Source organism: Telmatherina bonti (assembly GCF_933228915.1).
Source record: "Telmatherina bonti genome assembly, chromosome: 18".
NCBI lineage: Eukaryota > Metazoa > Chordata > Actinopteri > Atheriniformes > Telmatherinidae > Telmatherina > Telmatherina bonti.
The window spans coordinates 39,009,162-39,131,057 of record NC_136616.1 but is presented as its reverse complement, the minus strand read 5'-3'; the positions used below and the strand labels follow the sequence as shown (position 1 = coordinate 39,131,057).

Below are 121,896 nucleotides of genomic sequence, written 5' to 3'. Positions count from 1 at the left end.
CTTTAGTACAGTTGTACTACTACTGTAGTACAGTTCTACAGCTGTAGTACTACTTTAGTACAATTGTACAGCTGTAGTACTACTTTAGTACAATTGTACAGCTGTAGAACAGTTGTAGTACTACTGTAGTACAGTTGTACATCTGTGGTACAGTTGCAGTACTACTGTAGTACAGTTGTACAGCTGTAGAATAGTTGTAGTACTACTGTAGTACAGTTGTACATCTGTGGTACAGTTGTAGTACTACTGTAGTACAGTTCTACAGCTGTAGTACTACTGTAGTACAATTGTACAGCTGTAGAATAGTTGTAGTACTACTGTAGTACAGTTGTACATCTGTAGTACTACTGTCATACTGCTGTGATGCTCACTAGGACTAATCTGTTTTTAATGACGTGAGGACGTGACGTCACTCCTGTCAGGTGAGGCGCTGTTCGGGTCACGTGACGCGACTGAAACAAACTTCTCATGATAAACAGGCTTCTCCCCTCCCTCCTCACTGCGCAGGCGCGTCCCTGTACCAGCCACAGTGGGTGTGTGGTCTCGGTCGCGCGCTGATCCCGTCCAGAAAGTCCAGAAAGTCCAGAACGCAGACCTGGAGGATCCGGATCAGACCCGAGCTGTGGAGGAAAAGGGGACTGCGGCGCGCGCAGGGCGTTCCGCGCAGAGCCGCGCACGCCCCTGAGGATGACAGGAGCGGAGAGGAGGAGGGAGTGAAGGAGGAGAAGCGGCTCCGCAGGGAGCAGGAGTTTCCTGCTGAGAAAAACTTTCTCCAACTTTCACCACCATCACTACCGCGCGTGCTGCCGCCGCCGAGTTTTGCCACGCATGCGCACGGCTCGGATTTGCACATAACGGACCGATTGTGTAGCTTGGCTCTGTGTTGACGTCACTGATTCGGACCAGGACTGGCAGCAGCCGGAGCGCGTGCACTGCGCGTCAAGGTAAGCGTTCACGACAATGACGTTTGAGGTGTCATTTTTGCTTTGAACTCCTGCAAAGGCCGCAGGTGTAGCAACAGGTTTTCTACAGGTGTAGCAACAGGTTCTGTACAGGTGTAGCAACAGGTTCTCTTCAGGTGTAGCAACAGGTTCTCTTCAGGTGTAGCAACAGGTTTTCTACAGGTGTAGCAACAGGTTCTCTTCAGGTGTAGCAACAGGTTCTGTACAGGTGTAGCAACAGGTTCTCTTCAGGTGTAGCAACAGGTTCTGTACAGGTGTAGCAACAGGTTCTCTACAGGTGTAGCAACAGGTTCTCTACAGGTGTAGCAACAGGTTTTCTACAGGTGTAGCAACAGGTTCTCTTCAGGTGTAGCAACAGGTTCTGTACAGGTGTAGCAACAGGTTCTCTACAGGTGTAGCAACAGGTTCTGTACAGGTGTAGCAACAGGTTCTCTTCAGGTGTAGCAACAGGTTCTCTACAGGTGTAGCAACAGGTTCTCTACAGGTGTAGCAACAGGTTCTCTACAGGTGTAGCAACAGGTTCTCTTCAGGTGTAGCAACAGGTTCTCTTCAGGTGTAGCAACAGGTTCTATACAGGTGTAGCAACAGGTTCTATACAGGTGTAGCAACAGGTTCTCTACAGGTGTAGCAACAGGTTCTGTACAGGTGTAGCAACAGGTTCTCTACAGGTGTAGCAACAGGTTCTGTACAGGTGTAGCAACAGGTTCTGTACAGGTGTAGCAACAGGTTCTCTTCAGGTGTAGCAACAGGTTCTGTACAGGTGTAGCAACAGGTTCTCTACAGGTGTAGCAACAGGTTCTCTACAGGTGTAGCAACAGGTTCTGTACAGGTGTAGCAACAGTTTCTGTACAGGTGTAGCAACAGGTTCTCTTCAGGTGTAGCAACAGGTTCTCTACAGGTGTAGCAACAGGTTCTCTTCAGGTGTAGCAACAGGTTCTCTACAGGTGTAGCAACAGGTTCTGTACAGGTGTAGCAACAGGTTCTCTTCAGGTGTAGCAACAGGTTCTGTACAGGTGTAGCAACAGGTTCTCTTCAGGTGTAGCAACAGGTTCTGTACAGGTGTAGCAGCAGGTTCTCTACAGGTGTGGCAACAGGTTCTCTTCAGGTGTAGCAACAGGTTCTCTTCAGGTGTAGCAACAGGTTCTGTACAGGTGTAGCAACAGGTTCTGTACAGGTGTAGCAACAGTTTCTCTTCAGGTGTAGCAACAGGTTCTGTACAGGTGTAGCAACAGGTTCTCTAAAGGTGTAGCAACAGGTTCTGTACAGGTGTAGCAACATGTTCTGTACAGGTGTAGCAACAGGTTCTCTTCAGGTGTAGCAACAGGTTCTGTACAGGTGTAGCAACAGGTTCTCTACAGGTGTAGCAACAGGTTCTGTACAGGTGTAGCAACAGGTTCTCTTCAGGTGTAGCAACAGGTTCTGTACAGGTGTAGCAACAGGTTCTCTTCAGGTGTAGCAACAGGTTCTGTAAAGGTGTAGCAGCAGGTTCTCTACAGGTGTAGCAACAGGTTCTCTTCAGGTGTAGCAACAGGTTCTGTACAGGTGTAGCAACAGGTTCTCTACAGGTGTAGCAACAGGTTCTCTACAGGTGTAGCAACAGGTTTTGTACAGGTGTAGCAACAGGTTCTCTACAAGTGTAGCAACAGGTTCTCTTCAGGTTTAGCAACAGGTTCTCTACAGGTGTAGCAACAGGTTCTGTACAGGTGTAGCAACAGGTTCTGTACAGGTGTAGCAACAGGTTCTCTTCAGGTGCAGCAACAGATTCTTTTCAGGTGTAGCAACAGGTTCTCTTCATGTGTAGCAACAGGTTCTCTACAGGTGTAGCAACAGGTTCTCTACAGGTGTAGCAACAGGTTCTGTACAGGTGTAGCAACAGGTTCTCTTCAGGTGTAGCAACAGGTTCTCTTCATGTTTAGCAACAGGTTTCAGTACATGTGTATCAACAGGTTCTGTACAGGTGTAGCAACAGGTTCTGTACAGGTGTAGCAACAGGTTCTCTTCAGGTGTAGCAACAGGTTCTGTACAGGTGTAGCAACAGGTCCTGTATAGGTGTAGCAACAGGTTCTGTACAGGTGTAGCAACAGGTTCTATACAGGTGTAGCAACAGGTTCTCTACAGGTGTAGCAACAGGTTCTGTACAGGTGTAGCAACAGGTTCTGTACAGGTGTAGCAACAGGTTCTCTACAGGTGTAGCAACAGGTTCTCTACAGGTGTAGCAACAGGTTCTCTACAGGTGTAGCAACAGGTTCTGTACAGGTGTAGCAACAGGTTCTCTTCAGGTGTAGCAACAGGTTCTATACAGGTGTAGCAACAGGTTCTCTTCAGGTGTAGCAACAGGTTCTGTACAGGTGTAGCAACAGGTTCTGTACTGTAACGTTTAACTTGAATTAATTAAATTCAAGGTAACACTAAATCTCAGGTGTTGATCCTGGAGCTCCGCCTCCACAGCAACCAGGCCATCATACTGCTGCCACCGTGCTCGTTCTTCTGTCCAATCACACGACAGCATGTTGTGCAATAGAAACAGGAAGTACAGAAGCAGAAGTTTAGTGTGAGACAGGAAATGTGTAGAAACAGCGTTTCCTGATGTCTGTCTGGCGTCTTTATGAAGACACAACAGTCACATGTCCGCTGCGTCCTGTTTGGCAACAAACATCACAGGAAGCTGACAGTCACACCTTAAAGGTCAGCAGGTCCGAAGACGGAGCTTCGCCTCACCTGGAGGACTTCCTGTCAGACTGGAAGGAGCTACGCATCACATGACCTGCAACATGCGGCGTCCTCTCTAGTTTCTGTGAGACGCGACTCGGACCCGACTGATGTGGAGGATAGAAAAAAAGTGTTTACAACAAAAGATTAATCAGTTCCAGCAGAATATTTCCTGTTTCACAGTATTTTGTACTTCAACGTTACAGCAGGAAGCATGAAACCTCTGGCTGACAGCTGGACCGATGCGTTCATCTTTACATTTAGATCAGACGTGTCTGCTTGATGGAAGCAACATGATGAGGGAAGTTACTGGAAAACATTGTTCATGCAGTTCTCTGATGACCCCCCCCCCCCCCCCCCCCCCCCCCCTATTCACACACACACACACACACACACACAAGCCTTTCAACATGTGAGTTGGTGACGTGACATAAATGCTTCTGTTATCTCGGATATTTTGGACTTATGTGATTTATGCAGTTACGGGCTCTATGCTGCGAGATAACGCTATGCTAGGTTAGCTTAGCTACAGTAAAGCTATTGCTAACAGAAGCTATGCTACGTTAGCATACCTACAACAGTGCTATTGCTGACAGAAGCCAATGCTAGATTAGCAAAGCTACAGCGATGATATTGCTAACAGAAGCTATGCTCAGTTAGCATGGCTACCGCAATGCTATTGCTAACAGAAGCGATGCTAGATTAGCATAGCTACAATGATACTATTGCCAACAGAAGGTATGCTATATTAGCATAGCTACAATGATGCTATTGCCAACAGAAGGTATGCTAGATTAGCATAGCTATAATGATGCTATTGCCAACAGAAGGTATGCAAGATTAGCATAGCTACAATGATGGTATTGCTAACACTCTGCTAACTCTAACTGATCATTTATTGCGATGAGTCATTAAGTTACTGATGGAACTCGCTGACTGCATCACACACTCCACACATGCACGCATCACACCTGGTGTCAGTGCGCGGCACGATATAGTACGGACAGGCAGCAGTTTAAGCTAGGTTAGCACAACTTCATGTTACCACAACTGTTCTGGTCAGTCAGTTTGTTAAATGGTGCGGTGACAATCATCTCATATTAAATAGCAGCAAAACAAAAGAGATGATTGTTGACTTCAGGAGGAAGAAGAATAAACAAAGCACTGTTTCCATCCTGGGAGAGGAGGTGGAGGTGGTGGAGGAATACAAGTATCTTGGAGTTCAGCTGGACAACAAACTGGACTGGAAATGCAACACTGACTACATCTACAAGAAAGGTCAGAGCAGACTGTACTTCTTAAGGAAGCTGAGATGGTTTAACGTCTGCACCAAGATGTTGCATATCTTCTAGAAGTCTGTTGTGGAGAGTGCAGTCAGCTTTGCAGCATCTGCTGGGGTAGTAGCATCAGAACCAGAGACTTGGAGAGAATCAACAAACTGATCCAGAAAGCTGCTTCTGTGCTTGGAGTAACTCTGGAGCCGCTGGAGCTGATTGTCCAAAGAAGAATGCTGCACAAGCTGATGAAGATGATGGAGGATTCTTCACACCCTCTCCACAACACAGTGATGAAACAACAAAGTGTGTTCAGTGAGAGGCTTCTTCAGGTCCCATGTAAGACTGAAAGATACAGAAGATCATTCCTGCCAGCAGCCTTCAGCCTCCGGAACAAGACCTCCTCTAGTTATTATTATATACTATAATATTTGATTTCCCTTTGGGGATTAATAAAGTAGTTTTCATTTCATCCATTTCATTTAGCAAGGCTCTCACTCGCCATCACACATAACAGAGTTAAACTGAAACTGGAGACATGCTGAGTCATTCATTTCACATCGTTATGAACCCACCTGTTGGCAAGCTCCGCCCACCTGTAATGTACCTGTAGCTTTACTCCTGTACATTACAGCGGTGAGGACTGAATGGAGTCAGAGCTCCATCTGGTGGACAAAAGCTGTACATCATTCTGCACAACTCCGACACCTTACAGCATTCACTGTTTTATGAGAAATGAAGAATAAATCAGTTTACTGGGAAAAGCTCTGGCCGAGGATTATTTTGAAAAGCAGTATAATCAGCTGGGTGATAAATCAACTGGGCCCTAGACGTGATGTCCTCCATGTTAACCAGAGTTCTACTGTTCACAGGGAGTCTGCAGCGAGTGAGGAAGTGTGCATGACCATGAGTGGTGGTAAAAAGAGGAGTGGCTTTCAAATTACAAGCGTCACCTCAGATCTAAACCAAAGTCATCAAGCTGGCCAGTCATCACCCAGCGTGGTCCAGACCATCAAGTCAGTTGCCTCCTCCTTCTACAGCCTTCAGGGAAGCTCCTCCCAGCCGACCACGCCCTCACTGAAGAGGAAGTACCTCTCCCATGATGCTCCGGAGCCAGGGGCAAGCTGCTCCTCCAGGTTCAGACTGGTCAGGTTGGCAGGGGGCGCGGCTGGTAGCTGTGGCCGGCGCGACTCCTATCGACGTGGCCGATGGACCTGTGTGGAGTTTATAGATCAATGGGAAGGGGCACGTTTCAGACGAGTGATGGACAGTATGAGACACGTACACTCGCTTGAGTCCCTAGAGATGATTGGCCGAGATGGAGATAGTGGTGAGATCCTCTCCGTGGACACCCCCAACCTTCTGACTCAGCCATTCAAAGACAATGAAAGGGCGGGGCGACTCCCATACAGTGGACCACCGTCTCCAACGCATCACAAGCCAATCAGCATCAGGCTCCTGGACAGGAGGGAGCCAATCAGAGTGCAGGGATTAGATTCTACCCCTCCGCCTCCTTCACCTCGTCTCCGAAACCTGCCTCCATTACAGCTGGATGTGGATGCCATGGGAAGGGTAGGGCAAAAACACACTCACTGATACGCACCACACATTACACAAACACGCAGAAACACACTCACTGAAACGCACCACACATTACACAAACACACAGAAACACACTCACTGATACACACCACACATTACACAAACACACAGAAACACACTCACTGATACACACCACACATTACACAAACACACAGAAACACACTTACTGATACACACCACACATTACACAAACACGCAGAAACACACTCACTGATACGCACCACACATTACACAAACACACAGAAACACACTTACTGATACACACCACACATTACACAAACACGCAGAAACACACTCACTGATACGCACCACACATTACACAAACACACAGAAACACACTCACTGATACACACCACACATTACACAAACACACAGAAACACACTTACTGATACACACCACACATTACACAAACACACAGAAACACACTCACTGATACACACCACACATTACACAAACACACAGAAACACACTCACTGATACACACCACACATTACACAAACACACAGAAACACACTCACTGATACACACCACACATTACACAAACACACAGAAACACACTCACTGATACACACCACACATTACACAAACACACAGAAACACACTCACTGATACACACCACACATTACACAAACACACAGAAACACACTTACTGATACACACCACACATTACACAAACACACAGAAACACACTTACTGATACACACCACACATTACACAAACACACAGAAACACACTCACTGATACACACCACACATTACACAAACACACAGAAACGCACTTACTGATACACACCACACATTACACAAACACACAGAAACACACTCACTGATACACACCACACATTACACAAACCACACAGAAACACACTCACTGATACACACCACACATTACACAAACACACAGAAACACACTTACTGATACACACCACACATTACACAAACACACAGAAACGCACTTACTGATACGCACCACACATTACACAAACACACAGAAACACACTTACTGATACACACCACACATTACACAAACACACAGAAACACACTCACTGATACACACCACACATTACACAAACACACAGAAACACACTTACTGATACACACCACACATTACACAAACACACACAGAAACACACTTACTGATACACACCACACATTACACAAACACACAGAAACGCACTTTACTGATACGCACCACACATTACACAAACACACAGAAACACACTTACTGATACACACCACACATTACACAAACACACAGAAACGCACTTACTGATACGCACCACACATTACACAAACACACAGAAACACACTTACTGATACACACCACACATTACACAAACACACAGAAACACACTTACTGATACACACCACACATTACACAAACACACAGAAACACACTTACTGATACGCACCACACATTACACAAACACACAGAAACACACTTACTGATACGCACCACACATTACACAAACACACAGAAACACACTTACTGATACACACCACACATTACACAAACACACAGAAACACACTTACTGATACGCACCACACATTACACAAACACACAGAAACACACTTACTGATACACACCACACATTACACAAACACACAGAAACACACTTACTGATACACACCACACATTACACAAACACACAGAAACACACTTACTGATACGCACCACACATTACACAAACACACAGAAACACACTCACTGATACACACCACACATTACACAAACACGCAGAAACGCACTTACTGATACGCACCACACATTACACAAACACACAGAAACACACTCACTGATACACACCACACATTACACAAACACACAGAAACGCACTTACTGATACGCACCACACATTACACAAACACACAGAAACACACTTACTGATACACACCACACATTACACAAACACACAGAAACACACTTACTGATACACACCACACATTACACAAACACACAGAAACACACTTACTGATACACACCACACATTACACAAACACACAGAAACACACTTACTGATACACACCACACATTACACAAACACACAGAAACACACTCACTGATACACACCACACATTACACAAACACACAGAAACACACTCACTGATACACACCACACATTACACAAACACACAGAAACACACTTACTGATACACACCACACATTACACAAACACACAGAAACGCACTTACTGATACACACCACACATTACACAAACACACAGAAACACACTTACTGATACACACCACACATTACACAAACCACACAGAAACACACTTACTGATACACACCACACATTACACAAACACGCAGAAACACACTTACTGATACACACCACACATTACACAAACACACAGAAACACACTTACTGATACACACCACACATTACACACACACGCAGAAACACACTCACTGAAACGCACCACACATTACACAAACACGCAGAAACACACTCACTGATACGCACCACACATTACACAAACACACAGAAACACACTTACTGATACACACCACACATTACACAAACACGCAGAAACACACTTACTGATACACACCACACATTACACAAACACGCAGAAACGCACTCACTGATACACACCACACATTACACAAACACACAGAAACACACTCACTGATACACACCACACATTACACAAACACGCAGAAACACACTGATACACACCACACATTACACAAACACGCAGAAACACACTTACTGATACACACCACACATTACACAAACACACAGAAACACACTTACTGATACACACCACACATTACACAAACACACAGAAACACACTCACTGATACACACCACACATTACACAAACACACAGAAACACACTCACTGATACACACCACACATTACACAAACACACAGAAACACACTCACTGATACACACCACACATTACACAAACACACAGAAACACACTCACTGATACGCACCACACATTACACAAACACGCAGAAACACACTTACTGATACACACCACACATTACACAAACACACAGAAACACACTTACTGATACACACCACACATTACACAAACACACAGAAACACACTCACTGATACACACCACACATTACACAAACACACAGAAACACACTTACTGATACACACCACACATTACACAAACACACAGAAACACACTCACTGATACACACCACACATTACACAAACACACAGAAACACACTCACTGATACACACCACACATTACACAAACACACAGAAACACACTCACTGATACGCACCACACATTACACAAACACACAGAAACACACTCACTGATACACACCACACATTACACAAACACGCAGAAACACACTTACTGATACACACCACACATTACACAAACACACAGAAACACACTCACTGATACACACCACACATTACACAAACACACAGAAACACACTTACTGATACACACCACACATTACACAAACACACAGAAACACACTTACTGATACACACCACACATTACACAAACACACATAAACACACTCACTGATACACACCACACATTACACAAACACGCAGAAACACACTTACTGATACACACCACACATTACACAAACACGCAGAAACACACTCACTGATACACACCACACATTACACAAACACACAGAAACACACCCACTGATACACACCACACATTACACAAACACACAGAAACACACTTACTGATACACACCACACATTACACAAACACACAGAAACACACTTACTGATACACACCACACATTACACAAACACACAGAAACACACTCACTGATACACACCACACATTACACAAACACGCAGAAACACACTTACTGATACACACCACACATTACACAAACACACAGAAACACACTTACTGATACACACCACACATTACACAAACACACAGAAACACACTCACTGATACACACCACACATTACACAAACACACAGAAACACACTCACTGATACACACCACACATTACACAAACACACAGAAACACACTCACTGATACACACCACACATTACACAAACACACAGAAACACACTCACTGATACACACCACACATTACACAAACGCGCAGAAACACACTCACTGATACACACCACACATTACACAAACACACAGAAACACACTTACTGATACACACCACACATTACACAAACACGCAGAAACACACTTACTGATACACACCACACATTACACAAACACACAGAAACACACTCACTGATACACACCACACATTACACAAACACACAGAAACACACTCACTGATACACACCACACATTACACAAACACACAGAAACACACTCACTGATACACACCACACATTACACAAACACACAGAAACACACTTACTGATACACACCACACATTACACAAACACACAGAAACACACTTACTGATACACACCACACATTACACAAACACACAGAAACACACTCACTGATACACACCACACATTACACAAACACACAGAAACACACTCACTGATACACACCACACATTACACAAACACACAGAAACACACTTACTGATACACACCACACATTACACAAACACACAGAAACACACTCACTGATACACACCACACATTACACAAACACACAGAAACACACTCACTGATACACACCACACATTACACAAACACACAGAAACACACTCACTGATACACACCACACATTACACAAACACACAGAAACACACTCACTGAAACGCACCACACATTACACACACACACAGAAACACACTCACTGATACACACCACACATTACACAAACACACAGAAACACACTTACTGATACACACCACACATTACACAAACACACAGAAACACACTCACTGATACACACCACACATTACACAAACACACAGAAACACACTCACTGATACACACCACACATTACACAAACACACAGAAACACACTTACTGATACACACCACACATTACACACACACACAGAAACACACTCACTGATACACACCACACATTACACAAACACACAGAAACACACTCACTGATACACACCACACATTACACAAACACACAGAAACACACTTACTGATACACACCACACATTACACACACACACAGAAACACACTCACTGATACACACCACACATTACACAAACACACAGAAACACACTCACTGATACACACCACACATTACACAAACACACAGAAACACACTCACTGATACACACCACACATTACACAAACACACAGAAACACACTCACTGAAACGCACCACACATTACACACACACACAGAAACACACTCACTGATACACACCACACATTACACAAACACACAGAAACACACTTACTGATACACACCACACATTACACAAACACACAGAAACACACTCACTGATACACACCACACATTACACAAACACACAGAAACACACTCACTGATACACACCACACATTACACAAACACACAGAAACACACTCACTGATACACACCACACATTACACAAACACACAGAAACACACTCACTGATACACACCACACATTACACAAACACACAGAAACACACTTACTGATACACACCACACATTACACACACACACAGAAACACACTCACTGATACACACCACACATTACACAAACACACAGAAACACACTCACTGATACACACCACACATTACACAAACACACAGAAACACACTCACTGATACACACCACACATTACACAAACACACAGAAACACACTTACTGATACACACCACACATTACACAAACACACAGAAACACACTCACTGATACACACCACACATTACACAAACACACAGAAACACACTCACTGATACACACCACACATTACACAAACACACAGAAACACACTCACGGATACACACCACACATTACACAAACACACAGAAACACACTCACTGATACACACCACACATTACACAAACACACAGAAACACACTTACTGATACACACCACACATTACACAAACACACAGAAACACACTCACTGATACACACCACACATTACACAAACACACAGAAACACACTCACTGATACACACCACACATTACACAAACACACAGAAACACACTCACTGATACACACCACACATTACACAAACACACAGAAACACACTCACTGATACACACCACACATTACACAAACACGCAGAAACACACTCACTGATACACACCACACATTACACAAACACACAGAAACACACTTACTGATACGCACCACACATTACACAAACACACAGAAACACACTCACTGATACACACCACACATTACACAAACACACAGAAACACACTTACTGATACACACCACACATTACACAAACACACAGAAACACACTTACTGATACACACCACACATTACACAAACACACAGAAACACACTTACTGATACACACCACACATTACACAAACACACAGAAACACACTCACTGATACACACCACACATTACACAAACACACAGAAACGCACTTACTGATACACACCACACATTACACAAACACACAGAAACACACTCACTGATACACACCACACATTACACAAACACACAGAAACACACTTACTGATACACACCACACATTACACAAACACACAGAAACACACTCACTGATACACACCACACATTACACAAACACGCAGAAACACACTGATACACACCACACATTACACAAACACACAGAAACACACTCACTGATACACACCACACATTACACAAACACACAGAAACACACTCACTGATACACACCACACATTACACAAACACGCAGAAACACACTCACTGATACACACCACACATTACACAAACACACAGAAACACACTTACTGATACGCACCACACATTACACAAACACACAGAAACACACTCACTGATACACACCACACATTACACAAACACACAGAAACACACTTACTGATACACACCACACATTACACAAACACACAGAAACACACTTACTGATACACACCACACATTACACAAACACACAGAAACACACTTACTGATACACACCACACATTACACAAACACACAGAAACACACTCACTGATACACACCACACATTACACAAACACACAGAAACACACTTACTGATACACACCACACATTACACAAACACACAGAAACACACTCACTGATACACACCACACATTACACAAACACACAGAAACACACTCACTGATACACACCACACATTACACAAACACACAGAAACACACTTACTGATACGCACCACACATTACACAAACACACAGAAACACACTCACTGATACACACCACACATTACACAAACACACAGAAACACACTTACTGATACGCACCACACATTACACAAACACACAGAAACACACTCACTGATACACACCACACATTACACAAACACACAGAAACACACTCACTGATACACACCACACATTACACAAACACACAGAAACACACTCACGGATACACACCACACATTACACAAACACACAGAAACACACTCACGGATACACACCACACATTACACAAACACACAGAAACACACTCACGGATACACACCACACATTACACAAACACACAGAAACACACTTACTGATACGCACCACACATTACACAAACACACAGAAACACACTCACTGATACACACCACACATTACACAAACACACAGAAACACACTCACTGATACACACCACACATTACACAAACACGCAGAAACACACTGATACACACCACACATTACACAAACACACAGAAACACACTTACTGATACACACCACACATTACACAAACACACAGAAACACACTTACTGATACACACCACACATTACACAAACACACAGAAACACACTCACTGATACACACCACACATTACACAAACACGCAGAAACACACTGATACACACCACACATTACACAAACACACAGAAACACACTCACTGATACACACCACACATTACACAAACACGCAGAAACACACTGATACACACCACACATTACACAAACACACAGAAACACACTCACTGATACACACCACACATTACACAAACACACAGAAACACACTTACTGATACACACCACACATTACACAAACACACAGAAACACACTCACTGATACGCACCACACATTACACAAACACACAGAAACACACTTACTGATACACACCACACATTACACAAACACACATAAACACACTTACTGATACACACCACACATTACACAAACACACAGAAACACACTCACTGATACGCACCACACATTACACAAACACACAGAAACACACTCACTGATACACACCACACATTACACAAACACACAGAAACACACTTACTGATACACACCACACATTACACAAACACACAGAAACACACTTACTGATACACACCACACATTACACAAACACACAGAAACACACTCACTGATACACACCACACATTACACAAACACACAGAAACACACTTACTGATACACACCACACATTACACAAACACACAGAAACACACTCACTGATACACACCACACATTACACAAACACACAGAAACACACTTACTGATACACACCACACATTACACAAACACACAGAAACACACTCACTGATACACACCACACATTACACAAACACACAGAAACACACTCACTGATACACACCACACATTACACAAACACACAGAAACACACTCACTGATACACACCACACATTACACAAACACACAGAAACACACTTACTGATACACACCACACATTACACAAACACACAGAAACACACTTACTGATACACACCACACATTACACAAACACACAGAAACACACTCACTGATACACACCACACATTACACAAACACACAGAAACACACTCACTGATACACACCACACATTACACAAACACACAGAAACACACTCACTGATACACACCACACATTACACAAACACACAGAAACACACTCACTGATACACACCACACATTACACAAACACACAGAAACACACTCACTGATACACACCACACATTACACAAACACACAGAAACACACTTACTGATACGCACCACACATTACACAAACACACAGAAACACACTTACTGATACACACCACACATTACACAAACACACAGAAACACACTCACTGATACACACCACACATTACACAAACACACAGAAACACACTTACTGATACGCACCACACATTACACAAACACACAGAAACACACTTACTGATACGCACCACACATTACACAAACACACAGAAACACACTCACTGATACACACCACACATTACACAAACACACAGAAACACACTTACTGATACACACCACACATTACACAAACACACAGAAACACACTTACTGATACACACCACACATTACACAAACACACAGAAACACACTCACTGATACACACCACACATTACACAAACACGCAGAAACACACTTACTGATACACACCACACATTACACAAACACACAGAAACACACTCACTGATACACACCACACATTACACAAACACACAGAAACACACTTACTGATACACACCACACATTACACAAACACACAGAAACACACTCACTGATACACACCACACATTACACAAACACACAGAAACACACTCACTGATACACACCACACATTACACAAACACACAGAAACACACTCACTGATACACACCACACATTACACAAACACACAGAAACACACTCACTGATACACACCACACATTACACAAACACACAGAAACACACTTACTGATACACACCACACATTACACAAACACGCAGAAACACACTTACTGATACACACCACACATTACACAAACACACAGAAACACACTTACTGATACACACCACACATTACACAAACACGCAGAAACACACTCACTGATACACACCACACATTACACAAACACGCAGAAACACACTTACTGATACACACCACACATTACACAAACACACAGAAACACACTCACTGATACACACCACACATTACACAAACACACAGAAACACACTCACTGATACACACCACACATTACACAAACACACAGAAACACACTCACTGATACACACCACACATTACACAAACACACAGAAACACACTTACTGATACACACCACACATTACACAAACACGCAGAAACACACTTACTGATACACACCACACATTACACAAACACGCAGAAACACACTTACTGATACACACCACACATTACACAAACACGCAGAAACACACTTACTGATACACACCACACATTACACAAACACGCAGAAACACACTCACTGATACACACCACACATTACACAAACACGCAGAAACACACTCACTGATACACACCACACATTACACAAACACACAGAAACACACTTACTGATACACACCACACATTACACAAACACGCAGAAACACACTCACTGATACACACCACACATTACACAAACACACAGAAACACACTTACTGATACACACCACACATTACACAAACACACAGAAACACACTCACTGATACACACCACACATTACACAAACACACAGAAACACACTTACTGAAACGCACCACACATTACACAAACACACAGAAACACACTCACTGATACACACCACACATTACACAAACACACAGAAACACACTTACTGATACACACCACACATTACACAAACACGCAGAAACACACTCACTGATACACACCACACATTACACAAACACACAGAAACACACTCACTGATACACACCACACATTACACAAACACACAGAAACACACTCACTGATACACACCACACATTACACAAACACACAGAAACACACTCACTGATACACACCACACATTACACAAACACACAGAAACACACTTACTGATACACACCACACATTACACAAACACACAGAAACACACTCACTGATACACACCACACATTACACAAACACACAGAAACACACTTACTGATACACACCACACATTACACAAACACACAGAAACACACTTACTGATACACACCACACATTACACAAACACACAGAAACACACTTACTGATACGCACCACACATTACACAAACACACAGAAACACACTTACTGATACACACCACACATTACACAAACACACAGAAACACACTTACTGATACACACCACACATTACACAAACACACAGAAACACACTTACTGATACACACCACACATTACACAAACACACAGAAACACACTTACTGATACACACCACACATTACACAAACACACAGAAACACACTCACTGATACACACCACACATTACACAAACACACAGAAACACACTTACTGATACACACCACACATTACACAAACACACAGAAACACACTCACTGATACACACCACACATTACACAAACACACACAAACACACTCACTGATACACACCACACATTACACAAACACACAGAAACACACTCACTGATACACACCACACATTACACAAACACACAGAAACACACTTACTGATACACACCACACATTACACAAACACACAGAAACACACTCACTGATACACACCACACATTACACAAACACACAGAAACACACTTACTGATACACACCACACATTACACAAACACACAGAAACACACTTACTGATACACACCACACATTACACAAACACGCAGAAACACACTCACTGATACACACCACACATTACACAAACACACAGAAACACACTTACTGATACACACCACACATTACACAAACACACAGAAACACACTTACTGATACACACCACACATTACACAAACACACAGAAACACACTTACTGATACACACCACACATTACACAAACACACAGAAACACACTCACTGATACACACCACACATTACACAAACACACAGAAACACACTTACTGATACACACCACACATTACACAAACACACAGAAACACACTCACTGATACACACCACACATTACACAAACACACAGTAACACACTCACTGATACACACCACACATTACACAAACACACAGAAACGCACTTACTGATACACACCACACATTACACAAACACACAGAAACACACTCACTGATACACACCACACATTACACAAACACACAGAAACACACTTACTGATACACACCACACATTACACAAACACACAGAAACACACTCACTGATACACACCACACATTACACAAACACACTCACTGATACGCACCACACATTACACTAACACACAGAAACACACTCACTGATACACACCACACCTTACACTAACACGCAAAAACACACCCACTGATACGCTCCACACCTTACACTAACACACACTCACTGACATGCACCACACCTTACACAAACACGCAAAAACACACTCACTGATAAGCACCACACCTTACACTAACACCCAGAAACACACCCACTGATACGCTCCACACCTTACACTAACACGCAAAAACAAACTCACTGATACGCACCACACCTTACACTAACACACAGAAACACACTCACTGATACGCACCACACATTACACAAACACGCAGAAACACACTTACTGATACGCTCCACACCTTACACTAACACGCAAAAACACACCCACTGATACGCTCCACACCTTACACTAACACACACTCACTGATATGCACCACACCTTACACTAACACGCAAAAACAAACTCACTGATACGCACCACACCTTACACTAACACACAGAAACACACTCACTGATACGCACCACACATTACACAAACACGCAAAAACACACTCACTGATACGCACCACACATTACACAAACACGCAAAAACAAACTCACCGATACGCACCACACCTTACACTAACACACAGAAACACACTCACTGATATGCACGACACCTTACACAAACACGCAGAAACACACTTACTGATACGCACCACACATTACACTAACACACAGAAACACACTTACTGATACGCACCACACATTACACAAACACGCAGAAACACACTCACTGATACGCACCACACATTACACTAACACGCAAAAACTCACTAACTGATACGCTCCACACCTTACACTAACACGCAGAAACACACTAACTGATATGCACCACACCTTACACTAACACGCGAAAACACACCCACTGATAAGCACCACACCTTACACTAACACGCAAAAACACACCCACTGATACGCACCACACCTTACACTAACACGCAAAAACACACTCACTGATACGCACCACACCTTACACTAACATACAAAAACAAACTTACTGATACGCACCACACCTTACACTAACACACAGAAACACACTCACTCATACGCACCACACATTACACAAACACGCAGAAACACACTCACTGATAAGCACCACACCTTACACTAACATACAAAAACAAACTTACTGATACGCACCACACCTTACACTAACACACAGAAACACACTCACTCATACGCACCACACATTACACAAACACGCAGAAACACACTCACTGATACACACCACACATTACACAAACACACAGAAACACACTTACTGATAAGCACGACACATTACACAAACACGCAGAAACACACTCACTGATACGCACGACACCTTACACTAAGACGCAGAAACACACTTACTGATACGCACCACACCTTACACTAACACGCAGAAACACACTTACTGATACGCACGACACATTACACAAACACGCAGAAACACACTCACTGATACGCACGACACCTTACACTAACACGCAGAAACACACTTACTGATACGCACCACACCTTACACTAACACGCAAAAACACACTCACTGATACGCACCACACATTACACAAACACGCAGAAACACACTTACTGATACGCACCACACCTTACACTAACACGCAAAAACACACTCACTGATACGCACCACACATTACACAAACACGCAGAAACACACGTACTGATACGCACCACACATTACACTAACACGCAGAAACACACGTACTGATACGCACCACACCTTACACTAACACGCAGAAACACACCCACTGATACGCACGACACATTACACAAACACGCAGAAACACACTCACTGATACGCACGACACATTACACAAACACGCAGAAACACACTCACTGATACGCACGACACATTACACAAACACGCAGAAACACACTCACTGATACGCACGACACATTACACAAACACACAGAAACACGCTCACTGATACGCACGACACATTACACAAACACGCAGAAACACACTCACTGATACGCACCACACATTACACAAACACCCAGAAACACACTCACTGATAAGCACCACACCTTACACTAACACCCAGAAACACACCCACTGATACGCTCCACACCTTACACTAACACACAAAAACACACCCACTGATACGCTCCACACCTTACACTAATACACAGAAACACATTTACTGATACGCACCACACCTTACACTAACACACACCCATTGATACGCACCACACCTTACACTAACACGCAAAAACACACTTACTGATACGCTCCACACCTTACACTAACACGCAAAAACACAACCACTGATATGCACCGCACCTTACACTAACACGCAAAAACACAACCACTGATATGCACCGCACCTTACACTAACACGCAAAAACAAACTTACTGATACGCACCACACCTTACACTAACACGCAAAAACACAACCACTGATATGCACCGCGCCTTACACTAACACGCAAAAACACAACCACTGATATGCACCGCACCTTACACTAACACGCAAAAACAAACTTACTGATACGCACCACACCTTACACTAACACGCAAAAACACAACCACTGATATGCACCGCACCTTACACTAACACGCAAAAACAAACTTACTGATACGCACGACACATTACACAAACACGCAGAAACACACTCACTGATACGCACGACACCTTACACTAACACGCAGAAACACACTTACTGATACGCACCACACCTTACACTAACACGCAAAAACACACTCACTGATACGCACCACACATTACACAAACACGCAGAAACACACTTACTGATACGCACCACACCTTACACTAACACGCAAAAACACACTCACTGATACGCACCACACATTACACAAACACGCAGAAACACACGTACTGATACGCACCACACCTTACACTAACACGCAGAAACACACCCACTGATACGCACGACACATTACACAAACACGCAGAAACACACTCACTGATACGCACGACACATTACACAAACACGCAGAAACACACTCACTGATACGCACGACACATTACACAAACACGCAGAAACACACTCACTGATACGCACGACACATTACACAAACACACAGAAACACGCTCACTGATACGCACGACACATTACACAAACACGCAGAAACACACTCACTGATACGCACCACACATTACACAAACACCCAGAAACACACTCACTGATAAGCACCACACCTTACACTAACACCCAGAAACACACCCACTGATACGCTCCACACCTTACACTAACACGCAAAAACACACTCACTGATACGCACCACACCTTACACTAACACACAAAAACACACCCACTGATACGCTCCACACCTTACACTAATACACAGAAACACATTTACTGATACGCACCACACCTTACACTAACACACACCCATTGATACGCACCACACCTTACACTAACACGCAAAAACACACTTACTGATACGCTCCACACCTTACACTAACACGCAAAAACACAACCACTGATATGCACCGCACCTTACACTAACACGCAAAAACACAACCACTGATATGCACCGCACCTTACACTAACACGCAAAAACAAACTTACTGATACGCACCACACCTTACACTAACACGCAAAAACACAACCACTGATATGCACCGCACCTTACACTAACACGCAAAAACACAACCACTGATATGCACCGCACCTTACACTAACACGCAAAAACAAACTTACTGATACGCACCACACCTTACACTAACACGCAAAAACACAACCACTGATATGCACCGCACCTTACACTAACACGCAAAAACACAACCACTGATATGCACCGCACCTTACACTAACACGCAAAAACAAACTTACTGATACGCACCACACCTTACACTAATACACAGAAACACATTTACTGATACGCACCACACCTTACACTAACACACACCCATTGATACGCACCACACCTTACACTAACACGCAAAAACACACTCACTGATATGCACCACACCTTACACTAACACGCAAAAACAAACTTACTGATACGCACCACACCTTACACTAATACACAGAAACACATTTACTGATACGCACCACACCTTACACTAACACACACCCATTGATACGCACCACACCTTACACTAACACGCAAAAACACACTTACTGATACGCTCCACACCTTACACTAACACGCAAAAACACACTCACTGATACGCACCGCACCTTACACTAACACGCAAAAACACACCCACTGATACGCACCACACCTTACACTAACACGCAGAAACACACTCACTGATATGCACCACACCTTACACTAACACGCAAAAACTCACTAACTGATACGCACCACACCTTACACTAACGCAAAAACTCACTAACTGATACGCTCCACACCTTACACTAACACGCGAAAACACACCCACTGATAAGCACCACACCTTACACTAACATACAAAAACAAACTCACTGATACGCACCACACCTTTCACTAACACACAGAACACCTGGTAGTCTTTGTTGTTTCTAGAACACCTGGTAGTCTATGTAGTCTGTAAACCACCTGGTAGTCTACGTAGTTTGTAGAACACCTGGTAGTCTACGTAGTTTGTGGAACACCTGGTAGTCTATGTAGTCTGTAGAACACCTGGTAGTCTATGTAGTCTGTAGAACACCTGGTAGTCTATGTTGTCTGTAGAACACCTGGTAGTCTATGTAGTCTGTAGAACACCTGGTAGTCTGTGTAGTCTGTAGAACACCTGGTAGTCTACGTAGTCTGTAGAACACCTGGTAGTCTATGTTGTCTGTAGAACACCTGGTAGTCTATGTTGTCTGTAGAACACCTGGTAGTCTATGTTGTCTGTAGAACACCTGGTAGTCTACGTAGTCTGTAGAACACCTGGTAGTCTATGTAGTCTGTAGAACACCTGCTCGTCTATGTAGTCTGTAGAACACCTGGTAGTCTATGTTGTCTGTAGAACACCTGGTAGTCTATGTAGTCTGTAGAACACCTGGTAGTCTATGTAGTCTGTAGAACACCTGGTAGTCTGTGTAGTCTGTAGAACACCTGGTAGTCTATGTTGTCTGTAGAACACCTGGTAGTCTATGTAGTCTGTAGAACACCTGGTAGTCTATGTTGTCTGTAGAACACCTGGTAGTCTGTGTAGTCTGTAGAACACCTGCTCGTCTATGTAGTCTGTAGAACACCTGGTAGTCTATGTAGTCTGTAGAACACCTGGTAGTCTATGTAGTCTGTAGAACACCTGGTAGTCTATGTAGTCTGTAGACCTGGTAGTCTATGTAGTCTGTAGACCACCTGGTAGTCTATGTAGTCTGTAGAACACCTGGTAGTCTATGTAATCTGTAGAACACCTGGTAGTCTATGTTGTCTGTAGAACACCTGGTAGTCTATGTAGTCTGTAGAACACCTGGTAGTCTATGTTGTCTGTAGAACACCTGGTAGTCTATGTAGTCTGTAGAACACCTGGTAGTCTATGTTGTCTGTAGAACACCTGGTAGTCTATGTTGTCTGTAGAACACCTGGTAGTCTATGTAGTCTGTAGAACACCTGGTAGTCTATGTTGTCTGTAGAACACCTGGTAGTCTATGTTGTCTGTAGAACACCTGGTAGTCTATGTAGTCTGTAGAACACCTGGTAGTCTATGTAGTCTGTAGAACACCTGGTAGTCTATGTAATCTGTAGAACACCTGGTAGTCTGTGTAGTCTGTAGAACACCTGGTAGTCTATGTAGTCTGTAGAACACCTGGTAGTCTGTGTAGTCTGTAGAACACCTGGTAGTCTGTGTAGTCTGTAGAACACCTGGTAGTCTATGTAGTCTGTAGAACACCTGGTAGTCTATGTAGTCTGTAGAACACCTGGTAGTCTATGTAGTCTGTAGAACACCTGGTAGTCTGTGTAGTCTGTAGAACACCTGGTAGTCTGTGTAGTCTGTAGAACACCTGGTAGTATATGTAGTCTGTAGAACACCTGGTAGTCTGTGTAGTCTGTAGAACACCTGGTAGTCTGTGTAGTCTGTAGAACACCTGGTAGTATATGTAGTCTGTAGAACACCTGGTAGTCTGTGTAGTCTGTAGAACACCTGGTAGTCTATGTTGTCTGTAGAACACCTGGTAGTCTATGTAGTCTGTAGAACACCTGGTAGTCTATGTAGTCTGTAGAACACCTGGTAGTCTATGTAGTCTGTAGAACACCTGGTAGTCTATGTAATCTGTAGAACACCTGGTAGTCTATGTTGTCTGTAGAACACCTGGTAGTCTACGTAGTCTGTAGAACACCTGGTAGTCTGTGTAGTCTGTAGAACACCTGGTAGTCTATGTTGTCTGTAGAACACCTGGTAGTCTATGTAGTCTGTAGAACACCTGGTAGTCTATGTAGTCTGTAGAACACCTGGTAGTCTATGTAATCTGTAGAACACCTGGTAGTCTATGTTGTCTGTAGAACACCTGGTAGTCTACGTAGTCTGTAGAACACCTGGTAGTCTATGTAGTCTGTAGAACACCTGGTAGTCTATGTAGTCTGTAGAACACCTGGTAGTCTATGTAGTCTGTAGAAAACCTGGTAGTGTATGTAGTCTGTAGAACACCTGGTAGTCTGTGTAGTCTGTAGAACACCTGGTAGTCTACGTAGTCTGTAGAACACCTGGTAGTCTATGTTGTCTGTAGAACACCTGGTAGTCTATGTAGTCTGTAGAACACCTGGTAGTCTATGTAGTCTGTAGAAAACCTGGTAGTCTATGTAGTCTGTAGAACACCTGGTAGTCTATGTTGTCTGTAGAACACCTGGTAGTCTATGTAGTCTGTAGAACACCTGGTAGTCTGTGTAGTCTGTAGAACACCTGGTAGTCTGTGTAGTCTGTAGAACACCTGGTAGTATATGTAGTCTGTAGAACACCTGGTAGTCTGTGTAGTCTGTAGAACACCTGGTAGTCTGTGTAGTCTGTAGAACACCTGGTAGTATATGTAGTCTGTAGAACACCTGGTAGTCTGTGTAGTCTGTAGAACACCTGGTAGTCTATGTAGTCTGTAGAACACCTGGTAGTCTATGTAGTCTGTAGAACACCTGGTAGTCTATGTTGTCTGTAGAACACCTGGTAGTCTATGTAGTCTGTAGAACACCTGGTAGTCTGTGTAGTCTGTAGAACACCTGGTAGTCTGTGTAGTCTGTAGAACACCTGGTAGTATATGTAGTCTGTAGAACACCTGGTAGTCTGTGTAGTCTGTAGAACACCTGGTAGTCTGTGTAGTCTGTAGAACACCTGGTAGTATATGTAGTCTGTAGAACACCTGGTAGTCTGTGTAGTCTGTAGAACACCTGGTAGTCTGTGTAGTCTGTAGAACACCTGGTAGTATATGTAGTCTGTAGAACACCTGGTAGTCTGTGTAGTCTGTAGAACACCTGGTAGTCTATGTTGTCTGTAGAACACCTGGTAGTCTATGTAGTCTGTAGAACACCTGGTAGTCTATGTAGTCTGTAGAACACCTGGTAGTCTATGTAATCTGTAGAACACCTGGTAGTCTATGTTGTCTGTAGAACACCTGGTAGTCTACGTAGTCTGTAGAACACCTGGTAGTCTATGTTGTCTGTAGAACACCTGGTAGTCTATGTAGTCTGTAGAACACCTGGTAGTCTATGTAGTCTGTAGAACACCTGGTAGTCTGTGTAGTCTGTAGAACACCTGGTAGTCTATGTAGTCTGTAGAACACCTGGTAGTCTATGTTGTCTGTAGAACACCTCGTAGTCTACGTAGTCTGTAGAACACCTGGTAGTCTATGTTGTCTGTAGAACACCTGGTAGTCTACGTAGTCTGTAGAACACCTGGTAGTCTATGTAGTCTGTAGAACACCTGGTAGTCTATGTTGTCTGTAGAACACCTGGTAGTCTATGTAGTCTGTAGAACACCTGGTAGTCTGTGTAGTCTGTAGAACACCTGGTAGTCTATGTAGTCTGTAGAACACCTGGTAGTCTATGTAATCTGTAGAACACCTGGTAGTCTGTAGAACACCTGGTAGTCTATGTAGTCTGTAGAACACCTGGTAGTCTATGTAGTCTGAAACACTTGGCGGTGTGCAGACCCTGAACTGAAAACAGCCCATGCGTCCGTGAAAGTTCCCTGAGCGTTCCCTGTGTGTTTCCATCAATGTTTCTGCATGTGTCCATCAACATTCCAAGTCCATTGAAGTTCCCCATTTTGTTTCCTGTGTCCTTCCAGTGAAGTACTCTGTATGATTCCAATATTTTCCAAGTGAAGTTCCCTTTGTTTTATATATGTTCCCATTGAATTTCCCTTTTTTTAAATTGTTTCCAGTGAAGTTCCTGTTTCCTGCATGTCACTTTTTGTTCTTTCCTTATTTTTCCAGTGAAGTTGACTTTAATTTTTGTTTGTTTTTCCATTGAAATGACTTTGAAGTTCCCTTTAAGCTTCCCGTGTGTTTTAAAGTTGTTGTGTTCCCTGCATTTACCAATCAATTTTCTGCATGTTTCACTGTGGTTCCATGACAAGTTCCCTATATGTCCTGCATGATTCCTAAATTTCCTACAAGATCTTCCTCACTTACTTTTCTGTCATCTCAATGTTTTCAGTCTGTCCTCAGGCTGTCCCATTCTGTACCCAGTTCACCCACATCTGGAGCATATCATCCAACTCTCATATCGATTCAGACTCCCTCAGCCTTCACTTTGGATCAAAACCTGTTCAACGTCCCGGGTGACTCCAGGTGACTTAATTATTTACCTTTTCATTTTGGTGCATTTCCTGTTTGCCTTTGTTGTGTTTCCCTGTTCCATGTATGTTTTCCTGTGTTCCACGTCTGTTTTCCTGTTACACATCTGTTATCCTGTTCCACATGTGTTTTCCTGTTCCACGTCTGTTATCCTGTTCCACGTGTGTTTTCCTGTTCCACGTGTGTTTTCCTGTTCCACGTGTGTTTTCCTGTTCCACGTGTGTTTTCCTGTTCCACATGCGTTTTCCTGTTCCACGTCTGTTATCCTGTTCCACGTGTGTTTTCCTGTTCCACGTGTGTTTTCCTGTTCCACGTGTGTTTTCCTGTTCCACGTGTGTTTTCCTGTTCCAAGTGTATTTTCCTGTTCCACATCTGTTATCCTGTTTCACGTGTGTTTTCCTGTTCCACGTGTGTTTTCCTGTTCCAAGTGTATTTTCCTGTTCCACGTGTGTTTTCCTGTGTTCCACGTCTGTTATCCTGTTCCACGTGTGTTTTCCTGTTCCACATCTGTTATCCTGTTCCACGTGTGTTTTCCTGTTACACATCTGTTATCCTGTTCCACATGCGTTTTCCTGTTCCACGTCTGTTATCCTGTTCCACGTGTGTTTTCCTGTTCCAAGTGTATTTTCCTGTTCCACGTGTGTTTTCCTGTGTTCCACGTCTGTTATCCTGTTCCACGTCTGTTATCCTGTTCCACATCTGTTATCCTGTTCCACGTGTGTTTTCCTGTTCCACATCTGTTATCCTGTTCCACGTGTGTTTTCCTGTTCCACGTGTGTTTTCCTGTTCCACGTGTGTTTTCCTGTTCCAAGTGTATTTTCCTGTTCCACGTGTATTTTCCTGTTCCACGTGTTTTCCTGTTCCACGTGTATTTTCCTGTTCCACGTGTGTTTTCCTGTGTTCCACGTCTGTTATCCTGTTCCACGTCTGTTATCCTGTTCCACATCTGTTATCCTGTTCCACGTGTGTTTTCCTGTTCCACATCTGTTATCCTGTTCCACGTCTGTTTTCCTGTTCCACGTGTGTTTTCCTGTTCCACGTGTGTTTTCCTGTTCCACGTCTGTTATCCTGTTCCACGTCTGTTTTCCTGTGTTCCACGTCTGTTATCCTGTTCCACGTGTGTTTTCCTGTTCCACATCTGTTATCCTGTTCCACGTGTGTTTTCCTGTTCCACGTGTGTTGTCCTGTTCCACGTGTGTTGTCCTGTGTTCCACGTCTTTTTTCCTGTGTTCCACGTCTGTTTTCCTGTGTTCCACATCTGTTTTCCTGTTCCAATTCTGTTTTCCTGTTCCACATCTATTTTCCTGTGTTCCACGTCTGTTATCCTGTTCCACGTGTGTTGTCCTGTTCCACATCTGTTTTCCTGTTTCACGTGTGTTTTCCTGTTCCACGTCTGTTTTTCTTTGTTTCAATTTTATTTTCCTGTCCCACGTCTGTTATCATGTTCCAGGTGTGCTTTCCTGTTCCACGTCTGTTCTCCTGTTCCATGTGTTTTCCTGTTACACGTCTGTTTTCCTGTGTTCCACGTCTGTTTTCCTGTTTTCCACGTCGGTTTCCGTGTTCCACGTCTGTTTTCCTGTGTTCCACGTCTGTTTTCCTGTGTTTCACGTCTGTTTTTCCTGTTCCACGTGTGTTTTCTTGTTCCACGTGTATTTTACTGCTCCGCGTCTGTTTTCCTGTTCCACGTGCGTTTCCCTTTTCCACGTCTGTTTCCCTTTTCCACGTTGGTTTTCCTGTGTTTCAAGTGTGTTTTCCTGTTCCACCTGTGTTTTGCTGTTCCACGTGTGTTTTCCTGTTCCATGTGGGTTTCCCTGTCCCACGTCTGTTTTCCTGTTGCACGTGTGTTTCCCTGTTCCACGTCTGTTTTCCTGTGTTCCACGTATGTTTTCCTGTCCCACGTCTGTTATCCGGTTTTCCACGTCTGTTTTCCTGTGTTCCACGTCTGTTTTCTTGTTCCACGTGTTTTCTTATTCCACGTCTATTTTCCTGCTCCACGTCTGTTTTCCTGTTCCACGTCTGTTTCCCTTTTCCACGTCTGTTTTCCTGTTCCATGTGTGTTTTCCTGTTCCTCGTGTGTTTCCCTTTTCCACGTCTGTTTTCCTGTGTTCCACGTGTGTTTTCTTGTTCCACGTGTATTTTCCTGCTCCACGTCTGTTTTCCTGTTCTACGTGCTTTTCCCTTTTCCACATTGGTTTTCCTGTGTTTCAAGTGTGTTTTCCTGTTCCACGTCTGTTTTCCAGTTCCATGTCTGTTTTCCTGTTCCACATGTGTTTTCCTGTGTTCCACGTCTTTTTTCCTGTGTTCCACGTCTGTTTTCCTGTGTTCCACGTCTTTTTTCCTGTGTTCCACGTCTGTTTTCCTGTGTTCCACGTCTGTCTTCCTTTTCCACGTGTGTTTTCTTGTTCCACGTGTGTTTTCCTGCTCCACGTCTGTTTTCCTATTACTCGTCTGTTCTCCTGTGTTCCACATCTGTTTTCCTGTTCCATGTCTGTTATCCTGTTCCACATGTGTTTTCCTGTGTTCCAAGTCTATTTTCCAATTCCATGTCTGTTTTCCTGTTCTACGTCTGTTTTCATGTTCCACGTCTGTTTCCCTGTGTTCCACGTCTGTTTTCCATTGTTCCACGTCTGTTTTCCTGTGTTCCACATCTGTTTTCATGTTCCACGTCTGTTTTCCTGTTCCATATCTTTATTCCTTTGTTCCGAGTCCGTTTTCATGTTCCACGTCTGTTTTCCTGTTCCACATGTGTTTTCCTGTTCCACGTCTGTTTTTCTGTGTTTCAATTCAATTTTCCTGTCCCCCGTCTGTCATCCTGTTCCACGTGTGTTTTCCTGTTCCATGTCTGTTCTCCTGTTCCACGTGTGTTTTCCCTTTTCCACGTCTGTTTCCCTGTGTTCCACGTCTTTTTCCCTGTGTTCCACGTCTTTTTCCGTGTTCCACGTCTGTTTTCCTGTGTTCCACGTCTGTTTTCCTGTGTTTCACGTCTGTTTCTCCTGTTCCACGTGCGTTTCCCTTTTCCATGTCTGTTTTCCTGTTCCATGTCTGTTATCCTGTTCCACATGTGTTTTCCTGTGTTCCAAGTCTGTTTCCCTGTTCCACGTCTGTTTTCCTGTGTTTCACGTCTATTTTTCATGTTCCACGTGTGTTTTCTTGTTCCACGTGTATTCTCCTGCTCCACGTCTGTTTTCATTTTCCACGTGCGTTTCCCTTTTCCACGTGCGTTTTCCTGTTACTCGTCTGTTTTCCTGTGTTCCATGTCTGTTTTCCTGTTCCATGTCTGTTATCCTGTTCCACATCTATTTTCCTGTTCCATGTCTGTTATCCTGTTCCACATCTGTTTTCCTGTTCCATGTCTTTTATCCTGTTCCACATGTGTTTTCCTGTGTTCCAAGTCTATTTTCCAATTCCATGTCTGTTTTCCTGTTCCACGTCTGTTTTCATGTTCCATGTCTGTTTCCCTTTGTTCCACGTCTTTTTTCCATTTTTCCACGTCTGTTTTCCTGTGTTCCACGTCTGTCTTCCTGTGTTCCACGTCTGTTCTGCTGTTCCACGTGTGTTTTCTTGTTCCACGTGTGTTTTCCTGCTCCACGTCTGTTTTCCTGTTCCATATCTTTTTTCCTTTGTTCCACGTCCGTTTTCATGTTCCACGTGTGTTTTCCTGCTCCACATCTTTTTTCCTTTGTTCCACGTCTGTTTTCCTGTTCCACGTCTGTTTTTCTGTGTTTCAATTCTATTGTCCGGTCCCACGTCTGTTATCCTGTTCCACGTGTGTTTTCCTTCTCCACGTCTGTTCTCCTGTTCCACGTGTTTTCTTATTCCACGTCTATTTTCCTGCTCCACGTCTGTTCTCCTGTTCCACGTGTTTTCTTATTCCACGTCTATTTTCCTGCTCCACGTCTGTTCTCCTGTTCCACGTGTTTTCTTATTCCACGTCTTATTCCACGTCTATTTTCCTGCTCCACGTCTGTTTTCCTGTTACACTTGCGTTTCCCTGTGTTCCACGTCTGTTTCCCTGTTCCACGTCTGTTTTCCTGTTCCATGTGTGTTTTCCTGTTCCTCCTGTGTTTCCCTGTTCCACGTCTGTTTTCCTGTGTTCCACGTCTGTTTTCCTGTTCCATATCTTTATTCCTTTGTTCCGAGTCCGTTTTCCTGTTCCACGTGTGTTTTCTTGTTCCACGTGTATTTTCCTGCTCCACGTCTGTTTTCCTGTTCTACGTGCTTTTCCCTTTTCCATGTTGGTTTCCCTGTGTTTCAAGTGTGTTTTCCTGTACCACGTCTGTTTTCCAGTTCCATGTCTGTTTTCCTGTTCCACATGTGTTTTCCTGTGTTCCACGTCTGTTTTCCTGTGTTCCACGTCTGTCTTCCTGTTCCACGTGTGTTTTCTTGTTCCACGTGTGTTTTCCTGCTCCACGTCTGTTTTCCTATTACTCGTCTGTTTTCATGTGTTCCACATCTGTTTTCCCGTTCCATGTCTGTTATCCTGTTCCACATGTGTTTTCCTGTGTTCCAAGTCTATTTTCCAATTCCATGTCTGTTTTCCTGTTCCACGTCTGTTTTCATGCTCCACGTCTGTTTTCCTGTTCCACGTCTGTTTTCATGTTCCATGTCTGTTTCCCTGTGTTCCACGTCTTTTTTCCATTGTTCCACGTCTGTTTTCCTGTGTTCCACGTCTGTTTCCCTGTGTTCCACGTCTTTTTTCCATTGTTCCACGTCTGTTTCCCTGTGTTCCACGTCTGTTTTCCTGTGTTCCACGTCTCTTCTCCTGTTCCACGTGTGTTTTCCTGTTCCATGTCAGTTTTCCTGTGTTCCACGTCTGTTTTCCTGTGTTCCACGTCTGTTTCCGTGTTCCACGTCTGTTTTCCTGTGTTCCACGTCTGTTTTCCTGTGTTTCACGTCTGTTTTTCCTGTGTTCTACGTCAGTTTTCCTGTTCCGCGTCTGTTTTCTTGTTCCACATCTTTTTTCCTGTTCTCCGTCTGTTTCCCTGTTCCACATCTGTTTTCCTGTTCGACGTCCGTTTTCCTGTGTTCCACGTCTGTTTTCCTTTTCCACGTCTGTTTTTCTGTGTTCCACGTCTGTTTTCCTGTGTTCCACGTCTTTTTTCCTGTGTTCCACGTCTGTTTTCCTGTGGTCCACGTCTTTTTTCCTGTGTTCCACGTCCGTTTTCCTGTGTTCCACGTCTGTTTTCCTTTTCCACGTCTGTTTTTCTGTGTTCCACGTCTGTTTTCCTGTGTTCCACGTCTTTTTTCCTGTGTTCCACGTCTGTTTTCCTGTGTTCCACGTCTGTTTTCCTGTGTTCCACGTCTTTTTTCCTGTGTTCCACGTCTGTTTTCCTGTGTTCCACGTGTGTTTTCCTGTTCCACGTGTGTTGTCCTGTTCCACGTGTGTTGTCCTGTGTTCCACGTCTTTTTTCCTGTGTTCCACGTCTGTTTTCCTGTGTTCCACGTCTGTTTTCCTGTGTTCCACGTCTTTTTTCCTGTGTTCCACGTCTGTTTTCCTTTTCCACGTCTGTTTTTCTGTGTTCCACGTCTGTTTTCCTGTGTTCCACGTCTTTTTTCCTGTGTTCCACGTCTGTTTTCCTGTGTTCCACGTCTGTTTTCCTGTGTTCCACGTCTTTTTTCCTGTGTTCCACGTCTGTTTTCCTGTGTTTCACGTCTGTTTTTCCTGTGTTCTACGTCAGTTTTCCTGTTCCGCGTCTGTTTTCTTGTTCCTCATCTTTTTTCCTGTTCTCCGTCTGTTTCCCTGTTCCACATCTGTTTTCCTGTTCGACGTCCGTTTTCCTGTGTTCCCCGTCTGTTTTCCTTTTCCACGTCTGTTTTTCTGTGTTCCACGTCTGTTTTCATGTTCCACATCTGTTTTCCTGTGTTCCACGTCTTTTTTCCTGTGTTCCACGTGTGTTTTCTTGTTCCACGTGTGTTTTCTTGTTCCACGTGTGTTTTCCTGCTCCACGTCTGTTTTCCTGTTCCATATCTTTTTTCCTTTGTTCCACGTCCGTTTTCATGTTCCACGTGTGTTTTCCTGCTCCACATCTTTTTTCCTTTGTTCCACGTCTGTTTTCCTGTTCCACGTCTGTTTTTCTGTGTTTCAATTCTATTGTCCGGTCCCACGTCTGTTATCCTGTTCCACGTGTGTTTTCCTTCTCCACGTCTGTTCTCCTGTTCCACGTGTTTTCTTATTCCACGTCTATTTTCCTGCTCCACGTCTGTTCTCCTGTTCCACGTGTTTTCTTATTCCACGTCTATTTTCCTGCTCCATGTCTGTTCTCCTGTTCCACGTGTTTTCTTATTCCACGTCTTATTCCACGTCTATTTTCCTGCTCCACGTCTGTTTTCCTGTTACACTTGCGTTTCCCTGTGTTCCACGTCTGTTTCCCTGTTCCACGTCTGTTTTCCTGTTCCATGTGTGTTTTCCTGTTCCTCCTGTGTTTCCCTGTTCCACGTCTGTTTTCCTGTGTTCCACGTCTGTTTTCCTGTTCCATATCTTTATTCCTTTGTTCCGAGTCCGTTTTCCTGTTCCACGTGTGTTTTCTTGTTCCACGTGTATTTTCCTGCTCCACGTTTGTTTTCCTGTTCTACGTGCTTTTCCCTTTTCCATGTTGGTTTCCCTGTGTTTCAAGTGTGTTTTCCTGTACCACGTCTGTTTTCCAGTTCCATGTCTGTTTTCCTGTTCCACATGTGTTTTCCTGTGTTCCACGTCTGTTTTCCTGTGTTCCACGTCTGTCTTCCTGTTCCACGTGTGTTTTCTTGTTCCACATGTGTTTTCCTGTGTTCCACGTCTGTTTTCCTGTGTTCCACGTCTGTCTTCCTGTTCCACGTGTGTTTTCTTGTTCCACATGTGTTTTCCTGCTCCACGTCTGTTTTCCTATTACTCGTCTGTTTTCATGTGTTCCACATCTGTTTTCCTGTTCCATGTCTGTTATCCTGTTCCACATGTGTTTTCCTGTGTTCCAAGTCTATTTTCCAATTCCATGTCTGTTTTCCTGTTCCACGTCTGTTTTCATGTTCCACGTCTGTTTTCCTGTTCCACGTCTGTTTTCATGTTCCATGTCTGTTTCCCTGTGTTCCACGTCTTTTTTCCATTGTTCCACGTCTGTTTTCCTGTGTTCCACGTCTGTTTCCCTGTGTTCCACGTCTTTTTTCCATTGTTCCACGTCTGTTTCCCTGTGTTCCACGTCTGTTCTCCTGTTCCACGTGTGTTTTCCTGTTCCATGTCTGTTTTCCTGTGTTCCACGTCTGTTTTCCTGTGTTCCACGTCTGTTTCCCTGTGTTCCACGTCTTTTTTCCATTGTTCCACGTCTGTTTTCCTGTGTTCCACGTCTGTTCTCCTGTTCCACGTGTGTTTTCCTGTTCCATGTCTGTTTTCCTGTGTTCCACGTCTGTTTTCCTGTGTTCCACGTCTGTTTCCGTGTTCCACGTCTGTTTTCCTGTGTTCCACGTCTGTTTTCCTGTGTTTCACGTCTGTTTTTCCTGTGTTCTACGTCAGTTTTCCTGTTCCGCGTCTGTTTTCTTGTTCCACATCTTTTTTCCTGTTCTCCGTCTGTTTCCCTGTTCCACATCTGTTTTCCTGTTCGACGTCCGTTTTCCTGTGTTCCACGTCTGTTTTCCTTTTCCACGTCTGTTTTTCTGTGTTCCACGTCTGTTTTCCTGTGTTCCACGTCTTTTTTCCTGTGTTCCACGTCTGTTTTCCTGTGTTCCACGTCTTTTTTCCTGTGTTCCACGTCTGTTTTCCTGTGTTCCACGTCTTTTTTCCTGTGTTCCACGTCTGTTTTCCTGTGTTCCACGTCCGTTTTCCTGTGTTCCACGTCTGTTTTCCTTTTCCACGTCTGTTTTTCTGTGTTCCACGTCTGTTTTTCCTGTGTTCCACGTCTGTTTTCCTTTTCCACGTCTGTTTTTCTGTGTTCCACGTCTGTTTTCCTGTGTTCCACGTCTTTTTTCCTGTGTTCTACGTCTTTTTTCCTGTGTTCCACGTCTGTTTTCCTGTGTTCCACGTCTGTTTTCCTGTGTTCCACGTCTTTTTTCCTGTGTTCCACGTCTGTTTTCCTGTGTTTCACGTCTGTTTTTCCTGTGTTCTACGTCAGTTTTCCTGTTCCACGTCTGTTTTCCTGTGTTTTCCTAGGGATATATGTTTATTCGTTGGACACAGGTATATTTATGGGGATACAGGTTTTTTAGTAGGAATTCAGTTTTATTTGTTTGGATACGTTTATCCAAACAATCGTTATGATTTATCGTTGTGATAAAGATTTATCTCTTTGGATACAGGTTTATTCGTTGGGAAACAGTATTATTCGTTCGGATACAGGTTTATTCGTAGAGATACAGGTTTATTCGTAGAGATACAGGTTTATTTGTAGGGATACAGGTTTATTTCTTGGGATACAGTATTATTCATTCGGATACAGATTTATTCATGGGGATACAGGTTTATTCGTAGAGATGCTGGTTAATTTGTAGGGATATAGGTTTATTTGTATGTACACAGGTTTATCCGTTAGAATACCGGTTTATAAATAGGGATACAGGTTTATCCTTTGGGAGACAGTTTCTTTTTCTTGGGATACAGTATTATTCGTTCGGATACAGGTTTATTCGTAGAGATACAGGTTTATTCGTGGGATTTCAGGTTTATCTGTTCGTATACAGATTTATTTGTAGGGATACAGGTTTATTAGTTCGGATACCAGTATATTCGTAGGGATACAGGTTTATTAGTTCGGATACCAGTATATTCGTAGGGATACAGGTTTATTAGTTCGGATACCAGTATATTCTTTGGGATACATGTTAATTAGTAGGGATACAGGTTTATTGTAGGGATACAGGTTTATTCGAAGGATACAGGTTTACTCGTAGGGATACTGGCTTATTCGAAGGATACAGGATACAGGTTTATTTGAAGGATACAGGGATATTTGTAGGGATATAGGTGTAGTGTAATCAACAAAGTAATCTAGTAAATAATTTGATCTCAAATTAGATCTAACTGGGCTGGAAGTCAACGCTGGAAGAAGTTTAACTCTGAGTCTTACTGAATGAATGAGGCCTTGTCAAAGAGTGGGCAGGAAGTTGAGACATTCCACTCGTCCCATTGGCTGATACACTGAGTGGGTGGGGACTGGAATGAGGCAACAGCCAGTCAGACAGTGGAGAGTGAGCGACTGTGTGGGAGATGCAGAGATCTGTCCACGGTAAGACCTGATGTCTCAACGGCACAGTTTCACTTTGAAGCTACAAGATATTCTCAGAAGGCGGCTGTCAATTGGACCTGACCCGGAACCAACCAATCAGAGACAACCTTGGATGGGAATGAGAACTTTTCCCCACAAAGACGACAGAAGATGTGGATCATGACATTGACAGGGAATACTAAGGACATAAATTCGGGACAAAAGATGATCAGGATTTGATGTCGTCCTGAGACTTGTTCTTAAAGAAGCGCGGGTGGTCTAGACTGCAGTCATCTGAATGGACAGTCATATTTGAAGTGTGATTGGAGGGTGTATTCGTGGATCTGGAACTAAGCTCTAAGTGGACAAACCTGTCTGACAGAACACTGAAGGTGTTTGGTAACATGAAGAAAACATTCTTGGAGCAACAGAAAACATCCTCTATGCTCTGTGACTCCACCCACCGTCCTCAGCGCCGTCCTCCAAGAACTCCACCTCTTCCTCTCAGGACGCTAACGCTTGTTGCTAAGCAACTAGAGACACCTGTTGTGTTGCGGGACCGGAGGAAGTTCAAGGGTCAGGTATCAGCTGTCAGGGATTCCTGGCCAGGCGCTGTGATGACGACAGCAGATTTCAAACCTCTGCTGCCTCATAGATCTCTGACTCGTCCCTCCGAGACCCAGACCATCACAGAATCCAGACCCTCCAAACCTCCGCTTCCTGACAGCCCGTTAGCACCATCTCCTGCACACTCACAGAAACCTGCAAAGCCTCACTCTCATTGGTCAGTTCTTACAAGAACTCCATTCATCAGGGGAGGTTCTGATGGTTCCATGAAGTCGCTCCTGCTGCTCTGCCAAAGGTAACCATGGATACCACAATAAGGGTGGGGCTAGTGCTGCAGATGTGCTCGATGAACAGAAAAGTGAACAGATATGAAGATGTCATGGTGGTTATATTTAGCTTTGTGTTTATTATTGTTTTTGGACTGAACTTCAATTTTTTTCTTGTTTCATTTGACACTTCAAAGAATCTATTTCAGTACTTACAGAAACATTCGTGCATCAGGAGGCAACACAGCAGACACAAGGACAGTTCAGGACAAGCCAGGAACTGATCTACCAGCCTTTCACTTGCTGGGAAACACTGAACCTCACCTGTCTCACCTGTCTCACCAGTCTGTCTCACCTGTCTCACCTGTCTGTCTCACCAGTCTGTCTCACCAATCTGTCTCACCTGTCTGTCTCACCTGTCTGTCTCACCTGTCTCACCAGTCTGTCTCACCTGTCTCACCTGTCTCTCACCTGTCTGTCTCACCTGTCTCACCAGTCTGTCTCACCAGTCTGTCTCACCTGTCTCTCCTGTCTCACCTGTCTCTCACCAGTCTGTCTCACCTGTCTGTCTCACCAGTCTGTCTCACCTGTCTGTCTCACCTGTTTGTCTCACCTGTCTCACCTGTCTGTCTCACCTGTCTCACCAGTCTGTCTCACCAGTCTGTCTCACCTGTCTGTCTCACCTGTTTCTCACCAGTCTGTCTCACCAGTCTGTCTCACCTGTTTGTCTCACCTGTCTCACCTGTCTGTCTCACCAGTCTGTCTCACCTGTCTCACCTGTCTGTCTCACCTGTCTGTCTCACCAGTCTGTCTCACCTGTTTCTCACCAGTCTGTCTCACCTGTCTGTCTCACCTGTCTCACCAGTCTGTCTCACCTGTCTCACCTGTCTGTCTCACCAGTCTGTCTCACCTGTCTGTCTCACCTGTCTCACCTGTCTGTCTCACCTGTCTGTCTCACCAGTCTGTCTCACCTGTCTGTCTCACCTGTTTCTCACCAGTCTGTCTCACCAGTCTGTCTCACCTGTCTGTCTCACCTGTCTCACCAGTCTGTCCCACCAGTCTCTCACCAGTTTGTCTCACCTGTCTGTCTCACCTGTCTGTCTCATCTGTCTGTCTCACCTGTCTCACCTGTCTGTCTCACCTGTCTCTCACCAGTCTGTCTCACCAGTCTGTCTCACCAGTCTCTCACCAGTCTGTCTCACCTGTCTGTCTCACCAGTCTGTCTCACCTGTCTGTCTCACCTGTCTCTCACCAGTCTGTCTCACCAGTCTGTCTCACCAGTCTCTCACCAGTCTGTCTCACCAGTCTGTCTCACCTGTCTGTCTCACCTGTCTCTCACCAGTCTGTCTCACCTGTCTGTCTCACCTGTCTCACCAGTCTGTCTCACCTGTCTCACCTGTCTGTCTCACCAGTCTGTCTCACCTGTCTCACCTGTCTGTCTCACCTGTCTCACCTGTCTGTCTCACCTGTCTGTCTCACCAGTCTGTCTCACCTGTCTGTCTCACCTGTTTCTCACCAGTCTGTCTCACCAGTCTGTCTCACCTGTCTGTGTCACCAGTCTGTCTCACCAGTCTGTCTCACCAGTCTGTCCCACCTGTCTCACCTGTCTGCCTCACCAGTCTGTCTCACCAGTCTGTCCCACCTGTCTCACCTGTCTGTCTCACCTGTCTGTCTCACCTGTCTCTCACCAGTCTCTCACCAGTCTGTCTCACCAGTCTCTCACCAGTTTGTCTCACCAGTCTGTCTCATCTGTCTGTCTCACCTGTCTCACTTGTCTGTCTCACCAGTCTGTCTCACCTGTCTGTCTCACCAGTCTGTCTCACCTGTCTGTCTCACCTGTTTCTCACCAGTCTGTCTCACCAGTCTGTCTCACCTGTCTGTCTCACCTGTCTCACCAGTCTGTCTCACCAGTCTCTCACCAGTTTGTCTCACCTGTCTGTCTCACCTGTCTGTCTCATCTGTCTGTCTCACCTGTCTCACCTGTCTGTCTCATCTGTCTGTCTCACCTGTCTCACCTGTCTGTCTCACCTGTCTCTCACCAGTCTGTCTCACCAGTCTCTCACCAGTCTGTCTCACCTGTCTGTCTCACCAGTCTGTCTCACCTGTCTGTCTCACCTGTCTCTCACCAGTCTGTCTCACCAGTCTGTCTCACCTGTCTGTCTCACCTGTCTCACCAGTCTGTCTCACCAGTCTCTCACCAGTTTGTCTCACCTGTCTGTCTCACCTGTCTGTCTCATCTGTCTGTCTCACCTGTCTCACCTGTCTGTCTCATCTGTCTGTCTCACCTGTCTCACCTGTCTGTCTCACCTGTCTCTCACCAGTCTGTCTCACCAGTCTGTCTCACCAGTCTCTCACCAGTCTCTCACCAGTCTGTCTCACCAGTCTGTCTCACCTGTCTGTCTCACCTGTCTCTCACCAGTCTGTCTCACCAGTCTGTCTCACCTGTCTGTCTCACCTGTCTCACCAGTCTTTCTCACCTGTCTCACCTGTCTGTCTCACCAGTCTGTCTCACCTGTCTCACCTGTCTGTCTCACCTGTCTGTCTCACCAGTCTGTCTCACCTGTCTGTCTCACCTGTTTCTCACCAGTCTGTCTCACCAGTCTGTCTCACCTGTCTGTCTCACCTGTCTCACCTGTCTGTCTCACCAGTCTGTCTCACCTGTCTGTCTCACCTGTTTCTCACCAGTCTGTCTCACCAGTCTGTCTCACCTGTCTGTCTCACCTGTCTCACCAGTCTCTCACCAGTTTGTCTCACCAGTCTGTCTCATCTGTCTGTCTCACCTGTCTCACTTGTCTGTCTCACCAGTCTGTCTCACCTGTCTGTCTCACCAGTCTGTCTCACCTGTCTGTCTCACCTGTTTCTCACCAGTCTGTCTCACCAGTCTGTCTCACCTGTCTGTCTCACCTGTCTCACCAGTCTGTCTCACCAGTCTCTCACCAGTTTGTCTCACCTGTCTGTCTCACCTGTCTGTCTCATCTGTCTGTCTCACCTGTCTCACCTGTCTGTCTCACCTGTCTCTCACCAGTCTGTCTCACCAGTCTGTCTCACCAGTCTCTCACCAGTCTGTCTCACCAGTCTGTCTCACCTGTCTGTCTCACCTGTCTCTCACCAGTCTGTCTCACCAGTCTGTCTCACCTGTCTGTCTCACCTGTCTGTCTCATCTGTCTGTCTCACCTGTCTCACCTGTCTGTCTCACCTGTCTCTCACCAGTCTGTCTCACCAGTCTGTCTCACCTGTCTCACCAGTCTGTCTCACCTGTCTGTCTCACCCGTCTGTCTCACCTGTTTGTCTCACCTGTCTGTCTCACCTGTCTGTCTCACCAGTCTGTCTCACCTGTCTGTCTCACCTGTTTGTCTCACCTGTCTCACCTGTCTGTCTCACCAGTCTCTCACCAGTCTGTCTCACCTGTCTGTCTCACCAGTCTGTCTCACCTGTCTGTCTCACCTGTCTCTCACCAGTCTGTCTCACCAGTCTGTCTCACCAGTCTCTCACCAGTCTGTCTCACCAGTCTGTCTCACCTGTCTGTCTCACCTGTCTCTCACCAGTCTGTCTCACCAGTCTGTCTCACCTGTCTGTCTCACCTGTCTCACCAGTCTGTCTCACCTGTCTCACCTGTCTGTCTCACCAGTCTGTCTCACCTGTCTCACCTGTCTGTCTCACCTGTCTGTCTCACCAGTCTGTCTCACCTGTCTGTCTCACCTGTTTCTCACCAGTCTGTCTCACCAGTCTGTCTCACCTGTCTGTCTCACCTGTCTCACCTGTCTGTCTCACCAGTCTGTCTCACCTGTCTGTCTCACCTGTTTCTCACCAGTCTGTCTCACCAGTCTGTCTCACCTGTCTGTCTCACCTGTCTCACCAGTCTGTCTCACCAGTCTCTCACCAGTTTGTCTCACCAGTCTGTCTCATCTGTCTGTCTCACCTGTCTCACTTGTCTGTCTCACCAGTCTGTCTCACCTGTCTGTCTCACCAGTCTGTCTCACCTGTCTGTCTCACCTGTTTCTCACCAGTCTGTCTCACCAGTCTGTCTCACCAGTCTGTCTCACCAGTCTCTCACCAGTTTGTCTCACCTGTCTGTCTCACCTGTCTGTCTCATCTGTCTGTCTCACCTGTCTCACCTGTCTGTCTCACCTGTCTCTCACCAGTCTGTCTCACCAGTCTGTCTCACCAGTCTCTCACCAGTCTGTCTCACCTGTCTGTCTCACCAGTCTGTCTCACCAGTCTGTCTCACCAGTCTCTCACCAGTCTGTCTCACCAGTCTGTCTCACCTGTCTGTCTCACCTGTCTCTCACCAGTCTGTCTCACCAGTCTGTCTCACCTGTCTGTCTCACCTGTCTCACCAGTCTGTCTCACCTGTCTCACCTGTCTGTCTCACCAGTCTGTCTCACCTGTCTCACCTGTCTGTCTCACCTGTCTCACCTGTCTGTCTCACCTGTCTGTCTCACCAGTCTGTCTCACCTGTCTGTCTCACCTGTTTCTCACCAGTCTGTCTCACCTGTCTGTCTCACCTGTCTGTCTCACCTGTCTGTCTCACCAGTCTGTCTCACCTGTCTGTCTCACCTGTTTCTCACCAGTCTGTCTCACCAGTCTGTCTCACCTGTCTGTCTCACCAGTCTCTCACCAGTTTGTCTCACCTGTCTGTCTCACCTGTCTGTCTCATCTGTCTGTCTCACCTGTCTCACCTGTCTGTCTCACCTGTCTCTCACCAGTCTGTCTCACCAGTCTGTCTCACCAGTCTCTCACCAGTCTGTCTCACCTGTCTGTCTCACCAGTCTGTCTCACCTGTCTGTCTCACCTGTCTCTCACCAGTCTGTCTCACCAGTCTGTCTCACCAGTCTCTCACCAGTCTGTCTCACCAGTCTGTCTCACCTGTCTGTCTCACCTGTCTCTCACCAGTCTGTCTCACCAGTCATTCTCACCTGTCTGTCTCACCTGTCTCACCAGTCTGTCTCACCTGTCTCACCTGTCTGTCTCACCAGTCTGTCTCACCAGTCTGTCTCACCTGTCTGTCTCACCTGTCTCACCTGTCTGTCTCACCAGTCTGTCTCACCTGTCTCACCTGTCTGTCTCACCTGTCTCACCTGTCTGTCTCACCTGTCTGTCTCACCAGTCTGTCTCACCTGTCTGTCTCACCTGTTTCTCACCAGTCTGTCTCACCTGTCTGTCTCACCTGTCTGTCTCACCTGTCTGTCTCACCAGTCTGTCTCACCTGTCTGTCTCACCTGTTTCTCACCAGTCTGTCTCACCAGTCTGTCTCACCTGTCTGTCTCACCAGTCTCTCACCAGTTTGTCTCACCTGTCTGTCTCACCTGTCTGTCTCATCTGTCTGTCTCACCTGTCTCACCTGTCTGTCTCACCTGTCTCTCACCAGTCTGTCTCACCAGTCTGTCTCACCAGTCTCTCACCAGTCTGTCTCACCTGTCTGTCTCACCAGTCTGTCTCACCTGTCTGTCTCACCTGTCTCTCACCAGTCTGTCTCACCAGTCTGTCTCACCAGTCTCTCACCAGTCTGTCTCACCAGTCTGTCTCACCTGTCTGTCTCACCTGTCTCTCACCAGTCTGTCTCACCAGTCTGTCTCACCTGTCTGTCTCACCTGTCTCACCAGTCTGTCTCACCTGTCTCACCTGTCTGTCTCACCAGTCTGTCTCACCAGTCTGTCTCACCTGTCTGTCTCACCTGTCTCACCTGTCTGTCTCACCTGTCTGTCTCACCAGTCTGTCTCACCTGTCTCTCCTGTCTCACCTGTCTCTCACCAGTCTGTCTCACCAGTCTCTCACCTGTCTGTCTCACCAGTCTGTCTTACCTGTCTGTCTCACCAGTCTGTCTCACCTGTCTCTCCTGTCTCACCTGTCTCTCACCAGTCTGTCTCACCAGTCTCTCACCTGTCTGTCTCACCCAGTCTGTCTTACCTGTCTGTCTCACCTGTCTGTCTCACCAGTCTGTCTCACCTGTCTCTCACCTGTCTGTCTCACCAGTCTGTCTCACCTGTCTGTCTCACCTGTCTGTCTCACCTGTCTCTCACCTGTCTGTCTCACCAGTCTGTCTCACCTGTTTCTCACCAGTCTGTCTCACCTGTCTCTCACCTGTCTGTCTCACCAGTCTGTCTCACCTGTCTGTCTCACCTGTCTGTCTCACCTGTCTCTCACCAGTCTGTCTCACCTGTTTCTCACCAGTCTGTCTCACCTGTCTCACCTGTCTCTCACCTGTCTGTCTCACCAGTCTGTCTCACCTGTCTCTCACCTGTCTGTCTCACCAGTCTGTCTCACCTGTCTCACCAGTCTGTCTCACCTGTCTGTCTCACCCGTCTGTCTCACCTGTTTGTCTCACCTGTCTGTCTCACCTGTCTGTCTCACCTGTCTCACCAGTCTGTCTCACCTGTCTGTCTCACCTGTTTGTCTCACCTGTCTCACCTGTCTGTCTCACCAGTCTCTCACCAGTCTGTCTCACCAGTCTCTCACCTGTCTGTCTCACCAGTCTGTCTCACCTGTCTGTCTCATCTGTCTGTCTCACCTGTCTCACCAGTCTGTCTCACCTGTCTGTCTCACCTGTCTGTCTCATCTGTCTGTCTCACCAGTCTCTCACCAGTTTGTCTCACCTGTCTCACCTGTCTCTCACCTGTCTGTCTCACCAGTCTGTCTCACCTGTCTGTCTCACCTGTCTGTCTCACCAGTCTGTCTCACCAGTCTCTCACCTGTCTGTCTCACCAGTCTGTCTCACCTGTCTCACCAGTCTGTCTCACCTGTCTGTCTCACCCGTCTGTCTCACCTGTTTGTCTCACCTGTCTGTCTCACCTGTCTGTCTCACCAGTCTGTCTCACCTGTCTGTCTCACCTGTTTGTCTCACCTGTCTCACCTGTCTGTCTCACCAGTCTCTCACCAGTCTGTCTCACCAGTCTCTCACCTGTCTGTCTCACCAGTCTGTCTCACCTGTCTGTCTCATCTGTCTGTCTCACCTGTCTCACCAGTCTGTCTCACCTGTCTGTCTCACCTGTCTGTCTCACCAGTCTCTCACCAGTTTGTCTCACCTGTCTGTCTCACCTGTCTGTCTCATCTGTCTGTCTCACCTGTCTCACCTGTCTGTCTCACCTGTCTCTCACCAGTCTGTCTCACCAGTCTGTCTCACCTGTCTGTCTCACCAGTCTGTCTCACCTGTCTGTCTCACCTGTCTCTCACCAGTCTGTCTCACCAGTCTCTCACCTGTCTGTCTCACCTGTCTGTCTCACCAGTCTGTCTCACCAGTCTCTCACCTGTCTGTCTCACCAGTCTGTCTCACCTGTCTCACCAGTCTGTCTCACCTGTTTGTCTCACCTGTCTGTCTCACCTGTTTGTCTCACCTGTCTGTCTCACCTGTCTCACCTGTCTGTCTCACCTGTTTGTCTCACCTGTCTCACCTGTCTGTCTCACCTGTCTCACCTGTCTGTCTCACCAGTCTCTCACCTGTCTGTCTCACCAGTCTGTCTCACCTGTCTGTCTCACCTGTCTGTCTCATCTGTCTGTCTCACCTGTCTCACCAGTCTGTCTCACCTGTCTGTCTCACCTGTCTGTCTCACCAGTCTCTCACCAGTTTGTCTCACCTGTCTGTCTCACCTGTCTGTCTCATCTGTCTGCCTCACCTGTCTCACCAGTCTGTCTCACCTGTCTCTCACCAGTCTCTCACCAGTCTGTCTCACCAGTCTGTCTCATCTGTCTGTCTCACCTGTCTGTCTCACCTGTCTCTCACCAGTCTCTCACCAGTCTGTCTCACCAGTCTCTCACCAGTCTGTCTCATCTGTATGTCTCACCTGTCTCACTTGTCTGTCTCACCAGTCTGTCTCACCTGTCTGTCTCACCTGTCTGTCTCACCTGTCTCTCACCTGTCTGTCTCACCTGTCTCTCACCAGTCTGTCTCACCTGTCTGTCTCACCAGTCTGTCTCACCAGTCTGTCTCACCTGTCTCACCTGTCTGTCTCACCAGTCTGTCCCACCTGTCTCACCTGTCTGTCTCACCTGTCTGTCTCACCTGTCTCACCTATCTGTCTCACCAGTCTGTCTCACCTGTCTCACCTGTCTGTCTCACCAGTCTGTCCCACCTGTCTCACCTGTCTGCCTCACCTGTCTGTCTCACCTGTCTCACCAGTCTGTCTCACCAGTCTGTCTCACCTGTCTGTCTCACCAGTCTGTCCCACCTGTCTCACCTGTCTGTCTCACCTGTCTCACCTATCTGTCTCACCAGTCTGTCTCACCTGTCTGTCTCACCAGTCTGTCTCACCAGTCTGTCCCACCTGTCTCACCTGTCTGTCTCACCTGTCTGTCTCACCTGTCTCACCAGTCTGTCTCACCAGTCTGTCTCACCTGTCTGTCTCACCAGTCTGTCTCACCAGTCTGTCCCACCTGTCTCACCTGTCTGTCTCACCTGTCTCACCTATCTGTCTCACCTGTCTGTCTCACCAGTCTGTCTCACCAGTCTGTCTCACCTGTCTCACCTGTCTGTCTCACCAGTCTGTCCCACCTGTCTCACCTGTCTGCCTCACCTGTCTGTCTCACCTGTCTCACCAGTCTCTCACCAGTCTGTCTCACCTGTCCATATCTGCAGTGTTTCCAGCAACAGTCTTCTGGCCATTGACAATAAAATCGAACAAGCCATGGTGAGTCTGTGTTTTACTTTCTGCCACGTATTGATGATAGTTAAAGTAATTTCTGGACGTTGGTGAAAATGTCGTCCTGTTGAGTCATGATGATTAATAATGATGACACGGAATCATGCACCAGAATCTGAATCAACATGAAACATGTCTGCATGAGACGCCTCATCCTCCCACACGTCTGCTTCCAGGACCTGGTGAAGAGTCACCTGATGCTGGCGGTGAGGGAGGAGGTGGAGCTTCTGAGGGAGCAAATCAGGGAGCTTCAGGAGAAGAACCAGCAGCTGGAGAGAGAGAACCAGATCCTGAGAGCCCTGTCGCACAACATGAACACCACGTAGCACGTGGACACACCACGTAGCACGTAGACACACCACGTAGCACGTAGACACAACGTAGCACGTAGACACACAACGTAGCACGCAGACACAACGTAGCACGTAGACACACAACGTAGCACGTAGACACACCACGTAGCACGTAGACACACCACGTAGCACGTAGACACACCACGTAGCACGTAGACACCACGTAGCACGCAGACACACCACGTAGCACGTAGACACCACGTAGCACGCAGACACACCACGTAGCACGTAGACACACCACGTAGCACGCAGACACACCACGTAGCACGTAGACACACCACGTAGCACGCAGACACACCACGTAGCACGTAGACACCACGTAGCACGCAGACACACCACGTAGCACGTAGACACCACGTAGCACGCAGACACACCACGTAGCACGCAGACACACCACGTAGCACGCAGACACACCACGTAGCACGTAGACACACCACGTAGCACGCAGACACACCACGTAGCACGTAGACACACCACGTAGCACGTAGACACCACGTAGCACGCAGACACACCACGTAGCACGCAGACAGACAACGTAGCACGCAGACACACCACGTAGCACGTAGACACACCACGTAGCACGTAGACACCACGTAGCACGCAGACACACCACATAGCACACAGACACACCACGTAGCACGTAGACACACCACGTAGCACACAGACACACCACGTAGCACGCAGACACACCACGTAGCACGCAGACACACCACGTAGCACGTAGACACACCACGTAGCACGTAGACACACCACGTAGCACGCAGACACACCACGTAGCACGTAGACACACCACGTAGCACGTAGACACCACGTAGCACGCAGACACACCACGTAGCACGCAGACAGACAACGTAGCACGCAGACACACCACGTAGCACGTAGACACACCACGTAGCACGCAGACACACCACGTAGCACGTAGACACACCACGTAGCACGCAGACACACCATGTAGCACGCAGACACACCACGTAGCATGTAGACACACCACGTAGCGCGGAGACACAACGTAGCATGTAGACACACAAAGTAGCGCGTAGACACACAACGTAGCACGCAGACACACAACGTAGCACGTAGACACACAACGTAGCGCAGAAACACAACGTAGCACGTAGACACACAACGTAGCGCAGAAACACAACGTAGCACGTAGACACACAACGTAGCGCGGAGACACAACGTAGCACGTAGACACACAAAGTGGCACGTAGACACACCACGTAGCACGCAGACACACCACGTAGCACGTAGACACACAACGTAGCGCGGAGACACAACGTAGCACGTAGACACACAAAGTGGCACGTAGACACACCACGTAGCACGCAGACACACCACGTAGCACGTAGACACACCACGTAGCACGTAGACACCACGTAGCATGTAGACACACCACGTAGCGCGGAGACACAACGTAGCATGTAGACACACAAAGTAGCGCGTAGACACACAACGTAGCACGCAGACACACAACGTAGCACGTAGACACACAACGTAGCGCAGAAACACAACGTAGCACGTAGACACACAACGTAGCGCAGAAACACAACGTAGCACGTAGACACACAACGTAGCGCGGAGACACAACGTAGCACGTAGACACACAAAGTAGCGCGTAGACACACAACGTAGCACGCAGACACACAACGTAGCACGTAGACACACAACGTAGCGCAGAAACACAACGTAGCACGTAGACACACAACGTAGCGCAGAAACACAACGTAGCACGTAGACACACAACGTAGCGCAGAAACACAACGTAGCACGTAGACAGAAGGTAACACGTAGACATGACAACATGTACACAACGTAACACATAGACATGACAACATGTACACAACGTAGCACGTAGACATGACAACATGTACAAAATGTAACACGTAGACATGACAACATGTACACAACGTAGCACGTAGACATGACAACATGTACAAAATGTAACACGTAGACATGACAACATGTACACAACGTAGCACGTAGACATGACAACATGTACACAACGTAGCACGTAGACATGACAACATGTACAAAATGTAACACGTAGACATGACAACATGTACACAACGTAGCACGTAGACATGACAACATGTACACAACATAACACGTAGACATGACAACATGTACACAACATAACACGTAGACATGACAACATGTACACAACTTAGCACATAGACATGACATGTACACAACGTAGCACATAGACATGACAACATGTACACAACATAACACGTAGACATGACAACATGTACACAACGTAGCACATAGACATGACATGTACACAACGTAGCACATAGACATGACAACATGTACACAACGGAGCACATAGACATGACAACATGTACACAACGGAGCACATAGACATGACAACATGTACACAACGTAGCACATAGACATGACAACATGTACACAACGTAGCACATAGACATGACATGTACACAACGTAGCACATAGACATGACATGTACACAACGTAGCACATAGACATGACATGTACACAACGTAGCACGTAGACATGACAACATGTACACAACGTAGCACATAGACATGACATGTACACAACGTAGCACATAGACATGACAACATGTACACAACGGAGCACATAGACATGACAACATGTACACAACGGAGCACATAGACATGACAACATGTACACAACGTAGCACATAGACATGACATGTACACAACGGAGCACATAGACATGACAACATGTACACAACGTAGCACATAGACATGACATGTACACAACGTAGCACATAGACATGACAACATGTACACAACGGAGCACATAGACATGACAACATGTACACAACGGAGCACATAGACATGACAACATGTACACAACGTAGCACATAGACATGACATGTACACAACGTAGCACATAGACATGACAACATGTACACAACGGAGCACATAGAAATGACAACATGTACACAACGGAGCACATAGACATGACAACATGTACACAACGGAGCACATAGACATGACAACATGTACACAACGTAGCACATAGACATGACAACATGTACACAACGTAGCACATAGACATGACAACATGTACACAACGTAGCACATAGACATGACAACATGTACACAACGGAGCACATAGACATGACAACATGTACACAACGTAGCACATAGACATGACAACATGTACACAACGTAACACATAGACATGACAACATGTACACAACGTAGCACATAGACATGACAACATGTACACAACGTAGCACATAGACATGACAACATGTACACAACGTAGCACATAGACATGACAACATGTACACAACGTAACACATAGACATGACAACATGTACACAACGTAGCACATAGACATGACAACATGTACACAACGGAGCACATAGACATGACAACATGTACACAACGTAGCACATAGACATGACAACATGTACACAACGTAACACTTAGACATGACAACATGTACACAACGTAGCACATAGACATGACAACATGTACACAACGGAGCACATAGACATGACAACATGTACACAACGTAGCACATAGACATGACAACATGTACACAACGTAACACATAGACATGACAACATGTACACAACGTAGCACATAGACATGACAACATGTACACAACGGAGCACATAGACATGACAACATGTACACAACGTAGCACATAGACATGACAACATGTACACAACGGAGCACATAGACATGACAACATGTACACAACGGAGCACATAGACATGACAACATGTACACAACGTAGCACATAGACATGACAACATGTACACAACGTAGCACATAGACATGACAACATGTACACAACGTAGCACATAGACATGACAACATGTACACAACGTAGCACATAGACATGACAACATGTACACAAATGTTTTATTGAAAAAGAGTGAGTCTGTTTCTCATTTCAAATATTGTCTAGAAAACAGAAGTTTGAATATTCAAATTTTACTGAACTTTAGTCAAACACAACACGAGACGTAACATAGCAGTATATTGGTTAGCTTTTTTTTTTTTTTGTCTTGTCCAGCATTTAAGCAGCAGACTGATGTTCTGGATGTTCTGCTGAGCAAATTTATTTTGCCAAGGGGAACTTTTGTAGATGTAATGATCCCCTTGTATTTCTTGATTCTTATTTTATTTTTCAATTTGTTTTGGATAATAGTTTGTATTACAGAGTTTATGCTGCTGGACCCGACCGGAAAGGACAGGAAAGGGGCAGAAAGAGAACAGAAAAGAGAACATAAAAAAACACAAAAAAAAAACAAAAGAAAGAGATCAATGCATACATGTATGTGCACATACATACCCACCTACATATATATGTATATACACTCGCACATACATTATATATATACATATATACATACATACATACATATACACATACATACACACACACATATATATATATATATATATATACATATATACACATATACATACTCACATACATACACATACATACACATACATACACATACACTCACACATATGCATACATATATACATATCCATACACATACATACATACATACACATACACATAAGTACACACACACACCCACCCACACACATAAATATATACACCCAGACAAGCCAACTCTAGATTCGTGGAGAACAAAACCGTTGACAATCATGAGGACCAGAAACTAGCAAGTTAAGTCAAAAAGACAGAAAGAGAGCTTCCTGCTGTTAGTGAATAAACTTGCTGGATGACTCAGTGACTGTGACACATGCAGAACATTCATGCAGAACATTCAGAGTGGAACGTGTTCAGAGAAGAGAGATCATGCCAATGTGACCCCGCCCGCCTACAGCTAGAGGAAGGCCAGGAGAACCCAGAGACCCGGGTATATTGGTTAGCTCTTACCTGAGTGTTCATATCACCATGACAACATGACAACATGAGCTCCTCTGTTGATGATTGTAATAAATTATTTCCACCGACACGACAGTCTCATGACTGGTTTCTGCAATGAGTAGGTGATTCTGCACAGAACGTCCTGCTCCACCTTCCTGCTCCACCTGCATAGAACCTCCTGCTTCAACTGCATAGAACCTCCTGCTCCACCTGCACAGAACGTCCTGCTCCACCTTCCTGCTCCACCTGCATAGAACCTCCTGCTCCACCTGCACAGAACGTCCTGCTCCACCTTCCTGCTCCACCTGCATAGAACCTCCTGCTTCAACTGCATAGAACCTCCTGCTCCACCTGCACAGAACGTCCTGCTCCACCTTCCTGCTCCACCTGCATAGAACCTCTTGCTTCAACTGCATAGAACCTCCTGCTCCACCTGCACAGAACGTCCTGCTCCACCTTCCTGCTCCACCTGCATAGAACCTCCTGCTCCACCTGCACAGAACGTCCTGCTCCACCTTCCTGCTCCACCTGCATAGAACCTCTTGCTTCAACTGCATAGAACCTCCTGCTCCACCTGCACAGAACTTCCTGCTCCACCTTCCTGCTCCACCTGCATAGAACCTCCTGCTTCAACTGCATAGAACCTCCTGCTTCAACTGCATAGAACCTCCTGCTCCACCTGCACAGAACTTCCTGCTCAACGTTCCTGCTCCACCTGCATAGAACCTCCTGCTTCAACTGCATAGAACCTCCTGCTCCACCTGCACAGAACTTCCTGCTCCACCTGGATAGAACCTCCTGCTCAACGTTCCTGCACCACCTGCATAGAACTTCTTGCTCCACCTTCCTGCTCCACCTGCATAGAACCTCCTGCTCCACCTGCACAGAACTTCTTGCTCCACCTGCATAGAACTTCTTGCTCCACCTGCATAGAACTTCCTGCTCAACGTTCCTGCACCACCTGCATAGAACTTCTTGCTCCACCTTCCTGCTCCACCTGCATAGAACCTCCTGCTCCACCTGCATAGAACTTCCTGCTCCACCTGCACAGAACTTCTTGCTCCACCTGCATAGAACTTCTTGCTCCACCTGCATAGAACTTCCTGCTCCACCTGCACAGAACTTCTTGCTCCACCTGCATAGAACCTCCTGCTCCACCTGCACAGAACTTCTTGCTCCACCTGCATAGAACTTCTTGCTCCACCTGCATAGAACTTCCTGCTCCACCTGCATAGAACTTCCTGCTCCACCTGCACAGAACTTCTTGCTCCACCTGCATAGAACCTCCTGCTCCACCTGCACAGAACTTCTTGCTCCACCTGCATAGAACTTCTTGCTCCACCTGCATAGAACTTCCTGCTCCACCTGCACAGAACTTCTTGCTCCACCTGCATAGAACCTCCTGCTCCACCTGCATAGAACCTCCTGCTTCAACTGCATAGAACCTCCTGCTCCACCTGCACAGAACTTCCTGCTCCACCTTCCTGCTCCACCTGCATAGAACCTCTTGCTTCAACTGCATAGAACCTCCTGCTCCACCTGCACAGAACTTCCTGCTCCACCTTCCTGCTCCACCTGCATAGAACCTCCTGCTTCAACTGCATAGAACCTCCTGCTTCAACTGCATAGAACCTCCTGCTCCACCTGCACAGAACTTCCTGCTCCACCTGGATAGAACCTCCTGCTCAACGTTCCTGCACCACCTGCATAGAACTTCTTGCTCCACCTTCCTGCTCCACCTGCATAGAACCTCCTGCTCCACCTGCACAGAACTTCTTGCTCCACCTGCATAGAACTTCTTGCTCCACCTGCATAGAACTTCCTGCTCAACGTTCCTGCACCACCTGCATAGAACTTCTTGCTCCACCTTCCTGCTCCACCTGCATAGAACCTCCTGCTCCACCTGCATAGAACTTCCTGCTCCACCTGCACAGAACTTCTTGCTCCACCTGCATAGAACTTCTTGCTCCACCTGCATAGAACTTCCTGCTCCACCTGCACAGAACTTCTTGCTCCACCTGCATAGAACCTCCTGCTCCACCTGCACAGAACTTCTTGCTCCACCTGCATAGAACTTCTTGCTCCACCTGCATAGAACTTCCTGCTCCACCTGCATAGAACTTCCTGCTCCACCTGCACAGAACTTCTTGCTCCACCTGCATAGAACCTCCTGCTCCACCTGCACAGAACTTCTTGCTCCACCTGCATAGAACTTCTTGCTCCACCTGCATAGAACTTCCTGCTCCACCTGCACAGAACTTCTTGCTCCACCTGCATAGAACCTCCTGCTCCACCTGCACAGAACTTCTTGCTCCACCTGCATAGAACTTCCTGCTCCACCTGCACAGAACTTCTTGCTCCACCTGCATAGAACCTCCTGCTTCAACTGCATAGAACCTCCTGCTCCACCTGCACAGAACTTCCTGCTCCACCTTCCTGCTCCACCTGCATAGAACCTCCTGCTTCAACTGCATAGAACCTCCTGCTTCAACTGCATAGAACCTCCTGCTCCACCTGCACAGAACTTCCTGCTCCACCTGGATAGAACCTCCTGCTCAACGTTCCTGCACCACCTGCATAGAACTTCTTGCTCCACCTTCCTGCTCCACCTGCATAGAACCTCCTGCTCCACCTGCACAGAACTTCTTGCTCCACCTGCATAGAACTTCTTGCTCCACCTGCATAGAACTTCCTGCTCAACGTTCCTGCACCACCTGCATAGAACTTCTTGCTCCACCTTCCTGCTCCACCTGCATAGAACCTCCTGCTCCACCTGCATAGAACTTCCTGCTCCACCTGCACAGAACTTCTTGCTCCACCTGCATAGAACTTCTTGCTCCACCTGCATAGAACTTCCTGCTCCACCTGCACAGAACTTCTTGCTCCACCTGCATAGAACCTCCTGCTCCACCTGCACAGAACTTCTTGCTCCACCTGCATAGAACTTCTTGCTCCACCTGCATAGAACTTCCTGCTCCACCTGCATAGAACTTCCTGCTCCACCTGCACAGAACTTCTTGCTCCACCTGCATAGAACCTCCTGCTCCACCTGCACAGAACTTCTTGCTCCACCTGCATAGAACTTCTTGCTCCACCTGCATAGAACTTCCTGCTCCACCTGCACAGAACTTCTTGCTCCACCTGCATAGAACCTCCTGCTCCACCTGCACAGAACTTCTTGCTCCACCTGCATAGAACTTCCTGCTCCACCTGCACAGAACTTCTTGCTCCACCTGCATAGAACCTCCTGCTCCACCTGCATAGAACTTCCTGCTCCACCTGCATAGAACCTCCTGCTCCACCTGCATAGAACTTCTTGCTCCACCTGCATAGAACTTCCTGCTCCACCTGCACAGAACTTCTTGCTCCACCTGCATAGAACCTCCTGCTCCACCTGCACAGAACTTCTTGCTCCACCTGCATAGAACTTCCTGCTCCACCTGCATAGAACTTCTTGCTCCACCTGCATAGAACTTCCTGCTCCACCTGCACAGAACTTCTTGCTCCACCTGCATAGAACCTCCTGCTCCACCTGCATAGAACTTCTTGCTCCACCTGCATAGAACTTCCTGCTCCACCTGCACAGAACTTCCTGCTCCACCTGCACAGAACTTCTTGCTCCACCTGCATAGAACTTCCTGCTCCACCTGCACAGAACTTCCTGCTCCACCTGCACAGAACTTCTTGCTCCACCTGCATAGAACTTCCTGCTCCACCTGCACAGAACTTCTTGCTCCACCTGCATAGAACTTCTTGCTCCACCTGCATAGAACTTCCTGCTCCACCTGCATAGAACTTCCTGCTCCACCTGCATAGAACTTCTTGCTCCACCTGCATAGAACTTCCTGCTCCACCTGCACAGAACTTCTTGCTCCACCTGCATAGAACCTCCTGCTCCACCTGCATAGAACTTCTTGCTCCACCTGCATAGAACTTCCTGCTCCACCTGCACAGAACTTCCTGCTCCACCTGCACAGAACTTCTTGCTCCACCTGCATAGAACTTCCTGCTCCACCTGCATAGAACGTCCTGCTCCACCTGCACAGAACTTCTTGCTCCACCTGCATAGAACTTCTTGCTCCACCTGCATAGAACTTCCTGCTCCACCTGCATAGAACTTCCTGCTCCACCTGCATAGAACCTCCTGCTCCACCTGCATAGAACCTCCTGCTCCACCTGCATAGAACCTCCTGCTCCACCTGCACAGAACTTCTTGCTCCACCTGCATAGAACCTCCTGCTCCACCTGCACAGAACTTCTTGCTCCACCTGCATAGAACTTCCTGCTCCACCTGCATAGAACTTCCTGCTCCACCTGCACAGAACTTCTTGCTCCACCTGCATAGAACTTCTTGCTCCACCTGCATAGAACTTCCTGCTCCACCTGCATAGAACTTCCTGCTCCACCTGCATAGAACCTCCTGCTCCACCTGCATAGAACCTCCTGCTCCACCTGCATAGAACCTCTTGCTTCAACTGCATAGAACCTCCTGCTCCACCTGCACAGAACTTCCTGCTCCACCTTCCTGCTCCACCTGCATAGAACCTCCTGCTTCAACTGCATAGAACCTCCTGCTTCAACTGCATAGAACCTCCTGCTCCACCTGCACAGAACTTCCTGCTCCACCTGGATAGAACCTCCTGCTCAACGTTCCTGCACCACCTGCATAGAACTTCTTGCTCCACCTTCCTGCTCCACCTGCATAGAACCTCCTGCTCCACCTGCACAGAACTTCTTGCTCCACCTGCATAGAACTTCTTGCTCCACCTGCATAGAACTTCCTGCTCAACGTTCCTGCACCACCTGCATAGAACTTCTTGCTCCACCTTCCTGCTCCACCTGCATAGAACCTCCTGCTCCACCTGCATAGAACTTCCTGCTCCACCTGCACAGAACTTCTTGCTCCACCTGCATAGAACTTCTTGCTCCACCTGCATAGAACTTCCTGCTCCACCTGCACAGAACTTCTTGCTCCACCTGCATAGAACCTCCTGCTCCACCTGCACAGAACTTCTTGCTCCACCTGCATAGAACTTCTTGCTCCACCTGCATAGAACTTCCTGCTCCACCTGCATAGAACTTCCTGCTCCACCTGCACAGAACTTCTTGCTCCACCTGCATAGAACCTCCTGCTCCACCTGCACAGAACTTCTTGCTCCACCTGCATAGAACTTCTTGCTCCACCTGCATAGAACTTCCTGCTCCACCTGCACAGAACTTCTTGCTCCACCTGCATAGAACCTCCTGCTCCACCTGCACAGAACTTCTTGCTCCACCTGCATAGAACTTCCTGCTCCACCTGCACAGAACTTCTTGCTCCACCTGCATAGAACCTCCTGCTCCACCTGCATAGAACTTCCTGCTCCACCTGCATAGAACCTCCTGCTCCACCTGCATAGAACTTCTTGCTCCACCTGCATAGAACTTCCTGCTCCACCTGCACAGAACTTCTTGCTCCACCTGCATAGAACCTCCTGCTCCACCTGCACAGAACTTCTTGCTCCACCTGCATAGAACTTCCTGCTCCACCTGCATAGAACTTCTTGCTCCACCTGCATAGAACTTCCTGCTCCACCTGCACAGAACTTCTTGCTCCACCTGCATAGAACCTCCTGCTCCACCTGCATAGAACTTCTTGCTCCACCTGCATAGAACTTCCTGCTCCACCTGCACAGAACTTCCTGCTCCACCTGCACAGAACTTCTTGCTCCACCTGCATAGAACTTCCTGCTCCACCTGCACAGAACTTCCTGCTCCACCTGCACAGAACTTCTTGCTCCACCTGCATAGAACTTCCTGCTCCACCTGCACAGAACTTCTTGCTCCACCTGCATAGAACTTCTTGCTCCACCTGCATAGAACTTCCTGCTCCACCTGCATAGAACTTCCTGCTCCACCTGCATAGAACTTCTTGCTCCACCTGCATAGAACTTCCTGCTCCACCTGCACAGAACTTCTTGCTCCACCTGCATAGAACCTCCTGCTCCACCTGCATAGAACTTCTTGCTCCACCTGCATAGAACTTCCTGCTCCACCTGCACAGAACTTCCTGCTCCACCTGCACAGAACTTCTTGCTCCACCTGCATAGAACTTCCTGCTCCACCTGCATAGAACGTCCTGCTCCACCTGCACAGAACTTCTTGCTCCACCTGCATAGAACTTCTTGCTCCACCTGCATAGAACTTCCTGCTCCACCTGCATAGAACTTCCTGCTCCACCTGCATAGAACCTCCTGCTCCACCTGCATAGAACCTCCTGCTCCACCTGCATAGAACCTCCTGCTCCACCTGCACAGAACTTCTTGCTCCACCTGCATAGAACCTCCTGCTCCACCTGCACAGAACTTCTTGCTCCACCTGCATAGAACTTCCTGCTCCACCTGCATAGAACTTCCTGCTCCACCTGCACAGAACTTCTTGCTCCACCTGCATAGAACTTCTTGCTCCACCTGCATAGAACTTCCTGCTCCACCTGCATAGAACTTCCTGCTCCACCTGCATAGAACCTCCTGCTCCACCTGCATAGAACCTCCTGCTCCACCTGCATAGAACCTCTTGCTTCAACTGCATAGAACCTCCTGCTCCACCTGCACAGAACGTCCTGCTCCACCTTCCTGCTCCACCTGCATAGAACCTCCTGCTCCACCTGCACAGAACGTCCTGCTCCACCTTCCTGCTCCACCTGCATAGAACCTCTTGCTTCAACTGCATAGAACCTCCTGCTCCACCTGCACAGAACTTCCTGCTCCACCTTCCTGCTCCACCTGCACAGAACTTCCTGCTCCACCTTCCTGCTCCACCTGCATAGAACCTCCTGCTTCAACTGCATAGAACCTCCTGCTTCAACTGCATAGAACCTCCTGCTCCACCTGCACAGAACTTCCTGCTCAACGTTCCTGCTCCACCTGCATAGAACCTCCTGCTTCAACTGCATAGAACCTCCTGCTCCACCTGCACAGAACTTCCTGCTCCACCTGGATAGAACCTCCTGCTCAACGTTCCTGCACCACCTGCATAGAACTTCTTGCTCCACCTTCCTGCTCCACCTGCATAGAACCTCCTGCTCCACCTGCACAGAACTTCTTGCTCCACCTGCATAGAACTTCTTGCTCCACCTGCATAGAACTTCCTGCTCAACGTTCCTGCACCACCTGCATAGAACTTCTTGCTCCACCTTCCTGCTCCACCTGCATAGAACCTCCTGCTCCACCTGCATAGAACTTCCTGCTCCACCTGCACAGAACTTCTTGCTCCACCTGCATAGAACTTCTTGCTCCACCTGCATAGAACTTCCTGCTCCACCTGCACAGAACTTCTTGCTCCACCTGCATAGAACCTCCTGCTCCACCTGCACAGAACTTCTTGCTCCACCTGCATAGAACTTCTTGCTCCACCTGCATAGAACTTCCTGCTCCACCTGCATAGAACTTCCTGCTCCACCTGCACAGAACTTCTTGCTCCACCTGCATAGAACCTCCTGCTCCACCTGCACAGAACTTCTTGCTCCACCTGCATAGAACTTCTTGCTCCACCTGCATAGAACTTCCTGCTCCACCTGCACAGAACTTCTTGCTCCACCTGCATAGAACCTCCTGCTCCACCTGCATAGAACCTCCTGCTTCAACTGCATAGAACCTCCTGCTCCACCTGCACAGAACTTCCTGCTCCACCTTCCTGCTCCACCTGCATAGAACCTCTTGCTTCAACTGCATAGAACCTCCTGCTCCACCTGCACAGAACTTCCTGCTCCACCTTCCTGCTCCACCTGCATAGAACCTCCTGCTTCAACTGCATAGAACCTCCTGCTTCAACTGCATAGAACCTCCTACTCCACCTGCACAGAACTTCCTGCTCCACCTGGATAGAACCTCCTGCTCAACGTTCTTGCACCACCTGCATAGAACTTCTTGCTCCACCTTCCTGCTCCACCTGCATAGAACCTCCTGCTCCACCTGCACAGAACTTCTTGCTCCACCTGCATAGAACTTCTTGCTCCACCTGCATAGAACTTCCTGCTCAACGTTCCTGCACCACCTGCATAGAACTTCTTGCTCCACCTTCCTGCTCCACCTGCATAGAACCTCCTGCTCCACCTGCATAGAACTTCCTGCTCCACCTGCACAGAACTTCTTGCTCCACCTGCATAGAACTTCTTGCTCCACCTGCATAGAACTTCCTGCTCCACCTGCACAGAACTTCTTGCTCCACCTGCATAGAACCTCCTGCTCCACCTGCACAGAACTTCTTGCTCCACCTGCATAGAACTTCTTGCTCCACCTGCATAGAACTTCCTGCTCCACCTGCATAGAACTTCCTGCTCCACCTGCACAGAACTTCTTGCTCCACCTGCATAGAACCTCCTGCTCCACCTGCACAGAACTTCTTGCTCCACCTGCATAGAACTTCTTGCTCCACCTGCATAGAACTTCCTGCTCCACCTGCACAGAACTTCTTGCTCCACCTGCATAGAACCTCCTGCTCCACCTGCACAGAACTTCTTGCTCCACCTGCATAGAACTTCCTGCTCCACCTGCACAGAACTTCTTGCTCCACCTGCATAGAACCTCCTGCTCCACCTGCATAGAACTTCCTGCTCCACCTGCATAGAACCTCCTGCTCCACCTGCATAGAACTTCTTGCTCCACCTGCATAGAACTTCCTGCTCCACCTGCACAGAACTTCTTGCTCCACCTGCATAGAACCTCCTGCTCCACCTGCACAGAACTTCTTGCTCCACCTGCATAGAACTTCCTGCTCCACCTGCATAGAACTTCTTGCTCCACCTGCATAGAACTTCCTGCTCCACCTGCACAGAACGTCTTGCTCCACCTGCATAGAACCTCCTGCTCCACCTGCATAGAACTTCTTGCTCCACCTGCATAGAACTTCCTGCTCCACCTGCACAGAACTTCCTGCTCCACCTGCACAGAACTTCTTGCTCCACCTGCATAGAACTTCCTGCTCCACCTGCACAGAACTTCCTGCTCCACCTGCACAGAACTTCTTGCTCCACCTGCATAGAACTTCCTGCTCCACCTGCACAGAACTTCTTGCTCCACCTGCATAGAACTTCTTGCTCCACCTGCATAGAACTTCCTGCTCTACCTGCATAGAACTTCCTGCTCCACCTGCATAGAACTTCTTGCTCCACCTGCATAGAACTTCCTGCTCCACCTGCACAGAACTTCTTGCTCCACCTGCATAGAACCTCCTGCTCCACCTGCATAGAACTTCTTGCTCCACCTGCATAGAACTTCCTGCTCCACCTGCACAGAACTTCCTGCTCCACCTGCACAGAACTTCTTGCTCCACCTGCATAGAACTTCCTGCTCCACCTGCATAGAACTTCCTGCTCCACCTGCACAGAACTTCTTGCTCCACCTGCATAGAACTTCTTGCTCCACCTGCATAGAACTTCCTGCTCCACCTGCATAGAACTTCCTGCTCCACCTGCATAGAACCTCCTGCTCCACCTGCATAGAACCTCCTGCTCCACCTGCATAGAACCTCCTGCTCCACCTGCACAGAACTTCTTGCTCCACCTGCATAGAACCTCCTGCTCCACCTGCACAGAACTTCTTGCTCCACCTGCATAGAACTTCCTGCTCCACCTGCATAGAACTTCCTGCTCCACCTGCACAGAACTTCTTGCTCCACCTGCATAGAACTTCTTGCTCCACCTGCATAGAACTTCCTGCTCCACCTGCATAGAACTTCCTGCTCCACCTGCATAGAACCTCCTGCTCCACCTGCATAGAACCTCCTGCTCCACCTGCACAGAACTTCTTGCTCCACCTGCATAGAACCTCCTGCTCCACCTGCACAGAACTTCTTGCTCCACCTGCACAGAACTTCTTGCTCCACCTGCATAGAACCTCCTGCTCCACCTGCATAGAACTTCTTGCTCCACCTGCATAGAACTTCCACCTCCACCTGCCCAGAATGTAGTCCGTGATCCAGAAACAGGTTCCTCGGTTCCTGATATCTCTGCTCCCATCCGTCCAGCTGTGGATGCCGGAGCAGCGTTCCCCGGAGAGGCTCATACTGATGGCCATTCCGCCGCTGGGACCCTGCCACAGTTCACCGATCCAGAGACCTGGTTGCATCTCGGAGATAAACCAAAGATCCTGGTCAGCTCCACACCGAGCCAACAGGAGCCCAGTTCCATGATGCTCCACGGCGGCAAAGAGGAAGGAGTCGCAGCGCACCTCCACCAAACGACACCCTCTGTTACAACAGGTTTAACGTTCTCTGTCTTGCAGATTTCCCCCTTAAGCGACGATTTTCAGTCCAGCAGCTCACCGGCACCACGGTGCTCCCTGTGCCGGAGTTCCGCAGTAAGGCTCGCAGGTCCATGCCGTCCTTTAACCCCGACTACAAAACGAACCTCCACCCGCTACATCACCACCACCACCTCAGGTAAAGCCTCCGTCACACTCCTCTCCAACAACTCTGATAATTGGAGACTCAGTTGTGAGAAATGTAAGATTGCGCTCCAGAGTTAGAAACGTGGCGATAGATACTCCAGGGATCGTAGTCAGATACATTCCAGGTTCCAGAGCAGGCCACATTGAATCTTACTTAAAACTGCTGGCTGATTTTAAGGTTCTTTTAGTGGTTTATAAATGTCTTAATGGTCTTGGGCCTTCTTATTTATCTGATCTGTTTTTAAGGTATGAACCCTCGCGGACCCTGAGGTCCTCAGGTACCGGCCTTTTAGTTCTTCCTAAAGTTCGTACCAAAACATATGGCGAGGCCACATCTCAGTATTACGTGCTTCGCCTATGGAACAGCCTGCCTGAGGGCCTCAGGGCTGCAGAGACTGTTGATGTTTTTAAAAAAAAGCTCAAGACCTTTTTAGTTTAGCTTATAACTAAGTTTTAACATTCTTATATTAACCCATATTTATCTTTCTTTTTAGTTAATTTTATTTATTTATTTATATATTTTATATATTGATTTACATAGTATAGATTTTATTATTTTATTTTAATGGATTTTATTTTTGTTTAGTTATCACTCCAGCTCTCTCCTCATCGGGGTCCTCTTCGCCGAGGGCTGCCCCTGCTCTGACTGCATGGGTGTTGCTGTGGGGGCTGTCCCTGTCTGGTGGGTCGGGATCCAGCGCTGCAGCTTTACGGTTGTGGCGTGGGTCCTGTCTGCCCGGACCCGGGTGGCCCCCATGGTGATGGCCTGGGTGGTCTTGGTTGGGGGTAGCCCTTTGTGTAGAGGCTCCCTGAGAATACCGTTTCCTTATCTGGTGCACATCTGGTGCAAATGCACCTGGCCATTCATCTTCTGTTAACTGTTATAGGGCTGATAGGGCATGGGGGGGGTGTGTGTGGGTGGGTGAAAGGGGATGTGTATGTGTGTTAGTGTTTTATCTATTTTGATGTAAATTGTTTTATAATGTAAAGCACTTTGTATTGTTTTTAAGCATGAAAAGTGCTATACAAATAAAGTTTGATTTGATTTGATTTGATTTGAAAGATAAACGTAAATACAAGAAGATCATTATTCATGTTGGGGTAAATGACACCCAGTTACACCCAAAAAAACCTTTCTGCCTGAAAATATAAGTTTGCAAATGTGCAGGAAGGGATTTGCATGACAGTAAGAAGAATTCGCATTGGTGGAAATAAATGGCTGTTCCTGTGCAAGCTGGAAGTTTAGGGGTGCAAAACGCAAAGCTGCGGACAAGACTGAGGGGTGAATTTTGTCCTCGCCTTTACAACTATATCTGATTGGCTGTTGATAAACGCAACTGTCCGATCGGAGAGCAGACGACTTCCTGTCCTCCGGCACAGCTACAGACTCTTAAAGGGGAGCAAACGTTCAACATGGACGAAGGTCACGTCTGCGACTCCGGTGAGTTTCGTCATTATGACTTTGGTGGTACCAAGTGTTCAGCTCCTGTAGAAGAATATAACAGCCGCTGTTAACTTTGTTAATGTTTCTATGTTTAATTCAACAAAGTGCATTAATTGTAGGTTTGCAAACAGCTAAGCAACCGCTTCTCTTAGCATAAATGTAACGGCTGTTCGTCAGATTCTTGCTGCAACATCCGCCCTTCCACCGTTTCTGGGAACCTGGCTGCAGGTGCCATTGGTCACAGAGCGCCGCTGGAAGGCCTACATTTGGTTGGAAGCTAGAGGAGGTGCACATCATGGCAGTGGGGTCTTGAACACTCCCTGTTCCCGCCGTAGTTATGGTCTAAACATGGTCTTACCATACTCCCAAGTTAATTTGTTGCACCTACTATTTCTGTGTAACCATATAAAGACCTGCATTGGAGGAAAAAATCAGGGAATATTAAAGAGATTTAACAGAGAAAGGAATGTTAATCATGATGAAAACGACCATGACAACTGCTATAACCAGAACTTTGATTCCCTCACGTCGCTGGTCAGTCCCACAGTTCTGCGTTTTAATGACACTGATGGTAAAGCTTGCTTCTCATCTGTATTGTGTCAAACCTTTCCTAATATTTGACACGTGTTTAATAATTATTAACATTAACAAAGCTAATTCTGTTTTCATTACAGTTGCATATTGAATTGATTAAAAGTACAATGTAATGGCATTTGCTACTATTTATAAAATTATATTAATCTTTTTCAACAGGAACAAAAATCTTCAGTAGAGAGAGCTATACGCAGCTTTGTTGATATTCTGTCAAAAGTAAGAAGTAGAGGTTGTAACTGGACCTACAAGTACTTCACAGAGTAATCAGCCACCATCCCTGCAGACCAGAACACAAAGAGAAATGCAAAGTTACTGCATCTATATACTGGTTGGATTGACAGTTTATCATGTGCCTATTTTACACTAACTTTAGCTTTACTTATTCTTTGAACTTTGCAATGTGTCATTTCTTTGCTTGTCTTTTATTTTCCGATAAATGAATGATAGGTCATTTCCAGCCATGTTTCAAAGAAGACATAACCGAGTTTCACCGAGTTCATCGCTTAGATGGGAAAAGACCGGACAGCCGCTACAAGCAGAAAGAGCAGGTGAGGGATTGAGGTCCGGAACTCCGCGGGACCGATTTTAGTGTAAATGATCAGTTTCCCAAAGAGATTCTGGAGAGACGCAGGGTCCTGTTTCCCATCCGGAAGAAGCTCAGAGACGAAGGATCCCGTGCAGTCATCGCCGTGGACAAATTGTTCGTTAATGGACAGCTTTACCGTGACAAAAATACCCCCCCCCCGGCTCTACTAACCTCAGGTAATATCTATCACTCATACAGCTAATTATTGTTAAATTTACATGTTAATCTGCTATAAGCACATTAATTATGGTCATCCAGAACTGTACATTTACTGCCAGTCTTTGTAAATTTGCTGTTGTTGTTGCTTTCGTTTTGTTCTGTTTTTGTTTTATTTTTGACTTTTTTTTTCTTTTTTCCTTTTAGATCTTTTGTTTTTGCTCTTTTGTTTGTGCTATTTCTTTCTTTTTATGTGTAGTTGTAGTTGTTTGCTTTTCTCACTCCTTTCCTTTCTAGCTGCTCTTTCATTCTATTATGCCATACCAACAGTAATATGTAGGGTACGCACGTACATCCACATGACACAGACACAAAATGTCATGCACACAATATACCTACAACACAGAGCACGTTTAATCACATCAACACTCACCCCCAACTCTCACACACACTCTAAGCATGTGGACAGACATATAGGAACATTGTACACACAGATGAACTTATATACACACACAATCTACACGCAGCATGCATGCATTAATGTGGGCTTGCACACACACAAACACACACATACTTTTATAGAAACACTTCAGTAGCTTGAGCATGACCACCCTGAGGTTTGTTACGTGGAATATACGCGGAGCTGGTTCCAGGGAGAAGAGGTTGAAGGTGTTTAGCAGATTGAATGATCTACAGGCAGACATTGTCCTGCTACAGGAGACTCATTTATTAAAAACAACAGCTAACGTACTCTCTACAGCACAGTTCCCTCACGTGTACTCGGCCTGCTTCAACTCAAGACAAAGAGGAGTAGCCATTCTGATAAACAGGAAAATTCATTTTACTGCTAATAATATCATTTTAGACCCAGGTGGAAGATTCATAATAATGACATTATCTATCCAAAACATGAAGTTATGCATTGCAAATATTTATGGCCCAAACACTGATGACCCCTCCTTTTTTCATTCCTTCTTCTCCTTACTATATGATCACCTTGATAATACACTTATCATTGGGGGCGACCTCAACATGACCTTAAACTCTGGGATGGACAAGGGGGGCGGAGCAGGGAAACACATGGTCTGGCAGTCAAAAAGAGTTGTTAAACAATATATGGAGGATTTTGGTCTTTGTGATGTCTGGCGCTCACAACACCTCACTGCTAGAGAGTACACTTACTTTTCATCTGTCCACCACTCATACTCCAGAATAGACGACTTCCTCACTAACAGCTCTATGATGAACAATATCTCAGAAACTAAAATCCATTCCATCACTATCAGTGATCACGCACCGTATCATTTACCCTGATTAATAAGAAAACTAAACCATCTTATAGCAAATGGAGATTTAATAATCATTACTTAAAGATCCTGATTTTATCAGTTACTTCAAACGGGAGTGGTATTTGTATATAGAAAACAATGACATACCAGGAACGTCAGCATGTGTTCTTTGGGAGGCAGGAAAAGCAGTCATGAGAGGGAAAATAATTTCATTTTCATCACATAAGAAAAAGAAGGAGAGTTCAAAAATATCTGAACTAGAGCTTAAAATAAAATCACTAGAAGATGCCTACAAGGCTTCTCCAGAAGAGCAAGTGCTGAATCACATAAGAAAGGCTAAACTAGAGCTGAATGAAATAATTAACCAAAAAACCCAGTTTTTGCTACAAAGACTTCGCTTAGAGAACTTTGAACATAGCAACAAATCTGGAAGATTTCTCGCAAATCAATTAAAAGCAAACAAGGAGAAAACAACCATCTCCTCTGTTAAAGATTCAAGAGGAAATATCCTCCATGACCTTGATGGAATAAATGACACGTTTAGGGATTTCTATAAAACATTATATTCCTCAGAAACAGATCCATCAGACAACAGCATTGAGGAATTTCTCAGCTACCTCAATCTTCCAAAGTTACAACAGGATCAGGAAATGGTTTTGGACGCACCCATTTCAGTAGGGGAACTACATGAAGCTTTAAAACACATGCCCAGCAATAAAGCTCCAGGACCAGACGCTTTTCCAGTTGAATATTATAAAGAATTTTGGTCTACACTAGCACCCACTTTTTATAAAATCGTTTCAGAAATTAAGGAAAAAGGCCGAATATCTCAAAACATGAATTTGGCTAGTATTACAGTAATACTAAAACCAGGAAAAGACCCCAAACTCCCATCTAGTTATCGTCCAATATCACTAATGAACGTAGATCTTAAAATAATCAGTAAAGTGCTTGCTACAAGACTAGAAAAAATAACTCCACTTATCATACATCCTGATCAAACAGGATTTATCAAGGGACGACATTCCACCACTAATACGCGCAGACTAATAAATCTAATTGATTATGCCACCATACATAACCTGTAAACTACAATAATCTCTCTAGATGCTGAAAAAGCATTTGACAGGGTGAACTGGAAATTCTTATTTGCAACATTAAGAAAATTGGGGTTTGGCTCATCGTTTATCGACTGGATAAAGATACTGTATAGCAATCCAAATGCATGCGTCAGGACAAATGATCAAACTTCTCACAGCTTCAGATTGCAGAGAGGCACCAGACAAGGCTGTCCACTCTCTCCTCACTTTTTGCAATCTTTATTGAACCCTTAGCAGCTAGCATTAGACAAAACAAAGACATTAAAGGCATTAACTGTAGAAATATGGAGCATAAGACCAGTCTTTATGCTGATGATGTATTACTTTTCCTTCAAAATTCACAATCATCCATCTGTCAGACAATCACACTCATCAATTTCTGAATATTCCATTAATTGGTCTAAAACCACCGTTCTACCCATCAACTGTTCCTTCCATAATACTCCTGACACTGCTTTACAGTCAGGAGATATTAGATACTTGGGAATAAACATCTCACCCAGACTGTCAGACCTTATAAAGCTAAATTATGTCCCTCTACTAAAAACAATTGAGGACGATCTCACACGGTGGAAATCTTTACCCATATCACTAATGGGAAGAGTTGCAACTATAAAAATGATGATTCTACCTAAAATCAATTATCTGTTTTCAATGATCCCCATTAAACCTCCATCGACCTGATTTAAATCGCTGGACTCTAATGTTACTAGATTTCTCTGGAAAGACAAACCACCACGGATTAGTCTAAAAACACTCCAGAAGACTAAAGATAGCGGTGGCTTAGACTTGCCTCATTTCCAAAATTACTTTATAAGCAACAGACTACAATACATCTCTAAATGGCTTAAACCTAGCTATCTAGATGAACCATGGCTTAATATAGAAGAAGCTATGTGTGAGGATATGGCAATTTCAGACCTGCCATTTATCAGCACAGCTGTCAAACACCAAAAATGCTTTAAAAGCATTAATATCAGCTCCTCACTAATGGCCTGGTGGGAATTTCTTAAACTAACCAAGTCCTTGCTTATTCCATGCAAACTTACACCTATTTGGAACAATCCCAACATCCAGCAAAACCGGAAAATGATAAACTTCCCTCAGTGGAAGAATAAAGGAATAAAACAGTTAGAACATTTAATAGAAAACGGGAACTTTTTCCCTTTTGATATAATTACTTCACGATATGAAATCAGCAGCACAAAATTCTTAGAATACCACCAACTTAAATCTATTATAGGTAAGAAATACACCCCTGATCAATTAAACTTGCAGCTACCTATCAGGGCTGCAGAATTCTTAAATCTCAATGCCCCGAAACTGTTTTCCAAAATATATAGATTACTATCAAAGCTAGACGATTCCATATGTCTCCCAACTTCTAAATGGGAAGCAGACTTATCCAGTAACTTTGACCAAAATGAATGGTCACAGATCTGTTCAGATACATTTACAATGACTAAGAATTCAAACATGCAACTAATACAATTTAAAATTCTGCATAGAACTCATTATACAGGACACAGGATGTTCAGGATGGGTCTGTCACAATCCAACATCTGTCCACACTGCACTGGCAACACGACTGACAGCTACTACCGTGCTTTGTGGTCTTGCCCACCTGTCCAGGAATTCTGGTTTCAGGTATGAAAAGATCTGTCAGACTGGTTCAAATGTAACATCCCTACAAACCCCAAACTGGGCCTACTGGGTCACTTGGGTGAAATTAACATAGAATTTAATTCTGCAAACTTAATCCTCACCAGTTTATGTATCGCAAAGAAAACTATCCTTCTAAACTGGAAAAGCAAACAAAGTCTGTGTATCCACTTAGTATGGGGGGAGAATGTGACCTTATTGCGCTCGGGGTTGGTGGCTGGTTGGGTTAGGTGTGTGGGGGGGGGCGATGGGATGATGCTTGGATGTGTGGGGGTTGGGTGGGTGTGTGAAGGAGTGTGGTGGTGGTGTATGTGTGGGGGGCAGGGGTGTACGTATGGGGGAGTGGGTGGTGCATGTGTGTGGTGGGTTGGTGGATAAGTGTAGATGTGGTGGATGGGGGTGGGGGGATGGGATGGAGGATGTGCTGGGGGTGCGGGAGGTCTGGATGTGGTGGGTGTCAGGAGGATGGTTTTGAGGGTGGGCTGAATGTGTGGCTGGGTGGACCTGTATGTGTCGGGAAGTGTGTGTGTGGCTGTAGGTGTGTGTGCTGAGACAGTGGCGGATGTGTGTGAAAGTGCCGATGTGTGGACAAGGGGGGACGTCATGTCCCCAGGTGGGGGTGTCCTCTGTGAGTGAGGGGGCGGTGGACCATCGGTCTGGGATTCCCCTTCTGCTGCCCCTCCTCTTCTCTGTCCTCATGCCCCCCTTCTGCATGTGGGGAGTTGGTCCCCTCTTGGGTCGGGGGGGGGGGCATGCGATGTATGGTGGGGGGGGCTGCTTAGGTGGTCCCTCTCCCAACACCGCGTGGCACTTCCCTCAATTTTAATTGCAGCTAATACACACTTCACAATCAGTCATAATCGGGGGGGAGGTAGGGGCGATAGGGTCCTCTCATGCCCCTATTCTCGGGGCTTTACTGGGGGGGGGGTATGGGTGGGGAAAGAGTGCCGTCCATTAGACCTGAGTCTGGGCTGGCCTGGCTGAGGGAGGGTTGTCGCTGGCCCTGGGGGGGTGCTGGGTCAGCTGCATCTGTGGAGTGGTGGGGGGGACGCTGGGAGTGGTGGGCGGTAATTATGGGGGCCCTGATCGGGGCCATCCTGTCCTCTGCCCCCTCTGGGACATCTCACATGGGACATGATGGAGGGGTGGGGTGAGGATGTGTGGGAGCGGGTGTATGGGGTTACAGATGGATGGTAGGATGGCTGGGGGGGGATTAGGGCTGGAGATATAGGTGGGTAGGGGGGTGAGGGGATAGGGATGTGTGAGGATGGGTAGATGCGTGTGTGTGTGTGGAGGGGCATGTTGGTGGGTGGGTTGTATGTAATGGGGTGTGTCTGTGTTGGAGGAGTGAGGGTGTGTGTGGGGGGGTAGAAGGCGGAATGGGATGTGTGATTGAGGGTGAAGTTTGGAGGGGGGGGGCTGTGGGTTGTGGAGGGGTGTTTGGTGGGGCATGTGTGGTTGGGTAGAAGTAGAGGGATGGGGTGGCGGGGTGTGAGCGTGTGTGGGGGGGTGGGTTGGGGTTTGTGTGACTTGGTATGGGTGAGTGAGTAGAGGTGGGGTGGGGGTGTGTATGTGATAGGGGATGTGTGTGGATTGCGGAGGTGTGTGTGGATCGAGGTTGAGAGGGGAGTGCGTGTTGGGGGAGGGAGGGTATGCATGTATATGTGTGTGTGGTTTGGTGGTGGGGGGGTGGTGTCCTGTACCCGGGGAGCGCAGCTGGTGCACTGGGATGTGACCTGGCTGCCGCTCGGTGGCGGTCTGGGGATCCTGGTCCTCTGTCGGTGTGGGCTGTACCCTCTGCCTGCGGGGGCGGCGGGCGGCTCTTGGGGCCCTGGGGCCTGCGCTCTGTCTGCCCTGGGTGGCCGGTGCCCGGCGGGGTCGGCCCTTGCCACCCTGGGCCTGCTGGGGCCTGTTCCCCCTGACTGCGGGGGACTCTGGTTGGGGACCTCCTTCGCCACCTCCTGGGCGGATGCATGGCTGGCTCCGGAGTGGGGTGGTTGGGGTCTGTGCCTGGGGGTGACTGTTGGTTACCCGGGTCTCTGGGTTCTCCTGGCCTGCCTCTAGCCCTAGGCGGGCGGAGTCACATTGGCATGATCACTCTTCTCTGAACACGTTCCACTCTGAATGTTCTGCATGAATGTTCTGCATGTGTCACAGTCACTGAGTCATCCAGCAAGTTTATCCATTAACAGCAGGTAGCTCTCTTTCTGATTTTTCTGGTCCTCCTGACAGTCAATGGTTCTGCTCTACGCAGGGAGGGGGGGTGGGAGGCAGGAGGGAGAGGGATGGTTGAGAGTGGGGAGGGGAGGAATAGGGTCCATGGCAGAAGGATTATCCCTCTGGTTCTCTCTCCTCCTGTCGCAGTCGGTCTAGACATGGCTGGTGGCACCGGGCCCTAGCCCTGGATGGATGTCTGGGTGGGAGCCGGGGATTTGGCAACAAGTCAGATGATAAGATTACAAAGTCTGTCATCAAACTGCAGCGTAGCGTTTCCTGTTGTACATATGGACACTCATATCCTCAAGATGTTACCCTTTTGTGGTAAGCTTGACCTGGCCCCATTGGCAAAGGCCCGGCCCCAGCATACTCGCCTTTTGTACCACACCTCTATGTCTGACTTCAGAAGGTGCCTGGTGACCTATGTCTGGGCTACAGAACCTTTGCACTAATGTATGCCGGGGGGGAACGGGTGGTCCTGGGGCCTGTGGGCTGCCGGCTCTCTGTGTGGCCCGTGCTTCAGCACCCGGCGCCCGCCGGGCCGGCGTGCCGTCGCCCTGTGCTACCCGGTGCCCCTGCCTCGTGGCGCCGGGTGGCGCCTGCCTGGAGGCTTCCACTGCTCTGGGCTCGGGGGACGGAGGCTCTCTCTGCTTTGCCTGCCCGGGCTCTGTGCGCGGTGGGCTTGCCGGGCCCTGGGGGCCTTGGCTTCCTCCCCTACGCCTCGGGTCGTGGTCGTGTTCCCCTACAAGCACTCAGCTGATCTTTGATTGCATGATCACAGGTTGAACACTCACACGTGCACGCCCACATGTGCTCATCTTCCCATCTGCTTCCTACTAAATGTTGCTGATGACTCTCTGTAGGTATGTTTAATAACGGTTGGGATTGGAATTGTTATTTTATTCATTCATTTACTTTTTTACTTTTATTTTTCATTTTTTTGTCTGTTTTTGAATATTGTCACTATCCTACTTATGTCTTGTTGTATTTTTTCAATACTTTATATTGTTTTGCAAATACTGTAACTTTAGCAGCTTAGACACGCCTTTCTTTTCTCTCTCTCTTTTTCCTCCTTTCATTTCCTCTTTTTTTTCCTCTTTCCCTGCCAGGTCCAGCTCGGCCATATCAAGACTGACAATGATTGCAAAATGAAAAAAGGTGGCGGCGGGCAGTTACATGCTCTGGTGCCTGGTTGCGACCCTGGGACCAGGGGAGTTAGGGAGTGGGGGTGTCTCATAGTGTGGAGGGGTGTGTGTTGAGGACTGGTGGCGGTACATAGGTGTGTGGGTGTGTGTGGGGAGTGGCGGTGGTGCATGTATACGGGTGTGTGTGCGGTAGTTATGGGGGCCCTGATCGGGGCCCTCCTGTCCTCTGCCCCCTCTGGGGCATCTCAATTCATTCATTCATTCATTCATTTTCCGAACCGTTTATTCCATTCAGTGTCGCGGGGAAGCTGGAGCCTATCCCAGCCGGCTTTGGGCGACAGGCAGGGTACACCCTGGACAGCTCGCCAGTCCATCGCAGGGCCATCTCAATTCAATTCAATTCAATTCCATTCCATTCCATTCCATTCCATTCCATTCAATTCAATTCAATTCAATTTTATTTGTATAGCGTCAAATCACGGCAATGCCATCTCAAGACGCTTTACAGACAGAGAGGAAAACATAATGAAGGCCAATTCATAACAGCCTATATAAGGAAACCAACAGATTGAGTTGAGTCCAACTCAATCTCCCATCCTGAGCAAGCACACTGGCGACAGTGGGAAGGAAAAAACTCCCTTTTAACAGGAAGGAAACCTCCGGCAGAACTCGGCTCAGGACAGGCAGCCATCTGCCTCTGCTGTGTGGGGGGAAGAGGACAGAAAGACAACAGACAACAGGAACTGCTACTCCCGGCCAGGGAGACCTGCTGAGACAGGAGACATACATGTTAATGATGCTACACTGTTATTGGGGGGGGGGTAAAAGAGAGAGATAAAAAGAAAGAAGCTCAGTGTATCAGGAAATGTCCCTCAGCAGTCTAAACCTATAGCAGCATAACTAAGGGATGCTAACCATCCCTAGCTATAGGACTTATCAAAAAGATAAGTCTTCAGCCTAGTCTTAAAGGTGGGGAGGGTGTCTGCTTCCCTAACACTAACTGGGAGCTTATTCCATAAGAGAGGGGCCTGATAACCAAAGGCTCTGCCTCCTGCTCGGCTCTTTGAGACTCTAGGAACCACAAGTAAGCCTGCAGTCTGCGAACGAAGTACTCTGCTTGGTATATAAGGAACAATGAGGTCTTTGATATATAGAGGTGCCTGGTTGTGGAGGGCTTTATATGTAAGGAGAAGGATTTTAAATTCTATTCTAGATTCAACAGGCAGCCAATGAAGAGAGGCTAAAACTGGAGAAATATGATCTCTCCTGCTGGTTCTGGTCAGGACTCTGGCTGCAGAATTCTGGATCAGCTGAAGGATTTTCAGGGCATATTTAGGACAGCCCAGTAATAGAGAGTTACAGTAATCTAGTCTCAAAGTAACAAAAGCGCGAACCGGTTTTTCTGCATCACTCTGAGACAGAATGTCCCTAATTTTGGCTATATTACGTAAATGAAAGACGGCTGTTTTAGTAACAGAATTGGTCCAAGTACAGAACCTTGAGGAACTCCATGACTTACTGTAGTTTGTGAGGAGGACTTGTCATTTACATGAACAAACTGAAGTCTATCAGATAAATATGATTTAAACCAGCTTAACACTGTACCTGTAATTCCAACCACCTGTTCTAGTCTCTGTAACAGAATGTTATGATCGACTGTATCAAATGTAGCACTAAGATCAAGCAAGATAAGTACGGACACAAGTCCTTTGTCTGAGGCCATAAGAAGGTCATTAGTAACTTTCACCAATGCTGTCTCAGTGCTATGATGAGCTCTAAATCCTGACTGAAACTCCTCGCATAAATTATTTCTGCTCAGGTGGGCATGTAGCTGAGCTGAAACTATTTTCTCCAGAATTTTGGACATAAACGGGAGGTCAGATATAGGTCTATAATTTGCTATCACCTCTGGATCCAGAGATTGCTTTTTAAGTAAAGGCTTGATTACAGCAGTTTTAAATGATTGTGGTACATATCCTGTCACTAAAGACATATTGATAAGATTTAGTAGTGATGTATTAATTAAAGGGAAAATGTCCTTAAAGAGGCTCGTTGGGAGAGGGTCTAAGATACAGGTGGATGGTTTAGATGAAGCTATTATTTTAGTTAATTCAGAGGGTTGGACAGGACAGAAACTATTTAGACACAAGTCAGATCCTGGTTCTAAGGATGCTTTGGAGACCACAACAGACTCAACATTATAAGTAGAAGGAAGAATATTGTGAATTTGATCTCTAATAGTGTCAATTTTATTCCTGAAAAAATACATGAAATCATCACAGCTAAGTGAGAAAGGAATACATGGCTCCACAGCGCTCCGGCTCCTAGTAAGCCTAGCTACAGTGCTGAAAAGAAACCGAGGGTTGTTTTTGTTTTCCTCTATCAATGATGAATAATAAGCTGTTCTTGCCGTACGTAAGGCTTTTTTGTATACGATTAAACTTTCTTTCCAGGTTAAGTGAGACTCCTCTAGTCCTGATGAACGCCATCTGTTATCCAAACGCCTTGATGCCTGTTTTAGAGCTCGAAGCTGGGAATTAAACCAGGGAGCCTTCATAATCTTACCTAATTTCTTCTTCTTTAGGGGAGCAACATTATCCAAGGTTGTACGCATTGAAGCTGTTATAGTATCAGCATGTTGATCAATCTGAGCAGGAGTAAGGCTTAAAGGGGGACTCTCAGTCATGCTAACACATGGTAGAGGTGAAAAAATTGATTCAATTGATTGTTTAAATTTTGTAATATTATTGTCTGATAAACATCTACTATAGTAGAATTTATTTTTGGTCAGTGAGTAATCAAATAAAGTGAATTCAAAGGTTAATAAGAAGTGATCGGACAAGACAGGGTTTTGAGGAAAAACTTTGAGCTTATCAGTCTCAATACCAGATGTTAGAACCAGATCAAGAGTGTGACCATGAGAGTGAGCGGCTCCATTGACATTTTGTGAAAACCCAATTGAGTTTAGAATAGAGCTAAAGGAAATGTTTAAACTATCATTTTCATGGTCAACATGAATATTAAAATCACCTAGTACAATGACCTTATCAGTAGTCAGCACGAACTCAGACAAGAGATCAGAGAATTCGGTCAGAAACTCGGAGTAAGGTCCAGGTGGGCGATACACTAATGCTAAAAACAGCGGTTTCTCTGAATTCCATTTTGGATGAGATAAATTTAATGTCAGGAATTCAAAGGATTTAATGTTAGTTTTGAGTTTAGGATTAATTAAAAATTCTGACTTAAAAATAGCTACAACACCTCCTCCTCTGCCTGTAGTTCTAGGAATGTGAAAGTTTAAATAGTTAGCTGGCGTAGCTTCATTAATACTAACATAATCCTCTTGCTGTAACCAGCTTTCCGTAAGACAGAATAAATCAATGTGGTGATCACCTATCAAGTCATTGACTAATAAAGACTTATTTGGGAGGGATCTGATATCCAGTAGGCCACACTTTATTGTCTTATTTTCTGATTTTATTAGATCTATTGTTTTTATTTTTATGAGGTTTTCACGATTAACCCCAGAAGTGTTTTTGTGTTGTTTAATTCTTACTGCTGGGGAGTTGTATAAGGTCGGAATGGGGTTTTGGGTGGGCGGCGGCAGGTGGGAAGCTGCAGAAAAGTGTGTAGGACTACAATTCTGCCTCCTGGTCCCAACCCTGAGTTGTCAATTTAGCTGACTAATAAAAGAGTCCATATTGCTAGATAAGAGAGCGGCTCCATCCAACGTGGGATGGATGCCATCTCTCCTAATAAGACCAGGCTTTCCCCAAAAAGCGCTCCAATTATCTATAAAACCCACGTTGTTATCGGGACACCACCTAGACAACCAGCGGTTGAAGGATGACATGCGGCTAAACATGTCATCGCTGATTAAATTTGGCAAGGGACCAGAGAAAACTACGGAGTCCGACATGCTCTTGGCAAAGTTACACACCGAAGCAACATTCATTTTAGTGACCTCCGATTGGCGTAACCGGGTGTCGTTACCGCCGACGTGAATTACAATCTTACGGTATTTACGTTTAGCCTTAGTCAGCAGTTTCAGATACGATTCGACGTGGCCCGCTCTGGCCCCAGGAATGCATCTGACTATGGTCCCCGGTGTCTCTAGTGCCACGTTTCTGACTATGGAACTACCTATAATCAGGGTTTCTGCCTCAGCGGGTGTGTCGCCGAGCGGGGAAAATCTGTTCGAAACGTGAACAGGTCGGTGGTGGCCAGTGGGTTTTAGTTTGGGGCTACGCTTCCGCCTGACCGTCGTCCAGCCCGCCTCGGCTCCCGGCTGCGCGGGAACTGCTGAGGGACCGCTAGGTGGGCTAGCTGCCCTGGCTGGTAGCTCCGCACTGGCTAATGGGGGCTTGTGTAACCCCTGTAAATAACATACAGATAAAATGCCTTCTTTATAACTATAATTCCACCACTGCCTGTAAATGAGCCGTGCTGACTTCTCGCGTGATTTCGGGCCCTTCCGCGGGATTTCAGTAGCCACGTGATGCACGTGAATCATGTGACCGAGTACTTTTAATCATGCCGGCTCCGGCGGTTGCGAGGCATGGGGGTTGAATGGGGATAAGCTGCAGCAGGTAAACGATCACTTTGGACAACTTAGATCGTGCTATTTTTGTATTACCATCATCTTACGTTATGCCAAATCCTGTTTTAGGTGTGTGTCACTGGAACAGAGCCGTGCAAAGCGAGTGACCGTGTTAATATAGTCACTACGAGTTGGTGAGTGGTGGTTTGTCATCAATGCGACCACGCGCTAGCTGCTCTCCATTCATTTCCAATGGTTAGCTTAGCATTAGCTCCGTGTTAGCTGCTAACCCTATGTAATCACCCTATGTAAGGTATGAAAAGATTGTTGATATTATGACATGTCTTGATAATTTTAAGTGCACTTTAGATGCCAATTTGTGTTTTAAACATTTTGAGCATTTCTCTTTAATTATTGTTGGTCAACAATTAGCAACTAATATACTGGTCCTGTTTATACAGGCCGGGTTTTTCTTTTGTTCCAATTTAAACCCAGTTGATGGCGAGCTACGAGCCCAGGAAGCTGAACTCCTCAACGATCCTCCTGTCCATGCGGTAGGAGCTAAGATACACATGCCCTTGCCCCCATTTGCGCTCAGTCACCCTGCTGCAGTTTAATTATAAACTGTTGAACTTTAGCACTTTGTGCTTTATACTACGGACTATTGTGCCTTCTCCCCCCTTGGATTATACCATCTGCACCCCCAACTGTGTTGGGGCTCGCCTAGGCCCGCCTACAAACTCTGGGACCCTTGGGACCTTTGGGGTGGGAATTTGGGGATTTTGTGATCTTGATTGATGAACTATTGGTTGTTCACTGATAACTTATTTTCTAATGTTGACTCTTTCCATGCATTTTATATAAGCGCTTTTGAAATGTTATTCATGTTGCTTTCTTAAGGTCATGACCTAGGCTGTACAAATTGTAAATATTGTCACTTGTCACTTCATAATAAGAAAATACACGGGTACTTGCAGTAACAACTTCTTGTGTACGTTATTACTGGCTCTTAACCTCCTAGAGACGACCTTAGTTTCTTCTGATAACAGCCCAAATTCATAGTTCCATAACTATCAATTATATTTGAAATTTCACTGTACCATTTGTTATAGTGTTACCCAGTAACTTATTATCATTTTACCAACTACGGGTTACACTTGCTGACTAACTGCTTCCCTAACTGAGTGCGGAGCTGGGCTTCTAACTCACAGAGCCTCGCCTCCAAAGCTGCCAAGCTGCTACACTTAATACACCTACCATTATCACTAAAGGAGGCAGAGGAGTAGCTAAACATCAGACACACCGAGCAAGAAAAGGCAGGGGACCGGGGTGTGGGAAGAGAGCTAGCAGCCATGCTAAAACCGAGTGCTTGATCTGTTTAAGTCAGTAAACAGAAAGCCAAAGATCCCAAAAATAAATGCAATATATAGAACAGTGGTTTGGGAAGATATTGTGGGCTGAAGTGAGTGGTTGGTTAACAACAGATAGAAGTTAGAAAGTTAAAGGAGCCAATCCGCAGTGATACGCGCTAGGGAAACAGGAAATGACACAATACGTTACTGCAACGTCAGCGCGTCAGCCTCACATGGGACATGATGGAGGGGTGAGGTCAGGATGTGTGGGAGCGGGTGTATGAGGTTACAGATGGATGGTAGGATGGCTGGTTGAGGGGGATTAGGGCTGGGGATGTAGGTGGGTGGGGGTTAGGGTTAGGGATATAGATGGGTAGGGGGGATTAGGGTTAGGGAAATAGGTGGGTAAGGGGGGGTGGGGGGATAGGGATGTGTGCGGATGGGTAGATGTGTTTGTGTGTGGAGGGTGTGTTGGTGGGTGGGCTGTATGTAATGGGGTGTGCCTGTGTTTGAGGGGTGAGGGTGTGTGTGTGTGTGTGTGTGTGTGTGTGTGTGTGTGTGTGTGTGGGGCCACCTTCTGGGCGGATGCATGGCTGGCTCCGGAGTGGGGGGGTTGGGGTCTGTGCCTGGGGGTGACTGTCGGTTACCCGGGTCTCTGGGTTCTCCTGGCCTTCCTCTAGCTGTGGGCGGGTGAGGTCATGATTGGCATGATCACTCTTCTCTAAACACGTTCCACTCTGAATGTTCTGCATGAATGTTCTGCATGTATCACAGTCACTGAGTCATCCAGCAAGTTTATCCATTAACAGCAGGTAGCTCTCTTTCTGTCTTTCTGACTTAACTTGCTAGTTTCTGGTCCTCATGATTGTCAGTTGGTTTTGTTCTCCACAGGGACCATTAATCTAGAGTTGGCTTGTGTGGATGTATATATATTTATGTGTGTGGGTGTATATATATTTATGTGTGTGTATATATGTATATGTATGGATGTGTGTGTGTGTGTGTGTGTGTGTGTATATATATATATATATATATATATATATATATATATATATATATATATATATATATATATATATATATATGTATATATATATGTATGAATGTATGTGTGTGTATGAATGTGTGTGTGTATACATATGTATGTAAGTGGGTATGAATGTGCATATACGTGTATGCATTGATCTCTTTCTCGTGTTTTCTCTGTTCTCTTTTCTGTTCTCTTTCTGCCGCTTTTCTATCCTTTCCGGTCAGGTCCAGCAGCATAAACTCTGTAATACGAACAATTATCCAAAGTGAATAGGAAAATAAAATAAGAATCAAGAAATACAAGGGGATTATTACATCTATAAAAGTTCCCCTTGGCTAAATAAATTTGCTCAGCAGAACATCCAGAACATCAGTCTGCTGCTTAAATGCTGGACAAGACAAAAAAAAAATTAAAAAAAAATCTTGAGATACGCTCACGTGAGCTGGAGAAGCGTCTCTGATGGGAAAAAAATCCAGGTCCTGAGCAATTCCAGAGGGGCCAGAGGCAGAGAGCAGGGTCCTGTCTCAGATAGAGACAGGAGTTAAGGCTGGCTAATGGTGTTTAAAGGTGTCATAACCTGGTCTTTTCATGTGCCCGCTGTCCTCTAATGGTTTTTAAATAACTGTTTAAAAACTTGTTAAACAAATGAAAATTATAAAAGTGCTTTTTCTGACCCTTTATTCATAATAAACATTTTCTCGTGAGAATTCACGCGAGATTTTCACCAACCTAGATATCAATTAAAAAAGTGTTCATGAGGTGCTCGCTGATTGGTCGCTGCAAGTCCGGAGTCGGAAGGGGGGCGAGGCCAGTAGTCTCCATGCTAAAAACATTAGCGGCTAGTGATAGCAGCTAACCCGACAGCAGCAGCTTTCTGAATTCAGCATTGATGTCTGAACCGGACTCTGAGCCTGAGACAGAAGATACCGAGATGGTGGAAGGAACACGTTTACAACAAACTCTCTCTGAATGGTAAAGTCGTCATTTTAATGTCTGCTCGCCTTGCCTGTTCAGATAGCATGTTGACAACGACGCATGTCGTTCGTGTTAATACGTCTCAGTTTTATTCTGTGTTGGACCATTTTTATACAATAAATGTACTTTTTCACACAATCCGAGGTTACAGATGTAAAAAATGAAATGGATGTTGACTGAACCGGTCGGTACGTTCAGTGTCCAGCTGCCGGCCGGTCTGCACCCAGATAAGCACACACACATTTTAACCACACACAGTTTCACGAAGCTGTGTTTTTTTATTGAGGTTTTATTTCCCGTCACATGTTTTTCTAAATTAATTAGCTTATTCAGATTTCCCGTTTTAGCCAGGAGTGTGAAAAATGTTGTTATGTCAACCTGACAGATCTCTGGTTGATGCAGCCACTGATGTGGGCTGCTGTGTTACTGTACAGATAAATAACATGAAGTTAGATATCTTGTATCATTGATTAGGCTTCCTGCTGACTAATGTAGACTCGTGTTTTATATATTCCAGCATCACTTACCATCTATTATGTTGGTCTAATTGTTTCTGTTAAGCTGCACATGCCAACAGAAATAGACAGCAAGATATTATTACTGTGCTTAGAAAATAAAACCTCTCTTTTCATTTCCTTAGGTGCTCAGAAGGATAAAGCAGGTCCAAACTCCTCCGTGTCTGACCCAACATCCTGGCGTGGAACCAGTCCGCTTCAATGCTTTTTCATAACAGAATGCAGGAAACATTTATAAGCAGGATTATGTACATTTACCTGTCGGAGGGAATGAGGCAAGTTTCTCCTCAATGCCCAAAAATTCAGAAATAAAGCTAATCAAATGGCAAATAACTGTAAAAGGTTAATATATATGTTCTTGCCATTTCATATTACATATAACAAATAGTAACTTTGCTGCAGACACTTAGGACAATAACAATTAAATTAAAGTAAATACACAACTTTACCATATACACATTTATGCATTTGACTTCTGAAAGTAAAATGGAAAGCTGATGTAAAAAAAATACAGCTCTTTAAAAACACAATATCTTTATTAGTGTACAGAAATAAAATCAATGCTCATTTTCAATGTAATAAAATAAAAATGATCATTTTCACTCTTAGTTATTGATTCTGTTAACACAGTAGCTGAGTTTTCTGGGTTTTATGTGGACTCTCGTGGTTCTGGAGCCGGATGAGCAAGCCTCCACAGCACTGTCTTCATCATCATCTTCCTCCAGACTGGCTGAGATGTTACCTTCACTGCTGTCGTCTGGGTTCCTTTTCTGCACAGAACCAGATACTGACATCAGAACAAGCAATAAAAGTGCCTCTTAGCTTCCATTAAGATTGTATATGTGTTTGATTTATTACCATTTTCTGTATGTAAAATTAAACAAACAAACGACAAACCTGTATGTCTGAAGAGAGGGTGGAACGTCCTTGATGACAGTTGTGTTCCAGTTGTTGCCTGCATTGTAGGGCAGTCTGCTCCAACATCAACTTTTAGACATCAGTAGACCGCTGGTGCTGCGCATGGCGTGAGATGTGCTGGACTAAAATCTGCAAATACAAGTTTGAAAAATATTCGATCATCACATAAATAGATTGTAGGTGTAAATAGTTGGTTTAAGCTGGTTTAAATCATATTTATCTGATAGACTTCAGTTCGTTCATGTAAATGACAAGTACTCCTCACAAACTACAGTAAGTCATGGAGTTCCTCAAGGTTCTGTACTTGGACCAGTACTCTTCACGCTATATATGGTCCCTTTAGGCAAAATTATTAGACAGCATGGAATAAACTTTCATTGTTATGCAGATGATACTCAGATATACTTATCCTTTAAACCTGATGAAACAAATCAGCCCGATAGGCTACAAAATTGTATCATAGACATAAAGACTTGGATGTCTAGAAATTTTCTCCTCTTAAACTCAGATAAGACTGAAGTAATTCTCGTTGGATCTGAAAAACTCAGAGCTAAATTTTCCGGTTTTGTAATGAACCTGGATGGCATTACTTTAGCTTCCAGTGCTACAGTGAGAAACCTTGGAGTAATATTTGACCCTGACCTGTCCTTTGGCCCACATATTAAGCAGGTTACTAAAACAGCCTTCTTTCATTTACGTAATAAAGCCAAAATTAGGGACATTCTGTCTCAGAGTGATGCAGAAAAACTGGTTCACGCTTTTGTTACTTCGAGACTAGATTACTGTAACTCTCTATTACTGGGCTGTCCTAAATATGCCCTGAAAAGCCTTCAGCTGATCCAGAATTCTGCAGCCAGAGTCCTGACCAGAACCAGCAGGAGAGATCATATTTCTCCAGTTTTAGCCTCTCTTCATTGGCTGCCTGTTGAATCTAGGATAGAATTTAAAATCCTTCTCCTTACATATAAAGCCCTCCACAACCAGGCACCACTATATATCAAAGACCTCATTGTTCCTTATATACCAAGCAGAGTACTTCGTTCGCAGACTGCAGGCTTACTTGTGGTTCCTAGAGTCTCAAAGAGCCGAGCAGGAGGCAGAGCCTTTGGTTATCAGGCCCCTCTCTTATGGAATAAGCTCCCAGTTAGTGTTAGGGAAGCAGACACCCTCCCCACCTTTAAGACTAGGCTGAAGACTTATCTTTTTGATAAGTCCTATAGCTAGGGATGGTTAGCATCCCTTAGTTATGCTGCTATAGGTTTAGACTGCTGAGGGACATTTCCTGATACACTGAGCTTCTTTCTTTTTCTCTTTATCTCTTTCTTTTACCCCCCCCCCCCTCCCCCCCCCCCACATAACAGTGTAGCATCATTAACATGTATGTCTCCTGTCTCAGCAGGTCTCCCTGGCCGGGAGTAGCAGTTCCTGTTGTCTGTTGTCTTTCTGTCCTCTTCCCCCCACACAGCAGAGGCAGATGGCTGCCTGTCCTGAGCCGGGTTCTGCCGGAGGTTTCCTTCCTGTTAAAAGGGAGTTTTTTCCTTCCCACTGTCGCCAGTGTGCTTGCTCAGGATGGGAGATTGAGTTGGACTCAACTCAATCTGTTGGTTTCCTTATATAGGCTGTTATGAATTGGCCTTCATTATGTTTTCCCCTCTGTCTGTAAAGCGTCTTGAGATGGCATTGCCGTGATTTGACGCTATATAAATAAAGTTGAATTTAATTGAATTGAATAAATAGTTGCAGTTTAAGAGTAATGAAATATTGTAATAGAAATAGATTAAATCAAACTTTATAAAGTACTTTCATATCAAAGGCAACACAAAGTGCTTTGCATACTTTTTTTTTTTTTTTTTTTAAAAGAAAAGCTTATTAAATAAAACATGTTTTCACACTGAAATATTAACAAAGAATATTAAGAACACACATTTTATTTCGCAGTTACACACAGACACAATTTTCCCTAACCTCTGTGTCTTCACTTCATGTAGCTAAAATAAAACATATCTTTCAGATCCATCATACCAGGAGTCAGACCTCCACATCCACAGAGGCTGCAGCTGCAGATATTAATCCTCCACAGCTCCCGTTTTACAAACATGACGTGAAGATGTCAGAAATAAAAAGTTTGCATTCTGGTTCGGTGAATAAATACGATGATGGGAATAAAATATCCTCCCTGCCGATATCCTACAGGTGGCAATATCAGACTACATGATGGTCACCTTGTTAAATTATCATTATGATTATTACAACTGCATGTCATGTTGGGGAGAGCAAAGCTACATCCATCATGAATACTTACTGTGTGGTAACAGGCATGGAAAATAATAAATAAAGAAGGCATTTACAAACATTTACGTGGCAGAGCATAGGATAGATATAAGAAAATAAAACCTGGGGCTCATTTGTACGTTAAACCTTCAGGCTTGTCCCGTTAGCATAGCCGTCAGCATTAGCATTATCATGACAAAGCAGAACTTTATAGCAGTAGTGACACTTACCGACTGCATTGACGGTGAGCCACTTAAAGTTGCAATTGTCCCTCTTTCCAATTGGGTTTGATGCTGTCTTCAGCTGGTATTTTCCCAAATGTTAGCAAAATGTTTGGCACAAACAGAGGCTGCAGCCGGCAGAGATGTAATCCATCTGTCCCTGGTAGTTTGGTCCGCTGATGAAGGGAGAGAAAAAAACCTTCCGATGTTGGTTTTGCTAACAGACAACCGAGCAGTAGACATGATCGCTGCTCGCACATCTTCACACAGCTTGTTGCTACTAGCAACTGAGGCAGGGCCAGCAGGTGTTTTTAGGGTGGAAAAGGGGCTGGTTAATGCAAATAGCTCCCCGGGATGTCGACATTCCGGGGAGAAAATAAAAAAGAAAAAAAATTTGCGAAACTTCGGTGTTGCGGACAGTTTTGCTGCGAACAAAGCGCCCAGACATAAAAACCCGGCCGTCTTCATAAGAAAGGCTTCCGGGGATGTTAGCACTTCCGCCCAACACTAGTACGCACAATTAACTCAAAAAAGTGCAATTTGCGGGTAATGACTCCTTTAAGAAGGGAGTGGAACAGATGAAAAGGATTGGAGTTGATTGGTGATGATTTGCAGTCAGCAGGAAGCATGCCCAAATAAGGCAGGAGTCTGAGGCAGACCAGAACCGTGACAGGTTGCACAATAAACGAATAATAATTGTTTCTGTAATATTTAAGGAAACCCTTTATTTCAGCAAAGCTAGAAAGTTCTAAATCTGTCTCTACCCACCACAACCAGTCTCCTGACCTGTGCATAGGCAGGTGGTACTTTTCTGTAATTAAAGAACCATCCACCATACAGCTTGAAATTAGACTTAAAAAATGCACCAAATACACCAGTTTTATTGCAGCCATTTCAATTATAGTGACATAAAAATGTTTAATGCCAAATGATTGTTGTGTTTCTACCTTTCTACCACTGTCAATCAGTTTTTATGAAAGTTTGTAAAACATTTAGATCAACCACACTTTTTATACTTAAAATTTTTATGCTAACATATTAAATTATGGTGACCCCCTCCCCAGCCTGTCTGCCCTGTTTGTGATGAGGACAAAAAATAATTAAAATTTTTTTTTTTACTTTTTAGTAAGGTACTTGATAAATAAGTTGTAAATGTCACTTTCTGACAACTGTTAAAATATATATTGATTAATATGCCATTTACTGTTAAAATAACTTTAATATATGCAAAATATAAGAATTTAATCAGAACTTAGATTATCTAACAGAAATGTTGTGACCTATTTGCAAATGTCCTTTATATTGTTGTTTTTCAGTGGACCTATGGACTAATGAGTCTGCACGAAGCTGCAACACAGTTCAGGACACAGCCAATGCAAGAAAAGGAGAATGAATCCCTGATCACGGTGAGCATTGACATCTGTAACGACCAAGCATCCCAAAGTGGTGACATTCTTGCCTTCTTTAAAAGACCAAAGATCGACTGGGCCGGACAATTTTACTGTTCATGAAAAGGTAATACTTTGTGTATTTTATGTCCTTTACACAGTTATATTATAATCTGTGGCCTTTGTTTTAAACAATCTAAAATTTAAATGTTTGTATATTTAATGTATTTTAATGACAAATTTGATTGTTTCATCTTGTGTTAAGGATGCTGATTTCTTTTTAAAATGCTATTTTTTCTAGGTGACATTGCTGTTAGTATTGGGGTCTAAAGACATTTTTCAGTCTTGCAATGCTAAAACCGCAGCATGGCTTCAACATAAACAGTGGTACGTTTCTGTATGGACTATCTAGATGATTCATATATTTTTTCACCTGATGATTGTTGGGATAGGCTCCAGCAATTGGACTAATCTGTTCAGAAAATAAATTTTTATTATTTATGCATTTCAAAAAGGGATAAAAGAGCACTGGACCTTTTAATAGCACAATAATCAACAATTTTATAAATATAAAATCAGAATTTTAACAAAAATCAATAATGTGCTATTTATGGGCCAGTTTTCTTTTTTTTTTAACCACTAATTTAACCCAAAAGTTTTAGATAGTTACTTTATGCTATATTACAGGTGCAGCTAACATAACCCTGCTGTTTGAGGGACAAGAGGACCACCTTCTCCCGTGTACATCTCAGATTTTAGTGGACAGTGATCTCTTTCTGGTGGCTGGAAGGATGATTGGCCATTCTTTCTTAAATGACGGACCTCGTATTCATGGGCTCAGTGATGCCATCATTCACATGTTTCTCCATGCAAACAAAGACACTGTAACCATGGACCTTGAAGATGTTCCAGATCTAGACATTCAGACCACAATTCAAATGGTTAATATTATAAGAAAAGCTTTGACCTGTTTTCTCACATGACTGTTCTTGAATGTTAAATCAGTGCTCTTCCTATGACAATAAAAACTTTATCATATAAATTATAAGATAAAAACATTCATTCATTCATTCATTTTCTGAACCGCTTAATCCAATCCGGGGTGGCAGGGAAGCTGGAGCCTATCCCAACTGGCTTTGGACGACAGGCAGGGTACACCCTGGACAGCTTGCCAGTCCATCGCAGGGACAAGATAAAAACCTTTAACTAGGAAATGTGAGATTTTTTTTATTATTAAGCTTGATGGCCACAAGTCCTTTTCTGAAGAGCAGAAGACAGAAATGAACACTCTGTCCTTTTCCTGGGACTAACCTCCAGTTACTGCAGAAAATCGTCAATGGCTGTTCCAACGGCTACTTCATCACACGGTGAGATGACATCTTAAAATTATTTGTTAGATTTTTGGGTTTTATTTACATGGTCATAAACAAACCTAAGTCTCTAAACTATTATTAAATTATTTTAGGTGATTGGACAAACCATGAGGCAAACTAAACAAATCTGCAAGGAACTGAAGGACCCTGGATGATGGAATCTGCTTCAACAAAGGCCAGAAACGGCTCTAATCATTTTTCCCTGACATGCTTAAAGCATTCTCATGGCACAGGTACAGGCCAGCCTTAACCGAGATCACTGTGTATAAGACTGTATTAATTTAGCAAACACGTAACTAACACTTGGCAAGTTTCAGAAATCTGACATTGTTTCTGGTACTATAAACTATAAGTTGGTTTGGAGATGCCTTTAAATGTAGCAACTCACCAGAAGTGACTGAAAAACAGGCAGCCTGAAGGCAATATATATGGATAACTAACCATTGTCTGTGCTAAATTTAAGAAAATGTTAAGAAAACACTTTTTAAAAATTTTTTCCACAGCTCAAATATGAATGGCAAAACAAACAAACAGAGAAAAAAACAGCATACTGCAATAAACAACCAAAACTCTCAACAGCCTTAAGGGGGAACTTGCAGCGCTGTTGATGCCTTGTTGTTGTTGGCTGCATTCAGGTACATGATCTATGAAGACACAAACAGCCACTCGTAGCCATTCGCAAAATCTTTATGGCCGTAAATTGAGCCCATTGTAACTTCTGTTGTTTTTTTCTGGTTCTGTCCGTTCGCTCCCACCATCTCCAACGCTTGGATGTCGTTGGGCCGTGTGTCCAAATCATTGGGCCGGACTGTTGTGTCATAGACACTCTCTGGACTCTTCATGAATAAACCCTCAGTGGTCTTCCCGGTGGGGGGGGTGGGGTTGTATTAGTAGCAGTGATGCATGAATGTGGTGGAGTGTGGTGGTGCATGTGTGGTGGGGTATCGGGGAGTGTGTGGACATTTCGGGGATGAGGGTGTGTGTTGGAGGGAGTGCTTGTGGTGGTGGGTGTATATCGGCAGGTGGAGGGGAAGTGGTTAGGAGGGGTTAGGATTGGTGAGGGCGTTGCAGAGGGATCTCTCAGGGGAGATGCAGTGGAGGGAGGGGAGGGGCAGGGATCTGGGCTTGGGGGTATTTTTGAGTGACGGGGTGCGGGTGGGTGGGAGGGTGGGTGTAGGGGTGGGATGTGGGCATCTGGGGGATGATTTTGGAGGGGGGGCTTGTATGGGTTGGGATGTGGATGTGTGTGCCTGTGAGTGTGTGTGCTGGTGTGTGAGTGTGTGTCATGGCGATGGTGGGAATGTATGGATGTGCTGGTGTGTGGGCGAGGAGGGACTGCGGCATGTCCTCAGGTGGTGGTGTCCCTGCGGGTGTGGGGGGGTTGGGCCTTTGGTCTGGGGTCTCCGTCCGCCTCCCCTTCCCTGCCTTCCCGCCCCCTTTGCGTGTGGTTGGTCGATGCCTTCTGGAGTCGGTGGCGGCTCCCTGGTCTGGGTTGCTGGGGGCTCTGGTTGTTAGGGCGGCTGCCCCCGGTTTGTCCTGGTCCTTCCAGGCCCCGGAGATGGGGGGCGTGCCTGGTGCCGCTGGCGGTTTATCTTCTGGAGGAAGAACCCACTTTCTTCTGGACGAAAATCCCCGGTCCCTTCTCCTCCCCCGCTCTCCTCCACACACAGGTAGGGCGTTGGGGGGTGGGCACGGTGCGCTGGGTGGTGAGAAAGGCCATCAAGGTGGTCTTGATCACTGCACCCAGTATCTGCTCACCTCCCAGTTTTAATCACATTTAGTCACCACAACACAAAACACTGACGACTCATGGTCAAGTTTTGGGGGCGGGACATGCAGTGTACGGCGGGTGGGGCTGCTTAGGCAGTTCCTCCCCCGACACGGTGCGTTTACCCCCCTTAATTTTAATTGCAATTAACAGACACTTAACAATCATTCATTGGCAGGGAGGGAGGCAGGAGCATCGGGGTCCTGTCATGCCCGCCATTTCCGGGGCCTTGCCGGAGGGGTTCGGGGGTAGGAGGTGCTGTCCGATAGTCCTGGTCCCCGGCTGGCTTGGGTGGGAGAGGGCGCAGGTGGGGTGCTGGTCGGCTGCATCTGTGGGGGATGGGGGGGACACTGGGGGTGGTGGAAAGTGGTCATGGGGGCCTTTGTCGGGGCCTGCCTGCCCTCTGTCCCCATGGGGATTTAATCAATTAATTCGAATTTGCTGTTTATTCAATTCAATTCAACTTTATTTGTATAGGGTGAAATCACAGCAATGCCATTTCAAGATTCTTTACAGAAGAAAACATCATGAAAGCCAGTTCATAACAGCCTATATAAGGAAACTAACAGATTGAGTTGGAGGTCCAATGGGGATTTTATTTGTCCCTGCCATCACATTTTGGGCTTCCATATCTTAAAGTGACGTTAGCGCACTCCCGCTGGTTTCCCACAGAAACACATAAACACAACAACATGGTAGCTAGCAACGAACAACAATTGTGGGTTTCCATTACATTTTGTTGCAAAATAAAAACGATATTTGTAAGTTTCAACACCAACAATTGTGATTTGCAGGTGTTTCCATTGGACAGTGTTTAGCATATTAGCATCAAGTGTCGTAAAATATCGTTTCTGTCGTGAGATTTTACAAAAATTGTGATTATTGCAAAGTGGGCTCATAGGTTTTTTTTTTAGGGTTTTCTACTTGCTGCGGAGAATTTTCTTCGGAGTTTTTCTCCCTCACTTTCTTTTCTAAAACTCTGAAATTCACTGTTTATTCCACACCGTGCCATCTTTACTGGGAATTAACTGGTCAGGTCCCCCACGCCACGCCCCCCCACGCCACAGCCCTCTCACATCACGCCCCCCCACGCCACAGCCCTCTCACGTCACGCCCCCCCACGTCATGACCCGCCACATCACGACCCCCCCCACGTCACCCCCCCCACGCCATGACCCCCCCACATCATGACCCCCCATGTCACATCCCCCCACATCACATCCCTCCACGTCACGTCCCCCCAAGTCATGACCCCCTACGTCACGCCCCCCCCAAAAAGGAATCACTATCTTTCTTTCAAAAGGAGGCACTTTTATTTATTTATCAGTTTTTTATTTTAGAATAAAGTTACACAGCTCGTTTAGTTGCACTTTAAATTCAGGTAAACTCCTAGGCTGACTGCAATAAAAGCATTTTTGAAAAAGAATAATTTTTTATATTTGTAATTTTTTTTGTACAGTAGAGGAAAAAATGGATGGGTAAATGGGAAATCAGATTTGGTTAGTAAAAATCAGAGATTTTATTTTTCTGCCATATCGCCCAGCGCTAAGATCTCCACTGACTCTCCACTCCCACTGATCCATCACTACATCCTGCTACCTTCAGGACACAGGTACAGGTCACTTCCACCGAGAACAAAGTGTCAGGATGACTAGGTGGTGTGAAGACCCAAATACAAGAGAAAGAGAAAGGAGGCAGACCAAATGCAGGAAAACAGTTTAATTTTCCAACCAAATGGAAGACAAAACAGGACAGAGAACACAGGCGAATATCCACAAACTGACGCAATGAACCAGCAGCTGGCAACAGAAACCAAAGACCATAAATACTGGAAAACAGAACAAGACAAGGGAAAGAAAGAACTATTTAGGGACCAGATGGACTTAATGAACAGAAAGGCAAAACAAAAAGAAACAAGGGAACTACCGGACAACTACAAAATAAAAGAGGAAGACATAAGGAAAGGAAAACTACAAAAATAACAAAAAAAACAGAAAGACACGAGGGAACGAAAGGAAAACTACAAAATAAAGAAGGAGAGACATGAGAGAACGAAAGGAAAACTACAAAATAAAACAGAAAGACACGAGGGAACGAAAGGAAAACTACAAAATAAAAAAGGAGAGACATGACGGAATTAAAGGAAAACTACAAAATAAAACAGGAAAGACATGAGAGAACTAAAGGAAAACTACAAAATAAAACAGGAAAGACATGAGGGAACTAAAGGAAAACTACAAAATAAAACAGGAAAGACATGAGGGAACTAAAGGAAAACTACTAAGTAAAACAGGAAGACACAAGTAAACGAAAGAAAAACTACAAAACAAAACAGGAGAGACATGAGAGAACTTAAAGAAAACTACAAAATAAAAAAGGAGAGATAAGAGGGAACGAAAGGAAGACTAGAAAATAAACAGAAGAGACATGAGGGAACGAAAGGAAAACTACAAAACAAAAAAGGAGAGACACGACGGAATTAAAGGAAAACTACAAAATAAAAATGGATAGACACGAGGGAACAAAAGGAATACTACAAAATAAAAAAGGAGAGACACGAGGGAACTGAAGGAAAACTACAAAATAAAACAGGAAAGACATGAGGGAACTAAAGGAAAACTACAAAATAAAACAGAAGCGAAATGAGGGAATGAAAAGAAAACTACAAAATAAAACAGGAGAGACATGAGAGAACTTAAAGAAAACTACAAAATAAAAAAAGGAGAGATAAGAGGGAATGAAAGGAAAACTAGAAAATAAACAGAAGAGACATGAGGGAACGAAAGGAAAACTACAAAATAAAAACAGGTAAGCATGAAAGAACTAGAGGAACTCTACTAAATTAAACAGTAGAAACATGAGGGAACTAAAGGAAAACTAGAAAATAAAACAGGAGAGACGTCAGGGAACGAAAGGAAAAATACAAAATAAAATAATAAGACATGAGGGAACTACAGGAAAAAGTAGAAAATAAAACAGGAGAGACATTAGGGAACTAAAGGAAAACTAGAAAATAAAACAGGACAGACATGAGGGAACTAATGGAAATATACAAAATAAAACAGGAGAGACATGAGGGAACTAAAGGAAAACTACAAAATAAAACAGGACAGACATGGGGGAGCTAAGGTAAATATAGAAAAAACAGGAAAGACATGAGGGAACGAAAGGAAAACTACAAAGTACAAAAAGGAGAGACACAAGGGAACTAAAGGAAAACTACAAAATAAAACAGGAGAGACACGAGGGAAGTAAAGGAAAACTACAAAATAAAACAGGAGAGACACGAGGGAAGTAAAAGAAAACTACCAAGTAGAACAGGAAGACACGAGGGAGATACAAGAAAACTACAAAATAAAACAGGAGAGACGTGTGGAAACGAAAGGAAAAATACAAAATAAAATAGGAAGAAACGAGGAAACGAATGGAAAACTACGTAATAAAACAGGAGAGAGATGGGAGAACTAAAGTCAAATTACTAAGTAAAAAAGGAGAGACACAAGGGAGATAAAGGAAAAAGTAAGAAATATAACTGGAAGACATGAAAGACAATGAAAACTAAAAAATAAAACAGGAGAGACGTGAGGGAACAAAAGGAAAAATACAAAATAAAATAAGACAAGAGGGAAAAGTACAAAATAAAACAGCACAGACACGAGGGAACTAATGGAAATATAGAAAATACCACAAGAGAGACACAAGGGCATGAAAGGAAAACTACTAAATAAAACAGGAGAGACACGGGAACTACAGGAAAACTACAAAATGAAAAAGGAAAGACACGAGGGAAGTAAAGGAAAATTACAAAATGAAACAGGAGAGACACGAGGGAAGTATAGGAAAACTACAAAATAAAACAGGTAAGCACAAAGGAACTACAGGAAAACTACAAAATAAAACAGGGGAGACATGAGGGAACTAAAGGAAAACTAGAAAATAAAACAGGAGAGACACGAGGGAACGAGAGGAATACTACAAAGTAAAACAGGTAAACACAAGGGAACTAGGAAAACTACAAAATAAAACAGGAGAGACACGAGGGAACTAAAGGAAAACTACAAAATAAAACAGAGACATGAGGGAACGAAAGGAAAACTACAAAATAAAAGGTAAACACAAGGGAACTAAAGAAAAACTACAAAATAAAACAGGTAAACACAAGGGAACTATAGGAAAACTACAAAGTAGAACAGGAAGACACGAGGGAACGAAAGGAAAACTACAAAATAAAACAGGTAAACAAAAGGGAACTAAAGGAAAATTACAAAAAAAAGGAGAGACATAAGAGAATTAAAGGAAAACTACAAAGTAACATAGGAGAGACACGAGGGACCTAAAGGAAAACTACAAAATAAAACAGGAGAGAGATGAGGGAACGAAAGGAAAAATACAAAATAATACAGAAAGACACAAGGGAAGTACAGGAAAACTACAAAATAAAACAGGAGAGACACGAGGGAACTAATGGAAATATAGAAAAATATAACTGGAAGACATGAGGGAACGAAAGGAAAACTACAAAATAAAACAGGTAAACACAAAGGAACTAAAGGAAAACTAAAAAATGAAACAGGAAGACACGAAGGAACTAAAGGAGACTCCAAAATAAAACAAGACACGAGGGAACTAAAAGAAAACTACTAAGTAGAACTACAAGACACGAGGAAATTACAGGAAAATTACAAAATAAAACAGGAGCGACGTGAGGGAACGAAAGGATAAATACAAAATAAAATAGGAAGACATGAGGAAACGAAAGGAAAACTACTTAATAAAACAGGAGAGAGATGGGAGAACTAAAGTAAAACTACAAAGTAAAACAGGAGAGACACGAGGGAACTAAAGGAAAACTACAAAATAAAAAAGGACAGACACGAGGGAACTAAGGGAAATATAGACAATAAAACAGGAGAGACACGAGGGAACTAAAGGAAAACTACAAAATAAAAAAGGACAGACACGAGGGAACTAAGGGAAATATAGACAATAAAACAGGAGAGACACGAGGGAACTAAAGGAAAACTACAAAATAAAACAGGTAAACACAAGGGAACTATAGGACAACTAGAAAATAAAACAGGAGAGACACGAGGGAACGAAAGGAATACTACAAAATAAAACAGACAAACACAACGGAACTATAGGAAAACTACAAACTGATACAGGAAGACACAAGGGAACTAAAGAAAAACTACTAAATAAAACAGGAAGACACAAGGGAACTATAGGAAAACTACTAAGTAGAACAGGAAGACACGAGGGATCGAAAGGAAAACTCCAAAATAAAACAGGAGAGACACGAGAGAACTAAAGGAAAACTACAAAATAAAACAGGTAAACACAAGGGAACTATAGGACAACTAGAAAATAAAACAGGAGAGACACGAGGGAACGTCAGGAATACTACAAAATAAAACAGGTAAACACAAGGGAACTATAGGACAACTAGAAAATAAAACAGGAGAGACACGAGGGAACGTCAGGAATACTACAAAATAAAACAGGAAAGACAGGATAGAACTTAAAGAAAACTACTAAGTAGAACAGGAAGACATGAGGGAAATACAGGAAATCTACAAAATAAAACAGGAGAGACGTGAGGGAACGAAAGCATAAATACAAAATAAAATAGGAAGACACGAGGGAACGAATGGAAAACTACAAAATAAAACAGGTAAACAAAAGGGAACTAAAGGAAAATTACAAAAAAAAAGGAGAGACACGAGGGAACTAAAGGAAAACTACAAAATAAAACAGGAGAGAGATGAGGGAAAGAAAGGAAAAATACAAAATAAAATAGGAAGATATGAGGAAACTAAAGGAAAAATTATTTAATAAAATAGAGAGAGCATAGAGAGCAGCTCGCCTGCTGCCACGACTTTTAGAGACTTTCCTGTAAGAACAACCCGTTTTTTCCTTGGTTCCTGAGATCACTACCTCATCCATTGTCATTTACAGCAGCTTCGACTAACTTTTTGACATGTCAAAGTCTGGAAAACAATCAAAGAAGGATTCTCACGCTTGACCAGATCCAGACCGTGGTTTCTGATCACGGCAAACGAGTCGTGGATTTGGGGGTTAAGGCGGAGGAGGTCAGTCGACGGCTCAACAGCAACGAGGCCACTTGTACATCCCTAATGGAGGAGTGTAAATGGCTGCGTTCCAGGCTGGCCAAGCTGGAGGGTCGCAGCTGGAGACAGAATGTCCGCATCGTCTGCCTTCCTAAAGCCATCGAGGGCGGTCGTCCCACTGCCTTCTTCTCCCAGCACCTCATTGACGTCCTCAGTGATGATGTGCTGTCTTCCGCTCCAGAACTGGACCGTGGCAGCCTGGAGTATGCTGGCCACAAGTTCCGGATTTATGACGACTACACTGCGGAGGTCCTACAACAACGCTCTCATTATTCATTCATTTTCCGAACCGCTTATTCCAATTCAGGGTCGCGGGGAAGCTGGAGCCTATCCCAGCTGGCTTTGGGCGACAGGCAGGGTACACCCTGGACAGCTCGCCAGTCCATCTCAGGGCCACACAGAGAGACGAACAACCACTCACACTCACTCCTAGGGGCAATTTAGAGTGACCAATTAACCTATCATGCATGTCTTTGGATGGTGGGAGGAAGCCGGAGTACCCAGAGAGAACCCACGCAGACACGGGGAGAACATGCAAACTCCACACAGAAAGGCCACTGACCAAACCAGCCAAGGATCAAACCAGCGACCTTCTTGCTGTGAGGCCACAGTGCTAACCACTGCGCCACCGTGCAGCCGCTCTCATTATAAGGACGTCATAGCAGAAGTCTACAAGCGGGGTCTCCGTCCATCTCTCCTCTTCCCCGCGATGCTGTGCGTTATGCTGCCGAGCGGTGAGAAGAAGTGGCCATGCTGACAACTTTATTAGGAGTGTGGAGGAAAGCTGTGATGGAGATGTGTGACTCCATCACTAAGTGCTGCTTTATAGTTGATGCAAAAGGTATGTGATGACAATGAGTAAGCACACTGATCAATTGTTTATTGAAATGTTTCAAATCAAATGTTGATAGGCATTTGTGGAGGGGGACTGGCCAGCCTTCCTCTGTGAAGAGAGTTTGAGTTAGCATTGCTTGATTAGAAAACTTCCTATACATTTGTTTTATTTTTCTTAACAACTAAAGTTACTACTTACCTCTTGTGGTCTTGGAGAAGCGCAGGAGCTAAAGAGGGAAGTAGGTTCTACTACCTGCTTAAGAGCTGCAGGAATGGACCATATTAACGAGGAGGGGGATGGAGTTTAAAGATTAAATAGTTTTATGTATGTAACAAGGTTTGATAGTCACTGACTGATGGGTTTATATAAAAAGAGATGTGTATATGTAAATATTTATGCTTTGTTGTGTTTAATGCTTTTAAATAGGTGTTAGTATTTCGTGGTTGGTAATTGTAACCCCACCTTAATGGGCTGATCTCTTAAGGTTGACAGCAAGAGAGTATAAAAGCCTGCTGTATCTGTGTGGAATGTGATATTGGTTGGAAAGTACATTGAAATAAAGAGTCAGACTCATTGTTGGATTATAAAGCAGTCTCATGCCTCTTCATATTAATCATATGACCGACGGCTAAGTGACAAAAGCCCATCCTCTCCACCGTGATCGGTCACATAACAAGGACCCTCTGGTTTTGTCTGCGAACTCACGGCCAGTGGTCCTGTGAGTAATTCAGACCGCTTACTCCCCCCGCGGCCACGCAGTGTGGACCATAAGTTCCGTCTCAGGTGTATTTCATAAAGCTGTTGCTCATTTGTTTATTACTCAGGGGTCGTGTTAGAAATCATTGTTATTCTATTCTATTCTATTTGCTGGTAACATAACTTTTGCCTGATATAGATCTCCAGCCGAGCCGGAAGGGAAAAATGATTATATTTAAAGGCTCTTGCCACTGTGTATAGGTGATACTGTTGTCACTCTGGGTATGTTTACTTCCTTTCCTTTAAATGTTAGGTGGGAGCTAGCAAGCTAAGAAGCAGGTTTCTCGGTTTAGTCAGGAACGACTGGAGGCTTTGATATTTGTGCATCAAGCCTCATTGTGGGTTTTATGTGAGGGTGGGTTTTTTTCCCATTTGTGTGCATATGTATGTGTTCCCACGTCCTCCTCCCTCCCCCCCTCCCCCCCTCCCCCCTGGGCTGCTCAAACAGGTTGTCAACATATCATCCAGCTTGATAATGAGTGATATTAACTTTATTAGTTGGGATGTGAAGAGGCTGAACCACCCCGTGAAACGATCCAAAGTAATCTCACACCTAAAACATCTCAAAGCAGCAATCATATTTCTCCAGGAAACCCATCTCCGTCCCTCTGATCAGTTCAGACTAGGAAGGGCCTGGACTGGGCAGGTTTTCCACTCCTCATTTGGGGGCAAGGCAAAGGGCACAGTTATCCTCATCGATAGAAACATTTCCTTTGTATCCTCCCAAATTATCTCTGACAGAAATGGGCGGTTTGTTATTATTTCAGGGAAGCTGGGAGACAGATATGTCACCTTGGCCAACTTGTATGCCCCAAACACAAATGACGTACAATTTTTCCAAAGCTTTCTCTCCAAACTTCCCAATCTTGAGTCACACTCTCTGATCCTTGGTGGAGATTTCAATTGTTTTATGAATGAAAATCTGGACCGTTCCTCCCGCAAGCCCACCACCCTAAGTAAATCTGCTAAATTAATTAAATCCTTCATCTCTGATTGCAGCCTTTCAGATCCCTGGGACTTCTTCTACTCTTCCAGCAGAGAATACTCTTTCTCTCATGTTCACCAGACCTATTCTCGGATTGACTACTTCTTCCTAGATAATTCCCTGCTTCCAAATCTTAAACACTGTAGCTATGACAGTATTGTTATTTCTGACCATGCTCCGGTTGTTCTTAGCCTTTTTCTCTCTGGAACTGCTCACACAAGAAGACACTGGAGGTTGGACCCAGTGCTGCTTGCTGACGACGACTTTGTACTCCACATGTCCAACCAAATTAAGCTGTTTTTTTTTTGAGAGAATGAAACCCCAGGCATGTCTAAAAAGGTTATCTGGGAAGCAATGAAGGCCTATTTGAGGGGCGAAATAATTTCCTTTGCAGCTCACAAGGCTACAACTTCTAAGTTGAGGCAGACTGACATTGTGAACCAGATTTTATGTATTGACAGACAACATGCCGTCTTTTCTTCTCCTGTGCTATACAAAAAGCGTCTAAAACGCCAATCTGAACTTAATCTCCTCACTTCCCGTCGTGTGGATAGCCAGCTTCTTAGAAACAAGTGTACTTTTTATGAACATGGAGAAAAGTCAAGTGGGCTTTTGGCTAACCAACTGCTGGGTTCAAGAGCTCGACATATCATCCCTGGTGTCCAATCTGGTAATGGTTCTGTTTCCCCAGATCAGAAAACAATTAATGGCAGTTTTCGTGCCTTTTACTCAAACCTTTATAGCTCAGACTCTACACTGGATAACACTACTTTAGAAAACTTTTTCCATAACTTAGATATGCCCTTGCTGACTGTGGACCAGAAAACCAAATTGGAGGCCCCTATCACTCAGAATGAGATATTAAAATCAATATCCTTCATGCAAGCAGGCAAAGCCCCCGGTCCTGATTGCTTGCCACCAGAGTTTTACAAAAAACTGTCATCATGTTTTTCAGCCTTTCTTTATTCAGTGTTCACTGATTCCTTCGACTCTGATACGCTCCCCCAACAATGACCCAAGCCTGCATCTCTCTGCTGTTAAAGAAAGATAAGGATCCTTTGAAGTGCTCCTCGAATCGAGCCATCTCTTTACTAAACACAGATGTTAAAATCCTAGCAAAAGTTCTGGCCACTCGACTAGAGGAGGTCCTCCCTTTCATTATTTCACCTGACAAAACTGGTTTCATAAAGGCCTGATATTCTTTCCACAACATCCGGAGACTATTTAACATCATTTACTCGGTTGACAGAGATCAGCAGGAATCTCTGTTGATGCCGAAAAGGCATTTGATAGAGTTGAGTGGGACTTTCTCTTTCATGCTCTCTCTAGTTTTGGGTTTGGGCCCTTGTTTTCATCATGGATCAAACTACTTTACCAGCCTCCCTCTGTGTCAGTCCTGACAAAGAGCCTCTATTCACAGCCATTTGACCTTGACAGAGGAACTCGGCAGGGATGCCCTCTTAGTCCACTTCTTTTTGCTATTGCAATACATCCGCTGGCTCTTGCCATCCGTGGGGTACAGAGCACAAAGTCTCACTGTATGCTGACAATCTTCTTCTTTTCATTACCGACCTTAACAGTTCTCTTCCCGAAATTCTTTCTCTCCTTGAAACTTTTGGCCGCTTATCAGGTTATAAGATCGATCTGTGCAAAGCAAATTATTTCCAGTTAGCAAAAGTACACACATGGCAGCTGGCATGGTCTCCCCATTTAAAGTAACGGTTGAATGATTCACCTACCTTGGGGTTTGCGTCACAAGAGCACATAGGCACCTTCTTAAGTGCAACCTCCTCAACCTGCTTGACCAAGTCAAGGTCTCTCTATCAACATGGTCCCCCCTCTCTCTCTCTCTCTTACTGGTAGGATTAATTCGATTAAAATGACCATACTTCCAAAATGTTTATATCTTTTTCAATGTCTCCCCATTTTAGTCCCCAAATCCTTTTTAAAGCCCTTGACTCATTGCTTGGTTCTTACATTTGGAATGACAAGCCCCCCGGACTGCACAGAGTGTTCCTGCAAAGGCCAAAGCAGGAGGATGGGTTGGCCTGCCCTAATTTCCAGTTTTACGATTGGGCTGCCAATATTCGCTGCATCTCACACTGGGTTCACTTTCATTTTAACCTCTCCCCCCCTTGTTTGGGTGGCAATGGAAGCCTGTGCCTCTGGCTCAGTCTTTCTTCCTGCTCGTGTTTGCGCTGCACTCCCTGTCTCTTCAACCAGCCTCCATGGTAACATGGTTGTCAGGGAGTTGCATCCCATTGCATCCAACCATTTTTTCACCCTCTCCGTGTTTGATAGAGCCTTTAATATCTGGACTGATAGGAACCTCAAGTGTTTCAGGGATCTATTTATAAATGGAAACTTTGCCTCTTTCTCTCAACTGAGCCAAACTTTTGGTCTTCCCACATCCCATTTCTTTCGATTCCTCCAGGTGTGACACTACCTTCAGAAATTAATTCCAAATTTCCACAGGAACCCCCAGCAAACCACTTTGATACACTTCCGTCTTTTAATCCTACGTCTAAAGGTATCTTTTCTAAACTCTGCGATACCGTTTCCAGCATTCACAACCATCCCCTCGTAACTATCAGGTCAGCTTGGGAGGAGGATCTTGGTTCTCCTTTTCCAGACTCTACGTGGAAGCTTATCCTGAAGCATATTAGCTCATCCTCTATATGTGCCAGGCATTCGCTACAGCAGTTTAAAGTCGTTCACCAAATCCATATCTCCAAAACTAAACTAGCTCGCATCTACCCAAATGTTGACCGCATTTGTGACAAATGCCAGTCTGCCCCTGGTTCTCTCCCCCATTTGTACTGGTCTTGCCCATCCTTGTCAAATTACTGGCAGTCTTACCTTCAATCTATTTCGGAGGTATTTAACCATCATATCTCCCCAAACGCCCTGACTGCCATCTTCGGTCTTCGGTCTGCCCCCAGACGGTGACATGCCAAAAGCTAAGAATGAGATCCTCGCCTTCTCCTCTCTCATAGCTCGCAGGGCTATCATACTACGCTGGAAGGAGTACTTACCTCCCTCTGTCTCACACTGGATTTTGGATATGATGAATCTGCTGTGTCTGTTGATAGGTTTTACAGCACCTAGCGCCCCTTTCTGGATTTTTTTGAAAAACATACAACATCCATATCAGAGTAGCCCCCCCCCCCAACCCTGTTTGTGTGTGTTTGTGTGCCTGTATGTTAGTGAGAGAGAGAGGGACTACGTTTCTGTTGTTTTGTTTTGTTTTTTTTTTCTCAATTATGGAGTGTGGGTGGGTGGGTAGTGGGGGGGTGGTGGATGGGTAGTGGGTGCGCACTATGTTGCTTTGTTCTAATACTACCTCATTCTTAACTGAGGGTGCCATTCATATTAATGGGAGAAAAACAAAAAAAACCCTCACTATGTTTCTGCCTGATGTTCTTTGTTGACCTTTGAAAGTTTCAATAAAAGACCTTTGAAAGAAAGAACACTACAAAATAAAACAAGAACCCAAACATGAGAAAACACATAAAATGTAATGACTCAAAGAGGACATCCTATAGTTTAATCCCAACCTCTGTTAAACAGCTGATCTGGAAACTGTAGCTCTTTATTCTAATTTTTCTTCATGTATTTAATGATTTATTGTGATCAAACACATGACAAGTTTTAATACTTTTATTGTGTCTGTTGCACCGTCTCCCGTGCAAACCAGGCTCCTAACAGATAAATAAATTTAATTTGATTTGAATGAAAGTGTGTGAGGCAGAAGGTTACTGTAACAAAGTTTAACTTCTTTAAACCGATGGAGGAGGAGAAGAAACATCTACCTCGACATGCCGACGTGATTCTAAACACATCTTACAGAGACAAAGAACCATCGCAGAACATACTGTCCAGATATGTGACAGAGTGAGACCTCTGTCCGCTCACTCCTGTCTGTGGGGGCTGCTGGCCCTTTAAGAAGACAGGAAGAGCCGACACCTTACCCCCTCCACCCCCACCCCGCCATCCTCTTCCCAAACACATTGTTCTGATGCTGCCGGCCAGAAGCTGCTTTCCTCCTGCTGCAGAACAGACTGGGACCGTGACGGGAACTGGGACCGTGACGGGAACTGGGGCCAGGACTGGAACTGGGACCGGGGCAAGACCTGGGACCCGGACTGGAGCTGTTTTTGCAGACCAGGTGCTCAGATGGATCCACCGGCTCATACATGATGAGATAATGGGAGGACAGACATGGAGACAACATGATTGGACACGCTACTGGACAAACTGGAAGGAGCTCAGGTGAGTCTGTTACACAACAAAGAGTCCTTCTGCCTCCTCTTCCTCCTTTTTTCTCTTTGTCCGCATCCTCCTCACTGATGCTCACAATGCTGTTGTCATGGCAACCATATCATAGTCTGAGGTCATGGGCGGAAGAAAGGATCTAAGTCTGAGGGGTGTCTTTGTGTGACATCAGTAACCATCATATCAGACCTGTCAATCAACTTATCGGTATCACATGACGTTTCCAGTGATGTCACAAACAAGCGAGACTAGTTCTGGTTGGTGGGAAGATGGAGGGAAATGTCTGTTTTCTTCTTCAAGACCTTTGAATAAACAATGAGAGATGAGACACTGTGTCCAGATTCACCCTGACTGTTGTCAGATCAGCTCTTTGTCCTTTAGCAGATTGTCAAGAGGTTTGTGTAAAAACATCACGAACTGCTCCTTTCCATCAGCTGGTCAACAGGAAGTGAAATGAAGGAAGCCGGCTTACACACACACACACACACACACACACACACACACACACACACACACACACACACACACACACACAGGAAACAAAAGAAGAAGGGTAATCAGAGTATTTCTGCAGATTACAGCACACACTCTGCTGCTTTTGTTCCTGTGTGTGTGTGTGTGTGTGTGTGTGTGTGTGTGTCTGTGCGTGCGCGTGTCCTACTTTCTTTGTTTGATGGCTTGGTCAAAAGAACACAAAGACTCGGAGACAATGAGACGTGGATGCTGGAGAGGAAGACACACGGGGGAAAATTATCACGAAGTTCAGGAAATAAACAAGAAAAAAAAAAACAAGCAGCAGAATATTTAACCTGTTTGTTTGGTTGTTTCTGTAGAAAGGAGGTAAAAACTGGAAAATCTGGCGTATTTCCATTAATCCGAATCATAAAAGTCAATATTCTCACCCATCATCAAAGCTTATGTGAGTCCAGCTAAGTTACCGTGGTAACCAAAGCTAACTACCCAATCGGATTGGGTCCAGGATCACTGTCTGGCTAAGTTACCGTGGTAACCAGTAATGAAAAACCAATTTGATCCAGTCCAGGATTACTGTCTGGAGGGAATGAATCAACATTAGCTACCATAAGCTAATCAGACTACTATACGTTTTATATGGAGGGGATGAATCAGTGTTAGCTACCATAAGCTAATCAGACTGCTACACATTTTACATAGAAGGAATGAATCAATGTTAGCTACCATAAGCTAATCAGAATACTATGCATTTTATATAGAGGGGATGAATCAATGTTAGCTACCATAAGCTAATCAGACTACTACACATTTTATATGGAAGGAATGAATCAACATTAGCTACCATAAGCTAATCAGACTACTAAACATTTTATATAGAGGGGATGAATCAATGTTAGCTACCATAAGCTAATCAGACTACTAAACATTTTATATAGAGGGGATGAATCAATGTTAGCTACCATAAGCTAATCAGACTGCTACACATTTTACATAGAAGGAATGAATCAATGTTAGCTACCATAAGCTAATCAGAATACTATGCATTTTATATAGAGGGGATGAATCAATGTTAGCTACCATAAGCTATTCAGACTACTACACATTTTATATGGAAGGAATGAATCAACATTAGCTACCATAAGCTAATCAGACTACTAAACATTTTATATAGAGGGGATGAATCAATGTTAGCTACCATAAGCTAATCAGACTACTACACATTTTACATAGAAGGAATGAATCAACATTAGCTACCATAAGCTAATCAGAATACTATACATTTTACATGGAAGGGATGAATCAATGTTAGCTACCATAAGCTAATCAGACTACTACACATTTTATATGGAAGGAATGAATCAACATTAGCTACCATAAGCTAATCAGACTACGAAACATTTTATATAGAGGGGGTGAATCAATGTTAGCTACCATAAGCTAATCAGACTACTACACATTTTATATGGAAGGAATGAATCAATATTAGCTACCATAAGCTAATCAGACTACTACACATTTTATATGGAAGGAATGAATCAACATTAGCTACCATAAGCTAATCAGACTACGAAACATTTTATATAGAGGGGGTGAATCAATGTTAGCTACCATAAGCTAATCAGACTACTACACATTTTATATGGAAGGAATGAATCAATATTAGCTACCATAAGCTAATCAGACTACTAAACATTTTATATAGAGGGGGTGAATCAATGTTAGCTACCATAAGCTAATCAGACTACTACACATTTTATATGGAGGGGATGAATCAATGTTAACTAGGATAAGCTAATCAGACCACTATTTTTTTTTTTATGGAGGGGATGAATCAATGTTACCTACCATAAGCTAATCAGACTACTACACATTTTATATGGAGGGTATGAATCAATGTTAACTAGGATAAGCTATTTTTTATGGAGGGTATGAATCAATGTTAACTAGGATAAGCTAATCAGACCACTATACATTTTTTATGGAGGGGATGAATCAATGTTAATAACCATAAGCTAACCAGAATACTATACATTTTATATGGAAGGGATGAATCAATGTTAACTAGGATAAGCTATCAGACTACTATACATTTTATATGGAAGGAATGAATCAATATTAGCTACTGTAAACTAATCAGACTACTACACATTTTATATGGAAGGAATGAATCAATGTTAACTAGGATAAGCTATCAGACTACTATACATTTTATGTGGAGGGGATGAATCAATGTTAACTAGGATAAGCTAATCAGACCACTATACATTTTATATGGAAGGGATGAATCAATATTAACTAGCAAAAGCTGGTCAGACCACTATACATTTCCAATGTTGGCTACCTCTATCTCCAAACCAGACATCTTACCTCCTGAATCATAACACTCGACACTTCTGTTCAGAAATATCAGGGTCGTGACATGGTCCATGCTAAACTGGCTATGTCCTCCTGGGTGTGGTGGGCATTGACTCTGTCTTGCTTTCTCTCAGACGAACACTAACACACAAAATGTGGCTTCTGTATCTGGAATGAGGACAGGTGGTTATCAGGCAACCAGAGCGCTGATGATTGCAGGATTTATTATCATATATACAAGCATTGATAGAAACTGTGATGCTAACTATAATAATACTGAAAACACCCACTTTACAATGATAATATTGTTGTATGAAATGGTGACAATCATTATAATGATTTTCACTATTTTTAGATTTTTCTCTTTCCTGCTACATTTAGGCGGTGGGCCGATGGAAAATTTTGTTTCTTTAGGCAATCCCCACAAGGAAGGACCTCATCTTTAGTAGACAACATCTTCATTTTTTAAGAAATGGAACAATAATGGTTGGCAGTCTTAACTCTTGCACATTTTTGTTTTGCTATTGCTAACCTTGTCTAAGTTACCAGTTCCGGCAAGCTGAGGGCTCAGCTTTGGTCTGGGTAGACATAGTTATAGTTTTTGTTCCATGATGCCGCTTGATATTGCCTTTTGAGGGCTCATAAACACACACCAATGCTCATAAATTCCCATAAATGCCAATACTGTTATGCCCTGCCTTGCTGACTCCACCTTCAATCAGCTTGTCCTCCCTCTCAAAGCACAGCTGCACCAGGTCACCAGACAAACACACACCTGCCAACAATCATCACCATCCCTTCAAAGCCAGCTCACTCCTCCAGAGCAATCAAACTCCAGTTTCTGATTCTTTTAATTCTTCTTCTTCAAACGATGACACATACAGTAGATGATCTGATTTCTTTCCATTGTCTCTGTCTGGCTATTTACATCACAGTAACACCAATAACATACACTGAATGGAGGAGCTGCTACAGTCAGGGTAATCAAACAAAAACACCATAAGTGTGACACGTGGCTCGTTGTGACTTCCAGATGTTTGGCACTGTCAAGCAACTTTAATACTTTCCTGTGGGCATAGGAGTTGCTTCTTTAGCTTGGGATTTTTAGCGTTTTGGATGTGCCCACCTCATTTCCACCTAGTGGTGCCATTGGTTCAACTGACTTGGTGAGTTGGGGTGTTTGCCTGTACATTTAACTCATTTTAAGTTATGATTATGGAAACAATCTGCCATAATTACGAATGCCTCCAAAAAGACCTAATTAAGAAAAAACTAGCTTAAAAATGTTACAAATCCAGGTCTTTTCTCACTCCAGTCTTCAAAACTAAAGCTGATATGCGACCTCGGCCCACCGACTATGATGTTATTTGTTTAGATATATCAGTGTTCTTTATTGCGGCTCCGCATGTGGCTCACTGACTCTTGATTTGCGGCTCGTGAAGCAGCCACTGGTTTTCTGAAAATGCTATCTAAACTAGAAAAACCATCTGTGAATGCCAAAGACCAAAAAGACCAAAAGTCACCACATATCTCCTGAATGGGCTGAAGAGTTTGATACTTGAATGGTTGAAGTGAGACAAAAGGTTTAGGAGGAGTAGCGTTTCAAACGTTTTGCAGGAAAGACAACTTTGTTTCATTTGAAGCATTGTAATAAAAATTTAATTTGTAACTGTTGCATCTCCACTGTTTCTATTTTCACTTGAAATACACAGTCTATATTAATTGTACAACTTCTGAAGACAGACATTGCACAGACCTTAACTTTTTGTGCATGTAGTCCACACATTAACTGCACTGAAGCTGAAGCACTCCGATGGAACGGTACGCAGCACTCTGTATGCAACAACTGGTATACCGTCATGGTGCACAATTAGTCGGGCTAGATTTGAACCTGTTCCATGTATACCAATGGGCATTCACAGTAATTGAGATCCGGTTCTTTATTATTCTTATTATTCCGCCAAACTTTGGCATGCTACCCCTACACTGTTCAAGTCACTTCAGCCATTCACATCTTAAACCCTGCAGCTCCTTCAGGAGAAGTGTGCTATGACTTTCGTCATTTCAAATCTTTGTATTTTTTGAGATATTTATGGTAACATTTTGCAAAAATTAATTTAGCATTGTTATTGGATGAAATTCTTTCAAATCCACTGTGCATTGGATGTTGTAAAAATTCAGCTCTGCCATTGGTCAGTTTTTGCATAATGAGCTGAAAACTGCTTCAACAGGGTTTCAGAGCTCTGCACCAGTTTGCAGTGTCCGGTTCATCAAGTTCCCATCCCCATTGTCTTTCCTGCAAAATGTGTTTGGCACGCTACTCCTCCTACACCATTTGCCTCACTTCAACCATTCAGATATCAAACCGTTCAGCTCATTCAGGAGATTTGAGTTATGACTTTTGGTGTTTCTAACATGTAAACTTTTCAAGTTATTCACATTTTTGCCAAATATTAAAATCCTCTCCTGTGATTGGACAAAATGGAAATCAGCTCAGTGATTGGTCCATTTTGTGCACCGGTACACAGGTACACATACAAGGCATGGGTTCAAATGCAGCATTTAACATATAGCTCTGTTGTCGTTTGTTGACTGTTGCTTGTGTGATGGCGTGCAGTTCTGCAGGCAGCTCAATGTAAACTGTTGGTCTCAGCTGCACACTTCAAGGAGCAAAGGAATTTATTTGCAAATGTCTCAGTTAAATATGAAGGATTTGTTCCAACAATGCTCCCTGCAACATTTCAACACTTTGATAAATCTGAAACACTTTAAACAAAGTTTTTCACATTGAGCAAAGTCTGTCACATCTTTACTGGAGTTTAGTTCAACCTTGCACATGTTTTTGCAATCCTGCTAATTCCACCCTGCTGGACATGGAAAAAAAGGCGTTCCCATCCCAACTGGAAAACATTTTTTAACGCTTTTTCCAAGGTGCAGCTAAGAGTACTAGTGGCGTAGTGAGTAAGTCGGTGTGCTTCAAAACAAGTTCATGGGTTGAATCCCGATGTGGGGCAATTAAAAATAGTGTATTGTTCTTTCTCTTTCAATTTCTTATACTTATGCAATTTCATTTCAATCATTCAGCATAGTTCAATAAATGAGCATTCACAGTTGGTATTATTTCAATAATAGTTGTTTCTAGTTGGAATGGGAATGTTTTTTTTTTTTTTTTTGTTTTTTTTACACTTCCTGCTGTGTGTAATCGGCAAAAGAGCTTAAGATTTAAACGTGTGCAGTAGCACACAAGATTTATTAGATATAGATAAACATAAGCATTAGGAGAAGTACAACCATCTGATATGATTAATGAAGATTCAGCTCCTGGATTTGAACTCACAACCTTTTGAATGAGAGGCAATTCATTTTATCACTGTCACAACAGTTCTTCATCACACCCTGGCAGGAGCGCTAATATTTTTTGCCATTGGTATGGGATTGCCTTTGCCACCAGTGTGTAATCAGCAGAATTGCAAAAAGATGTGAGAGGTTGAAGTGCTGTCAAGACGCCAAAGATTATTTTAAATAGTTTGTAAATTTAACAAAAATTCTGAAGTCAGTAGTTAAACTACATTAATCATTGCAGAAAACCATTTAGAACTGCTTGTGTAATCAGTTAAAGACTTTGTTCAATGTGAACAACAAAACTATACTATTTCACTGTCATTTCTGCATTTTTTTTTTTTTTTACCTTGAACTAACCCTTTGTATTAATTGCAAAATTTTTGAGGACAGACATTGCACAGGATCTATCTTATTTGTGCAGACAGCCCACACTTAAATTGTACAGTTTGCAGCCAAAGCCAAAATCAAAGCTCTTTGATCGGATCAGTCCACAGCACTGTGTGTGCATAATTAACATACTATCACGGTGTACAATGTTCAAGACAGGATTTGAACCCATGTATACCAATGTGTAACTGTGTACTGGTGCACAAAATGGACCAATTGCTGAGCTGCATTTTCTGTTTTGTCCAATCACAGGAACAGATTTTAAAAATTGACAAAAACTTGAATAACTTGAAAACTCGAAATGTGTAGGAGGAGTAGCGAGCCAAAAATTGGCGGAATAATCCGGAATAATAATAAAGAACAGGATCTTAATAATGTGAATGCCCATAGGGCATGCCCATAGGGGATTCACGTTATTGAGTGAATCGATGCAAATTAATAAGATAGAAAGAACCGGTTCTCAGTACTGTGATTAACAAGTCATTATGATCCTCAATGGTGCAGTTCTCTCCACAAATAAGAGCTGCAGGCTGCTTGCAGAAACTTTACTGTTGTAACGGCTTTAACTGACCCTGTCAGAGTTGCCAGTTTTGGCTAATTTCAGCTGCACCGAAATCCACCAAAGAGCTGCTCTGTCGGTAGCTCTATATATGTATTGAAAAAGAAACGCCCACATTCTGGAGGCATTATTGTATTTTCACCATATACTGTTGCATAAGAATGTCATTACTCCGTCCAATATTTAGGATAACCATTCGTTGCTAAAAAGATGAATGTTACTGATTTGGCAACGTAGCAGGATATGTACAGTGGGAACGCTTTTCATGGGGGGTGGCGACTCTCTTCTTGTCTTAGTATATTGAGTGCGGCTCTTGTTGAATTAACAGTGAGGTTCACTGAGATAGATGATTTACAGGAATCTGGATTCTCACTTGTTGTTGTTACTCCCCGTCACGGCCGGTGTGCCACTGGCCTCAGTTTTCTGTTTGTCTCCTATGTTCCCCCCCTCTGCCACATATTCCATTAATACAGTGTTAACATGCAGCTTCGGCTGTCGCCGAGGCAAAAACTCGGGCATGGGAGGAGTTCGGCGAGGCCATGGAGAAAGACTTCCGGACGGCTTCGAGGAGGTTCTGGTCCACCATCCGGCGGCTCAGGAGGGGGAAGCAGTGCTCCATCAATACTGTGTACAGTGGAGATTGGGAGCTGCTGGCCTCAACTCGGGACGTTGTGGGTCGGTGGAGGGAATACTTTGAAGACCTCCTCAATCCTACCAACACGTCTTCCGATGAGGAAGCAGAGCTGGTGGACTCAGGGGTGGACTCTCCTATCTCTGGGGCTGAAGTCGCTGAGGTGGTCAAAAAGCTCCTTGGCGGCAAGGCCCCGGGGGTGGATGAGATCCGCCCGGAGTTCCTTAAGGCTCTGGATGCTGTGGGGCTGTCCTGGCTGACACGCCTCTGCAGCATCGCGTGGACATCGGGGGCAGTACCGCTGGACTGGCAGACTGGGGTGGTGGTCCCCCTTTTTAAGAAGGGGGACCAGAGGGTGTGTTCCAATTACAGAGGAATCACACTCTTCAGCCTCCCTGGTAAGGTCTATTCAGGGGTCCTGGAGAGGAGGATCCGCCGGATAGCCGAATCTCGGATTGAGGAGGAGCAGTGTGGTTTTCGTCCTGGTCGCGGAACAGTGGACCAGCTCTATCCCCTCGTTGGGGTCTTGGAGGGGGCATGGGAGTTTGCCCAACCAGTCTACATGTGCTTTGTGGACCTGGAGAAGGCATTCGACCGTGTCCCCCGGGGGCTCCTGTGGGGGGTACTCCGGGGGTATGGGGTACCGGACACCCTTGTACGAGCTGTCCGGTCCCTGTACGACAGGTGTCAGAGCTTGGTCCGCATTGCCGGTAGTAAGTCGGATCCGTTTCCGGTGAGGGTTGGACTCCGCCAAGGCTGCCCTTTATCACCGATTCTGTTCATAACTTATATGGACAGAATTTCTAGGTGCAGCCGAGGTGTTGAGGGGATCCGGCTTGGTGGCCTCAGGATTGGGTCTCTGCTTTTTGCAGATGACGTGGTCCTGTTGGCTTCATCTGGTCGTGATCTCCAGCTCTCGCTTGAGCGATTCGTGGCTGAGTGTGAAGCGGCTGGGATGAGAATCAGCACCTCAAAATCTGAGACCATGGTCCTCAGCCGGAATAGGGTGGATTGCCCTCTCCGGGTCGGAAGTCAGGTCCTGCCTCAAGTGGAGGAGTTTAAATATCTCGGGGTCTTGTTCACGAGTGAGGGAAGGATGGAGTGTGAGATGGACAGACGGATCGGTGCGGCGTCTGCAGTAATGCGGACTCTGTGCCGGTCTGTCGTGGTGAAGAAGGAGCTGAGCCAGAAGGCGAAGCTCTCGATTTACCAGTCGATCTACGTTCCTACCCTCACCTATGGTCATGAGCTGTGGGTCGTGACCGAAAGAAGGAGATCTCGTATACAGGCGGCTGAAATGGGTTTCCTCCGCAGGGTGGCCGGGCTCTCCCTTAGAGATAGGGTGAGGAGCTCGGTCATCCGGGAGGAGATCAGAGTAGAGCCGCTGCTCCTCCGCATCGAGAGGAACCAGTTGAGGTGGCTCGGGCATCTGGTCAGGATGCCTCCTGGACCTCCCTGGTGAGGTGTTCCAGGCACGTCCCTCTGGGAGGAGACCCCGGGGAAGACCCAGGACACGCTGGAGGGATTATATCTCTCGGCTGGCCTGGGAACGCCTCGGGATCCCCCCCGCAGAGTTGGCAAATGTGGCTGGGGAGAGGGAAGTCTGGGCTTCCCTGCTTAGGCTGCTGCCCCCGCGATCCGACCCTGGATAAGCGGCAGAAGATGAAGATGAAGACAGTGTTAACTTCCACCCCTATGCTGACGACACACATCTCTACATCTTCTCCACCCAACCCCCTCTCTGAATGTCAGCTCTACATCTTCTCCACCCATCACCTACAGATGCTCCATAATCTGGCTCCTTCTTACCTGTCTGACCTGCTCCTTGTCACTACTCCCTCCCTACTCTCAGATCTTCATCCTCCATCTTACCATTCACTCCACCTGCCTCACCACTGCCTTCAGTCGCTCTGGAGCTTTCTCCCATCTGAGCGTTGATTCTCTCCCATCATCCAAATCTGAGCCCAGAACCATCTGTTCAGAATGGACCACTCTCTTTAACGTTCTATCTATATGTTTTTACACTTTTATGTAAACTGGGAATCACTGGACAATAGTAACAGGAACTTTGTTTTACAGGTAGAGCTGCACTGAGGCAAGCCACTTTGTGACTGGTGGTTACCATGGTGCCCAGGCCATCATCAGGTGAACTATGGGGTCTCCATCTGATGCCCCCCCGGATTCTGGTGGACTGCTGCCTCCCCAATGGTGAGATGCCAATTTCTGTCAAATGTAAATGTCTGCTGTGTTTCCACTGTGTTTTTGTGTGCCTGCTGTGTTTCCTCTGGATTAACAACTGGGGTTTTTATTTATTTTTTTTTTGTTTGGTTTTTTTTTTTGTCTCTGTTGTTTTGTTAATTTCTGTCATTGAGATCCTGTTCGGCCATTTTTAGTATTATTTCGCCAGTTTTTGCCATGCTACTACTCCTGCACTGTTCAAGTCACTTCAATCATTCAGATCCAGAACTGTGCTGCTCCTTCAGGACATGTGGGTTAGGGTAAATTTTAAATCTTTGTAGTTTTTGAGATATTTAGCATTTTGTAAAAATAAATTCAGCCTTGTGATTGGATGAAAGTCCTTCCAACCAAATGCAGATTGGACCTTGCTGAAAGTTTGCACAACTGGTCACTGTTTGTCTCACTTCAGCCATTCAAGTATCAAACTCTTCAGCCCATTCAGGAGATATTTTCTACGACTTTTGGTCTTTGTAACATTTAAACTTTTTAAGTTATTCAAGTTTTTGTCAATTTATTGAAATCTGTTCCTGTGATTGGACGAAACGGAATTCAGCTCAGTGATTGGTCCATTTTGTGCACCGGTACACAGATACACATACAAGGCACTAGTTCAAATACAGCATTTAACATATAGCTCTGTTGTAGTTTGTCAGCTGTTGCTTGTGTGATGACATGCAGTTCTGCAGGCTGCTCCATGTGAACTATTGGTCTCAGCTGCACACTTCAAGGAGCAAAGGAATTTATTTGCAAATGTCCCAGTTAAATATGGAAGATTTGTTCCAACAAAGCTACCTGCAACATTTCAACACTTTGATAAATCTGAAACACTTTAAACAAAGTTTTTCACATTGAACAATAAAGTCTTTCACATCTTTACTGGAGTTTAGTTCAACCTTACACATGTTTTGCAATCCTGCTAATTACACCCTGCTGGACGTGAAAAAAGGTGTTCCCATCCCATTTGGAAAACATTTAAATGCTGTTTCCAAGGTGCAACTAAGAGAACTAGTGGTGTAGTGAGTAAGTCAGTGTGCTTGAAAACAGGAGTTCATGGGTTGAATCCCAATGTGGGCAAAAAAAAAATCAGTTGTGCTTTTATTTTTTTTCAATTTCTAATACTTATTTCATTTAAATCATTCACTTTAGTTCAATAAATGGGCATTCACACTTGCTATTATTTCAATAATAGCTGTTTTTAGTTTCCATTGAGTTTTCTATTGTGTTTTCACTGTTTGTTACTGTGCCTCTATGGACTTCCAGCTATTGTTACTGCTTTGTTTTTATTTTTACTGTTTCCAGATAGTTTTCACTATTTCTGTGACATTTCCCCTGTTTCTGTTGTTTCCACTTTGTTTCTATGCTGTTTTACCATTTTCTTTGAGAAGATTGATAAATTGATTGATTTTGCATGCCACTGATTCCAGTCGAGTGTATTGGGGAATGAAGATGTTCCCAGCACTGCAGGTGATATGCAGGGTACACCTGGACAGGTTTGCAGTGTTTCTACGAAGTGTATTCGTCAGTTCATATTGAGCTACAACCTCCGACAGTTGAAAGGGAGTGTGTTGCACTCCAATGTTGGGGGCTTGTTGGGGGTCTGTGGCAGACTCAGGGGTGGGGATCTTGGCTGCTTCACTGCTCGGGGGGGGGGCTAGTTGTCCGGTCCTGGGGTGCTTGCATGGGTCAGTGATTGGAGTGGGCTTGTGTTGGTAGGGCAGGGCTGCTGGTGGGGGAGGGGTAGAGGATTGGCAGGATTTGGCTCTATGGTGGGCGGCCATGCTGCTGCAGGGTGGGCTGGGCGTGGGTCCTGGGCTCTGGTATGTCCCACAGGTTTGTCCCTTGTCTATCAATGGGGGAGGGTTGGCCTGCACCTTAGGGGCCGAGCTGACTTAGATTTGCCTCTGTGGTGGTGGGCGGGTCCTTGTCCTGGTGCTTGGTTGTGGCTCCGGGACCAAGGGAGTTGGGGGTTTTAGCGTGCGTGTGGTTGTGGGGGACTGTGTGTGGGTATTTGTGTGTGCGTGTGGATGGGGCGAGGTTAGGGTTGTGTGTATAAGGGAAGGTTGTAGTGGTAAGTTTGTATGGGGGCAAGGAGGGATGGTGGTTAGGAAGGGATGAGAGAGGTGCATTTTGGGAAAGAGAGATGATGGTGTGCAGGAGCAAACTGATGAAGTTGTGTGTGTGTGTGAGTGTGTGGTTGAGGTTAGGGGGGTCTTGGTGCCCGGGGAGCATGACTGGTGCTCTAGGGTGTGGCCTGGCTGCCGCTTGGTGGTGGTCTGGGGATCCTGGCGCTCCGTTGGTGTGGACTGGGCCCTCTGCTTGTGGGGGTGGAGGTTGCCTTCGGCTATTGGGGCCCTGGGCACCACCCTCTGTCTGCACTGGGCGGCCAGTGCCCAGCACCCCATTGGGGCCTGTTCCCCCTGACTGTGTGGGGACTCTGGCTGGGACCCCCCCCTCCACCGCTTCCTGGGTGGGTGCATGGCTGGCTCTGGAGTGGGGCGGTTGGGGTCTGTGCTTGGGGGTAGCTCCTAGCTGCCCAGGTCTTGGGGTCCTCCTGGCCTTTGGGTGGGTGGGGTCACATTGTGTGGGCTGGGCATGATCTCTCTTCTCTGAACATGTTCCACTCTCTATGTTCTGCATGTGACACAGTCAATGAGTCGTCTGCAGGTTCATTTACTAACAATGGCTGGTTTTTTCTCTGTGTGTCTGATATAACTTGTTCATTTCTGGTTCTCCTGACAGTTGATGATTTCATCCTCCAGCAGGGGAACATGACTCCAATGTGTATAGGTGTATGGATATGTGTGTTTATAGGCGAGTATGTATGTATATGCATATGTATGTAGGTTTTTTTCTTTCTTTTTTTTTTTTACTCTCTCCGAGGTTTTTCTTTGTTTGCTCTTCTCTTCTATTTCTGTCCCTCTTCTGTCCTCTCTGGTCCAGTTCAGCAATACAAACAATTATACTAAATAAATAGGGAAATAAAATAAGAATCCAGAACATCAAGGGGATCATTATATTTATCCCGCGCTCCTTGGCAAAGTGAATTTGCTCAGCAGAAAACAAGCATCCAGATAATTGTTCTGCTTGCTTAAATGCCTGAACAAGCCAAATAAATAAATAAATAAATAAAAGGGAGTCAAACCCCACAGATGACCAACATGACAACTGAAATAAATAAGGTAATGTTAATAAATATGAAAGTTGATTTTAATAAACAAGTTTCTAGTCTGCTACAAAAAATGGTTTGGTTTTAATAGGTCATGTTTACCTTCATGGTAGCTGCGGGAGAAAGGGGACTGGGGAGGACTCATTCCTTTAACAGTAATTTAGTCTGAACATTAGGCATAATTAGAGGTGTGTTTGCTGATATCCAGCAGAATGTGGCAAAACTATGGTGATTTAGGTTTTACCGCCTACCTCCATTAGCTGGTTAGCTCAGTTAGCTCTTAGCTACAGGCAGGTTGGAGTTTGATAGCTGTCAATCATCCATCCTCAAGCTCACAGCTGCCCTCTCACCTCCAACTCTTTGCCTGTTTTTATATTTTCTTCAGAAATCTGCATCCCAGAAGCTCCACCCATTTTTATTTACAGTGTGTGGTTGATGTGTTTCAGGGATGATGGTGAGTCTGGAGTGCCTTCGTGAAACCCCCCTCATCAGCATTAAGCAGCAGCTCTTTTCAGAGGCCAGGAAGTATCCACTCTACCACCTGCTTCAGGTACAACTACCTCTACCTGGAATTTCATCTACTGCAACTATTACACACCACCTGAATGTTAGGTGACCTCTGACCTGTCATTATCCAGGAGGAGTCATGCTACATCTTTGTAGGCGTGACCCAGGAGGCAGAAAGGGAGGAGTTTTACGACGAGACTCGGCGTCTGTGTGATTTGCGACTCTTTCACCCAATCCTGAAGGTTATTGAGCCCCTGGGAAACCGTGAGGAGAAGATCCTGAACCGGGAGATTGGTGAGACCCACCTCCTTCCAAGATATGTCCTGATTGTAACCCCTATGCTCCAGACTAACCCTGTCACCCTGCAGGGTTTGCCATTGGCATGCCGGTGTGCGAGTTTGAGATGATGAAGGACCCAGAGATCCAGGACTTTCGTCGCTCCATACTCAGTGTGTGCAGAGAGGCCATGGAAGAGAGGGAGGGAGGGGGGGCCCACAGTCAGGCACTATACGTTTACCCCCCTAATGTTGAGTCCAGCCCCCATCTACCCCCACACATCTATAGCAAGCTCGACAAAGGTGTTGAAACACTTCTGTTCCCTGTAAATGGCTGTATGTACCTGTCCTTCTGCAGATGTCTACCTGTCCAGACCTGTTTGATTCCACTTACCTCTCTCTGTGCAGGGCGGCTGATTGTGACCATCTGGGTAATTGTGTCTCCATCTAACTCCAAACAGAAGTACACGTTGAAGGTTTGTGTGAGGTCCATGCTGCAAAGTGTATCAGAGGAAATAAAGATGTTGACATTTCTGTTTGCAAAGGAAGGGGAGTCAGGGCATCATCAACACAGTGTCGCTGGATACTGTGAGACTGTCTTGGTTGACACACCCCTGCTACATTACATGAAAATCCTGAACAGTGCTACTGGACTACCAGACTGCCGCCGCCCACCCAAAACCCCATTCCGACCTTATACAACTTCCCAGCAGTAAGAATTAAACAACACAAAAACACTTCTGGGGTTAATCGTGAAAACCTCATAAAAATAAAAACAATGGATTTAATAAAATCTGAAAATAAGACAATAAAGTGTGGCCTACTGAATATCAGATCCCTCCCAAATAAGTCTTTATTAGTCAATGACTTGATAGGTGATCACCACATTGATTTATTCTGTCTTACGGAAACCTGGTTACAGCAAGAGGATTATGTTAGTATTAATGAAGCTACGCCAGCTAACTATTTAAACTTTCACATTCCTAGAACTACAGGCAGAGGAGGAGGTGTTGCAGCTATTTTTAAGTCAGAATTTTTAATTAGTCCTAAGCACAAAACTAACTATAAATCCTTTGAATTCCTGACATTAAATTTATCTCATCCAAAATGGAATTGAGAGAAACTGCTCCTTTTAGCATTAGTGTATCGCCCACCTGGACCTTACTCCGAGTTTCTGACCCAATTCTCTGATCTCTTGTCTGAGTTAGTGCTGACTACTGATAAGGTCATTGTACTAGGTGATTTTAATATTCATGTTGACGTTGAAAATGATTGTTTAAACATTTCCTTTAGCTCTATTCTAAACTCAATTGGGTTTTCACAAAATGTCCATGGAGCCACTCACTCTCATGGTCACACTCTTGATCTGGTTCTAACATCTGGTATTGAGACTGATAAGCTCAAAGTATTTCCTCAAAACCCTGTCTTGTCCGATCACTTCTTATTAACCTTTGAATTCACTTTATTTGATTACTCACTGACCAAAAATAAATTCTACTATAGTAGATGTTTATCAGACAATAATATTACAAAATTTAAACAATCAATTGAATCAATTTTTTCACCTCTACCATGTGTTAGCATGACCGAGAGTCCCCCTTTAAGCCTTACTCCTGCTCAGATTGATCAACATGCTGATACTATAACAGCTTCAATGCGTACAACCTTGGATAATGTTGCTCCCCTAAAGAAGAAGAAATTAGATAAGATTATGAAGGCTCCCTGGTTTAATTCCCAGCTTCGAGCTCTAAAACAGGCATCAAGGCGTTTGGAAAACAGATGGCGTTCATCAGGACTAGAGGAGTCTCGCTTAACCTGGAAAGAAAGTTTAATTGTATACAAAAAAGTCTTACGTACGGCAAGAACAGCTTATTATTCATCATTGATAGAGGAAAACAAAAACAACCCTCGGTTTCTTTTCAGCACTGTAGCTAGGCTTACTAGGAGCCGGAGCGCTGTGGAGCCATGTATTCCTTTCTCACTTAGCTGTGATGATTTCATGTATTTTTTCAGGAATAAAATTGATACTATTAGAGATCAAATCCACAATATTCTTCCTTCTACCTATAATGTTGAGCCTGTTGTGGTCTCTGAAGCATCCTTAGAACCAGGATCTGACTTGTGTCTAAATAGTTTCTGTCCTGTCCAACCCTCTGAATTAACTAAAATAATAGCTTCATCTAAACCATCCACCTGTATCTTAGACCCTCTCCCAACGAGCCTCTTTAAGGACATTTTCCCTTTAATTAATACATCACTACTAAATCTTATCAATATGTCTTTAGTGGCAGGATATGTACCACAATCATTTAAAACTGCTGTAATCAAGCCTTTACTTAAAAAGCAATCTCTGGATCCAGAGGTGATAGCAAATTATAGACCTATATCTAACCTCCCGTTTATGTCCAAAATTCTGGAGAAAATAGTTTCAGCTCAGCTACATGCCCACCTGAGCAGAAATAATTTATGCGAGGAGTTTCAGTCAGGATTTAGAGCTCATCATAGCACTGAGACAGCATTGGTGAAAGTTACTAATGACCTTCTTATGGCCTCAGACAAAGGACTTGTGTCCGTACTTATCTTGCTTGATCTTAGTGCTACATTTGATACAGTCGATCATAACATTCTGTTACAGAGACTAGAACAGGTGGTTGGAATTACAGGTACAGTGTTAAGCTGGTTTAAATCATATTTATCTGATAGACTTCAGTTTGTTCATGTAAATGACAAGTCCTCCTCACAAACTACAGTAAGTCATGGAGTTCCTCAAGGTTCTGTACTTGGACCAATTCTGTTACTAAAACAGCCGTCTTTCATTTACGTAATATAGCCAAAATTAGGGACATTCTGTGTCAGAGTGATGCAGAAAAACCGGTTCGCGCTTTTGTTACTTTGAGACTAGATTACTGTAACTCTCTAATTCTGGGCTGTCCTAAATATGCCCTGAAAATCCTTCAGCTGATCCAGAATTCTGCAGCCAGAGTCCTGACCAGAACCAGCAGGAGAGATCATATTTCTCCAGTTTTAGCCTCTCTTCATTGGCTGCCTGTTGAATCTAGAATAGAATTTAAAATCCTTCTCCTTACATATAAAGCCCTCCACAACCAGGCACCTCTATATATCAAAGACCTCATTGTTCCTTATATACCAAGCAGAGTACTTCGTTCGCAGACTGCAGGCTTACTTGTGGTTCCTAGAGTCTCAAAGAGCCGAGCAGGAGGCAGAGCCTTTGGTTATCAGGCCCCTCTCTTATGGAATAAGCTCCCAGTTAGTGTTAGGGAAGCAGACACCCTCCCCACCTTTAAGACTAGGCTGAAGACTTATCTTTTTGATAAGTCCTACAGCTAGGGATGGTTAGCATCCCTTAGTTATGCTGCTATAGGTTTAGACTGCTGAGGGACATTTCCTGATACACTGAGCTTCTTTCTCTTTATCTCTCTCTTTTACCCCCCCCCCCAATAACAGTGTTGCATCATTAACATGTATGTCTCCTGTCTCAGCAGGTCTCCCTGGCCGGGAGTAGCAGTTCCTGTTGTCTGTTGTCTTTCTGTCCTCTTCCCCCCACACAGCAGAGGCAGATGGCTGCCTGTCCTGAGCCGAGTTCTGCCGGAGGTTTCCTTCCTGTTAAAAGGGAGTTTTTTCCTTCCCACTGTCGCCAGTGTGCTTGCTCAGGATGGGAGATTGAGTTGGACTCAACTCAATCTGTTGGTTTCCTTATATAGGCTGTAATGAATTGGCCTTCATTATGTTTTCCCCTCTGTCTGTAAAGCGTCTTGAGATGGCATTGCCGTGATTTGACGCTATATAAATAAAGTTGAATTGAATTGAATTGAATTGATGGTCACTCTATTAGAATGGAAACTGGAATATGAATTCCAACTATGGAGAATGACCATCTTCCCAGTTAAGATCTTGCCGGTGGTCCTGGAGAACAGGAATTGAGGAAGAGTAGTGGGTTTTCATCCTCCCGGAACAGTGGACCAACTCCACGCACTCTGCAGGGTCATAGAGACTTCACACATGCAGTTTTTATTTGCATTTTTGATTTTGGAGAGAGTCCTCAAATGTGTGCCCTTGGAAGTCCTTTGAGAAGAGCTTTGGAAGTATGGGGTACCAGATGCTCTGGTAAGGGATGGTCAGTCCCACTGAGACCAGTACCAGACCTTGGTCCACATTGTTGGCAGTAAGTCAGATTAGTTTCCAAGAGGCGTTGGACTGCTGCAAAGCTGCCCTTTTTCACAAATCATTTTATAACCAGCTGTGTAATTGAAAAGGTTCAGTTTGGTGGCTGAAGGATTGGGTCTCTGATTATGTGGTTCTATTGACTTCATGGAACTGTGATCTCCAGCTAACACTGCAGTGATTCACAGGCTATTGTAAAGCAATGCAATCAGCACCTCAAAATCCAAGCCCCCCCCCCCCCCCCCCCCCCCCCCCCCCAAAAAAAAGGGTGGAGTGTCCTCTTTGGGTTAATGGATGGATGGATGGATGAGAATGAGGATGAGGGACATTTCAGGGTCCCCAGAGTCTCGATTAGTAGTTCGTTGTGTAAAGTTGTTTGTGGTTGAGTGAAGTTGCTGGTGCGTGTCCTCTCTGGGTCGTGGTCTTCGAGGACAGACAGACTCTGTGTCAGAGTTTCGGATCTTCCTCCCACTGCAGGCATCTGACAGATCTGAAATTGTTTCTTTGTGTCCAGGTGAACCACGATAGTTTACCTGAGCAACTGATTGCTGAATCCATCAGGAAGAAGAGCCGATCAATGCACCTGTCACCTCAGCAGCTCCGTCTGTGTGTGCAGGAGTACCAGGGCCAGTACATCCTGAAGGTACAGGTTTTACCTGTAGTCTGAATACCCACCTGTCTGCATGGCTCACCTGTTTGTATCCGTCAGGTGTGTGGCTGCGATGAGTACCTGTTAGAGAAGTTCCCTCTCAGTCAGTACAAGGTAACCCCTTCATTCTGAAACCTTCACCTTTCCACTGCACTGATCTGATTACTTCCACCTGTCCTATCATCTGTCTACAGTACATTCGCTCATGCATTATCGTGGGACGTCTTCCGCACCTGATGCTTGTGTCCAAAGACAGTCTGTACTCTCAGCTCCCTGCATCTGGCTTTGTCACACCTTCCTACAGGTACGTAGGCAGTCTGCTAGACATAAGCATCAGAACCAAACAAGAGCAGGTACAGGTGTGTTGCAGGTGTCCAGGTGACATGATGTTTATGTTCTAGTCGAAGGACTCCACAACCATCTCCGTGTCCAGGAGGAGGGGACGGTTCTCTTCCTCGCTCTCTCTGGGCCTTCAACACTCTGCTCAGGGTCCGACTGCTGTGTGCCACCTACGTCAATGTCAACATCAGGGACATCGACAAGGTCTTCTCTCCTCAATATCTGGAATGTCCACAGTGTTGATCTGTCTGGCACTTTGTAGTTTCAGTCCATTCTACCTACATTTGGCCTCTGTCTGCCCCAAATCTGTTCATGCTGTCTGTTCTCTGTGTGTCTTCTTTCTGTCCCTTATTCTTGTCATTGTTTCTGTCTTTGTCTTGGGTGACTGTGTGTGTCGACAGACCTGTTTGTTCCTCCTGGGTTAGGTAGAACTACAGAGACAAGGATCCAGAGAAGTCTTTGCCATTAGCTCATCTTCAGCCTGTTAAAGCCGTTATTGTCTGTCCACAGTTCCTGTCTTCAGTCTGTCTTTTAGTGTTATTTATATAAACAACCTGTCACTCTGTCTTCTCAGGTTTTCTTCTTGTATGTGCTCTCGTCTCCTCATCCAATGTGATCTGTTAAAAACAGGTAGATTTGGTTTGTCGGTTTATTTCTCAGTGACGTGTCTGTGGAGATGTTTCAGTTACATATGGTCATGTTTCTGTGTGGAGTCACATATCAACATATTCACTTGATTGAGTCACGTTCTATTCTATTCTACTGTCGTTAGCAGATGCTTTTCTACAAAGCAACATACATGTGGGAGTGAGAACAATATAATCAAGAAATCAAGCAGTTGGAACATCATAGATAAGTGCTGTTTAAGCTGCTGCAAGTCTGGTTGAACACAGGTGTTACCATGGTGTTCTGGATGCAGTGCAAAATATTTACCTGTGTGAGTCACATATCAACGTATTCACTCATCCATTCCAATAATTTGATACAGCCGTTTCAATCACTAACATGATGGTGTGGAGTTGGTCTTCAGGAGCTGGCTTGTCCTCTTAGTTCCGGTGGAAGGAACTCTGAATATTTCAGTATACTAAGAGATTTTGGACAATTTTACGTCCCTGATCTTCTGGGAAGAGTTTGAGGATGTTCCTTACTGTTCCAACATGACTTCATACCATGACTCCATGAAGAGATGATGAGCCAGTTTGGTGTGGGAAAACCCTGACTGAACTGCACAGGATCCTGCCCTCAACAGATGTGCTTCTGGAAGACTGGCCAGAAATTCCCATAAACACATTCCTAAACCTTGGCGAAAGTTTTCCCAGAGAACTTGAAGGTGTTATAACTTCAAAGGTTGCCAGCATCATATTAGAGCTTTTGGATTCAGAATGTCATGTAAGTTCATATGTATGCAAAAGCAGGTGAGCAAATATCCATCTATCCCTTTTCAAATCAAATCAAAGATACTTTATTTATCCCCGAGGGGAAATTCAAAGTTCAAGCCAGCTCGTCCATTCAGACATGTTAACATTAATGACAAAAGAAGAATACAGAACCAAACTGAACTTAGGCCCCGCAGCCAGTTTTTCCGGCGCCGCCTTATATCATAAGAACAGAGATACATTAGGATAATGGG

The 121,896-nt window shown here is 44.9% G+C and overlaps 2 protein-coding genes across 2 annotated transcripts in view; both read left to right on the top strand.

Annotated features, from left to right (window-relative positions):
- Positions 1 to 876: 876 nt before the first annotated feature.
- tsc22d4 (TSC22 domain family member 4) lies at positions 877 to 46,483 on the top strand. Its single transcript, XM_079257743.1, has 5 exons — positions 877 to 944; positions 5,818 to 6,517; positions 27,227 to 27,360; positions 45,933 to 45,984; positions 46,173 to 46,483. Exons 2-5 carry the CDS (start codon positions 5,846 to 5,848, stop codon positions 46,320 to 46,322), a joined length of 1,008 nt encoding a protein of 335 aa, XP_079113869.1. The 5' UTR covers positions 877 to 944; positions 5,818 to 5,845; the 3' UTR covers positions 46,323 to 46,483.
- Positions 46,484 to 100,984: 54,501 nt separating this feature from the next.
- Positions 100,985 to 121,896, top strand: part of LOC306769399 (phosphatidylinositol 4,5-bisphosphate 3-kinase catalytic subunit alpha isoform) — a 62,228-nt gene continuing 41,316 nt past the window's right edge. Inside the window, exons 1-10 of the mRNA XM_079257983.1 lie at positions 100,985 to 101,159; positions 110,990 to 111,118; positions 114,761 to 114,864; positions 114,953 to 115,115; positions 115,190 to 115,399; positions 115,505 to 115,572; positions 119,793 to 119,921; positions 119,988 to 120,041; positions 120,122 to 120,231; positions 120,329 to 120,470. Of these exons, the coding sequence (XP_079114109.1) occupies positions 111,034 to 111,118; positions 114,761 to 114,864; positions 114,953 to 115,115; positions 115,190 to 115,399; positions 115,505 to 115,572; positions 119,793 to 119,921; positions 119,988 to 120,041; positions 120,122 to 120,231; positions 120,329 to 120,470 (1,065 nt within the window). The 5' untranslated portion in view covers positions 100,985 to 101,159; positions 110,990 to 111,033. The remainder of the gene's footprint in view (positions 101,160 to 110,989; positions 111,119 to 114,760; positions 114,865 to 114,952; positions 115,116 to 115,189; positions 115,400 to 115,504; positions 115,573 to 119,792; positions 119,922 to 119,987; positions 120,042 to 120,121; positions 120,232 to 120,328; positions 120,471 to 121,896) is intronic.

Coding starts and splice junctions, on each gene's coding strand:
- tsc22d4 (XM_079257743.1), top strand. CDS start 5,846: ATGACCATGAGTGGTGGTAAAAAGAGGAGTGGCTTTCAAATTACAAGC. Junction 6,518..27,226: donor ATGTGGATGCCATGGGAAGG/GTAGGGCAAAAA, acceptor CAATGTTTTCAG/TCTGTCCTCAGGCTGTCCCA. Junction 27,361..45,932: donor AACGTCCCGGGTGACTCCAG/GTGACTTAATTA, acceptor CCATATCTGCAG/TGTTTCCAGCAACAGTCTTC.